Source organism: Ranitomeya variabilis, chromosome 2 (assembly GCF_051348905.1).
Source record: "Ranitomeya variabilis isolate aRanVar5 chromosome 2, aRanVar5.hap1, whole genome shotgun sequence".
In the NCBI taxonomy this organism is placed as follows: Eukaryota; Metazoa; Chordata; class Amphibia; order Anura; family Dendrobatidae; genus Ranitomeya; species Ranitomeya variabilis.
In genome coordinates, this window is record NC_135233.1 from 494,855,436 (window position 1) to 494,999,614 (window position 144,179).

General features: G+C 45.0%; 1 protein-coding gene across 2 annotated transcripts; it reads right to left on the reverse strand.

The window, feature by feature from the left end:
- Nucleotides 1–7,936: 7,936 nt before the first annotated feature.
- On the reverse strand, nt 7,937–110,205 carry CPT1A (carnitine palmitoyltransferase 1A). Of its 2 annotated transcripts, none has more exons than XM_077288009.1 (19): nt 110,071–110,205; nt 76,855–77,000; nt 76,462–76,604; nt 74,240–74,411; nt 73,013–73,114; nt 68,556–68,693; nt 66,584–66,661; nt 64,063–64,170; nt 56,345–56,429; nt 52,741–52,936; nt 41,896–42,084; nt 41,110–41,215; nt 40,181–40,297; nt 32,785–32,949; nt 32,508–32,642; nt 19,892–20,044; nt 14,957–15,070; nt 14,642–14,734; nt 7,937–9,025 (listed from the first exon to the last, which is right to left on the reverse strand). In XM_077288009.1, exons 2-19 carry the CDS (start codon nt 76,993–76,995, stop codon nt 8,927–8,929), a joined length of 2,334 nt encoding a protein of 777 aa, XP_077144124.1. In that variant the 5' UTR covers nt 76,996–77,000; nt 110,071–110,205; the 3' UTR covers nt 7,937–8,926. The 2 variants fall into 2 exon arrangements, with proteins under 2 accessions (XP_077144124.1, XP_077144123.1); XM_077288008.1 differs by lacking the exon at nt 56,345–56,429 and adding an exon at nt 56,960–57,047 and having other exon boundaries at nt 8,792–9,025; nt 110,071–110,198.
- Between the last annotated feature and the right edge of the window lie 33,974 nt (nt 110,206–144,179).

Genomic DNA, 144,179 nt, shown 5'->3' on the forward strand with positions numbered 1-144,179 from the left:
GATAATCGCTTCTGGGTCTGAACTGGACAGAATGACGTCCTTTAAGTTTAACTTGACTTGTGATTATTCTGTAATATGCAGGTTTTCACTTATTTTTTGCAGCAATTAGTGTTGAGCGATACCGTCCGATACTTGAAAGTATCGGTATCGGAAAGTATCGGCCGATACCGGCAAAGTATCGGATCTAATCCGATACCGATACCCGATACCAATACAAGTCAATGGGACTCAAGTATCGGACGGTATCCCTGATGGTTCCCAGGGTCTGAAGGAGAGGAAACTCTCCTTCAGGCCCTGGGAACCATATTAATGTGTAAAATAAAGAATTAAAATAAAAAATATTGCTATACTCACCTCTCCGACGCAGCCTGGACCTCAACCGAGGGACCCGGCAGCGTTCTTTGCTTAAAATGCGCGCTTTTCCTTCCTTCCGTGACGTCACGGCTTGTGATTGGTCGCGTGCCGCCCATGTGGCCGCGACGCGACCAATCACAGCAAGCCGTGACGTAATTTTCAGGTCCTTCTAGGCATTCAGTATTTTAAAATTACGTTCCGGCTTTGTGATTGGTCGCGTCGCGGTCACATGGGCGACGCGACCAATCACAAGCCGTGACGTCACAGGAGGCAGGACACGCGCGCATTTTAAAATGCGCGCGTGTCCTGCCTCCCGTGACGTCACGGCTTGTGATTGGTCGCGTCGCCCATGTGACCGCGACGCGACCAATCACAAGCCGGAACGTAATTTTAAAATCCTGAAGGACCTGAAATTACGTCACGGCTTGCTGTGATTGGTTGCATCGCGGCCACATGGGCGACGCGACCAATCACAAGCCGGGACGTCACGGGAGGCAGGACACGCGCGCATTTTAAAATGCGCGCGTGTCCTGCCTCCCGTGACGTCACGGCTTGTGATTGGTCGCGTCGCCCATGTGACCGCGACGCGACCAATCACAAAGCCGGAACGTAATTTTAAAATACTGAATGCCTAGAAGGACCTGAAAATTACGTCACGGCTTGCTGTGATTGGTCGCGTCGCGGCCACATGGGCGGCACGCGACCAATCACAAGCCGTGATGTCACGGAAGGAAAAGCGCGAATTTTAAGCAAAGAACGCTGCCGGTTCCCTCGGTGAGGTCCAGGCTGCGTCGGAGAGGTGAGTATAGCAATATTTTTTATTTTAATTCTTTATTTTACACATTAATGTTGTTTCGATACCGATACCACAAAAGTATCGGATCTCGGTATCGGAATTCCGATACAGCAAATATCGGCCGATACCCGATACTTGCGGTATCGGAATGCTCAACACTAGCAGCAATGTATAAATCCATAACTGAAGAACTTACAAAAAAAAATAATTTTAAATTAATGTTTTTATTAATGACAGTCTAAATCCAACAACAACTTTGCCATTCTAAGATTTTACACCCAACGGAACACATTGTATATATACATGCAAGTGGTGCTTTAATGGCACACAAAAAAAAAAAAAAAAAAAAGATACTCAATCTTTAATATTATGTAATGACTTCAAATTAAAAAACTAATACAAGTTTCCTTCAGAAAATGACCTTCAATTTTTTTTTTCTATTTTTTTTTACATATTTAAAGTCTTTCCAACAGATTTCCATTGTCTGCTGATAAAAGTTTTAATCCCAAATTTCCTCAGAATTCACAATATTAAGGAACAGCCTAAATAATCTAATTTAACACCAGTTGGTCAACAGCTTACATAAATAGTGCACATTTAATACAGCCTCTTCAAGGTAGCAGCTATACTCGTGTGAGACACCAGAATTTATTACAAATTTTTCACTAGTAATTATGTACAGAAAATTAAAATCGATCTTTTAGTCTATTTCCCATTTCCTCACTTGATTTGGTAAAGGAGGATGCCTAAAACTTAAAAGAAAAAAAAAAAAAAAAAAATCAGCACCACCCTTGCTGATGGGCTGTGCCCGGTATTACAGGTCTGCAACAGTCATGAGAATCTGGATGAGCTGCAATACCAGGCACAGCCAACAGTCAAGAGTGGCACTATTTCTGGGGAAAAAGACTTTCTCAAACCATTTTTTTTTTACATATTAAAGGGAATTTGTCAGAAGATATTTGATTACCCAACCACTGCTTGAAAAGTGACAAATTGAAACATACCTATTTGGCTGGGAGAATAGCAAATACAATCAATTGGAATATTTATTTATGTGGTGCTGTGCTGACAGATATCCGCTAGGTATAGCCTATCTAGATCACTCTCTTTTTATGTTGGCTGACATTTTCGGCGTTCCAGATCTTTATCATTTGTTGCCTGGTTTTGCAAGGTGTGGAACAATATTAAAGCTGATGTTCTCTGCTATTCAAGTGACATGAAATTCAACATTAAGTTTCCATTTTGTTTTTAGGTCACCTATCTAGTGTGGTTAGTGGGTGAGGTAGGTTAAAAACCTCAAAACAGACTGCCTATAGGTGTAAAGGTGCAAATCCCCCTAAATAGTTTGTTACTCAATTCATAGAAATACTGTATCAAATCTGCAAGACCACTTGAAAATTCACTTGTAGAGATTCATGTATTGAGGTCAAGTTAAAGCATGGCATAGATAGACTTAAAGAATAACCGTCATGAAGCAATTGTACACATGAAAATTAGAAACTTTGTAATATATCTTCTAAGATTAATCTGCTTATTTCCCCTCCTGGACATATCATACATTCTCAATTCAAAAGGTAAAATCTGTATTCAGTGAAGAAGACAGATTTTCCCATTACTAAGATACGAGATGACAGTTGGTGCTTATAAAATTCCATGGAGGGAGGAGTTAGACACTCCTGAGACATCAGTTACGGTTCTCCATAGTACTTTATCAGCACCAACTGTCATCTCTCTCAGTAATGGGAAAGGCTATATTGCCTGAACACAGATTTTACCTGCGAATTGAGAATTTTGAGAATGATCAGTCCAGGAAGAGAAATAAGCAGATTTATCTGATAAAATAAGAAACTTTGTAATATAACTTCACGACGTGTATAAATGATGTATGGAAAAATAAAAAAGGTTACTCTTTAAAGTGCCAATCAACCTTCAATAACCGTTGGCCAAACACTCGTTTATCCGACAGCTTTATCTCCTGACTCCAGAGTATGCATGTGAAACTCGAAATGCCCGTTGTTTCTTTCTCCCGACATCTTTTTGGGGATAGTTTGAAGGCAGTAAACTGAGGGTTTGGTCATCATTCAAAGGAGATTTGCAAGAATTATATTTTTAAGGAAGAAGGAAGAGGCTATCCTAGGGTAACCAGAAGAAACTGAGCATTACTCACCTACCCCAGCTATCCGCCATTGCCCCACAGTCTTTAGTCGTGGTGTCACCACTGCACCGTTAGGATGCATTTACCATAAGAACATTACCAAGTGAGGAGCAAGGACTCCCAATGGAGGGCATATTGTGATATAGACTAGTTTTCCGACATGACACATTCTTATTAATTCTACTTTGTTACCATGTGAAGTGACAAATGATTGGTGCCATTTTAAAATGGTTGCCCGAATGCAGAAAAAAAAGTACATTTTTTTTCCCTCATAATTCTCAGCCTGCCTTTTTAAGACACTTTTTAACATGAAATAAGAAGTGTTTTAAGTGCTGTCAGTTTTTCCTTCTGCTATCACCTTATGCTGTCCCCGTACATATTAGACTATCCATTGGCTGAAGCAGCAGAAATCGATGATTTTGGCCAACAGTCTAATGTATATGGGGACCCTGGGCAGAGGATTGTTGCAGATTTCAGACTGCCGATCCTTTTGGTTTACTTCGAGATAAGCCACCGCCAGAGTTGTCCAGCAATGACTCTTTCACATAAAGAGCACATGAACACTCAGAAGAACAAATGAAGCTTGGTATGAGATAGTTGGGTGAGAAAGATGATCAGCCAAATTAAAAGATTAACCATCATTCATTCGACAGTTATCTAATGTGTATGAGGGGCTTTAAGGTCAATGTAGCACAAACCCATGTAATCGGAGTCAGACTGATCACTAGGAATACTCAGCCTGACAACCAGATTTGTCAGATTAACTGATAAGGACCCATTCCGATGGGAGAAGAATCAACTGAACCCACCAAGTTTGGTCAACCATCTAAGGTGCATGGGGACCTATCTGAATCTTTCCCTTAGTATGGGTTCACATGGCCATTTTATCAACATCCAACAAAAACAGTCTGATAAGATGAAGGAGAAAAAAAAGTTTCTTCACCTTCTCCATTCGGTAGTGTGCAAGAGCCCGAAGATGTCAGGAAAGAAAGATCAGACATGATGAATTTCAATGCCCAAGTTTCTGCTCTCCTACAAAACTGGCACCTCTAGCATAAACCTTATCCCTCCCTCTCTGCATAGAAAATACATGCACTTGGCCGAGTTATTAGAGATTCCTGTAGGACAAAGTTTTACGAGAACCTAGAAGAAAAGTATCCTATGCAACCAATCTGTCTCAAACGATTAATACGCTCATCCCACAGCAGCTCTTCAGCAGTCACATGAGGCAATTCCCAAACCCTGCTCCTTTTATTTAATCGGATATTTCAAAAAGAGAAATTTATGAAAATGTCTATTGATGGAAAAAAAAATAAAAATCCTTAATAATGAATAAAATGAAATAGGGTCCTCAATATTTTTCTAGGACTAACATCACATGTGTCCATGGGATATGTCTGGAGCTCAGCCCATTCGCTTGAATAGTGTAACTACAAGCCTATGGACATAAGTGACGATATTTCTGTAAAAAAAAGGTAATCTTAATCCTTGAAAATGCGTTGAACAGCTGGGATTTACTGTGAAGGCATTGGTCGAAATGTACATTCATTTATTTAACAGGAAGTGCACCTTCAAAAGTGGAAAATGCTAATTTTTATCATAAACATTCAACTTTTTCAAATGAAAAAAGGCAATAAAAAAACAACCTAAAAAACACCAAAGCAAAGTTCTGTCAAAACAGGTGCAAAAGAAAAGTGGACAAATCAGGTTTTTGCACAAGTCTTGAGTAGTGTCACCCGCTGTCTTTGATTAATCTGGATAATCAATCTGCTCTGTAGTCTGTGTAAAATCTGTCACCATTGGTAAAGTATAGCCGAACCACTGTGTATTATAAATACATTCAATATCTAACATAAGTGGTACTTTTCCTATAAAATGTCAGCATTTTTATGAGATAGCTTCTGTGTACAATGTATGAACACCGGTCTCAAGACACGCAACGTGACCATCGGTGATATGTGGAGAACGAGGCACATGGAGTCACTAATTCTACTTAACCCGTTAGTCTAGAAATCCCACTGGCAGTAAACATGGTATATACTATATGTTCTAGATCTAGGATATTCTTATACACGTCATGAATTCATCTCTTACGCCCAACACAGTTTGTACACATAAGGCACTGGAACGTTATACGCTCTCCATTGTCCACCAAGAGATAGGAAAGGGAATCTAATACCCAACGGCAGAAACTAAATCTTCAAGACACATGGATAAGATTCATCTTTAGCAAAATGAAACATTTTAGAGAAAAACAAAACTGGTTCAGTTGTCCTTACACCCAAGGTAGAAGTCTCTCTCTACTCCTGGATCTGTTATTCTAGAGCCCCATGCATATTTTCTTGGACGATGACTATGAAGTAGTAGAACGTCAATGTTCAGTCATTTATTAAAATGAAATTTTATTTTATCTTTGCACTGGGTTTCAGCCAGTCTTCATTAATCCAATTTGAAGCTCTTAAAAAGTTGTAAGTGTCTACCCTTAAATTTGTCAAAGCCATTACAATATTAAAGGGAACCTGTCACCCCCAAAATCGATGGTGAGGTAAGCTCACCGTCATCAGGGGCTTATCTACAGCATTCGAATGCTGTAGATAAGCCCCCGATGTTACCTGAAAGAGGAGAAAAAGAGCTTATAATATACTCACCTGGGCGGTCCCGCTGCAGTCCGGTCAAATGGGTGTCTCAGGTCCGCTCCGGCGCCTCCTATTTTCATTCCATGACGACCTCTTCTGGTCTCCGCGCCGTAGCTCCGGCGCAGGCGTACTTTGTCTGCCCTGTTGAGGGCAGAGCAAATTACTGCAGTGCGCAGGCGGCGGGCCTCTCTGACCTTACCGGTGCCTGCGCACTGCAGTACTTAGCTCTGCCCTCAACAGGGCAGATAAAGTACGCCAGCGCCACAGCAGCAGCGTGAAGACCAGAAGAGCACATCATGGAATGAAGATGGGAGGCGCTGTACCGGACCTGAGACGCCCATCGGAGCAGGACCGCCCCTGGGTGAGTGTAATCTAATGTCTTTTTCTCCTCTTTCAGGTAACATCGGCAGCTTATCTACAGCATTACAGAATGCTGTAGATAAGCCCCTGATGCCGGTGAGCTTAGCTCACCATCGGTTTTGGCGGGTGACAGGTTCGCTTTAAAATAGTAAACCATCTCATAACGACCAAGAGCTTCAGATTTCCTGCATGGCGGTAAATGATAAGTTTCCTCTTGGGGCATCCTAAGGCAGGCGGAAATGTAAAAATATGCTACATGTAATCTATAAAGTGTATGCAGTAACCAACCACCCTCTAAAATGTTTATCTATAGAGTAACTACACTTTTAGAAGTTTTGACATGTCATACTGAGAGGAGGGGCAGAATTGCTCAACTGAGCGCAGTTTTCCTTTGGAACTGAAGGCCACACTTCAATGACATTTGTTTGAGCACAACGTTATTAATGGAGGAAAGCACCACTCAAAATTCTGACATGTCTGATATGTTAATTAAGTTTTTTGATACCATAAAATCTTTCTCGTAAGCTTCGTTGGGGGACACAGGAACCATGAGTTAGTCTACTGCCTCCAAGTAGCTTTAGACCAAGCCATGGTTCCTGTGTTTCCCAATGAAGTGACTGAGATAAAAATTTTCGGACAATTATGATTGGCTTTGGCAAAGTGTTGATCTCAAAAACCTTATTGCCTCTTCTTCCATTGTGACTTTGAAATTAAAGAAGTCTGGGAAAATTGGGAGGTGGAGAGAAAATCTTTTAGGGAAATCTCACATCACCAAGTGCTAGATCCAGGAGTAAACCCAAAAGCCATTGTGGAGCATTAAAGGGGGTTCTCTACGTTGGATGCTCGCTACTTCTTAGAAGGGTGCCATGCCCATGACTATAAGAGGATTAAACAATATTTTGGAGAAAACTGGATATAACGGTTTAATTTTCTTACAGGGCCACAAGTATGTGATTTAGTATTACAGAGTGCCCAATAATTCATGGGTCATCTGTGTAATGCAGGACAAGTCCCTTTGTAATTACTCTCAACAGTTGTGTAACTTGGAGACTTTTGCATCTTCCAACAGGGCCCCCAATTATCACAGGTCTAAAACAGTTTTGGTCTTCTTGTATTGGTTAAAATTACCTTTTGGTCCTGGGGGCTACTGCAACCCCTCCACCCCTTATAGTAATAACCATCCCTTTCAACTTCTACCCTAACATGACATAAGAATCCTCCATTAGCTCAGAGTATACCATAATGGGTTAGATAAAAATTGGTTTTCTAAACTGGACAGCCCCTTTAAAGTACATTTCAAAGTTTCAAGATCAGACCGAAACTCAAGAACAAGGTGGTGGCTTGATAATGTTTAAATTTACAAAAGAAATAATGTTTTAAGAAATGGCTGAACACAGACACTGTACATAGCACATTCCCAGTACCGGAAACTCTAGGTATTGGTGTTGCTATGTGTAGTATTGGGACAAGACTAGAACGATATGTCCCATGATGATGCAGAAAGTGGGCTTCAAATAAAGAGGTGGCTGTGGGGCATGTACCCTAGATGCCAGGGATGCCCAAAAAACGCACACAGCTACAGGTCTAGTGAACCGAATATTTGCCCCAAGTGAAGGAAAGCTTAGCTAGAACTATGCTATTGAAGCCATTTTATTTTTCATCAACTTACCCACCTCAATATTAAACCTTTATTAGTGTAATTCTCGGTTTTATACCAGTAATTAAGTGTTAATATGATCCCACTGAAAAAAAAAAAAGCGGCTTCACATAGAACAGAAAATAAGCCTGTATATTCTTCAAGTACTAGGTTAAGTTTGTTACAGTATCTTCTAGTAAAATTACATTTTCTTCGACCAGGACTCCCTCCAATACTACATTCACTCAGTGTAAATGTAAGCAAGATATTTTCCACTGCCTACAGATCAGAAAGCAAAATGGTCTATTGACTCGTTACTGTGAGACCTACAGTACAACAATTAGCATACGAGATCAAGCATTTGGACGCAGATGCATATATACCATCACTGGAATCTGAAGTTACAGTGTCTAGAAACACCCCAGAAATGGACCAGGAATGCCCATTTTAAATGTAAATTATCAAAGACCCAACCCTTTGGACATCCCTCCCAACATCAGGACTGGCGGTAGGTATTACAGATGAAGTTGTGAGTCTGCAGAGAACAACCCTCCTGAGGGTTAGTGATAGGCAAAATACACCTATGTTGGGAAGATGATTAGGATACCAAAAGGAAAAATGTCCCCCAACAGAAAAAAAAAATAGTTCAATGACAAAAAAATAAAATAGGAGGCTACACAGTGTGGTGTACGTCTCCGAGACATGACAAGCCCTTGTAACATATATGAAGGACGTTCCAGCAGCAACTGAAATAAAACGCACACATGTTCCGCAGACCGTGAAACATAAAAACGTATAAAAATAACTATTAAACCAGCAGAAGGTGATGGGGCCCAAATCTGTCTGCAGTCACTAAAAGCAGCAACTACAAACGTAGTTCTGTCAGGACTGTTGTAGTATAAGCATTTTAAAACTAGGAAAGGGGCCAGGAAGTTTTTTTTCTTTTAATATATATATATTTTCTGCTCTCATCTGCGACCTTGGAGGTTTTACTTCTTTCCTTTATTACAGTTGTTTGTAGTGATGTTGAATAATCCCATAATTTCCAGCATTGCTTGTCTGATGTTTTGTCCGAAACGGTGAGAATCCTAAAATTAAATAATTATAATTAGTTTGAACTGTGGAGAATGGTATATATTTATTATTTGCTGCACAGTTCTCTGTTATCAGCCATTTATGTATAGGATAAAGATGACTTTTTATCAGTTGGATCACAACACACTGAAACACATCTATCTGGTTACACCTATTAAAGGGAACCTGTCACCCAAGTTTTTGCTACCTAATCTGAGACAAGCATAATATAGAGATAGAGACCCTGATTCCAATGATGTGTCACTTACTGGGCTGCTTGCTGTAGTTTTGACTAAAGAAAAAAAAAAATCAGTTTTAAGTCAGCAGGAAATTATCACTAGAGGACTGGTAAACCTGCTGCTAGGTAGTCCTCCATATTAATGAGCCTTGCATAACCCCGCCCCCACCACTGATTGGTGTGTACACTATGCATAGGCAGAAATCTGCCAATCAGTGGTGTGGGCGGGGTTATACAGAGCTCAACAATCAGAGAACTGCTACATCTGCAGCAGACAAAACTTATTTTATAAAAAAAAAAAAATAAGGATCTCTGTTCTTACATTATATACTGCCCTCTGATGGGGAGCAAAACCCTGGTAACGGATTCCCTTTAAATTTCTTTAATCTGACATAATTGATCTAGTTCGTTGCCAGATTTTCCAGATTATCAAATATTCGGGATTATTGGACAGTTAAAGTTGCAAAAGTACTTAATGTTCAGGAAGAAAGCGCAAACAAAATATGCAGTTAAGGTATTTTTTCATAGAGGGAAACATTAAACTGGCTTGTTGGTTTTAGTAAATATGTATTCCTCAGTTATTCCTCCTGGAAATGTACAAGCTGATATGTGGGGGCTGCCATTCATCTTGTCATTAGGACACCACATGGCATGCTGACAGCATACACTGTACTGATAGGGAAAGGTTGTCAATTTATTCATAAACTTACAGAATACAGAGGAAAAGCATAGAGCAGAGACCACCCAAAAAGATAGGACTGGTATTTAAAGGGGAATACAAGTTCCTATGTCAGGGAGCTGAGCGATCCTCTGATCCATTGGATCATGTAAAATTTCACCTTGGTGGAATTTTACTTTCCTGTAGTGCACACTATCCACTTCATTACTTTTTTCCCCCATATCACAAGTAAAATATATTGATAAGTACAAAAGTATGTTAACCTTATAAGAGCAAAGCATGGAAATATCAGTTTATACAAAATAATAGTTATTTCCTAGCAATGTGCCTAGATATATGATTGGAGGTCAGAATAAACCATACAAAACTATTGGGAATTTTGCTTTTCTTTAATTAATCCCAGGGCCCCGTACGAGGGACAAAAGTCCTCGCTAACTGATCACATAAAACTATAATAAGACATTAGCTTAAAAGGACAGCAATCACCAGTGTTGTCTTTTAAACACTGCAAATCACCTTTAAAACAAGGTGGAAAACAATATATTTACAACCCCTTTATATCACTATAGGGCCCCTGCATGCCCCCCACCTTCCCCCCTCAAAAAAGAAAAGTGTTTTATGCATGTCCCACGATGTACATAAGTTGCAAGGTCTGTCCTGGTGGGAAAATCCAGAATGCACCCAGCACCGCCCCACTCCTTTCAAACGACACCTATTCTACCTGGATAGAAATTGTGTCATCCACACAGTGCTCGAAGTCTCGTGCCAGTGCAGTGGGACCAGAGACCGGCAGAGTGAGCTCACGTGATGAGCAGGCTTCTCCTACATCACCGGCTCCTTGGCGGTTCAGTAGAGCATAGTGAGGCGGACCTGTTCAGGTCTCGGATTCTACTGCGCAGGCGTGAGACTTCCAGCACCGTGTGGATGATGCACGAGACATCATCCACTTCCATCCACATACAACAGGTGACATTTGAAGGGATCAGGGCCAAGCGCGATCTTCATTTGCCCATTGGATCAGACTGTGAAATTTCCATGAAGCGCGGCACATAAAATAAAAACGATTTTTGGGAGTATGCTTGGGCATCTAAAAAAGGGCTGTAGGAACCAATTTACATACTTTCAAAAATGTGATGGGCATGGTTAATAAAGCAAGGATCCATTGAAGCGCAGCTGGTGCGAAAAGGCTGCCGTCCACAGAAAGTATGCGCTCCTCTCCCGCTGTACCCGTGTCATGGACTAAATAAAGGAATGTTTTATCGGATGGTGAGTGCCACCTTTTTCTCGGTTTTTGGAACATGGTTAACAAAGCAAAAAACTGGTGTCAGATTCCTTTTAAGTGAAATATTCCAGTTTTTATACTCCGGTGCCAGAAAAATATCCCTTGCATCTGAAAGCCTAAGAGTATACTGAACCATGAAAACATTAATAAACATTAATAAGAGTGTGCAGAAGTGAATGGTCATTATTGTAAAAGGACATTACTAGTGATGAGCGAGTGTACTCGTTGCTCGGGTTTTCCCGAGCACGCTCGGGTGATCTCCGAGTATTTGTTAGTGTTCGGAGATTTAGTTTTCATAGCCGCAGCTGAATGATTTACAGCTATTAGCCAGGCTGAGTACATGTGGGGGTTGCCTAGTTGCTAGGGAATCCCCACATGTAATCAAGCTGGCTAATAGCTGTAAAATATTCAGCTGCAGCGATGAAAACTTAATCTCCGAGCAGTCAAATACTAGGAGACCACCCAAGCGTGCTCGGGAAAACCCGAGCAACGAGTACACTCGCTCATCACCCGCATACTTACATTCCGGTGTCTGTCCCCCGGCCTCAGCTTCCCTGCACTGTCTCAGTGCCAGCCGTAAAGCAGAGCGGTGACGTCACCGCTGTGCTTTACAGCCGGCGCTCACAGTCAGTGCGGGAAGCTGACGGCGAGGGGACAGACACCGGAATGTAAGCATGTACTGTTTGGCTTTTTTTACATTTACAATGGTAACCAGGGTAAACATCGGGTTACTAAGCGCGGCCCTGCGCTTAGTAACCCGATGTTTACCCTGGTTACCAGTGAAGACATCGCTGGATCGGTGTCACACACACCGATCCAGCGATGTCAGCGGGTGATCCAGCGACAAAATAAGGTGCTGGCCTTCTAGCTCCGACCAACGATGTCACAGCAGGATCCTGATCGCTGCTGCGTGTCAAACACAACGATATCGCTATCCAGGACGCTGCAACGTCACGGATCGTTGTTAAGTCGCTCAGTGTGAAGGTACCTTAAATGATATAGCATAATCTCAGTACAATCTATCCTTATACTGCTCCATTGCTGTATAGTGTCTAGTATTTGTTTGGACTGGTTTCAACTCTTTTCTGTGTACAATGCTTATGCAGGATTTCCTCTGCATATTATGTTTACGTGAATCTTTTTGCAATCTTTCTTGTGATGTGGGGCCCATGGTGATGTATGTATGGGTGTGCATGTGAATTTCCCATATAATTCTGTCTTACAAACTATCACTTCCCTTCTTAATACGTTTCCTACACATTGTGGGCCGTTTTATGGCCCCAAAGACTGACATCAGCAGCCATAGGCCTAAACTGGTCCTCTATTTCTATGTATGCGTCTGAGAATTTGGGTATATGATAGGATTCTAGGGACAGCCGACGAACAAGCAGGGGCACCATCTCTCGCCATCTTAGGGTGCCAACATCCGCAAATAGGAAGGTATGCAGTAGGACCGTGGACAGGGCTAGAGCACCCCTTCTTCACATCGGCTCCTGGTGTATGTGTTGTACTCGCTGCGTGTCACAAAACCCCTAGCGCAAACATCCTACCTTATAGACCAGGTCACCAATCTAACTAGTTTGCCATCTGTGGCACCCCAAGAGTCCGGTTGTCACAGTGGCATTGCCTCCCTGACAGGGGGTGATGTTATGCCTGGAAGCAAGGAGGGATCCTCTTAACAGGTAATACCAGAATCCAACACCTTCCTTACTCCAGACCACAAGGGAGAGCTCTAACACCCGGTTTAAGGGGAGCTTCCCTATAAATTCTGGCCTGGAGGCGGGGTTAGTCAGTCTGAGTGAGCACTGATAAAGAGGACGCCAGAGTCCTTGGCTGTGTGGGTGCTGTATGCCCCGACAGCCGAATCCGGAGGGCAGGGAGCTTCAAGCTCCCTGGCCACACCGAACACCCGGAGGCACCACAGCAGACCAAGAGCAGGGGCTGCCAGTGAAAAGGCAGTGCTCGTGATAGGCTCAAGCTGTCTGCCATACAGGTTAGAAGTAACACGCAGAAGAGGAACTTGAGCAGAGCTTAAAGCAGCAAGGACCTAAGAGAATAGCGTAGAAGGAAGGCCTCCAGACCCACCTGGCTAGGTGGATCCTAAGTTGCTTCCAGGCTGCCCGGACCCCATCATCACCTGTTACCCGTGCCCCAGACTGCACCTGCAACTAACAAGTAAAGGTAAAGAAAACTGCAATCCTTGTGTCCTCCAATTATTTCCTGCACCCTCAGTCCTGCACCCCATCATCTACGATCCATTACCAACTGTGCCGGTAGCCCCGGGGCCCCGCTCCACCTGTGGGGAGCAGAACCATCCCAGCTGCGTCACCATCGGCCCCAGCGGTCCTCTTAAGCAGCGTAGGCCATCCATTGCCAAACACCACAGGTGGCATCATGAACTAACTCCCTATAGACTTTATTTCTCCTTCATTTCATTAATTTTATTGGATGCCCAGGGCCACGGAATGGGTCACTGTTGCCGTGACAACCCCCTGAAGAACCAATGGACCCGGCCCGAGTACCCCACGGCCCTAGCGGGTGATCCACATCCATATATGGTTTTTGAAGGCTCCTAGAAACTTTCATATACATTAATATTTCCTCAAGTGAGGTTTTCTCTGTAGGGCTATTGTCGACTTTCATATGTCACTGACTTGGGCTATAGCTCTCGTCAAACTAAGCCAACACTGAAAGGTATCACTTATCACCTCTTTAGATAGGTTAGTGTAGTCCTACGACTGTATCCACCACACTAGTCTGCCCCTGCTAACCTTCAGCCCTCAATACACTTTTGCACTTTCTTGTTTGTTTGGCTCAATTTTATATATACTTAAGAAAAACCCTTATAAAAAGTAATTTTTATTAATAAGCCTCCTTTATACCCTTTCCAGTACCTACTTGTGTAAGTAATCTAAATATCAACATCTGAGTTGGAGGCAAAGACAGGTCAAGCGTTGTAGTAGATCCTACAATGTTGAAGATGCAAATATATCCATAGAATAACCTGAAAATGCAAGAAAGACGTCTATCCCAGAAATCTAAGGGGTAACATTTCTCCTTGTTGAGAGTGACATAGCGGCTCTGGCATGCCAATGTAAGGAGGCTTATTCACCGTGACGCTATAGAGTTCAAGACCTCTTTCTGAAGAGGCAATTTACAGATCCCAGAAATGAAATGTGATGTGATGGATGGCAAGAAAGTGACCAATAAAGAAAAATATTTGCTTATGCTCCCAGGAACAGAGGCAGCCTTACAAAATAATTTTTAGAGATTAGAGAGAAGCATCAAGCAACATAAGAATCAGCCCTAAAATAGAGGAGATTTCCAAGACCTTACAAGGAGGCAGCATAGTAACTACTTATCCATCAATTAACCGGATATCAAGTCTGGGGGAGAAAAAGGATCTACAAACTAAAAAATATTGTACTTACCGTCTCTGGGCTGGAAAATTTGCTCGATATGTGGAAATTGATCAGATTTTCTCCAACAATTATATATGAAACCCCATATCCATCATCTGCAACCTACAAATACATAATTGTTAGGAAAACCTTCTGAAATACAATACATATCCAACCCTAGACATCTATTTTGTGGTATCAAGTGTCAAAGATGTCACTGGTTTCTAACCAGATAGAAAGTGTTATAATGTGCACAGAAATGCACCAGGAACAAGAAAAAAAACTCAATCCAACTCAAATTAATAAAATATATCAAAATAAAGTGTATCAATGAATGTAACTTACAGGTCCAAAGCCTCCACCGCTTGACACATTTTCTGGATACTTCTCCAGTTGGAAAAGGTGAACCTGCTGCTGAGGTGTCTGACTTGTTGACAGTCTCCATGGTTCTGACAGGACCTATAGGAATTAAATTATGACCCCATTACTTCTTGAGAACTCTAGATTTAATTCTGTACCAACTTTTCTCAAAACACTGCTTTGTCCTATTCCTCAGTTATTCCTCCTAGAAATACAGATATACCGTATTTTTCGGACTATAAGACGCACAGGACCATAAGACGCACCCCAAATTTGGGGTGAAAATTGCAGAAAAAAATATTTTTTATAAGATGGGGGTCCGTCTTATTGTACGAATTTACAGTATCTTACCTGAGGGCTGGCGATGGCAGAGCAGGGTCACAGGAGGCATGGTGTCGGCAGAGGTGGGGTGATGCGGCACTTCGTGCACCTGAGCAGGGTCCCTTCCTGCTTAGGTAGGCGACGTCACGGCCTGGTTTTTCTGGGGGGGTTGCAGCAGTGGTGTGGCGACGGCAGAGGTGCGGGGATAATGAGCGGTATGGCATGAGCAGGGACCCTTCCACAGGTGAGGTGACGCAGGGGCCCGGTATCCAATGTGAGCAGCAGAGCCAGGTTAATTACCGGTTTCTCGGTGGTGGCGGCCATCTTCCTGAGGCCGCGCGTGCGTAGATGGAGTGCTCTGCTTCCTGGGGCTTCAGGAAAATGGCCGCGGGAGGCCGCACGTGCGCAGATGGAGATCGCGGCGGCCATTTTCCTGAAGCCGAGATCTAAATCTGCAAATTCGGCTTCAGGAAAATGGCTGCCGCGATCTCCATCTGCGCACGCGTGGCCTCCCGCGGCCATTTTCCTGAAGCCCCGGGAAGCAGAGCACTCCATCTGCGCACGCGCAACCTCAGGAAGATGGCCACCACCACCGATAACGCCATGATTCACCCGGCTCTGCTGCTTACCGGGCTGCTGAGTCACCTCACCTGTGGAAGGGACCCCCGCTCACGCCATACCGCTCACTGCGCCTCCTCATCCCCGCACCTCTGCCGCCGCCACACCACTGCAGGTAAGCCTGTATTCCAACTATAAGACGCACCCCCCATATTCCTCCCTTTTTTTAGGGGAAAAAGTGCGTCTCATAGTCAGAAAAATACGGTAATTAATAAATTGACAACTGGGTATTACCAGTGGGCAGAGGCGGGCTGGGTTGGGGATCAGTTTCCCCCAGACCGGTCCCTTAGCTACAGTTCAGGGCCGCCTGGTGCATGAGGGACTTTGTACCTTTAAAATCACCAGTGGTGGCTTCATAATCTGTAAGAGGCTGCAGCACGTCTACAGATTGTGATGTGGCCACAGGTGATTGAAAGAAAAGTACAGTACTGCTAAAGCACCTGCCAGCCCAGGCCGCTGGGCGATAAAGCAGTGCCGTAGTTTCAAATCACCGCATCCGAACATCTGAGGTGTGAATAGCATGCGGTACGTGACAAGCCTTCCTCTTCCCGCCAGATAGGAGCGCTCCCTCTCAGAAGACACAGGCCACCGCAGAGTCTTCACTTGTCCATGGGCCAGGCCGGATGTTAAAGAAGAGCCCGGTGAGGACATTACAAGGGTTGTAGAACGCTGCGGTCAGTGTGACACAACAAGACGCCCATTGACAGCAGAGCTCTGGATCCTATGGGATGGGGTGAGTGGACGCTGGGGGAGCCTAATTTTGCTATGGGGTATGGATTATACTTCCTTTGGGGGGAATGATTCCTGCGATGCTATTATGGATTATAATTAATATTCTATATTCTATGGGGGTGTAATTATTGCAAGGGGCAATTTACAATAATCCTTGAAGAAGACGGATGCTGGGGGGGCTAGGATTATTACACTACAATGGGGTAGGGAGATCAGGTGTGTGATAACTGCAGGGAATTGGGAGAATCTGTGACCTATGTACAGCTCCATGAAACACTGGAGATGCCTGCAGGTCAGTTTTCGTCAGAGACCGAAGGGAAAAGGATGAACGCGGCAGCAGGTCAGTAGGGGAAGCACCACTCCAGCAGAGCTGATCACTGCTGGGCAGGGCAGATACTGCCCTCTCTGTGGTGGTAGAGTCCAGATAAAGCAGCGTCATGGCTGCCTAGTACCATGGATAAATGGTATCAGCCCTTCCTTCTAAACCTGAGGTAGCACCCTAGACTGGTGTCTATCTTTCTATAATTCATCCCAACCCGGATCCAGTGGTGAGGGTGTGATTAATTATACAGGTCCTTCTCAAAAAATTAGCATATAGTGTTAAATTTCATTATTTACCATAATGTAATGATTACAATTAAACTTTCATATATTATAGATTCATTATCCACCAACTGAAATTTGTCAGGTCTTTTATTGTTTTAATACTGATGATTTTGGCATACAACTCCTGATAACCCAAAAAACCTGTCTCAATAAATTAGCATATCAAGAAAAGGTCCTCTAAACGACCTATTACCCTAATCTTCTGAATCAACTAATTAACTCTAAACACATGCAAAAGATACCTGAGGCTTTTAAAAACTCCCTGCCTGGTTCATTACTCAAAACCCCCATCATGGGTAAGACTAGCGACCTGACAGATGTCAAGAAGGCCATCATTGACACCCTCAAGCAAGAGGGTAAGACCCAAAAAGAAATTTCTCAACAAATAGGCTGTTCCCAGAGTGCTGTATCAAGGCACCTCAATGGTAAGTCTGTTGGAAGGAAACAATGTGGCAGAAAACGCTGTACAACGAGAAGAGGTGACCGGACCCTGAGGAAGATTGTGGAGAAGGACCGATTTCAGACCTTGGGGAACCTGAGGAAGCAGTGGACTGAGTCTGGTGTGGAAGGAAATGGGCTACAGGTGCCGCATTCCCCAGGTAAAGCCACTTTTGAACCATAAACAGCGGCAGAAGCGCCTGACCTGGGCTACAGAGAAGCAGCACTGGACTGTTGCTAAGTGGTCCCAAGTACTTTTTTCTGATGAAAGCAAATTTTGCATGTCATTCGGAAATCAAGGTGCCAGAGTCTGGAGGAAGACTGGGGAGAAGGAAATGCCAAAATGCCTGAAGTCCAGTGTCAAGTACCCACAGTCAGTGATGGTGTGGGGTGCCATGTCAGCTGCTGGTGTTGGTCCACTGTGTTTCATCAAGGGCAGGGTCAATGCAGCTAGCTATCAGGAGATTTTGGAGCACTTCATGCTTCCATCGGCTGAAATGCTTTATGGAGATGAAGATTTCATTTTTCAGCATGACCTGGCACCTGCTCACAGTGCCAAAACCACTGGTAAATGGTTTACTGACCATGGTATTACTGTGCTCAATTGGCCTGCCAACTCTCCTGACCTGAACCCCATAGAGAATCTGTGGGATATTGTGAAGAGAAAGTTGAGAGACGCAAGACCCAACACTCTGGATGAGCTTAAGGCCGCTATTGAAGCATCCTGGGCCTCCATAACATCTCAGCAGTGTCACAGGCTGATTGCCTCCATGCCACGCCGCATTGAAGCAGTCATTTCTGCCAAAGGATTCCCGACCAAGTATTGAGTGCATTACTGAACATTATTATTTGATTGTTTTTGTGTTTGTTATTAAAAAACACTTTTATTTGATTGGACGGGTGAAATATGCTAATTTATTGAGACAGGTTTTTTGGGTTATCAGGAGTTGTATGCCAAAATCATCAGTATTAAAACAATAAAAGACCTGACAAATTTCAGTTGGTGGATAATGAATCTATAATATATGAAAGTTTAATTGTAATCATTACATTATGGTAAATAATGAAATTTAACACTATATGCTAATTTTTTGAGAAGGACCTGTACAACAGAACTGCAAGAGATGCAAGTGATCATGCTCTGACGGGGAGATCTACACTGAGGGGCTCTATATGTGATTACACTATGAGGGGCGTCTATATCTGGTTATATTTTGGGTGGAGGGGGCTCTGTGTGTGATTATAATACTGGCGGAAGGGGAGAGAGGTATCGATCAGACATGTCTGATTTCGTATTGCCGATCGCATTGTTCTCCCTGAGATAAGCTTTGTCAGAGAGAACAAAAGGAGCTCTCAGAAGAATGCTTCCAAGTATGAGAGAGTCAGCCGAGATAGCTGTCAGCTGAACAATTAGACGAAGCATCATTTGACTGACAGCCATCTAATGTGTATGGCCGGTTTAAGGATGGGCCATGCCATTCATCGACCAGTTCATTGTATTTGCCCCCAGGCTAAAATTTGCCAGTCAGCCCCTGCTAGTGGGAGAGTTTGCAGCACAACTATTCAGTCATTGTCAAATTGTGGAACACAGTGTTCAAAAGGAAAATGATCCTGCCCGATAGTAAGTGCATTCATAAATATTCAGGAGGAACAGCACAATGCAACAATCTTAAAGAGGCCTCATCGCTCTGATCTAATAAGGGTACAAGTAACAGACCTGTCCGACAGATCAACCTTCATTATCAATTCAGTATAAAAAGTGGCAACAAAATGGAAAAGTTAGATTAAGTTTTTGTGCTGCCAGTACTTTGGATGGGGTTAACTCTTCAACCCTCCATAAAAGAGGTGTTAAGGGGATTTTCTCATCTTATTAAAAAGTAATCTGTCAGCTGGTTATTATCTCCAATACTGCTTTCGAAGACAAGTCCAGCAATAATTTTACATGTCCTGTCTTTTACTTCATTATTGAGAAATCAGAGTAGAAATGGATGTATAAATGTAGATCTGAAGCCTCTGTCACTCCAGCTCTATGTCCTGACCAGTGCAGCCGCCTCTTCCTGATTGACTGAATGCATTTATGCGGTGTGACTTCAGGTAAAGGAAACGTCAGTCAAGCAGGAGCCAGTGAGAGCTGCTCCATAGAGCTGGAGTGACAATGGCTTCAGAGCTACATCCTCATTTTCTTGTTGTCTTGACATTTCTTACTTCTTTAAGGAAAGCAGAGTCCACTCCCAGATACTTGGATACAACATAAAGACAGAAGAGGTGACGATCAATTCCAGACCCCGTCATGGCCAGGCGGTACATCTCCTGATGTTTCTCTGCTGCTGCCTTGAATAGCTTAACTCTGCTTTCATTCTGTAAATTCAAAGATGTCATGTTTGCATCAGATTAATGGAAATAATGCGTAAAGAAGGCATAATCACAATGACAGTAATTTTCCAAGTATGGTTATAAAACCATTATAATTTGAATATGTGAATATCCAAAATTCAGACCAAAAAAAATAAAAAATAAAAAAAATCAATATTAAAACCTATATACATGTTCGCAATTTTTTTCCATCATTCCCTTTCAAAATGCAAAATTAAGCAACTTTTCAAACGATCTCTGTTTTCTATCATTTTACTGCTGCAGAGTGTCCGCAAGTCCTTAAAAGGGGCTGTCCACTACTCAGAAAATACCCTTCAAAATCACCATATTTTCCCACGTAAGTTAACTGTGTACTTACTTCTGGTGCTGTTCCAGCGATATTGGTGCTGGATCTCCTGTGACATTAATATGTCAAGTGAGCCCTGCAGCATTGACTAACAGACTGCATCACTTTCTTCCTTTATATGTAACTAACATCCAGAAAAGCCAAGAACTACTTCTGCTCTCCAACTTCATACGGATGTCTTTAGATGGAAGCAAGACTGAGGTTGCTCATTAGCATCTGCTGATTGGCTGCAGTGCTCACTTGACATAATGTCACAGGAGATCCGCAGCAGTCATCACTGGAAAGGCACAGCCACCGGAGGCGAGTACAAGATGCTTATTATTTTACAAAGGAGAAAATGCCATTTGGTAAAGGGTTGTCTGATTAGTGGATGAATTTAACCAAGCTGCCTACTAAACAGATAACATTCAGTCAAAGCTTCTGTAAAGTTAAAGGCCTCTTTCCCGCTCTCGTCTTTCATAAAGATAGCCAAAGGGAGTGGGTTGTTTACAGATCTCCACAATGTGGACAGTGGGGAAAGCATCTACAGCCTCAGAGAAAGATTAAAAAAAAAAAAAAAAGTACAGGATAGAAGCTGTACTGATATATGATGTATGTAGACCGCAAATACCTAGATACACAAACACCTCAAATTCAGCCTATATTACTGGGAGTGAGATGAAAAATATGATACTAGGCAGGTTGAAGACTGCATATCTAGTGGTCTGAATGGAAATGATGCAATAAAGATTGCAGACTGAAGCTTATTGTAATTTTATTAACTGAAGGTAAAAGCGAAAATGTAAAAATCATTTCTCCCCCCCCCCCATGTTAAAAGTGTCCATAGTCTTTAGAAGTAGAATGACTTTAATGGTTTGATGGAGATTAGAAAAAAAAAAAAAAAAGATTTGACTTTTTTTCCTCAGAAATGTCAGCACTTGTCCATGAGCCATATCTTGTATTGCAACTTGGCTCTATTCAATAGAAAATGTGTGAGCTGAAATATCAGACACAACCTTTGAGTAATTACGGTAGGTGCAGTTTCTCACCACCCCCAGGTTAGCCCCCCCTTATTGAGAATTTAGGTAAAAAATGACTCCATTCATTAGATCTTTGTTAGATCCGGTTTGATCAACCAAAATTAACGTTAGATCTACCCTACAAAATTAGATATTTACGATCTATTTCAGGGGGGGCTAACCCGTAGCTAACCCCCCCTACTTTGAAATTTGCAGTTTTTTGGATGGATTCTAATAGATATTCGTTAGATCCGGTTTGATCAGCAAAAATTAACGTTAGATCTCCTTTCCTTCCCGAGATATTGGGGGTGTCAGGTGGGGGGTTAGCTACGGGTTAGCCCCCCCTACTTTGAAATTTGCCGTTTTTTGCATGGATTCTAATAGATATTCGTTAGATCCGGTTTGATCAGCAAAAATTAACGTTAGATCTCCTTTCCTTCCCGAGATATTGGGGATGTCAGGTGGGGGGTTAGCTGCGGGTTAGCCCCCCCTACTTTGAAATTTGCCATTTTTTGGATGGATTCTAATAGATATTCGTTAGATCCGGTTTGATCAGCAAAAATTAACGTTAGATCTCCTTTCCTTCCCGAGATATTGGGGGTGTCAGGTGGAGGGTTAGCTACGGGTTAGCCCCCCCTACTTTGAAATTTGCCGTTTTTTTGATGGATTCTAATAGATATTCGTTAGATCCGGTTTGATCAGCAAAAATTAACGTTAGATCTCCTTTCCTTCCCGAGATATTGGGGGTGTCAGGTGGGGGGTTAGCTACGGGTTAGCCCCCCATACTTTGAAATTTGCCGTTTTTTTGATGGATTCTAATAGATATTCGTTAGATCCGGTTTGATCAGCAAAAATTAACGTTAGATCTCCTTTCCTTCCCGAGATATTGGGGGTGTCAGGTGGGGGGTTAGCTACGGGTTAGCCCCCCATACTTTGAAATTTGCCGTTTTTTTTGATGGATTCTAATAGATATTCGTTAGATCCGGTTTGATCAGCAAAAATTAACGTTAGATCTCCTTTCCTTCCCGAGATATTGGGGGTGTCAGGTGGGGGGTTCGCTACGGGTTAGCCCCCCTACTTTGAAATTTGCCGTTTTTTGGATGGATTCTAATAGATATTCGTTTTAATCCGGTTTGATCAGCAAAAATTAACGTTAGATCTCCTTTCCTTCCCGAGATATTGGGGGTGTCAGGTGGGGGGTTAGCTACGGGTTAGCCCCCCCTACTTTGAAATTTGCCGTTTTTTGGATGGATTCTAATAGATATTCGTTAGATCCGGTTTGATCAGCAAAAATTAACGTTAGATCTCCTTTCCTTCCCGAGATATTGGGGATGTCAGGTGGGGGGTTAGCTACGGGTTAGCCCCCCCTACTTTGAAATTTGCCTTTTTTGGATGGATTCTAATAGATATTCGTTAGATCCGGTTTGATCACCAAAAATTAACCTTAGATCTCCTTTCCTTCCCGAGATATTGGGGGTGTCAAGTGGGGGGTTAGCTACGGGTTAGCCCCCCCTACTTTGAAATTTGCCGTTTTTGTTATGGATTCTAATAGATATTCGTTAGATCCGGTTTGATCAGCAAAAATTAACGTTAGATCTCCTTTCCTTCCCGAGATATTGGGGTTGTCAGGTGGGGTGTTAGCTACGGGTTAGCCCCCCCTACTTTGAAATTTGCTGTTTTTTGGATGGATTCTAATAGATATTCGTTAGATCCGGTTTGATCAGCAAAAATTAACGTTAGATCTCCTTTCCTTCCCGAGATATTGGGGGTGTCAGGTGGGGGGTTAGCTACGGGTTAGCCCCCCCTACTTTGAAATTTGCCGTTTTTGTTATGGATTCTAATAGATATTCGTTAGATCCGGTTTGATCAGCAAATATTAACGTTAGATCTCCTTTCCTTCCCGAGATATTGGGGTTGTCAGGTGGGGGGTTAGCTACGGGTTAGCCCCCCCTACTTTGAAATTTGCTGTTTTTTGGATGGATTCTAATAGATATTCGTTAGATCCGGTTTGATCAGCAAAAATTAACGTTAGATCTCCTTTCCTTCCCGAGATATTGGGGGTGTCAGGTGGGGGGTTAGCTACGGGTTAGCCCCCCCTACTTTGAAATTTGCCGTTTTTTGGATGGATTCTCATAGATATTCGTTAGATCCGGTTTGATCAGCAAAAATTAACGTTAGATCTCCTTTCCTTCCCGAGATATTGGGGGTGTCAGGTGGGGGGTTAGCTACGGGTTAGCCCCCCCTACTTTGAAATTTGCAGTTTTTTTGATGGATTCTAATAGATATTCGTTAGATCCGGTTTGATCAGCAAAAATTTACGTTAGATCTCCTTTCCTTCCCGAGATATTGGGGGTGTCAGGTGGGGGGTTAGCTACGGGTTAGCCCCCCCTACTTTGAAATTTGCCGTTTTTTGGATGGATTCTAATAGATATTCGTTTTAATCCGGTTTGATCAGCAAAAATTAACGTTAGATCTCCTTTCCTTCCCGAGATATTGGGGGTGTCAGGTGGGGGGTTAGCTACGGGTTAGCCCCCCGTACTTTGAAATTTGCCGTTTTTTGGATGGATTCTAATAGATATTCGTTTTAATCCGGTTTGATCAGCAAAAATTAACGTTAGATCTCCTTTCCTTCCCGAGTTATTGGGGATGTCAGGTGGGGGGTTAGCTACGGGTTAGCCCCCCCTACTTTGAAATTTGCCATTTTTTGGATGGATTCTAATAGATATTCGTTAGATCCGGTTTGATCAGCAAAAATTAACGTTAGATCTCCTTTCCTTCCCGAGATATTGGGGGTGTCAGGTGGGGGGTTAGCTACGGGTTAGCCCCCCCTACTTTGAAATTTGCCGTTTTTTGGATGGATTCTCATAGATATTCGTTAGATCTGGTTTGATCAGCAAAAATTAACGTTAGGTCTCCTTTCCTTCCCGAGATATTGGGGGTGTCAGGTGGGGGGTTTCTAACTCTCTTAATCTCCTGGCTCTTACTGAAACCTGGATCCAGCAGTCAGACACCACCGCTGCTGCTGCTCTCTCATTTGGTGGACTACACTTTTCTCATACCCCAAGATCAGACAACAGAGCAGGTGGAGGCGTTGGTCTGCTCCTTTCACCCAAATGTACCTTCCAAGTTATCCCCCAAGTACCCTCACTTGTATTCCCTTCCTTTGAGGTCCATGCTGTCAGATTCTACGTCCCCTTCTCCATGCGAGTGGCGGTGGTGTATCGTCCTCCCGGCCCCTCTCACCAGTTCCTGGATCATTTTGCCACCTGGCTTCCACACTTTCTCTCTTATGACACCCCCACCCTCATCATGGGTGATTTCAATATCCCAATTGCTTCTCCCCTCTCCCCATCTGCTTCTCACCTTTTATCTCTAACCTCCTCTTTCGGCCTCTCGCAGCATACTAACTCTCCAACACATGATGATGGAAACTCCCTTGATTTGGTCTTCTCCCGGCTTTGCTCACTGGATGATTTCACAAACTCCCCTCTCCCGCTCTCTGACCACAACCTTCTTTCATTCTCTATCAAGAACTGCCATCCCGCTCAGGTCATCCCCACTTTCCACACTTATAGAAACATACAGGCCATTAACACCCAGAAACTTATGAAGAACTTGCAGTCTTCATTGGCCCCAATCTCCTCCATCTCTTGTCCTGATTCTGCTCTGAAGCATTACAATGAAACCCTGCAAAGTGCCCTGGAAGAAGCTGCACCTCCTATACATAGAACAACTCGGCATAGACGGCGACAACCGTGGCACACGCTGCAAACACGTTTCCTGCAGCGGTGCTCCAGGTGCGCCGAACGTCTGTGGAGAAAATCTAATCTGCCCGAAGATTTCATCCATTATAAGTTCATGTTAAAAACATACAACTCTGCCCTTCACCTCTCCAAACAAACCTATTTCAACACCCTCATCACCTCGCTGTCCAATAACCCTAAACGTCTCTTTGACACTTTCCGGTCCCTACTCAACCCAAGAGAGCAGGCCCCAACCACAGATCTCCACGCTGACGATCTGGCCAATTACTTCAAAGAAAAAATTGACCACATTCGACAGGAAATCATTTCCCAATCTCTTCATACCAAGCACTGTCCTCCCTCCCCCACTGCATCTAGTTCACTCTCTGACTTTGAACCAGTTACAGAAGAAGAAGTAAGCAGGCTCCTTGCATCTTCTCGCCCGACCACTTGCACCAGCGACCCCATTCCGTCGCATCTCCTCCAGTCCCTTTCCCCGGCTGTCACCTCTCACCTAACAAAAATATTCAACCTTTCCCTCACTTCCGGTATTTTTCCCTCCTCATTTAAGCATGCCATCATACATCCACTACTTAAAAAGCCCTCCCTCGATCAAAATTGTGCCGCTAATTATAGACCTGTCTCTAATCTTCCCTTCATCTCTAAACTCCTGGAACGCCTGGTCCACTCCCGTCTTACCCGCTATCTCTCAGATAATTCTCTTCTCGACCCTCTTCAATCTGGTTTCCGCTCTTTACACTCTACTGAAACTGCCCTCACTAAAGTCTCTAATGACCTACTAACAGCTAAATCTAATGGTCACTATTCCATGCTAATTCTCTTGGATCTCTCCGCAGCATTCGACACTGTGGATCATCAGCTCCTCCTCACTATGCTCCGCTCCATCGGCCTCAAGGACACCGTTCTCTCTTGGTTCTCCTCCTATCTCTCTGGCCGATCCTTCACTGTTTGTTTTGCTGGTTCCTCCTCCTCTCACCTTCCCCTTACTGTTGGGGTTCCTCAAGGATCAGTCCTAGGCCCCCTCCTCTTCTCTTTGTATACTGCCCCTATTGGACAAATAATCAGTAGATTTGGTTTCCAGTACCATCTCTATGCTGACGACACCCAATTATATACCTCTTCTCCTGTTATCACGCCGACCTTTTTAGAAAACACCAGTGATTGTCTTACCGCTGTCTCTAACATCATGTCCTCCCTCTATCTGAAACTGAACCTGTCAAAAACTGAACTCCTCGTGTTCTCTCCCTCTACAAACCTACCTTTGCCCGACATTGCCATCTCTGTGTGCGGTTCCACCATTACTCCAAAGCAACATGCCCGCTGCCTTGGAGTCATCCTTGATTCCGAGCTTTCATTCACCCCCCACATCCGATCACTGGCTCGCTCTTCTTATCTGCATCTCAAAAACATTTCCAGAATTCGCCCTTTTCTTACTTTCGACTCTGCAAAAACTCTTACTGTCTCACTTATTCATTCTCGTCTGGACTATTGTAACTCTCTACTAATTGGCCTACCTTTTACCAGACTCTCCCCGCTCCAATCTGTCCTGAATGCTGCTGCCAGGATCATATTCCTCGCCAACCGTTACACCGATGCCTCTACCTTGTGCCAGTCATTACACTGGCTACCCATCCAATCCAGAATCCAGTACAAAACTACTACCCTCATCCACAAAGCACTCCATGGCTCAGCACCACCCTACATCTCCTCTCTGGTCTCAGTCTACCAACCTACCCGTGCCCTCCGCTCTGCTAATGACCTCAGGTTAGCATCCTCAATAATCAGAACCTCCCACTCCCGTCTCCAAGACTTTACACGTGCGGCGCCGATTCTTTGGAATGCACTACCTAGGTTAATACAATTAATCCCCAATCCCCACAGTTTTAAGCGTGCACTAAAAACTCATTTGTTCAGATTGGCCTACCGCCTCAACGCATTAACCTAATTATCCCTGTGTGGCCTATTAATAAAAAACAACAACATAATCACGTTCCTCCATCATGTTCTCATACACTTTATGCAGTTAATAGCCTCTGTGTCTGTACTGTTACATACTTAGGCAGTTAACTGGTTCATGCAGCTTTACATGAACACCCGAGCCTTACACTATGGCTGGTCCAAATAACTAAAGCAATTGTTACCATCCACCTCTTGTGTCTCCCCTTTTCCTCATAGATTGTAAGCTTGCGAGCAGCAGGGCCCTCATTCCTCCTGGTATCTGTTTTGAACTGTGATTTCTGTTATGCTGTAATGTCTATTGTCTGTATAAGTCCCCTCTATAAGTTGTAAAGCGCTGCGGAATATGTTGGCGCTATATAAATAAAATTATTATTATTATTATTATTATTAGCTACAGGTTAGCCCCCCCTACTTTGAAATTTGCCGTTTTTTGGATGGATTCTCATAGATATTCGTTAGATCTGGTTTGATCAGCAAAAATTAACGTTAGGTCTCCTTTCCTTCCCGAGATATTGGGGGTGTCAGGTGGGGGTTAGCTACGGGTTAGCCCCCCCCTACTTTGAAATTTGCCATTTTTTGGATGGATTCTAATAGATATTCGTTAGATCCGGTTTGATCACCAAAAATTAACGTTAGATCTCCTTTCCTTCCCGAGATATTGGGGTTGTCAGGTGGGGGGTTAGCTACGGGTTAGCCCCCCCTACTTTGAAATTTGCCGTTTTTTGGATGGATTCTCATAGATATTCGTTAGATCCGGTTTGATCAGCAAAAATTAACGTTAGATCTCCTTTCCTTCCCGAGATATTGGGGGTGTCAGGTGGGGGGTTAGCTACGGGTTAGCCCCCCCTACTTTGAAATTTGCCGTTTTTTGGATGGATTCTCATAGATATTCGTTAGATCTGGTTTGATCAGCAAAAATTAACGTTAGGTCTCCTTTCCTTCCCGAGATATTGGGGGTGTCAGGTGGGGGTTAGCTACGGGTTAGCCCCCCCTACTTTGAAATTTGCCATTTTTTGGATGGATTCTAATAGATATTCGTTAGATCCGGTTTGATCACCAAAAATTAACGTTAGATCTCCTTTCCTTCCCGAGATATTGGGGTTGTCAGGTGGGGGGTTAGCTACGGGTTAGCCCCCCCTACTTTGAAATTTGCCGTTTTTTGGATGGATTCTCATAGATATTCGTTAGATCCGGTTTGATCAGCAAAATTAACATTAGATCTCCTTTCTTTCCCGAGATATTGGGGGTGTCAGGTGGGGGGTTAGCTACGGGTTAGCCCCCCCACTTTGAAATTTGCCGCTTTTTGGATGGATTCTAATAGATATTCGTTAGATCCGGTTTGATCAGCAAAAATTAACGTTAGATCTCCCTTCCTTCCCGAGATATCATGCTGTGTTCCTCTGTTCCGCTGCTATCCCACCTGTTGTTAACTTTCAGGTAACTTTTGATATGTCATAGTGGCATATCAAAGTTCATCTGCTGACTTAAGGTACCATCACACTCAGCGACAATGCAGCGATATAGACAACGAGCCAATCGCTGGAGCGTCGCTGTTTAGGTCGTTGTAGAGACGTCAAACACAGCAGCTCCAGAACGATGCAGGAACGATCCTGTGACGTAACGATGACGCACTTATCATTCTCACAGGTCGTTAGCTCCATGTTTAACATTGCTGGCATCGTTGCTTTTGCTGTCAAACAAGATACACGCCGATCTGACGACCAAATAAATTTCTGGACTTCTAGCTCCGACCAGCGATATCACAGCGGGATCCAGATTGCTGCTGCGTGTCAAACACAACGAGATCGCTATCCAGGACGCTACAACGTCACAGATCGTTGTCGTTCTCGTTGTAAAGTTGCTGAGTGTGAAGGTACCTTTAGGCTACTTTCACACTAGCATCGGTACGGGGCCGTCGCGCTGCGTCGGCACGACGTACCGACGCATACTGTGAAAGCGCCGCACAACGGGGTTAGCGGATGCAGTTTTTCCAGGTCAGTACGAGTTCATAGACACCTAACATGACTAGGTTATTTCTTATCTAAGTGGTGAAAAAAAATTCCAAACTTTGCTAAAAAAAAAATTGCGCCATTTTCCGATACCCGTAGCGTCTCCATTTTTCATGATCTGGGGTCGGCTGAGGGGTTATTTTTTGTGTGCCGAGCCGGCGTTTTTAATGATACCATTTTGGTGCAGATACGTTCTTTTGATCGCCCATTATTGCATTTTAATGTAATGTCGCGGCGACCAAAAAAAGTAATTCTGGCGTTTCTAATTTTTTTATCGCTACGCTGTTTAGCAATCAGGTTAATGCTTTTTTTATTGATAGATCAGGCGATTCTGAACGCGGCGATACCAAATATGTGTACGTTTGATTTTTTTATTATTGATTTATTTTGAATGGGGCGAAATGGGGGTGATTTAAACTTTTATATTTTTTTTACTTTTTTCACATTTTTGTTAACCTTTTTTTTACTATTGCCATGCTTCAATAGCCTCCATAGGAGGCTAGAAGCTGACACAACTCGATCGCCGCTGCTACATAACAGCGATCATCAGATCGCTGCTATGCAGCAGAAATGCAGGTGTGCTATGAGCGCCGAAAACAGGGTGGCGCTCACAGCTAGCTGGGACCAGTAACCATAGAGGTCTCAAGGACCTCTATAGTTACTATAAAGAAGCATCGCTGACCCCCGATCATGTGACGGGGGTCAGCGATGCGCTCATTTCCGGCCACCTGGCCGGAAGCGCCGGTTTAATGCCGCTGTCAGCGTTTGATAGCGGCATTTAACTAGTTAATAGCGGCGGGTGAATCGCGATTTCACCCGCCGCTATTGCGGGCACATGTCAGCTGTTCAAAACGGCTGACATGTCCCGGCTTTGATGCGGGCTCACTGCCGGAGCCTGCATCAAAGCGGGGGTTCTGATCTCGGACGTACTATCCCATACGAGGTCAGAAAGGGGTTAAACTCTGCATGTGGTATTGCAGAGGTTCCTTGGTGTCTCCTGCTGGCGGGGTGACGTTGCCCCTCCAGTGTCCTATGCCGGGGAAACGCCAGGGAACCACAGACAAGCCCTGCAGTACAAGACCCACAGGTAGCCGACAGCAAGGGAGGCCGTGAGTACCCATGTTCACCGGCATCCCTGTGGCAGTGTAAGGATTACCTGAGCTTTCCCGCTGGCAGGGTGACGTCACCCCGCCAGCGTTCTGCAGCCTGGGGAAATCCCAGGGAACCCCTTCAGCACCATACATCACATGCTCACATTGGATTACAGATCAGGTACTACCAGGGGTCAAGTTCTGGGAAAAAAGTGTGGGAACTCACCCAAGATTTCCTACTTGCCCCCAAGTATGGGTTGAACTAGATGGACTTACAGTCTTCCTTCAACCTTAATAACTATGTAACTATGTAACTATGTAACTATGTAACTGATGAGAGTTACACCAACGTAGTAATAAAATAATACTGCCATACTGTGACTAAATAAAACACCATGCAAAGCCCAATATTACCCCCCATACAGTGACCATAGATAGGCAGTAACTAGCTCCACAGGCGCTCTGCAGACCGCACTAGTGATTGTTACCTTTAGGCCTCTTTCACACGATCATATACGTATTGTGCGCGTTAAAAATGCAGCGTTGTCACTGTGTATTTACCGTCATATTTCACACAGCCCAGTGATTTGTATTAATGGGCTAATCATGTAATATGCTACAAAATAGAACATGCTGGATTTTTTTTTTACACGCATTTGCGTATGCGTGAAAATAACACATGAGAATAAACGCATCGGTTTCAATGGGTACATTTCATCGTGAAATACACATGCGTGATAAAACACAGCGTATTACACAACAAAACTAAGATCATGTGAAAGAGGCCTTATATCCAATGGTCACATGCGATGTTTGCTGTTACTGGGGTCATTTGCTTTTCCTATTTCTAGTCCAGACCGCCACAATGAATTTTCCCAGCCGCTACTTGTCTCTGTAGGATTTTTCATTCAGACAGCTACGGGTTAGCCCCCTCCCCCAGAAAAAGATCGTAAATATCTCGGGAAGGAAAGGAGATCTAACGTTAATTTTTGCTTATCAAACCGGATCTTACGAATATCTATTAGAATCCATCCAAAAAATGGCAAATTTCAAAGTAGGGGGGGCTAACCCGTAGCTAACCCCCCACCTGACAACCCCAATATCTCGGGAAGGAAAGGAGATCTTACATTAATTTTTGCTGATCAAACCGGATCTAACGAATATCTATGAGAATCCATCCAAAAAATGGCAAATTTCAAAGTAGGGGGGGCTAACCCGTAGCTAACCCCCCACCTGACACCCCCAATATCTCGGGAAGGAAAGGAGATCTAATGTTAATTTTTGCTGATCAAACCGGATCTAACGAATATCTATGAGAATCCATCCAAAAAATGGCAAATTTCAAAGTAGGGGGGGCTAACCTGTAGCTAACCCCCCACCTGTCACCCCCAATATCTTGGGAAGGAAAGGAGATCTAACGTTAATTTTTGCTGATCAAACCGGATCTAACGAATATCTATTAGAATCCATCCAAAAAATGGCAAATTTCAAAGTAGGGGGGGCTAACCGGTAGCTAACCCCCCACCTGACACCCCCAATATCTCGGGAAGGAAAGGAGATCTAACATTAATTTTTGCTGATCAAACCGGATCTAACAAATATCTATTAGAATCCATCCAAAAAATGGCAAATTTCAAAGTAGGGGGGGCTAACCTGTAGCTAACCCCCCCCACCTGTCACCCCCAATATCTCGGGAAGGAAAGGAGATCTAACGTTAATTTTTGCTGATCAAACCGGATCTAACGAATATCTATGAGAATCCATCCAAAAAATGGCAAATTTCAAAGTAGGGGGGGCTAACCCGTAGCTAACCCCCCACCTGACACCCCCAATATCTCGGGAAGGAAAGGAGATCTAACGTTAATTTTTGCTGATCAAACCGGATCTAACGAATATCTATTAGAATCCATCCAAAAAATGGCAAATTTCAAAGTAGGGGGGGTTAGCTACGGGTTAGCCCCCCCCTGAAATAAATCGTAAATATCTAATTTTGTAGGGGAGATCTAACGTTAGTTTTGGTTGATCAAACCGGATCTAACAAAGATCTAACAAATGGAATCATTTTTTACCCAAATTCTCAATAAGGGGGGGCTAACCCGGGGGTGGTCAGTTTCTCTCACGCAACCATTTAAAAAAAAAAAAAATAACTAAAAACAAAAAACTATATATAGAAAAACATCAAATAAAAAAAAAAAACAAATAAAATAAAAAGCATACTTATGCTAAAACGAAATATTATAATATTGAAACTTGAAAAACCTCCTTCAAAATAGATACTCACATTTTCTTTGGGATTTGACATAGCCAGGACAAATTCACTGGACTCCACAGTACATGAGCGTACGGTCTCAGTTCTGCCTTCTCTGAACAATCTGGTCATGGAGGCCTCATATGTCAGACAGAACTTTCCTTTATCCTAAAGTAAAAAGATGAAACCTTAATCATGAGTCCTAAAGATGAAGGAGACCAACCACAATGGTGTCTAACAGCTATAATCTTATTTTGTTCGATAAAACATTGTCACATGAGAGCTTTGTATGTGAGAAGAGACAACTTACCCGGAAGTGTGCCAGCTGAAGCGCCAGCTGAACAAGGGCATCCGGGCTTGTTTTAGTTTTCTTGATGAGACCTTTGCCAAAAGCATCGAAGGGGAATGAATGAAAGTCAACGTCATCTGCAAGGGCATTGGCAACAGTCAAGGAACTCTCAATCACATTTTGGCACTAAAAAAGTAAACATGAGGGAAAGTGTGAGCCAAGGAACCGCAGCTGACAGAAATACAAGAAATACAAAGACATTTCTGAATAAAAAAAACTATTAAGTAACTATTAAGTGCTTCCTTTTTGGAATATGTAGATGGCAATACAAAACTTCCTAGTTCTTAGCCACAGATCAGCTGTTTGAGAGCTTGATATGTGGCGATTAAAAAGCGTGCGTTGAGAAACACGTGATGATGTCTCCGCGGCTTTTCTACATGCATTTGCATATTTCCCATAAGGGATGGGGGCAGTGTTCTGGATCACTGCGTTGAGAAACACGTGATGGTGTCTCCGCGGTGTTGGATATTTTGATCTCCCCGAGGTCATTCATCCTTATGTTTATAGCCTTTTTACTAGGCACTGCTCCTAATAGCCAGTTTCCTACATATATACACACACATACATACATATACATACATACATATACACACACATTTTTTTTTTTTTTTTTTACTTCAACACAAAGTGAATTTTAAAACTTCATGCACTGCTGTAAAAATGCCACATTCTTGTCATGTGCTAAATATATCATACCAAGAAAAATAATTTCAGGACTTTTTCTAGCATTAAAGTCACCCATAAACTGTACAAATCCATTGATAAAGTACAATCATTTTGAAAGAGGAAATCTCTCATTGTAGAAAGTTATTAGCCAGGAAAAGAGTACAAAAAATCCAAAGCAGCAGATGATTTGATTAGGCTGGTTTCACGTTTGCGGTTGTGTCCGCAGCGTTTCTACCGCATATATCCGCATGCGTTGTGTATTCCTATATTTAACATTAGGGACGCATGCGTTTTTGATTTTTCGCGTTTTGCCGCGTTTGACGACGCATGCGTCGTTTCATCGTTTGCGGCTTGGCGCGGAAATGCAACATGTAGTAATTTTTAGAGGCGTCAATTTGCCGCCTGGAAACGCATGCGGTCGATTGAGCAAGGATTGCGGCAAAAAAACGCATTGCTGTCTATATGAACGCATGCGTTCACAAGCACATGCGTTTGTTTGCGTTCGTGAATGCATGCGTTTCAATAGAGAAAAACATGTCTAGACACTGATAAGCCACCCCCCACATACAAGGTGATAAAGGGAGGGAGTGGACATTTGCAGGTCACTACTCAGCAGACACTGAAGCAGACGAGACACAGGCTACATCTTGGAGGAAAACAAGACCCTGAACAATGTGAGTATATGCTAGCCAATGCCTTTATTTTCTGTCTCTACATGTCCTAATTTCTTGCATTTCTTTCTTTCTGCATGCATCAGAATGTCTTCTGCTTCTTCTTCTGATGAGGAGTTTCGTCCTGGGCAGTCGGAAGACGAGCATGTCAGTGAGGTGAGTACTTGCCTCGTCAGATTGGTAAGTATTCACTGTCACATCTACACATGTGACAATTTGAATTTTTCTTTTTTTTTTTTAGAGCTCTTCTTCAACTGCGGCACAAACTGGGCAGGAGCAGCGGACTCAAGGTCGGGTGGAGAGACGGCAGCGGGTAGGTATACAAGGCTGACTGTTTACTGTATCCTCAGTTTAATATTCTTGAATCTTCTTTTCTTTCCATTTCTATTTCTTTACTTTTTTCTTCTGGAATCCTTTTGTATGTTGACTTTCCTATTCATGCCATTTCTCAGCATATTTTTTCTTTTTTTTCCTTATGTTAATTCACTAAACTTTAATGACTTTATTTAATTTTTAGGTTCCACAACGGGAGGATGACCTAATTGAAAATGACCTCATCATCTCCCTGGTCCAGGAGAGAGTCCCGTTGTGGGACACCCGGGATCCACTGCACTCAAACAACGTGACGACCAGGCGCCTATGAAATGAGGTGGCCAAAGAGATGTGGGATGGCTGGGACAACGCCCCGACACGGGTCCGAAATGCATTTGGTAAGTATTGCACTGCAGTGTGAAGCAGCAGAGACCTTGGCCGTGCTCACACAACTGTGTGTGATGAAAGAAACTCTCAGGAGTTTCTCTCATCACACACAGTTGTGTGAGCACGGCCAAAAGTCCATTTTCTGACCATTTTTTTATTTTTAATTTTTTTTTAACAGTGGCCAAAGTCAAAACACGTTGGCGTTCGATGAAGGACCGCTTCAACAAGGACCTGCGTCAAGAGAGCCGTGTTCCCAGTGGTTCAAGAGCAAGGATCAGAAAATACAAATACCATCGCGTTCTGGCATCTTTAAGACCGGTCCTTGCCCAGAGAATGTAAGTATTTTTTCCTTGCATTAGGTTGCATTGTATTGCCATAATCTGTACATTTCTATTCCACAGGATTTTGCGTCTGGTTAATTTTTGGTATTAATTTTCTTTTTCCTTGTTTCACAGCACATGGAGCACAACGGTTGGCCAGGTTCTGGAGCGGTCCTTCATCCGACAGCCACGGACCCGTCCCAGCCATCCAGCAGCGCTGCAGCAAGTGGGCCTTCCACACTAACTGGAGACCAGGGAGCTGGTCCATCAGGTCTTCCTCTTTCGCAGTCGTCTTCCACTGCCCCTTTTTTTTGGGGCTCCTCCCGGCAGCGGGCATCGGAGAGGTCACTCATGCCCGAGTTTTTGCACTTGAGCTCGGTTTTACATGACGCAATCAAGGCTTTGAGTGACCGAATGGATATTCCGCATAAGCTCTTGAATGCACGAATCCAGGAGGTCACCAAAAGCCTTGACCAAGTGAAAGCCGACCTCCAGAGGCCAGCACATCATTTTTTCAGAAAATTACTGGTACAGATCAAATTACAACAGGACATTTAAACAACATTGTCCTGCCATGACACACGTCCAATATCTGAATCAAAAAAGGCAGCAAATTGGTCCCCCATGTGACCAACTGCTGCATTTGACCGCAGCGGGTGATGCTGGAAATCGGGCAGTGGGTGTGCAACTGGTTCATCCAGTTCAATGTTGGGTTGCTCCTTAGCCATTATATAATTGTGCAGAACCACACAGGCTTTGACCACCTCGTCGACTGTTTCCACTTTTAGATTTATGGCTGATGCAAGAATGCGCTATTTAGAGACCAGAATGCCAAAGGTACACTACTGTTCTTCGGGCCCTGGTCAGTCTGTAGTTAAAGATCCTTCTAGTGTGGTTCAAGTCCCGGCTGGAATATAGCTTCAGTAGGTTTTCACACATCTGAAAGGCCTCATCCCCAACCATAACAAATGGCATCGGTGGACCTTGAGTGTTGGGGAGAGGTTGTGGCGGGGGGAAATTGAAATTTTTGCCATACACACGGCGGCCCATATCTGAGTTCTTGAAAGTCTGGGAATCGTTGCCACGGCCAAAAGCTCCAATGTCCACGGCGATGAAGCGACAGTTCGCATCAGCTATTGCCATGAGCACAACAGAAAAATATTTTTTATAGTTGAAATACTCCGATCCTGTTCTGGCAGGTTTGATACTGCCAGAAATTCCGCTCCTAAACAGTTGGGGAAATCACACACACTCCAGAATTTTTCCGCAATGTCAAGCCACATGTCGACGGTGGGTAGGGGTATAAACTCATCCCGGAGTACATTCCACAAAGCCCGACAGGTGTCCGCAACTATTCCGGACAGGGTGGATATTCCAAGCCGGTATTGGAAGTGGAGGGATGATAAACTCTCTCCGGTTGCCAGAAGTCTGTAAGAAAAAGAAACCCCCCAAAAATTACAAACTATTCTATTTATGGTGTGGTTACGCTAAAGAAAGAAAGGAAAATACCCAAAACATACATGTTAGAAAACACACAATTTGGACTGTCATGGTTTTAGATTTGGAACGTACATTAATGTAACCAGCAGATGTTCCTCGGGTGAAATCGCTCTACGGAGCTGGGTGTCCTGTCTCCGTATGGCTCCTTGGACACGAGCAAGCAAATCCTGGAATGAGTCTCGCGACATCCTTGTGTATTCCTGGAATTTCTCCGGGTTGGCATTAAGCTCACCATACAGCGTGTGATAGGCTCCACGGTTCTCACGTAGTTCGATAATGGGGTGTCTCCAAAAACGCCTACGTTGTCTCCTTCTCCATCTTTCGTGATTTCGGTCTTGCACCCAAGCTAAAGCACAGGCAAGAAACAGCTTGATGCTTAAATCCAGGTTGAAATAAAAGCTCTCTATGCGAAGATCCATCATGACAGGATACAGGAGCAAAATCTGAAGATTCCAGCTGTTCAGGGGTCTATATAAAGAAATCCCATAATACACGCCCTCTGTAGTCCCATTGGCGGTGTCTGGTTATCTTGATTTTTATCTTGTGAAATTTCTCATCATGCGCACCAAAAACGCAAACGCATGAAAAAACGCATATAAACGCGTACAAACGAGGCGTTTTTTTTAACCGCATGCGGTAACACATGCGTCTAAACAACGCCGCGTTTGTACGCGTTTTTTCCACCACCCTTAGATGAAAGAAGATTGTCATCAAGAAGTTGCTTACAATTGGCACAACAGAGACATTACCTACAACTTTAGGTCCCTCAAAAAGTAATGAAACAAGAAGAAAAAAATTTGCCCAGGAGGCTGCCAAGAGGCCTAAAGCAAGGAGCTGCAGGGATTGCTGGCAAGTAATAGTTGTGTACTGCATGTGACAATCTCATGTATTATTGCAATGTCTGGCTTGTGGGGGGGTGGCAAGATGGAAGCCTTTTATTCCAAAGAAAAATATCCAAGTCTGGCTAGGTTAAGCCAAAACCTTCATCAAGACTGCCAAAAGCATGTGGGAAAACGTCTTATGGTCTGATAAGACCAAGGTTGAACTTCAGAGAAACTGCACATCTGTTGGTGGTTTTCTTAGGCTAAGTGCACACGTCGCAGAATTGTCGCGGAAATTTCCGCGGCAATTCTGCAACTCCTGCCGCGGCTATATCGCATGCGGAATTGGCATGCATATTCCTGCTAAAAACTAGCGTTTTGCAAGCATAATTAGCTTGCAGGATGCTAGCGTTTTCCAAGCGATCTGTAGCATCGCTTGGAAAACTGATTGACAGGTTGGTCACACTTGTCAAACAGTGTTTGACAAGTGTGACCATCTTTTTACTATTGATGCTGCCTGTGCAGCATCAATAGTAAGATATAATGTTAAAAATAATAAACAAATATAAAATAAAAAAAATGGTTATTCTCACCTGCCGAAGGCAGCCGATTTCAGCGGCTTCCGTTCCTATAGATGCTTTGTGTGCAGGACCTTCACACACAGCATCTATAGGAACGGAAGCGGCCGCGTGCACCGCTGAGAGGCGGGAAGACTCCGGGGGCCATTGAAGGGGAGTATATCACGATTTTTTAACAATTATATGGTGCCCAGTCCGTGGAGGAGAGTCTCCTCTCTTCCACCCTGGGTACCAACCGCACATGATGTGCTTACTTCCCGCATGGTGGACATAGCTCCATGCAGGAAGTAAGCGGATCAATGCATTCCTAGGTGTGCGGAATCCCCGCAATTCCGCAAATTTAATGAACACGCTGCATTTTTTTCTGGAATGCAATTCCGCTCAGGAAAACAACGCAGCATGTGCACAAAAAATGCAGATTACATTCTATAAATAGGATGCTTAATGTGAGTGTTTTTTTTCGCAGTTTTATAGCGTTTTTATAGCGAAAAACCACGAAAAAAACTGTGAAAAATCTGCTACGTGTGCACACAGCCTTACAGAGGAAAGCATGCAGGTTAAATTGAAGATCTGGCCCATGCAGTAATCTATTTTCCATCTATGAGGTAGGACCGACATGTCATGAATCTAAGAAATGAGGGCTTAATCTCCAAAAGCCCATCTATTGCTAAATTTCAAAACTCCTCTACATTGAAGACAAGAGGCAGAGAGTAGGACCTACAGGTGCTTCTCACAAAATTAGAATATCATCAAAAAGTTAATTTTAATTCTTCAATACAAAAAGTGAAACTCATATTAGATAGATTACCGTTTGTAATGACTATTTCAATTGCTTATTTCTGTTAAGTTGATGATAATGGCTTACAGCCAATGAAAACCCAAATATCATTATCTCAGTAAATTAGAATACTTTATAACAACAGCTTGAAAAATTATTTTAAAAACCGAAATGTTGGCCTACTGAAATGTATGTTCAGTAAATGCACTCAATGCTTGCTCGGGCCTCCTTTTGCATCAGTTACTGCATCAATGTGGCATGGCATGGAGGCGATCAGCCTGTGTCACTGCTGAGGTGATATGGAAGCACCAAAAAGCTTGTCGGCAAAGGGTAGGATGAAGTGCTCTAAAATTTCCTTGTAGACGGCTGCACTGACTTTGGCCTTGATAAAACACAGTGGATCTACACCAGCAGATGACATGGCTCCCCAAACCATCACTGATTGTGGAAACTTCACACTAGACCGCAAGCAACTTGGATTGTGGCCTCTCCACTCTTCCTCCAGACTCTGGGACCTGGATTTCCAAATCAATGCAGATGCAAAATTTACTTTCCTTGTGGAGTGTGTCAATGACTGCCTTCTGGACATCTGTCAAGTCAGCAGTCTTCCCCATGATCGTGGAGCCTACTAAAACAGACTAAAGGACATTTTTAAATGCTTAGGAAGCCTTTGCTGGTGTTTTCTGTTAATTTTTGTAATTTACTGAGATAATGACTTTTGAGTTTTCATTGGCTGCAAGCCATAATCATCAATGAATGTAATGACTATATATAATATTTGAGTTTCACTTTTTGTATTGAAGAACTGAAAAAAATAAACTTTTTGATGATATTCTAATTTTGTTAGAAGCACCTGTATGTTCTCAAACTGCTGTTTGTACAAGTAGAAGGTGCCAGAAGTTTCTAGGAGTAACTGTCCTTGTGTGGGGCTTTTACCGGTGTCTCCTTTAATAAGTCATTCCCCATCCATGCCCTATTCCTGTCTCATGAATGTAAATCTGGATGCCAGTGAGGAGTTTAATGATGCAGCAAGTCCTGGCAAGATGGCAAAGAAAATGCTCTGCCTTGTAGAAGGTATACAGAGGTCACTGGAGACCTGTCAACTCTTCTGGAAGCCCAGGAGGTTTCCACTTTTCTGGGGAGCCTCATTGATGTTCCAGAAGAGCTGGCAAATATGGTGCATAATCATTTGGGAAAAGATAGGATATTTTTCTGGTAACTTAGGATACTGAAGGAAGATCAATCTATGATGGTGTCCAGATGCCATAAACACAGCATCTCATTATCTGAAGAGATAACATGATTTATTTGCAGTGTCGCTTACCTCTTCCGGGATTTCCCATTGCAGTCTGCTTGGAGGAGGAATACTAGGATTGACATCTCCCTTACAATGACCATCTAATTCATATCCAAGATCAAACTTATCAGTTGCCATCACATACTGCAAATTAGAAAATCCAAGAGAAATCAGTATTTCTATTAGCCGTGAGGTCAAGAAGATTAGAATTCGTTGAAAATTTTATAGAAAAGAAAAAAAAAAAAAAATCAGATGACATTGTAAAGAAAAAAAAAAAAAAGTTTGGACAGCAACCTCAAACTGCTTTGACATGTTCTAGAATATCATCTGGCAAAATGGAATTGACTGACAGCTATTAAAAGCAGTTACATATTCAGCCAGGGCATTAATGTCCATAGACAATTTATTTGGCCGATACATAGCCCAGCACATGATGGCCCCAGCACATGATGGCCCCATCACTATTGTTACTGGGTAGAAAAAGATTGTGAAGAAATTTCTTTCCCAAAGTGAAAAGTATTGTTGGCAAACAAAAGGAGAGCGAATTTTTGAGAGCGGTGAAAAAAAAACAAAAACTTAAGGAGACCATCAAGTGGTCATCACTTCTTTCCTGGTAGGCAAATTCTGCCAGGGCAGGAGGGGGGCAGTCACTGCTATGGACCTTGAATTGCACCATTTGCTTCACAATAAACATTATTATGGAGTATTATCATGTGGTATTATCAGTAGCAAGCTTCTGACTTGGTTTGGTGCCTTATTGGTAAGATGTTAGTATCAGTAACATCTATTATGTGACATTTACCGATGATTGAACCAATTCACCAGATTCACAACTTTTTATAACAGAACTGGGATTATTATACTGGACTGGGATTATCATAAAAATGTATCTTCATATTTTTCTACTAGACTTTACTATGGCACACAACAGTATAATCAGTAAAAAGCCAACTTACTTCCCACAGATGGCCGACAATTGGGGCGTCGGCCCAGGAATGTTCACAGTTCATGCCAGTCTTTCCATTCTTGAAGACAACAAAGCTTATTGTTTTGTCAAACCACCTAAAACATATTTCACATCGACATTAATATATAGTCTCCACACAATGAAAGCACTGGAAAAACTGTGCCATATCACCCTATTGTTATAGTTGCATAGTTCTATAGGTTGAAGACATGTATCCATTAAGTTCATCGTTTCTCCACCAGTTACATATTCTCTAATCGCTGGATTACTTATAACCCACAATGTGATTTGTTGTTGGAAAAGCGTCCAGCACTTTTAAAATGCAGATTCCAGACTGACTGCTTTAACTGTAAAGCACCCCTTCCTATTTAAATGTGATTGTTATGATAGGATGTTATAATAGTATTTATTGATAAAATTTAACGAATAGAAGGAAAGTGTAGACATGAGAAATGTTCGTAGCAACATTTCTTGGTCATAGAGTATGTGACACATCGCTGGAATCAGGGTCTCTGCCCCTACATTATGCTGCTCCCACATTCCATAGCAAAAACTTACTGGCAGATTCCCTTTAAAATCTCCCGTACTCAATATTGTAGAAGCCTGCACCAACTTTTCCCAGTTTTTTTATTTAACCAGAGAGATTGAACCTGGCCAAGTACACATATATGTAATATTATATTACAGTATTAATCATTTTGTGTAACCCATCTATCTATAGTTACATTTTCAGTAAAACAGAAAAAGGAAAAAAAAAAACAAAACCTCAAAATACCTGTCATAGCATTTCCCATGCAAGAGAGATTTTGCATATTTGTCAAGGGAGGTGACCGGGTCTTCTTTGTTGTATCCTTGCTCAGTCTCATCTAGAGTTACAAAGAAAGCTGCTTTCTCAACTGCATCCAGACTTTGCTTGTTCTTTCCATTTCCAAAGTAATCCTTACGAGCCGTGGCCCATGGCACCCTGCATGGCACAAACAAGTTAATGAGTCATTATTCAGATGTAGCTCGATCTACAACCACAGACCAACTCAAAATTACTGTTTCAAAATGAGCAAATTGATTTGATGCAACTCGAACATTGTGACAAATCTTCAGAGACTCGCTAAACTTGAGGATTTCTAAGAATTTATGTTTTGCTTTGCACAAATCACCTAAAATGGCTGTTGTCAAATTTACATATTGCAAAAAATTTAATCAGTCAGTTAAGGATGTCATGACCTGTGGGGCAGATGGTCTGGCTTCCCCACAATCCCTTGCAGCCATCACACTACATGGTATAACACAGTCAATCAGAAGGGACCATCGTAGCCCGTACAAAAGCAGAAGCAGGAAATGTAGCATACAATTTTGTGGCCAATCTGCATAATGAGAGGGTGTCACAGCTCAGCTACACAAATAGGAAGAAAAAGTCATAAAACACTGAATAAACTGTACAAATGGTGAGTGACAGCACAGCAGTGAAGACTTGAGTGTGAGGATCAGGCCATTTACCACCACTTACCATCCATTTAGCCACAGCAAGATAACTTGGGGGCAATTTGAAACTACTATAGCTGTGTTTATGTTATGTTAATGGAGCGCCCCCACTGCCGCAGGGCCGAGGGGTACCCGGTACCGGGCCTCTCTGTCTCAGTTCTGGGGTTGTCACGGTGGCCAGACCCGGCCCGTGACCCTGCTGAGGGGCGTTCAATGAAGGTGGAGAGTGATGTTGTTGTGGTGTGGTGCAGGTCGCGGTGAATAACGAGGACACCAGGTTGCAGTCTCTAACTTTTTACTGAAGGTTTGGAGGTACCCAACCCAGAACACTGTTAACCAGGCTGTCTGTGACCGGCCGGTCCGAAGGCACATCAGGAGTCCCCTTAACAGGTGGGAATCAGCGTCTACCTTCTAGCGCCTAGGTGTTGTAGTCCTTCCCTGCTGAGCACCCCGGGATAGTCCTCACAACTGATTCTGTCTGTCTCTGATCTTCGTTCTCTCCGTCCCCCAGATGATATGGTCAGGACGCACCCGTATGACGGGGTAGGCCTGGAGTTCTTCCGGGACCCTAGAGTCGCCCCTCTCCCACAGCTGTCTCCGTTGTCTGCTTAGGTGATTTGGGTGAGACAGCCAACCTATAATTGACTGTCCTGCCGTGGTTTGAAGTAATGCTAAGAGTCTCTTACTTGCTCGGCGTTCCGGCCACCGACTGTTTGCGCCTCAGAAGGATGTTGCCTCGATCTTACAGCACGACTCCTTCTGGTCCTATCGCCTCTTTGCTGTATTTCCGTTTTTCTCACTGTTTGTCCTTTCTTAGGAATCTGTCAGGATCCCATCCCTGAGAGGTCCTCTCTCTAGCTCTTCCCTCTTACTTCTTCCTGTCTTGTTGTCCAACCCCCAGTTTTACCAGAGTGTGAGGAGTGGCCTACTAGATAGAACCACTCCCCCTGGTGGCCGGAGCGTGAAGTGTAATGTGTGTGATACCTGGTCAGGTGAACTCCTTTAGTGCAATCAGACGTAACATCACTCCCCTTAGTGGCAGAGCGACGTTACTGCAATGACCAGGACTCTGGGGCGCTGCACTCCCCCCCGGTTAAATCCAGTACTCCCGGACTGGGAAAACAAGAACAACAATACATGTTAACAGAAAACACACAAAATTTTGAAATATCATAAACAATTAAACATAACAGTGCTTCCCTTTATGGGAGGTGAGGACTCTTGAACATTGCAAAAGTTAGGTCATGCATAGTTTATGACTCTCAGTTCAGTGGTTGAAACAGCGGGGACCCCGGGTAAACAAAGGGGTCCCTTTTAGAAGTTTTTGGAGCAATTCACTGTCTATTACTCCATTTGTCCATTTTAAAACCTGTAACAAAAGATATGTACACAAACATTTTCAACTAAATAGCAGCCCTCATTAATATCTCCAAGTTTTGTAGCGGAGGGGAGTTTGATTCTGAGTGCTGCGTGTAGACCTTCGCAGCGCAGGGGTTGCTATTGGCCTAACAGGGCCTGCTATGCTTGCTACCACTGGTGTAATGCACTGTCTTCTAGCTACGCTTCTAGTGAGTCTGGGTAGCACTGGCAGGCTGGAGCTCTCAGGGCCGCTGCTACCAACAGTGGGTACGGCAGATTCGCCGATAGCAGAGGGAGGATTTGCCGGTTCAACGGTTGACATGGCATCTTCAGGTAAGGCTTGCTGAGATTGCGGGCCCGGATGATCTGGCACCACAATTAGTTCTGGTGGGTCCGGCTGGCGGAACGTTAGAACAGGTACCACGATGGCCTGATTTATCTGAGTCCAGGACTGGGGAAAATCACCAAGAACAGTGTGTATCATCTTCTCCTTTTCTACAGGTGGGGAGGTTCCTGGATCCGTTTCCCTCTCTCTCAACTTATCAGGGCAGACTTTAAGGTGGTCCCTGGATATCGCCGTCGAGGTCTCCCCTCCATCCTTGCTGATGAGACAAACCTTCGTGTTGTCGAAATCGGATGGCAGGATGGCATACGGTTCCGCTTCCCATTGGTCGTCGAGTTTGTGTAGCCTCCTCTTTCGTTTGAGTACGTGCTCACCGGGTGACAAGGGAATCGCAGGAGCATGCTGGTTGTAGTCCCTTTCTTGTTTTTGTCTAGCCTGGGCGAGACTTCTTTCCACGCATTCCTGTACCTTGCGGTACTTTCGCTGCCTTTCTGCATCCCAATCTGCATCCGGCGAGGTATCTTCGGGGACTAGGACCCCCATGTCCAGGTCAACGGGTAACTTGCTGGATCTTCCTCGCATCAGGTATGCTGGAGTGCAGTTGCTGGAATTTACTGGGATATGATTGTATATGTCCACCAAGTCAGGCAACTTTGTCGGCCACAGGTTCCGCTCCTCTACGGGCAAGGTCTTCAGTAAGTCGATCACCACTTGGTTCATCTTTTCACACATCCCGTTGGTTTGGGGATGGTACGGTGTGGTTCTAATCTTCTTACACCCGTACAGATGGCAGAACTCTTGGAACACCTCTGCTTCGAATGCTGGTCCCTGATCGGTCAGTACCTTCTCCAGGTACCCATGGGGCCTACAAAAGTACTGCTGGAAGGCCTTGGCAGCCGTCCTAGCCGTTAGATCCTTGACAGGTACAACCACCAAAAATCTGGAGTAGTGATCTACGATGGTAAGAGCGTAGATATAGCCTGACCGGCTAGGTGTCAGCTTCACATGATCCAGCGTGACCAGTTCGAGCGGCCGCTTGGTGATGATGGGCTGCAAGGGAGCCCGTTGGCTGTCACGGTCCTTCCTGCGTAGGCTACATGGACCGCACTCCCGACACCACTTCTCAATGGCTCTCTTCATGCCAATCCAATAGAACCTCCCTCGGAGTAGCCTCTCCAGCTTCCTCCATCCGAAGTGTCCGGCTCCATCGTGGTAGGCTCCCAGAACCATGGGCGCATCTCGCCTCAGCACCACTATCTGCCATACCAATTCATGAGTACGCGGGTCGATACTCCTCCGGCACAGCTTGCCATCATGGATAAACAGTTTGCTTCTCCCCTTCCACAGCTGTCGGGTCTCCTGTGGATCATCTGGGCCGGGATGCAACCCTGCCTGCGTCAGGAGCTCTTTCACCCGACGGACCGCGGGGTCACCATCCTGGGTCTCCGCCCATCCGTGATGGGGCAGGGGATTCAGCGTGGCGTTCTGTTGGTTCTTGTACCGGTTCTTCACATGATGGGAGTACTGAGCGGCTTTGGGGCGATGGAACGCAGGCAACTATCTCTTCAAGTGCCTCCGGGTCCTCCCCCGTTTCTGGCAAATTGGGCATCCGGGAAAAGGCATGGGCGTTCACATTCTTGCGTCCTGCCCGGTACTTGATGGTGAAGTCGTAGTTGGACAGCCGGGCCATCCACCGCTGTTCCAAGGCCCCGAGTTTGGCTGTATCCAAGTGTGTCAGCGGATTATTATCCGTGAAGACGGTGAACTTCGCCGAGGCCAGGTAGTGTTTGAACCTCTCTGTCACTGCCCAGACGATGGCATGGAACTCCAGTTTAAAGGAACTGTAGTTGTCAGGGTTCCTTTCCATGGGACGGAGCTTCCTTCTGGCGTAAGCGATCACCCTCTCTTTGCCTTTCTGGACCTGGGACAGCATGGCTCCCAATCCCACATTGCTGGCATCCGTGTACAGCACAAACGGTTGGTCGTATTCGGGGTAGGCCAGTACCTCTTCTCCAGTCAGTGCCGACTTCAAACAAGTGAAGGATCCTTCCAGCCCCTCGTTCCAGTCAAATGGGGCGTTCTTCCCCTTGGTCTTCTTTGATTGGCCCACCAACAGGTCTTGCAAGGGTGCGGCCTTCTTGGTGAAGTCCTTGATGAACCTTCGGTAATAGCCTACCAGCCCGAGGAACTTCGTGGAGGTTGCTGGGCTTCGGCCAGTCTTGGATCACCGTGACCTTGTCAGGGTCTGGGGCTACTCCTTCAGCGCTCACCACATGGCCCAGGTACTGCACTTTGGGTTTCAGCAGATGACATTTGGACGGTTTCACCTTTAAGCCAAAGTTGGACAGGGCTTCAAACACCTCAGCCAGGTGCTTCAGATGGTCTTCGTAGGTCTTAGAGAAGACAATGACATCATCCAAATACAGCAGTACGGTTTCAAAGTTCTTGTGCCCCAGACAGCATTCCATCATCTTCTGGAACGTCCCCGGGGCATTGCACAATCCGAAGGGCATGTAGTTGAATTCGCAGAGACCCATCGGTGTCGTGAAGGCCATCTTCTCTTTGTCCGCCTCCACTACGGGAACCTGCCAGTACCCACTGGTGAGATCTAAGAGAAATAGTTAGACTTTAGGGCAGCCAGAGACTCCTCTATCCTGGGCAGTGGGTATGCGTCCTTATGTGTAATGCGATTCAACTGCCTGTAATCAACACACATCCTCATTGTGCCATTTTTCTTTTAACAAGGACTAATGGAGCTGCCCAGGGGCTACAACTGTCTCTCACCACCCCAGCCTCCTTCATTTCTCGCAACATGTCCTTGGCACACTGGTAATGAGCTGGGGGTAAAGGGCGGTATCTCTCCTTTATGGGCCGGTGATCTCCCGTGGGGATATGATGTTGGATCCCTTTCACCTGTCCAAAATCTAAGGGGTGTTTGCTAAATACCCGCTCGTACTCGTGAACCACCCTGTAGGCCCCCTGTTTCTGATGGGATGGGGTGGAGTCAGTGCCCACATGCAATTCCCGACACCAATCTTTCGAGTGCCCTGCAGAACCGTTGTCCTCCGCCGGGTTAGACGGGGCCAAGGGTCCAGGTGTCTGTATCACACTATTATTGACAGCGAACAGTTTGGCAAGCGTGGCATACTTGGTGAGGTGGACCTCTTCCTCCCCACAATTAAGGACACGTACGGGCACCCTCCCCTGGCGGACGTCGACCACCCCCCTGGCTGTTAGGAGAGTGGGCCTATTGTCTGAATAGACGGGTTCTACCAGGGCCTGGTAGTTCTTACCCCTGAGGCCTATGGCTGCCCGACACCATATCAACATCTCACTCCTGGGAGGTATCGCGATAGGGTTTGAATCACTCAGTGACACGACCAATTTCACCACCAGTCAGCTCTACCTGCTGTCTCTGCATCAGAGCTCTGATTTCTTGTTGCAGGGCGCGTTGTTCACTGTAGCCAGCAGTTTCTGCTACCTGTTGCAACAAGACGATAACTTCTGCAAGACAATTTTCTATAACATTGGTGCCCATAATCATCATGGGATTACATTCACGGCGGTCAATATCAACAATTACAATCCCCTGGGCCTTCAATTCCACCCGCCCCACCTTGATGGTGACCTCTTTATACCCCACTTGTGGCAACGGCTGACCATTACTGGCTATGATGGTGAAATCGTCATCGGGGCCACGAGTAATATCGGTGTCCTCCCAATACCGTTTATAAAGCACGTAAGGCATAGTTGTCACCTGAGAACCGGTGTCCAGCAGAGCGTTCATGGGGATACCGTCGATCACAACAGGAAGAACTGGCCGCCCTCCAACGTATTTGGCTCTCCAATGCTGCGGGCCTGATCGTCCTACTCCTGGGGGTTGGCCCTTTGCCCCAGATGTTGCTCGTTTAGAGGACAGTACCTTGCAAGGTGGCCCACCTGGTGACAGCGGCGGCACATGGGTCGTCCGTCCCGATGGAAGCGATCGTCGTCCCGGGCTCTGGTCGGCGGAGTCCTCCTCTGTCGCATCCAGGGGACATCCTCTGGTCTGGAGGCCAGCTGGATCTTCTCCTTGGGGGCCTCCTGTAGGGACTGCACCGTCCGGGCCAGGGCAGCAACACTCTTGGTCAGCTCCTGCATCTGGAGGCGGAGTCCTGCAGGGGAGTCATCCTCTAGGCTCTGGGCGTCGGCCTCGGCGGCGACCGGGGCATCCGGCGCCACCTCTTGGTGGTATGTGAGAGCGGGACGCCTGGGTGGTATTGCATGGCTGGGCTGTCGCTCCTGCAGCGCCTGGATAGCTTTATCCTTGAATTGCGCAAAAGTCAAGTCTGGATTCTGCATGGCCAAGAAGTGTAATTAGCCCCTTTGGTGACTGCACAGGAGCCCCTCAATGAACCGCTCTTTCAGGAGTTTATCCTCATCTTGCATGCTGCCGGGGTCACTCTGCTTAATGGCCCGCAGCGCCTCCTGGAGATTAAGGGCATAGTCTCGTAAGCTATCCTGTGGTCTCTGTTTGCATCCATAGAAAGTAAATTTAATTTCTGTAGCAGTACGGGTATCGAAGGTTGCTTTAAGCTTTGCAAAAACCTGCTGTGCCGTTCCCTTATCCGCGGCGGGCCAGGACTTCACTTCTCTCAGAGCCGCCCCAAAGAGCTGGCCGATCATTTGAACCTTCTGAGGCTCTGTCAGGGGATAGAACTCAAGCAGGCTGCAGATCCCTTCTTTCAAGTCAGTGAACGTATGCGACTCCCCGGAGTATCGTGGGAGTCAGGCCGCTCCGGGCAGGTACGGCATAGAGAAGGGCATTATGGCCTTTGTGGTAGCGGCAGTGTCCGACTGGCTGATGGGGGCAGCGGGTTCTGCGGCAACCGGTGGTGGTATTAGGGCCGCGGCTACGTCCGCTGCGGGGCCCGGAGCTGCCCCTGTGTCCACGGCTGCGACCGCCGCCTCCGCTCCTCCCGACTCGGACATGGCTGTCCCTTCCTCCCACTAACCTGCTGGAGGTCGGAGTTCCTCTTCGGGAGTTGGCACTTTACCGCGCTTCCTCGTTCCGCGCTTCTCTTGACCGGTTCCGCCCACGAAGCTAAGGCTCCTCCCTCCGTGCGCGGCAATGGCGAATTGTGGCGGGAACTCTTGGCGGCAATTAGCAATGCACAGTCTTTGCGATAAGTCACAGTCCAAGTATAATAAATCACAGTTCCAAGGCACACATGACCTGATTCTTCAGGCTTAAGTAGATACTGTTCGTGATGCCAAATTGGAGCGCCCCCACTGCCGCAGGGCCGAGGGGTACCCGGTACCGGGCCTCTGTCTCAGTTCTGGGGTTGTCACGGTGGCTAGACCCCGCCCGTGACCCTGCTGAGGGGCGTCCAATGAAGGTGGAGAGTGATGTTGTTGTGGTGTGGTGCAGGTCGCGGTGAATAACGAGGACACCAGGTTGCAGTCTCTTTACCTTTTTACTGAAGGTTTGGAGGTACCCAATCCAGAACACTGTTAACCGGGCTGTCTGCGACCGGCCGGTCCGAAGGCACATCAGGAGTCCCCTTAACAGGTGGGAATCAGCGTCTACCTTCTAGCGCCTAGGTGTTGTAGTCCTTCCCTGCTGAGCACCCCGGGATAGTCCTCACAACTGATTCTGTCTGTCTCTGATCTTCGTTCTCTCCGTCCCCCAGATGATATGGTCAGGACGCACCCGTATGACGGGGTAGGCCTGGAGTTCTTCCGGGACCCTAGAGTCGCCCCTCTCCCACAGCTGCCTCCGTTGTCTGCTTAGGTGATTTGGGTGAGACAGCCAACCTATAATTGACTGTCCTGCCGTGGTTTGCAGTAATGCTTAGAGTCTCTTACTTGCTCGGCGTTCCGGCCACCGACTGTTTGCGCCTCAGAAGGATGTTGCCTTGATCTTACAGCACGACTCCTTCTGGTCCTATCGCCTCTTTGCTGTATTCCCGTTTTTCTCACTGTTTGTCCTTTCTTAGGGATCTGTCAGGATCCCATCCCTGAGAGGTCCTCTCTCTAGCTCTTCCCTCTTACTTCTCCCTGTCTTGTTGTCCAACCCCCAGTTTTACCAGAGTGTGAGGAGTGGCCTACTAGATAGAACCACTCCCCCTGGTGGCCCGAGTGTGAAGTGTAATATGTGTGATACCTGGTCAGGTGAATTCCTTTAGTGCAATCAGACGTAACATCACTCCCCTTAGTGGCAGAGCGACGTTACTGCAATGACCAGGACTCTGGGGCGCTGCATTAAGAGCTTGAAATGTGTTGAACAACACTGAGATCTTCTAGATCCGGATCCTTACTTTTTCAGGGAAAATTGATGCTTTGCAGCACTTTTGAATTGCGGTAAATCAATTAACCACAGTCGGGAACCAGCCTGAGGATCACGCAGATATCCCATCGCTGCCACCAATTTGTCATGAACAGCTCTCGCCCGCTGAAAGCCCCAGGCAGGAGACATTAATGCCATATTTCCCATCATGATTTTAGCTTTTGATAGATCGGAAACATGGCATACACAGTGAGTACGGAAAGTATTCAGACCCTTTACATTTTTCACTCTGTTTCATTGCAGCCATTTGGTAAATTCAAAAAAGTTCATTTTTTCCTCATTAATGTACACTCTGCACTCCATCTTGACTGAAAAAAAAAATATGTTGAAATGTTTGCAAATTTATTAAAAAAAGAAAAACTGAAATATCACATGGTCATAAGTATTCAGACCCTTTGCTCAGCATTGAGTAGAAGCACCCTTTTGAGCTAGTACAGCCATGAGTCTTCTTGGGAATGATGCAACAAGTTTTTCAGACATGGATTTGGGAATCCTCTGCCATTCTTCCTTGCAGATCCTCTCCAATTCCATCAGGTTGGATGGTGAACTTTGGTGGACAGCCATTTTCAGGTCTCTCCAGAGATGCTCAAATGGGTTTAGGTTAGGGCTCTGGATGGTCCAGTCAAGAATGGTCACAGAGTTGTTCTGAAGCCACTCCTTTGTTATTTTTGATGTGCTTAGGGTCATTGTCTTGTTGGAAGGTGAACCTTCAGCCAAGTCGGAGGTCCAGACCACTCTGGAAGAGGTTTTCATCAAGGATATCTCTGTACTTGGCCGCATTCATGTTTCCTTCCATGACAGCTAGTCGGCCTGTCCCTGCAGCTGAAAAACACCCTCATAGCATGATGCTGCCACCACCAGGTTTCACTGTTGGGATTGTATTGGGCAGGTGATGAGTAGTGCCTGGTTTTCTCCACACATACCGCTTAGAATTATCAGCAAAAAAGTCTATCTTCTCATCAGACCAGAGAATCTTATTTCTCATAGTCTGGGAGTCCTTCATGTGTTTTTTTAGCAAACTCTATGCAGGCTTTCATATGTCTTGCTCTGAGGAGAGGCTTCCGGCGGGCCACTCTGCCATAAAGGCCCGACTGGTGGAGGGCTGCAGTGTTAGATGACTTTGTGGAACTTTCTCCCATCTCCCTACTGCATCTCTGGAGCTCAGCCACAGTGATCTTGGGGTTCTTCTTTACCTCTCTTACCAAGGCTCTTCTCCCACGATTGCTCAGTATGGCTGGACGGTCTGTTGTAACCTTGACCAGATCTGTGCCTTGCCACAATTCTGTCTGAGCTCCTTGGCCAGTTACTTTGACCTCATGATTCTCGTTTGGTCTGACATGCACTGTGAGGTCTTATAAAGACAGGTGTGTGCCTTTCCAAATCAAGTCATATCAGTTTAATTAAACACAGCTGGCCTCCAATGAAGGAGTAGAACCATCTCAAGGATGATCACAAGGAAATGGACAGCAAGTGACTTAAATATGAGTGTCTGAGCAAAGGGTCTGAATACTTATGACCATGTGATATTTCGGTTTTTACTTTACTTCTGGAAGTGATAAATTAGATAAGTTGTGCATTCTGCATGCTCATTTTGAATATTTCTATTCTACTGATCTGCTATGTAACGTTATATGGAAATAGGTCAATGAAGGATACAATGTTGTATCCCAAACCCAACAAATTAATGTCAAGAGCATTTGTCATTTTTACAGCAGTTAGCAGTTCATCTCCCTCCCCCTCCTATTGCTCCAGATCAGTTCTCCTATCACTGCTCTCACTTTCCAGAGCAATAGGCTTGTTCAAAGGGTCTTTTATCTCTATATGCAGGTACAGTAGTAAGAGTGTGGACTTCATAACAAGCCATGACTGACCGTTAATGTGTCACAGGAGCAGGACAAATCTCAGCAGTAGAACAAAGCTACTGAACCAGAACTGTCAGTCAGTCAGTCAATGAGGAGCGCCCACCTCACAGCACCAAGGAAGTGAAAGAGGCTGGAGAGTTGTCCTGCTCAACACACAAGTAAAGAATAATCCTTAAGAGACATTTTGATAGTATCCATGAAATTTACTTTTAAATTACGAGTTTATATAGAAAGGAAATTGTTCAATACCTGTCTCCTGCAGTGAGTGCAGCCAGATGTTCCTCTCCATCCTGAGGTTCAGACTTGTCATCAATAATTCGCTGCATCTGTTGTTCAATCTCCCTTGGTTTCAATAACCTTCCATCATGATACAACCACACTTTGAAGTACCGACCCTTATGGTAGACAACAATGTGTTTGCTGTCCTTTACATGTTGAATTGTGTCTGCAATAGTCAGAAGCTTACAATGAATACACATACATCTCTAACATTCAACCTCCGCTCACACTGAAGTAGATGAACCAACTTGAACTGGTGATACATTAATGGCCAAGGACATGCACCTCAGTTGGGCTTGGAGTTTCTGACTCGTAGGCACTTCACACACTTGACCATGCATAAGGTGAGATTATTGTGAAGGTACAGACCAGATTTTTGGTTCAGGACGCAGAGAATTAATTTATATCCATGAACGCAGTCAATGTGGCTTTGATAGGGGAGGTGAAGGAAACAGCTGAGAGGTGATCAACTCACTATGGCCCAATTTCCTTTACTACTGGGTGACTAGAACCCATGTACAAATCCCCAATGTATAGTCATCTAAGTAAACAGGCCATGTATTTTACAAGAGCATTTATAAGATCGCGATTTGTTGCCAGCTACTATGCAGTGCATGATTGGTTACGCATGCTAGTGTAATGCGTTCTCAGTGGGAAGAGGGGGCTCTTGTGGTTTTAGCTCCACGGAGAACATAATGATCAGGCAGTTAAAATTGAACTGTCCAATCCTCATCTTCACCAACATATTCCGAATAGGGAAAATTAGGAGGCCCCAATATACATCAGATGGTCAACTGACCCCGATGGAATCATCAGGTCGACCAATACATCTAATGTGTATGGCCAGCTTCACACGCAGACCATATTTTATGGAGGCTGCATATGTAGGACCATATTTAAATAGGCTTCCAGATTTAAGATATGGATGACCGATCCCAGGGACAGGTCATCAATATTAGTGGTGTAGGACATCTGGTACTCTCACAAATCAGTTGTTTTTAGGTCTGGTGACAGCAGCATATAAATAGTGAATGGAGCTGAACAGAAAAGGTCCATTCACTGCATAGTGGCTGTTCTGTTCGAACAGGAGCTCGGCTGCAGTAACTCCAGGTCATCAAGATAGTAAAAGCCTGGATAACACCTGGAAAAAAGGACTACAGTTACAAATACATTGTAAAAATTCCCAAGCTCCTCGATTGATGCCCTTTTCTGTTTTGAGCTGCACCACTTCTTTGCATATTTGCAGTTTTTGGAGCCCAGTATGTGAAATCTCTACCTGTAATTCAACAGGCTATTTCTTCGCCCTTCCATCTCGGACACTAACAATCACAGCACAGTCTGAGATGGCTAGATCAGCTGCTGAACAGTGTTTGGAAGTGCCTGAAAGGGAGGGGTAAAGTCACATGACTCAAGAGAAAACTATAAAGAAACACTCAGCTGAATTACAAGCAGAAATTTCACATACTCCACTCCAAAAGAATCAAATGTGAATATCTCTGCAGCTATTCAGTGAAAACAGGAAAAAAAAACCATTAGAATCAGGAGAGATGGAGATTTTTACAAGGCATTTAACACAATTTTTGAGCAAGTAACAGGTCCTCTTTACACTGGGGGACACAGACAGATGAGAGCCCCCTTACCTCTTGGGCCCCTGTGTGGCTGCACAGGTGGCACCAATGACAAATGCACACCTGCTTCTTTGAGAATACATTTTCAGTAACAAGTTGTACAAAAGACATTATCAATCCCCGCACCATAGATTGCAAATCAGCAAGCCATTCATTTACACAGCATTGTCAATGTTAGGTGAACTAAAAGAGGATGTACGGAAAAGCACCAACGTTAGAGAACATGCAAGAAGAGGCGTGCAAAGGGTTATGGGCATGGACAGACTAATAGTCAAGATAAGCAATAAATTGGTGACAATTCTCAGGTAAAAGCATTTGGTGGCATCTACAATAAGACCTTAGTAATTTATTTACCACCATAGCATTGTAAGCCCTCATTCAGAGTGAACCATTTACAAACAAGACCTTGGTGACCCAACAAAAACTTTCTGTATACCCTGACCCACGTACAAAAGCCCAGCAAACAACAGCAAATCAGCAGAAATCTATTAGTGCTGGACTCCAGAGGCGGTAGGTACAGCAACTGTCTGTTCTGTACTACAATAAGAAAAATGGAAGTCATGCCATGGACGATCTATCAAATGATGGACCCCAGTGGCCCCAATCAAAAGGTACCACCAAAGTGACACCTTTTGACTCCAACTTGGAACTAGAAAATCATAGTGTTCATTTTATTGCAAAAATCATGCAGCAAATTGCACTACTTGCACTTGTCCAAAACCACAATCTGTGAAGGTGCCTCCAATGTACACAGGCAGTACTACAAGCTGAGCCCCGGTATATACCCGATATGGGTACACACAAGCTGAGCCCCGGTATATACAGGATATGGGTACACATAAGTGGGGAATGAGTCTCAGATCAGCATCTAACCATGCTACTTTTAATTTCTCACTTTGCACCTTATTCAGACAACATTTTTTCTTATTCAAGTGCTGTCCATCTTAACTATGGGAAAGCTAAATCCATTCACACTATTAAGTCAGATTTCGTTACTGACCCATATGACTGATCCAAGGAAAACTCAGTACGTGTCCTATCCTGGAAAGATTTGTGGTTCAGACTAAGAAATTCAGGTGCAACAAAGATAGTAAAAAAAAACAAAAAACCTGAATGCATCCTGTAGCCAATGATGTGTTATTCATTTTTCACTGATCGAGAATCCGTCAGAACGATCCAGCCGCAGTTTGTTTATAGGTCATCTTTCTGAGATACAATGTCATCCACACCTTTAATGATCCGGTCTGCTGCTGAAACTGCAGTTTAATGCATATTCAAATGAAGATCACGTGCTCTGGACATGACCAGAGCACTTCCCAAGCCTCTGGCTCTATCACCTATGCAGCCCCAACTTCACTTGTTTCACTGACAGCTCACTGGTTTGAGTACACAGTAGAGGAAAGTGGGGCTGGGTAGGACTTGGAGGTTAAGGCTTGAGAAGTGCTTTGACACACCCAGAGCACTTAAGCCTCATTTGCATATGAATTAAAACCACAATTTTACCGTAGGGGACCAACAGATTGCATCAGTAAAGTGTGGATGACATTACCCTTCAAAGAGCAACATGACCATTACCTTGGTGGGGTAAATCGTTCTGATCGATGCCTTTTAATCGAAATCTGACATATAGCCTTGTAAACTCCTTCAACTTGAGATGGTATTGCTTCCATGCAGGACCAGAAAAGACATAGGACTGGTGAATGATATTTTCTGACTTTACTCATGCGTAGCACCATTATTTAAAAAAAAAAAAAAAGATCCTATGAGTAATCAAGGATCTGTCATCTGTTTGTAAATGGTGCATTCCTTTGTAGATTCCATTTTTTTTACTTTGTCTTGTGTAACATTTGCCAGAAAATCATTGCCACGTGCGTGTGTCAAGTAGTGCTGCACATGCGCCAGAATTGTGATGACCAACAACATGGAAGACAGGACCGAGGCTGTACCTGTCTCAACGCCTGGTATACGGCTACTATTGAACATTCGTTCATACTGGTAGGAACACATTGGAATGGTATTATTAATCATAAGCTGAAAGGAAACATAAGGGGTGAAAACAAATGAACAGAATGGAAAAAAGTAATAATAATACCAGAACAGGCATAAAGTAACATTCACATACACGAATACAAAATATAAGAGAGGACCCAGATGAACCTAGGATGAAAATACCAAAATAAAGGAGAGGAATCGCCAAGCAGTACTCTAGGTGAGGAAACATCAAAGCATCTAATTAAATATTAACTGTGAAACTCCAAAAAAATTAAGCTTATTTAAGGTTTGTAAGTTAGGGCAGACCTGGCAGAAACCAATGTACGTCGCATCGCACCATAATGTAACACATTAATAATTCATTTTAGTGACTATACAGCGAGCAGATGCCAGCGCCCATGGATCCCAACCAAAGTTTCATGGGTTCTCTGGGTCACATTTATGAAACCACACTTATTTTCGGAAGCAAATCTTTTGTCATCAAATCAAAGCCATCACGACCGGGAAGTCTCACAGTTAATATCTGATAGATGGCAAGGACTGGTACTATGGCCACGGGCAGCTCTTACCTGTCTCTTCTCCGGGTATACGGGAAGTATTAAACATTCTTTCCCACTGAGATGAGCATAATGGAACTGTGGATCCCAACAGCAGAATCTATACCACATAACCAAAGGGGGTGCCGGACAGGTAACAAATAGAAGTGCAAAAACACACAATATCACACATGAGGATAACACTCAATAAGACAAAAACTATTTCTTTTAATTAGGACTGGAGTGTAATAGATTATTGCTGCTCACTGAAGGTATACAATCAGTTCATTAGTTCTCCAGGCTTATAAACACATAATTATTACAGGTGCAAATCAATTACAGCCAATCGGAGGCATGGGGCATATCTAGCTTCATAGGTTGGAGATTCAATTCTTAAAAATTCTATCGCTTAAATTCTATCGATGGGTGAATACGGTTAACAGATCTCTTCATTTCCAACTTAATGCAGTTAAACATAGGATGTGATTATAGCCCATGCTTTCAATGAGACTAAAAAAATCTTAGGAATAGGAGATACCAGCACTGCTTTATTTTTTTTTGCATACAATGCATTTAAAGAGGTTGTCCACTACTATAACATTGAAGACCTATCCTTAGGGTATGCTAAAAAAAAACATTTGCAACATACATACCACAAGGTTAAACCTGGAGCGACAATATAGTATAACAACTATTTGTAAAAGCAAAGATACGCAAAAAGAATAAAATATACATGATCAGGACAGCAGTGTTCTTCAGGAGTAAATCCACATGGCAGCGTGCTCAATGTGCTCCCATTCCCTAGGGCAACGCTCACATTTGGGTTTTACCATTCCATTTGATACAAAAAGGAAGCCGAGAGACTCGTTATTAGGCTGGGGTCACATTTGCGAGTGCAATGGCAAGAAACTCGTGTGAGTCTCTCGCATCAGTACCTGGCACTGCCGCCGGCACTCAGGACCGGAGTGTGCAGCTGCATGTATTTCTATGCAGCTGAACGCTCCGATCCCAAGTGTCAGCAGCAGTGCCGGGTATTGATGCACGAGTTTCTCGCATTACACTCACAAGTGTGACCCTGACCTTACTGGGTCCATTTGGGTTCCGCTACATGTCCGTTTTTAGGACTTTTTCTGTTCTAAAAAAAAAAATTACATAACGGAACCAAGACAGACCCAATTATAATCAATTGGGGACTGTTTCTTTATGCATCAGTTCTACAATGGATCCATATTTGTACAATGTGTTACTGGTTACATTCTGATTCCGGACCTCAGAACAGTATCTACATGTTGAAGGTAGGTGACAATCTATGGTCCACATTGTAATCAAGTGTATAGTGTAAAAATGCTTGGCACATAGATCACATCTTTACAGAGCCTGGTGTATGATCATCTCATGAGCAAACAGCAGGTTATATAATATTAAATATTTATATAGAACAAGGAGGACTTGAGTTAGAACCTGCTAAAAATATCAAAATGTAATCATTACAAAAAATAACAATCATGCCCCCTGAGAAAGCGACTAATGCGAAACGCACATTGGGGGAACATGGCCGTGGAGCAGACAGGACCAACAAACATAATGAATACTCTTTTTAAAATTACTACTGCTTCAATACATAGTAGGTCCAACACGAGTGTCACCTTCTAATAGACACTGGACTATTGTCCTATTGTTTAGACCTCTTTCCCTATTATAATATTATATCGAATATGGGCACCAGATTACTTATGTTTTACATGACACCACAGGACTCGTAAAACACCATTTCCAGTTGTACGTATTTAATTTATCATATCCTGACCTATTCCCCGGCCTACTTTTTACCTAGGGATCACATCACATTTGTACTTATAATTATGTATCATTATATATCTTGTGATTGTTATTTTTTGCAATCAATAAACTTTGATACTTTTTAGGATATTCTGACTCTAGTCCTACTTGTATGTATATATATATATATATATATATATATATATATATATACTAGCTGTACTACCCGGCTTCGCCCGGGTTAATGACTGCTGTTAGCAAAATAGAATGTGTTAACAAAAATTTATTCTGCACACAAAAACCACAAAACAAATAGATAGAAATGTAATTATTAAAAGGCAAAAACTAAGCAAATAGAAGCATTTCACAACATATATTAGCTTTGTTATACTGAGAATGTCTTTGTTGCCTATATTAACCAATCAGAGCTCAGGTTAATTAACTGTAGCAAAATAGAAGCTGAGCTGTGATTGGTTGCTATTGGCAGCCTGATAAATCCCCAGCCAACAGGAAGCCCTCCCCCCTGGCAGTATATATTAGCTCACACATACACATAATAGACAGGTCATGTGACTGACAGCTGCCGTATTTCCTATATGGTACATTTGTTGCTCTTGTAGTTTGCTTATTAATCAGATTTTTATTTTTGAAGGACAATACCAGACTTGTGTGTGTTTTAGGGCGAGTTTTATGTGTCAAGTTGTGTGTGTTGAGTTGCGTGTGGCGACATGCATGTAGCGACTTTTGTGAGATGAGTTTTGTGTGGCGACATGCGTGTAGCAACATTTTGTGTGTTGAGTTGCATGTGACAGGTTAGTGTAGCAAGTTGTGTGCAGCAAGATTTGTGCATGGCGAGTTTTGCGCGTGGCGAGTTTTATGTGTGGTGCCTTTTGAGTATGTGCAAGTTTTGTGTGAGGCAACTTTTGCATGTGTTGCAACTTTTGTGCATGTGGCAATTTTTCTGCGTGTGGCAATTTTTCTGCGTGTGCAAGTTTTGCGTGTGGCGAGTTTTGCACGTGTGGCGAGTTTTGCATGTGGAGAGTTTTGCGCGTGGCGAGTTTTGAGCGGCGACTTTTGTGTTTCTACTTTTATGTGGCGAGGTTGGTGTATGTGTGGTGAAATGTGCACTGAGGGTGGTATATGTGTTCGAGCACGTGGTAGTGTGTGGCGCATTTTGTGTGTGTGTTCATATCCCCGTGGTGGTGTGATTATCCCATGTTGGGGCCCCACCTTAGCAACTGTACAGTATATACTCTTTGGTGCCATCGCTGTCATTCTTTAAGTCCCCCTTGTTCACATCTGGCAGCTGTTAATTTGCCTCCAACACTTTTCCTTTCATTTTTTCCCCATTATGTAGATAGGGGCAAAATTGTTTGGTGACTTGGAAAGCGCGGGGTTAAAATTTCACCTCACAATATAGCTTTGACGCTCTCAGGGTCCAGACGTGTGACTGTGCAAAATTTTGTGCCTGTAGCTGCGACGCCTCCAACACTTTTCCTTTCACTTTTTCCCCATTATGTAGATAGGGGCAAAATTGTTTGGTGAATTGGAAAGCGCGGGGTTAAAATTTCACCTCACAACATAGCCTATGACGCTCTCGGGGTCCAGACGTGTGACTGTGCAAAATTTTGTGGCTGTAGCTGCTACGGTTCAGATGCCAATCCCGGACATACATACATACATACATACATACACACACACACACATTCAGCTTTATATATTAGACTAGCTGTACTACCCGGCTTCGCCCGGGTTAATGACTGCTGTTAGCAAAATAGAATGTGTTAACAAAAATTTATTCTGCACACAAAAACCACAAAACAAATAGATAGAAATGTAATTATTAAAAGGCAAAAACTAAGCAAATAGAAGCATTTCACAACATATATTAGCTTTGTTATACTGAGAATGTCTTTGTTGCCTATATTAACCAATCAGAGCTCAGGTTAATTAACTGTAGCAAAATAGAAGCTGAGCTGTGATTGGTTGCTATTGGCAGCCTGATAAATCCCCAGCCAACAGGAAGCCCTCCCCCCTGGCAGTATATATTAGCTCACACATACACATAATAGACAGGTCATGTGACTGACAGCTGCCGTATTTCCTATATGGTACATTTGTTGCTCTTGTAGTTTGCTTATTAATCAGATTTTTATTTTTGAAGGACAATACCAGACTTGTGTGTGTTTTAGGGCGAGTTTTATGTGTCAAGTTGTGTGTGTTGAGTTGCGTGTGGCGACATGCATGTAGCGACTTTTGTGAGATGAGTTTTGTGTGGCGACATGCGTGTAGCAACATTTTGTGTGTTGAGTTGCATGTGACAGGTTAGTGTAGCAAGTTGTGTGCAGCAAGATTTGTGCATGGCGAGTTTTGCGCGTGGCGAGTTTTATGTGTGGTGCATTTTGAGTATGTGCAAGTTTTGTGTGAGGCAACTTTTGCATGTGGTGCAAATTTTGTACATGTGGCAATTTTTCTGTGTGTGCAAGTTTTGCATGAGGTGAGTTTTCCATGAGGTGAGTTTTGCACGTGTGGCGAGTTTTGCGTGAGCCTAGTTTTGCATATGGCGAGTTTTGCATGTAGCGAGTTTTGAGTGGTGACTTTTGTGTTTCGACTTTTATGTGGCGAGGTTGGTGTGTGTGTGTGGTGAAATGTGTGCTGAGGGTGGTATATGTGTTCAAGCACGTGGTAGTGTGTGGCGCATTTTGTGTTTGTGTTCATATCCCCGTGTGTGGTGAGTATCCCATGTCGGGGCCCCACCTTAGCAACTGTACGGTATATACTCTTTGTCGCCATCGCTCTCATTCTTTAAGTCCTCATTGTTCACATCTGGCAGCTGTCAATTTTCCTCCAACACTTTTCCCTTCACTTTTTCCCCATTATGTAGATAGGAGCAAAATTGTTTGGTGAATTGGAACGCGCGGGGTTAAAATTTCACCTCACAACATAGCCTATGACGCTCTCGGGGTCCAGACGTGTGACTGTGCAAAATTTTGTGGCTGTAGCTGCGACGGTACAGATGCCAATCCCGGACATACACACATACATACATACACACATTCAGCTTTATATATTAGATATACCTGTATGTAATCTCCTGTATATAGTATATACCTGTGTGTCATCTCACCTATATATAGTATATATCTGTGTGTCATCTCCTGTATATAGTATATACCTGTATGTCATCTCCTCCTATACATAGCATATACCTGTGTCATCTCCTCCTGTATATACTATATACCTGTAGGTAATCTGCTCCTGTATATAGTATATACCTGTGTGTCATCTCCTCCTGTATATAGTATATACCTGTATGTCATCTCCTCCTGTATGTAGTATGTACCTGTATGTCATCTCCTCCTCTATATAGTATATACCTGTGTGGCATCTCTCCTGTATATAGTATATATCTGTGTGTCATCTCCTCCTGTATATAGTATATACCTGTATGTCATCTCCTCCTGTATGTAGTATGTACCTGTATGTCATCTCCTCCTGTATGTAGTATGTACCTGTATGTCATCTCCTCCTGTATATACTATATACCTGTAGGTAATCTGCTCCTGTATATGGTATATACCTGTGTGTCATCTCCTCCTGTATATAGTATATACCTGTATGTCATCTCCTCCTGTATGTAGTATGTACCTGTATGTCATCTCCTCCTCTATATAGTATATACCTGTGTGGCATCTCTCCTGTATATAGTATATATCTGTGTGTCATCTCCTCCTGTATATAGTATATACCTGTGTGTCATCTCCCCTGTAAATAGTATATACCTGTGTGTCATCTCCTGTATATAGTATATAGCTGTATGCCATCTCCTCCTGTATTAGCCCTCGTTCACACGTTATTTGGTCAGTATTTTTACCTCAGTATTTGTAAGCTAAAATGGCAGCCTGATAAATCCCCAGCCAACAGTAAGCCCACCCCCTGGCAGTATATATTAGCTCACACATACACATAATAGACTGGTCATGTGACTGACAGCTGCCGGATTCCTATATGGTACATTTGTTGCTCTTGTAGTTTGTCTGCTTATTAATCAGATTTTTATTTTTGAAGGATACCAGACTTGTGTGTGTTTTAGGGCGAGTTTCGTGTGTCAAGTTGTGTGTGTTGAGTTGCGTGTGGCGACATGCATGTAGGGACTTTTGTGAGATGAGTTTTGTGTGGCGACATGCGTGTAGCAACTTTTTGTGTGTCGAGTTGCATGTGACAGGTTAGTGTAGCAAGTTGTGTGCAGCAAGTTTTGCGCATGGCGAGTTTTGCGCGTGGCGAGTTTTATGTGTGGTGCCTTTTGAGTATGTGCAAGTTTTGTGTGAGGCAACTTTTGCATGTGTTGCAACTTTTGTGCATGTGGCAATTTTTCTGCGTGTGGCAATTTTTCTGCGTGTGCAAGTTTTGCGTGTGGCGAGTTTTGCACGTGTGGCGAGTTTTGCATGTGGAGAGTTTTGCGCGTGGCGAGTTTTGAGCGGCGACTTTTGTGTTTCTACTTTTATGTGGCGAGGTTGGTGTATGTGTGGTGAAATGTGCACTGAGGGTGGTATATGTGTTCGAGCACGTGGTAGTGTGTGGCGCATTTTGTGTGTGTGTTCATATCCCCGTGGTGGTGTGATTATCCCATGTTGGGGCCCCACCTTAGCAACTGTACAGTATATACTCTTTGGTGCCATCGCTGTCATTCTTTAAGTCCCCCTTGTTCACATCTGGCAGCTGTTAATTTGCCTCCAACACTTTTCCTTTCATTTTTTCCCCATTATGTAGATAGGGGCAAAATTGTTTGGTGACTTGGAAAGCGCGGGGTTAAAATTTCACCTCACAATATAGCTTTGACGCTCTCAGGGTCCAGACGTGTGACTGTGCAAAATTTTGTGCCTGTAGCTGCGACGCCTCCAACACTTTTCCTTTCACTTTTTCCCCATTATGTAGATAGGGGCAAAATTGTTTGGTGAATTGGAAAGCGCGGGGTTAAAATTTCACCTCACAACATAGCCTATGACGCTCTCGGGGTCCAGACGTGTGACTGTGCAAAATTTTGTGGCTGTAGCTGCTACGGTTCAGATGCCAATCCCGGACATACATACATACATACATACATACATACATACACACACACACACATTCAGCTTTATATATTAGATATATATATATATATATATATATATATATATATATATATATATATATATATATATATATATATATATATATATATATATATATATATATACACACACATATACACAGTAAAGTGCCATCTCCTCAATAACTGCTAATCTGAATAAGTTAATATGGGAAGATTTTCTTAAAACATTTAAAAAAAATTCCCACTGATGTAACCAAGAACATACCGGTTTAATTTCTTCCCTGTCCAGTTTTCTCCGGTAGAGCAGAAGTGAATGGATGGCATTGCCAGCTCTGGCAGCTTGAATTGTGGTTGGCAAAACGTATAGGTAATCCTGGGAGGTTAAGAAAAAAATAACAGGCTAAACATATTGGTAGAATACACTCATGATCCTTCAGTTAAGCCTTTCATTTTGAGCATAATCCCGGAAAACTACTTAAACATTGTTCAAAGACTTCACTTATTTATTTTTTTTTTTTTATGGGGATTTAAGGGGTTGTCCACTACTCTGACAACCCCTTCTGAATCCCTACGTTTCCACCAGTAATAAACACCACCTTTACTCCACTCCGGTGCCGCTCCAGTGGGCTTGGCGTTGACTCTCCTAGGGCTCTCGTGACATTATGTCACGCAATCCTTAAGGCCAATCAGTGCTGGCTTCACTCTCCTCTCTTTTGGACAAATCAATAGGAGAGGCAAGAGAGGGTGAAGCCAATGCTGATTGTTATGCAATGAAATTCCTGCGACCCATGTCACGCAATCCCTGGGAGAGACAGGACTGACACCAATGGGACAACGCCACCACCAGAGACGAGCAGAAGTGTTATTTTACTGGGGAGAAAGATATGGGTTCAAAAGGGGTTGTCCAAGTAGTGGACAACTCGTAGTAATGAGGCCCATAGCAGATTGTTGCACATAGGCTACTAAATCCTCTATGGTAAATTGTAATTTGTAGATAAATCTAGTGACAGGTGTTTAGTTTTTCCTGCAGCGCCTCCATAGGAATAACAAGTCATTACAGGTTTCCCATAGATATCAGTGGACTGACTATAATAGAAGACGCACGCCGTCCTGCAGAGTGAGAGTCATTGTGACCGTTCGTTGATGACAGTCGGACATCTCTTTGCTAATGAAGAATTTTCAGCTTTCCACTATAAGGATATTCAAGAACTAACATATGAGATGGCTATACTGGAATGAAGGCGTCATGGGCAGACAATAAATGGCAAGAGCATCTTCATATTATTAACTCCAGTGCACGAAGTTCACTTTTGTCTGATGTAATAGCAGGAAAATGGTGAAGGGTGTGCTAACGTATGGTCATAAAATACTCCTAGCCACGCTATGTTCCAACTGTATACTGGCTCACTGTACTTTGGTCGCTTCATTGGAAAAGTTTTATCACATCCTTCTAGTAATAGTACAACAAAGGAGATAACACAAATTACAAATGTTAGATCATAAAATATTCTAATTTATGGATATGACCAATCGTGTTGTCAAATATTATTCAGGAAACCAATGTGGACCTGGCCACAGATAAGGTGGTCACAGGAACCCTCCACGACCACCAGTTTTGCCATTGGTTGTACATTTCACCCTACGGAGGCCACTACAGGTGAAATGTGGTATTACAAGCCAGCACTTCAAATTAATGGGTGACAATTCGTGATGAGAGAATGTGCTCGTAAAACGTGTTATCTGAGCATGCTCGGGTGTTATCCGAGTATCTTGGATGTGCTCTAATAATATGTTCGAGTCCCCACAGCTGTATGTGTTGCAGATGTTATACAACTGCCAACCTACCCGTGCCCTCCGCTCTGCTAATGACCTCAGGTTAGCATCCTCAATAATCAGAACCTCCCACTCCCGTCTCCAAGACTTTACACGTGCGGCGCCGATTCTTTGGAATGCACTACCTAGGTTAATACAATTAATCCCCAATCCCCACAGTTTTAAGCGTGCCCTAAAAACTCATTTGTTCAGATTGGCCTACCGCCTCAACGCATTAACCTAATTATCCCTGTGTGGCCTATTAATAAAAAACAACAACATAATCACGTTCCTCCATCATGTTCTCATACACTTTATGCAGTTAATAGCCTCTGTGTCTGTACTGTTACATACTTAGGCAGTTAACTGGTTCATGCAGCTTTACATGAACACCCGAGCCTTACACTATGGCTGGTCCAAATAACTAAAGCAATTGTTACCATCCACCTCTTGTGTCTCCCCTTTTCCTCATAGATTGTAAGCTTGCGAGCAGGGCCCTCATTCCTCCTGGTATCTGTTTTGAACTGTGATTTCTGCTATGCTGTAATGTCTGTTGTCTGTATAAGTCCCCTCTATAAGCTGTAAAGCGCTGCGGAATATGTTGGCGCTATATAAATAAAATTATTATTATTATTATTATTATTAACTGCAACACATGCGGGGATTGTCTAACAAACAGGCAATCCCCACATGTGCTGCGGTTATCCAAGCACGTCCGCTTATCACTTGTGACAATGTAATACACAGATGGGCGACATTATAATACATGGATGGGCCAGGACATCCACAGTGAGGAAAAGTCTTATAGGGGTTTAGAGCATTAAAAGAGGAGATATGGAATAATGCCGAGCAGACGCAGGTCCTCCACTCCAGTGTCGCCTTCTCTCCACTCGCTTCATATTGAATATTGTAACTCAATAACAATTCTTTTTGGAGTTTTCTGCTGTGAAAAACTTGGATATTAGCAGACTCACCATTGCATAGTAATTACTGTTCACCATGATGGGCCCACGGCCTCTGAGGTAGATGTATTCTTCCCACCAGTCACTGACCTGGAAACATATAACGTGTGAGTCCAGAATGGCCACCATGTAACACTTAATGTGGCATTTTTTAATAGAATGATATAAAACAATGTCAGCACGCCTATAGCATCACATTAACATTTTTAAAGTGTATAGCAAATATGGCATGTGTTTTCACATTAAGTGCTTAAGAAAAAGTAGCAATAATAGAATTCATGCAATCATTAATTGTAGATCTGGCGGCACAGTGTTTGTATACATGTCTGTATATTGGCCACAACGTACGTCCACCTGCACATTAATTTAAAGGGTTGTCCAATAGTGATGAGCGTTATCTGAGCAGACTTGAAAAATATTTTTGAGACCGGTGCCTGTATGTGTTGCGGCTGTCGCCCTGTGCACATGTACAGATCTATCATATAGCTTTTATTGAATGACTATAAATGTAGAAAAATATATTGCACACACTTTTCTTAGACAGGGAGAAGGACGACCATGACGAAAACAAAATGAAAAACAAATGGAACCATCTGAGGATCCCCGAAAAAAAAAGAAAAAAGATCCCACTCTAGAGTGTTTAGAGGACACTAGTGATGCAAAAATATATTATATAGTCTCCTAATAAGTTTAATGAGCACCTGATAATGCAGTTATTGCAGTAGAACTGTGCGGCTGCCGCAGCTTCCCTTACTGATTAAAGGGCGATTCAGCCCCCATCCCTATAGTGATCACCCAGTCACCAAGTCCTTATTTAGGGAAGGGGTTTTCCATAGACGGATCATTACTTTAACTCGTTAGATCAATGCATTCAGACAAGAAGGAAAATATCTGTATGGCCTGGACTTCGGTAAGGCTACGTTCACATTTGCGTTGTGCGCCGCAGCGTCGGGCGCTGCAGCGTCGCTGTATGCGTCATGCGCCCCTATATTTAACATGGGGGCGCATGGACATGCGTTGTGTTGCATTTTGTGACGCATGCGTCTTTTTGGGCGCACGCGTCAGGGCGCAGAGGACGCAGCAAGTTGCATTTTTTTTGCGTCCAAAATCATGCAAAAAAAGGACGCATGCGTCACAAAACAATGCGTTTTGCATGCGTTGTGTCGCCGACGCAACACACAACGCAAATGTGAACATAGCCTAAAATGAACGTTCCGCTGCTTACAATTTACAGCAGCCTGCTAACTATAAGCAGCAGTGAGACAATGACAGCAGTGTTACAGAGGAAATTACATGAAACTGACATTTTTCTCAACCCACACAAGCTGTCCATGCAACCAACAGCAATAAAGTAATATAAGAATACGTTCAATCTTCGTGATCAGTTAGTAATTATAATAGCTGATAAGCTCATTAGGGTAGTAGATTTCTCTGAGAGGCACCCGATTACCACTGAATGTTGGCATAAGCGCAATCTGTAAAGTGCATCAATACTGAGGACTAAGAATTGTGCAAGATCAGAGGGACGGAATTGTGCAAGATCAGAGGGACTTAAAGAGAATTGGCCAGGTCAGGAAACCCTGTCTAAGTAAATGCAAAAGTGGGTTAAGGGTTATAATTAGCACCCAGGGCATGGCAGTGTCATAGTGGGCACTCCGCGGTGAAAGGTGAAAACATTAGAGTTGCAATGCTCCGTCCCAATCATTGGGGCAGTCATGTTCGTTCTTCACCTAAGCCCGCTGTAGAGTTGACTGACATTTGGCTTTGCCTGTGAATGTGCTGAGCGGATTATCAATCAACTGAATAGAAGACATGAAGAAATGATTGAAGAACAGGCATTCATTCGGAAGTGATGGTTTTCCCCATTTGTGAGGACCATCTCGGCTCCAAAGCTCCCAAATTATCGAAAATATTATAAACCCTGGCCTTGACTAGTTCTTAAAATGGTCCTGCAAGAAACTTGACAAATATGTATAACACTTACATAGTTTGTGGCCCACCACGATTTTAGCTTCAAATACCACTGAAGTCTTGGTCCCAAGTTGGCGGCAAAATCTTTGGCAAGACCCTCCATTCTCTCAAACTGTTCTTTGTCCATCAGTGGGCTAACAGATTCCAAGTACTAGGGAGATAAGGAGGATTGTTAATATTTATAGCAGAATTCATCTCATTCTTTTCATCCTCTGCGCCTGCTTTTCTTTAAGTGGACTCCACCTAGTCTCAGATCAATTCTGCGCATCCTAACCTGAGCTTAGGGAGTCCGAAAATTGTGTAAAAAGGTCTTCTTCCTAGTGCCATCTAACAGCAGAGTTGGCAGAAAATTCCATAAATGATTGAGCATATGATGCTAATGCAATACATTCAATAGTGAATGTACTGAATATGTTCATACGTACAGTATATTCAGAATATTATTATAAATATTTGCTAATATTCTCTTTATAACAAAGACCTGACCTTTCACCATCGGTCTTGGACTCGTGCGTGCCAGCACGTTCTCAGAGTTGTGTAAAGGAAGATGGTTGACTACTCAATTTGGTAGCCAAGCTAGCACCCTTTTTCTATATAATGATTTTGAGAAACTCCTGGGTTATTTATTGACTTGATCAATCAGCCAGCCCCCTTTACAGTTCTGATGACACAGGAAGTAGAGCAGCCGCAACTGGGACCACTGCTGATAGTGAGAACCAATTCTAGGAGCATCTATTATAAAGAATTTCTGGACAGATCTAAAAGTCATTTTTTGGGAGGAACATTGGATTAGTAGCATAGAGCTTGGCTCAGAAGTTATTCCTGCTTTATCATGAAAGCAACCCAACAATAATAAAATACAAACATTAGTATAACCAGGGTAGCAGGCAAAGCAGCTGCTGTAAGGATCAACTATTAAGTGAACCCCCACCTCTATACCAAGGCAAGATGCAGTTAGTGCTGACTATGGATGAGCAATCGTAGCTGTACAGTGAAAATATAAGTGCTATACCTGCATGAACTCCACTCAGGATGTGAAGAAATGAAATATTAGTTCAATTGTAAGCCTGGGGAAATCTTACTCAGGGCAACCATTACCGTAATTATAATTCTACGCAGTATATGGGGAGGTAATGGTTTACAGGCTTACTGCTATTACACAATTCTGAGCTGAAAGTTGATCACAGGGTTTCTTTTCCAAAGCTTCTTTTCATGTAAAGCTTCATTAACATATATGAAAGTTTCTTTACAGATGACTTTTCTTCACATACATCATTTTAACCTAAGCAGAACTGTATCTTACTCATGCAGTGAGGTAGGGTGAGGTGGATGAGTCCAGTGCTGTAGCTCTCTCACTTCTATCTTGAAGTAATAAAGATACTCCTGGCTGTCCTGACTGCTTCTATGATTACAGCAATCACTCCCAAGGAAGAACTTGTCTATCCAGCTTGACCGATTTTAGTCTTGACAGGAGACTCTCTTGCACACACCTTACCCTTGGATGTCCAGGACACAATAAGAACGTTCTCAATTTCCCCTGGGGCTGAGTTAACCACTCCCTGTCTGCAATAACCATTTTATCCCATATAGTTGCTGGATGATTCTAAATTAATAGTGCAGTTTCTGTAACACTATGACATGATTATCATCACTTGCAACATCAGTATGTTTTTTCTATACTGTCACAATGCGTGTAGTATTATTTCGCCGCCTGCCCTGCCCCAGCACTGCAACCTCAACGCGTGCATTCCTCTTGTGAAGTAGGAACACCAAAATAATCATAAGCTTTTCAGGTTCTGAACTTTTTTATGTAGGCGGTCAGTTTTGCTATAGGCCCCGATGGTTATTTGTTCTAATATATCCCCTGAAACCAAGCATCTCTGTAGTGAAGTTATAGTCTATAGACTTTATAAGCTTTTAAGCAGCAAAAACAAGCTTAACCAAAGCCATCATCAGTATATTAGTAGGAGTAAAATCTGACGTGCACAGCCGTGCTGCAGCAGAATTGTATCCTAGACAGCTGCCCAGACAAATTATGGACAATTGCATAGTTTTCCTCAAACTATTTACAAGCTTTGCTTCTTTGTACATAGCCTCGATTTCACTGAAGCATAAACCATGTGCCCACAATCCGGAACCAGCAGCGCTTTGGATGCAGCGTATTTTTGCGGAGTCCAAAGTGCTGCCGTCTATTGAACGCAGGTGAATCCGCACGTGTTCAATGAACCGTGTGGATTTACTGCATCCAAATACATTTCTATTGTTGAAATTTGTTGTGGAGACTAGAAACGGATATGCTGCGGTCCTGAAAGACGCGCCGCATGTCAGTGTCCACGGGTGATCCGCAGGCTCGCATGAACATATATGCTGTAACATGTGTCCGCTGAGATTTTGATGCTTCATAAAATACGCAGAGTCAAAACCACAGCAATTCCTGATAATGGGCATGTACTATGAGGACACTACACCAGAGGGACTTCTACCTGCAAGGCAAGTATAGGGCCATACACAATCTGCAGGACAGCTCCTATAGCCAGGGAAGAAAAATGTAAAGACCCAGCACCAGGCAAACCCAGGTAAATGCAAAATACACCTGGACCAAGCCCTGAATAAGGACATAGGAAACCTAAACATGACATTGATATACTAAATCATCATCATAAAATGGTACCAGTCATATCCAGAAACGCTATTCACCTGCAGACATAGGGTTAGCTGCAGGAAAACCGTGCTTAAAACCAGCGTAGTCAGCTTACTGGAGCAGTGGCTACAGGGAGAAAAAGTTATATTCTTCCTGTAGCCGCTCACTTTCGCTCATCTGGGTGGTGAAGGAATCCGCTACAGGAACAGCTCACTACACAGTAAGGCTGCTGTAATCACTCCCCAACACTTTGACAGTAAGGGTGCGGGCATGCAAAGGGGTTGCCAATCAGTGTACTGGGCTGTGATTACAGACGTGCACACAGTATGCTTGTCTTACTGCGCTAAAATTAGAGTATAATCTGGAGGATATATGCTGAAACAATGGATCAACTTCTACCTTTTATCATTCCAATGAGGCGCCACAAGCCAATACTCAAACTCCACACCTGTGAAAGCGTGACATGTAACAAACCCAGCATGTCAGAGATTGTGCAGCTTATTTAGAGCATTATATAAAAGGTTACAAACCTTAGTGGCTCTCCACATGTTCCTAAAAGAGCACATAAAATGATAACACGTGACCCTTGCAGGCGTTGATCACAATATGCTTTTAGCCATGCAGTTCTACAGCTACATTTTTACGTCCTCTGATTTTTTGGCTATGTAGACAAACTGGGTATTTATACTGACACTGGTGCCCAGAAAAAAAAAGCAGAATCTGGCTAGAACAATCATTTACTAATCATTTTACTTAAAGGGAATCGGTCACCGGGTTTTTGCTACCACATGTGAGCGCAACATGATATAGGCAAGCGATGTATCACTTACTGTGCTGCTTGCTGTCCTGTTTTCTCTGCTGCAGATCTAGCAGTTCTCTGAACACGGAGCCCTGTATAACCCCGCCCACACCACTGATTGGCAGCTTTCTGCGTACACTGGCAGGTTTCTGCCTATGAACAATCAGTGGTGGGGTTTTACAAAACTCATTAATATGCTTGACTAAATGGCAACAGGTTTACTAGTTCTCTAATAAGCAGTCTAATAAGTGTTACATTGCTGGAATCAGGGTCTCAGCCCCTACTTTATGCTGCTATCAGATCAGGTGGCAAAGATCGAGTGACGGATTCCCTTTAAACATGCTCCTCTAATAATGATCTCTGTATCACGCCTGGAAAGTAGTGACATACAGAAGGGGAGCTACCATAATAACAATGCTGTGCCATCAGCACCATAAAATATGCAAAATATGTGCTATAGAGCATAAACAGCTGAGTAAAGCCTAAATTAACCACTAAACAGTGCTCAAACGACAACTCCAAGGTAATAGAGCTCTGTACAATGATAAAATACCGCTATACAACCGAGAACACCATCAGTGGTTGTGGCACGTCGTGGGTATAAGCCCATCTGGAGCTGGGACTGCTGGTGCAGCATAGCCCCAGAGCCAATCCCCAAATATTGTGCATTCTGTGAGATTTTAATAAAATGGCACCATCAAGGTACAAAAGGTCCCCAGAAGACAGGAGGTTGTGCATGCAGATACAGACATTAACGAATGACCGCCTTTGTGGTCATCTGCCCCCCCACCCCAAAAAAAAAAAAAAAAAAAAAAAAAATCAGGTAGGATCATTTTTTCCCCCCACAGCTGCCATAATATCACTGACATAGTTATTACAATTCTGCTCGAAACATTTGGCAAACACTCTAGCACCGTGATTGGGCAATATTTACAGAAATCTTGTAGACAATTATTTGTTACAAGTGAATGTACAATAACAATCAATCATTTTTATGACATAGAAACTTTGTTCCATTGACAAAACATACCCTTTTGACCGTGTCCTTAACAGCTGGCACAGGTAGATGCGGAAGAGAGGTTTGGAAGCTGTAAAGCATAGGCTTTCGGCCAGAGAACAATTTCACCATTCCCTGGAAAACAAAGCACACTTACTGATACGCACGAGTCACAGATTAGTGGAGTAACAGATTGTTGACTTTCACCAGCAAGCCTCTCATTCTACTGAAAACACCTACTGAAAAAGTGTTGGTCTGGGACTCCTTGGGCACCTCAGAGGGTAACTAAAGGCCCCTCCATCTATACAAACCTGTGCATGTCCACTTTAATTGCATCATTACCTTTCTGGTTATTACACATGCACAACATATCCATAATGTCTCAATCTATTTGTTAATGAACCCATATTGAGCGGTTCTGGACCTTCAGTTTCCTTTTGTACTAGCATGGACGCTCTATACTGGATCTTGCACAACTTTCCGAAAAACAGTACAGAAATGTCTCAACAGAATTTTTATCTGTTCATTTTCTTTCCAAACCACACTTCAATGGTGTTCAGCTACTTCCCCTGTCTGGTTACGCAGATTTGCAAGTCAAATAGCAAAATAGCCAATTCTAAGATCAAGAAGGAAACATGCAAATATTAGGTCTCCTAAAAATGAATGACTCTCGATGACTGTTTCAATTTTTTTTTTTCAAGTAGCATTTAACAACCAATCTACAGAGACCGGAAAATGGAAAACTGACAAAAATATTAAACACTCTGTTAGTTTACGTGTTAGACTATATTCACATCTGCATCTGGAGAATAAAACAACAGGATCTTCTAGCATGTCAGATGGTCACAGTGTGGGGAGAAATCTAGGGTGTGGACCTGCCACCAAAACTCCAGGGGCTGGATTTCTAGTAGGCGACAGGTGTGAACAGCTACTTCTCAACTGAAATGAATTAAAAAAAAAAAAAAAAGAAAAAAAAGAAAAAGAAAAATCCGGTCTGGTATGTAGTAGTCCAACCAAACACCATAATGAAGAACATAAAATGAATCAAGAGTAAGAAAAAACAAATTAACGTATATTGCTGGAAAAACCAGGTGGGAACAGATCATGCCTGATTGTGGGTTTCGTGTTAGCTTCCTCTAGCGCGTTTGTGCACGATCTGTACCCAACTAGTTTTCCCATCATTATACTGGGTATTTTTTTAGAAAATGTGGTAAGTTCTTGTAGGCAACAAGGATGGATAAACTGAAAAAAATTACTCACCATCCATAACCTTGTAGACTTTGATAGCTTTCCATGCTCTTCGAACATCCATCCATGGTAATACAGAAGCTTCTTCAGGGAATATCGCATTGTGGCAATCAGGGCCACCCACACGCCCGTGCCAAAGAGGACGTTACTGACAATGTTCTGAGTCTGGCTGGTCATGTATCCACTGTTGGAACGGAGAACACAATCTCATACTTGAAGCTCAATAAGACAGAGCTGAGAAAACACACAAAGTACAATGCCTTCAATCCTTGAGTTGTTCAACATTTCCAAAATGGCTTTCCTCACAAAATCATTTACCAGGTTGGAAACAAAAGTTTTTATACATTATATTTTGTGCAATTTGCTGAGATGCTAAAAACATTAAAGGGTCTCCTGAAAAAGTAATGGACAGAACTATATAAAGGTTCTAGTATTTTACTCTACATGCCTGAAAGTTCATTACAAACAGTCAAAAGTTTTCATGTTCAAACAAAGCAAAAAGAAAGAATAAAAACCCTGTCTCGCCATAATCCATTGTCACCTCTACCTGTACATGGAAAATGTGCTTTGCTGGTGTAGTAAGAAGAGAACAGTAAAGCGTTCTCTATGGAAAACATCCAGAAGTACCCAGCAAAACGTAGCAACTACTGTATGTTATTACATCCATCAAGGAGGAGATCTTCCATTTTTCTCTACAAACAGAATATATGAAACAAAAAAAAAAATATTGTGTATAGTAGATTATTAGAAATGCAACTGCACTCTTCTGGCTGAAGCTTTTTGTAAACTTTTCAATCTGTTTTGTTTAAAATGACAAAGGATTGTTGCTTCATTTTATATAGCTCCAACATATTTGGTAGCATTGTACATAGATCAACACTCACATCAGTCTCTGCTTCACAACTTAACCTCCCCATCCTAAATATGCATGGGCCAATTTCTTAGGAAGCTAGAAATACTGACCTAACTGTATGCTTCTTGGAGTGTGGGGGGAAAACAGAAAATGGAGGAAACGTACAAACAAGGGAACAAGAGACAATTTCCATACAAATGCACCGATCAGATCCGATTTGGACCCAAGACTAGTGCTGCAAGGCAACAGGTCAAGGAAGGGGGCAAGTGTGTAAGTAAATGGACTCACAAAGGGGGCTCTCATATGTGCCTATTTCATGATCATAATAAAGTTTCGGCCGGAAGTCAGTAGCCAGAAAAGTAGCACTGAGGAAAATGAAGATTAACTATTCAGAAGATGGTGCTGCAAATCGATCTGCAGGACCCAATCCAGTAGTCAGTGGCCACTAAATGGGAAACATGCAAACCAATTTTTACCAGTCAGCAACAGCAGCTCATTGTCCGATGCCAGGTTGGTTAATAATAGGGGAGCAGAGGATGCTTTTCGCAGCGCTCCCATCCATCGGCCACAAATTACAGGTGTAGTCACTGAACTGGGTCCTGCAAAGTGAATTGCAGCGTCTCTGTGATTATGAACATTACTCTGGCCACAATGGTCATGCCACTAAGTAAAGGGTAGTACCATTTAATGAAGAATCTACAGAGCGGCTGCGCCTGATGCTTGTAACCCCCCCACCCCACCTAAAATCAAGCAGCATTAGAAATGTTTGAATTATAACAGTAGTACATGAATATTATCCAAAATATATACTTTGCATACACCTCATCAGTTAGAATATGTACCGTACTACATATTCATATACTGCATAAAAACGCTCTCCCTGTATGATCTCTAGCAAGATGGATAAAATACCAGCCAATGATTAAAGAGTTTGTCCAGTACTTCAACAATCCTTAAGATAGGTCATCAATATCTATCATTGGGGGTGCGACACCCGGCACCTCCGCTGATCAGCTGTTCTCAGTGTCAGCAGGAATAGTTCAGTCATTGAGCTGCGCAGCTCTGTCGACAGAATAGTGGCCACGGCCAGGTGCTGCACATTCGCTCCCTATTGATTTGAATAGAAGGCAGATGTGCAGTACTCGGTGCGGCCACTATTCCGTCGACAGAGCTGCGCTGTGCAGCTCCATGACTGAGCTTTTGCTGCTGTTCCTGCAGACACTGAGAACAGCTGATCGGCGGGAGTGCAGAGTGTTGCACCCCAATGATCAGATATTGATGACCTATCCTGAGGATAGGCCATTAATGTTAAAGTAGTGGACAAACTATTTAAATAAATAAAATTCACAAAAATAAAAACAAAATAATATGGAACACTCACGTAGTAGCAATCGCGTGGTTTATTTTCTCTATCAAACCAAATGACGGATCCACTTTAGTGTACAATGATGTCGAGGTAACACCCACAACTACGACTAACCAGCTGGAAGGGGTTGATGGGAAAACACCGGTGAGGATTCCATTCTGTTAAGGAAACATTAAACCATTAAAAATATACAGAAACACATAAAAGGGTGGCCATATCTGTAACTTTTAGCATCGCCTATATATTTCAATAGAGAGGTGAGATTGCATGAACGTCCCCAGTCACCACAAACAAAAAAAAACAAAAAAAAAGACATTGGGACCCCCTTATTGTGACCCCTGACTGTTGAACCTCTTAAGACAGAAAGAAGTGTTAAGGTTTACAAGTTGAATAAGTTGCTTGTCTTACCTTAAACCTGATGAACTTCTTCTTCCAGGAGTGGAGGCCAGAGAGATAGATCTGCCGCAGAGCTTCATGGCTTAACCTTAGGTCAATTCCATCTGGAGTTACTGTAAACTGGAACGCTACGGCCTGATGAGCTTCTGCCATCTTTACTGTAAGATAGAAAGTGGAGGAATATTTTCATTGGACAAATCGTGTAGACAGAGCTCTCTCCTTCTCACTTATATATAGATGGTCATCATGAGCTCCAGATCCAACCTACCTACATAAAATGCAATGGCGCCAGTTTTACCGCACCGGCCAATTTTAGTGGGGAGAGGAATCCAGTCACAACTACGTTTTTCAATTTTTTCCTGGAGTAAAACCGTTATATGCAACCTTTCCCCTTCCTACACCATTACCATAATTCCTATGGATTGGTCCATCTGAAGAGAGGATTCAGTATCATATTTCTTTACATTTATGACCCCATGACAAGGCCTTATTTCCTAATCATGACAGCAACGTGCCCGGCCCATACTAATATTACATTTCGGCAGAAGAGATTAACCCACCAACTGAACCTGACAACTTCTAATAGGATCAGGACAGAACAATGAAGCCTAAGCCGTTAAGCATTTCTAATGCAATTCTAAAATAACTACGTAAATCTCCTTAATATTAGAAGTTTGATGCAAGTACCAGATCTAAAAATGGAAACTGTCTCCTGATTTTTATGAAATTATCTAAAACTAGAATAAAAAAAAAAAAAAAAGGATGGTAATAATGAATGGTTCTGTAGTTTGGTCAAGATAGATGAAGGTCTATATTTAGTCAGCTCCAATTCTCTGAGAACCACAGAAAAACTTTCCAAATACGGTTACTCTGTAAAATGTCTAAGTGCTAAGACCACACAACGTCCCTAAAACCAACACATTGAATGCCATGCCTTACATAATGGAGAGCAAAACCTTCTGCGGGTATCACGAAATCCAAGTAAAAACAACAAGTATAAAAAAATGCGGACATTGACTCTTCTTTGGATAAATAGCATAAGCAATATTCTTAAATGGTCTTAAAAATAACACATTTAAAAGAAAATCCCCTCATTCTAGAGATTAAAAAAAACAACAGAAAAAAAAACGACAAAGCGTGCCATTTTTATCTTTGTATTTTTTTTATGCGATTTATCCAAAAAGAAGTGACCTTTGGCAGTTCGGGAAGCACCTACAGCTGCCATGGTGAATACTTTGTGTAAAAGCACAGGTTAAATAGTTGTGTGACCAAAGGCTATGATCTTCAAAACGACAATATGGTCTTGTAGAGTATCACGCAACGTGTTCCGCTTTGTTTTTTTTTCATCATTTCTACTAGTTCTGTATGTAAAAAGGCTTCATTGCACCAACAAACACAGCGAAAAGGGGGCGCCACAGCAATAAGCGCGAGATTTCCAAGACCTTTGGGTCAGTTTCTCTTTGCTTTGTTTTCTAAAAACCTAACACCAAAGGGGTTGGGACCAACAAGGACTGGACGACCTCTTCTCAGGGGTCCCATGGTGGCCTAATGGCCAGCCCTTATTATAAATACATTCTTGGTTCACCAGAGATAAATTGGAATTTGTTAACAAAGATAAGAAACAAGTTAGATTATACTCACCCAGGGGCGGTCCAGGTCCGATGGGCAGGGGCGGACTGGGCCGGGTGGCAAAGATGCAAATGCCCCCCGGGCCGCTCCCCCTGCAGCTGATCAGGGCCGGTGGTGGTGGCTGTAGAGCCGCACATCAAATTGTGCGCGTCCGTGTGCGCTGCACTGTGACGCGGCCGCTGCACTGTGAAGCGGCCAGCAGCAGTCACAGTCGGCGCACACGTCCGCGCCGGGTCCGGGAGCTGTGTGCGCGGCTGTCAGCTTGACGGCTGCACAGCTCCTGCTCCCTCCATGATATCTCTCTATGCTTCCGGGTCAGGTGTCGGGCGTGCGCGATGACGTCATCAGGCACGTGCTGACATGTCCCGGCCAGGACGCTAGCAGAGAGGCGCTGCAAGGGAGCGAGTGGTGATGTAAGTATAAATTTATTTATTTATTTTTTTTTTTTTAAATTAAATGGTGGGTAACTGCAAATGAAGAAGTGGGGAGGGGTGAAAGGAGGCTGCACATGATGGAATTTGGGGGGTTAAAGGAGGCTGCACATGATGGAATTTGGGGGGGTTAAAGGAGGCTGCACATGATGGAATTTGGGTGGATAAAGGAGGCTGCACATGATGGAATTTGGGGGGATTAAAGGAGGCTGCACATGATGGAATTTGGGGGGGTTAAAGGAGGCTGCACATGATGGAATTTGGGGGGGTTAAAGGAGGCTACACATGATGGAATTAGGGGGTTAAGGAGGACTGCACATGATGAAGGAGGAGTTGGGCTGCACATGATGAAGTGGGGGTAAGGGGGACTGCACATGAAGTGGGAGGTAAGGGGGACTGCACATGATGGGGGACTCGTAAGCTTGCAATCTATGAGGTTGCATAATAACCAATTATATATTGATTGTGGGTGGACCTCTGTATTCAGATGTGTAGTGTAGAAGAAAGGGAAAAAGTGGGGAATGTGCTCTGAAAGCGGTGCTCTAGATAACTGTTTTTTTATGCAGAGGCGAGTCCTGGCTGGAAGAAGCGATGGAAGTCTGTGCTGCATGAATGAGAAAAGCAAAGATGAAGGACTTCAGCTAGAGACGTCACTGGCGAGTCAGTGTATTACCTGTGCACTGACACTATACACTGTATACTATATACAGAGCTCCTGTATATAATGTCACTGGCAGTGGTGATCACTGTATTACCTGTACACTGGCACTTTTTACAGAGCTCCTGTGTATAATGTCACTGGTGATCCCTGTATTACCTGTACACTGACACTATATACAGAGCTCCTGTGTATAATGTCACCAGTGATCACTGTGTTACATGTACACTGACAGTAAATACAGAGTTCGTGTAAATAGCACTTAGTATTGTGGTTTTTTTTTAATTAATGATCAGTATTGTAGTATTCAGTCACTGTGTGGTGGTAATATGTGGTCTGGTCATGGTGTGGCGGTATTTGTTCATTGTATGTGGTATTATTGGTCATCATGTGGTGGTAATATGTGGTCTGGACATGGTGCGTTCGTATTTGTTTAGTGATGAGTGAATATACTCGTTACTCGAGATTTCCCAAGTACGCTCGGGTGTCCTCCGAGTATTTTTCAGTGCTCGGAGATTTAGTTTTCAGCGCCGCAGCTGAATGATTTACATCTGTTAGCCAGCAAAAGTACATGTGGGGATTCCCTAGCAACCAGGCAACCCCCACATGTACTTATGCTGGCTAACAGATGTTAATCATTCAGCTGCGGCGCTGAAAACTAAATCTCTAAGCACTAAAAAAATACTCGGAGGACTCCCGAGCGTGCTCGGGAAATCTTGAGTAACGAGTATATACGCTCATCGCTATATTTGTTCCTTGTAAGTGGTATTATTCAGTCACTATGTGCTGGTAATGTGTGGTCTGGTCATGGTGTGACGATATTTGTCCCTTGTACTGTATGTGGTATTTATGGTTGTTTAAAACAAAATGTAAATGTATGTCACTCATTCCCTTAAAGAAAAATCCATAAAAATATATTTATTTTTAATAGTTTAGAGTAGAGTAGGGCCCTGCCGAAAGAGTCTACCATGTCATGCTATCAACTTAAAAATTATTTTCGCCAGAACAAAAGCTGTTGGTTATTAATGTGATCTGGTGTTTGATGGGAACTGTTAATATCTGATCGGTGAGGATGTGGTGGAGAAGTTGAGTTTTTCCAAGAATGAGCAGTGGGACAGTGGAGGTGGAGACTTCAGTGTGCTCACTCAGGCGGCGCGATGACATTATTGCCTCATGCCACTCTGCGGACCGGAAGAGAAAAATATGGGGGAGAACTGGGGCCATCCTACTATATATATGGGGAGAACTGGGGCCATCATTCTAGATATTTAGGGAGAACTGGGGCCATCATCATTATATATATATATATATATATATATATATATATATATATATATATATATATATATATATATATATATATATATATATATATATATATAGGTCCTTCTCAAAAAATTAGCATATAGTGTTAAATTTCATTATTTACCATAATGTAATGATTACAATTAAACTTTCATATATTATAGATTCATTATCCACCAACTGAAATTTGTCAGGTCTTTTATTGTTTTAATACTGATGATTTTGGCATACAACTCCTGATAACCCAAAAAACCTGTCTCAAATTAGCATATCAAGAAAAGGTCCTCTAAACGACCTATTACCCTAATCTTCTGAATCAACTAATTAACTCTAAACACAAGCAAAAGATACCTGAGGCTTTTAAAAACTCCCTGCCTGGTTCATTACTCAAAACCCCCATCATGGGTAAGACTAGCGACCTGACAGATGTCAAGAAGGCCATCATTGACACCCTCAAGCAAGAGGGTAAGACCCAGAAAGAAATTTCTCAACAAATAGGCTGTTCCCAGAGTGCTGTATCAAGGCACCTCAATGGTAAGTCTGTTGGAAGGAAACAATGTGGCAGAAAACGCTGTACAACGAGAAGAGGTGACCGGACCCTGAGGAAGATTGTGGAGAAGGACCGATTCCAGACCTTGGGGAACCTGAGGAAGCAGTGGACTGAGTCTGGTGTGGAAACATCCAGAGCCACCGTGCACAGGCGTGTGCAGGAAATGGGCTACAGGTGCCGCATTCCCCAGGTAAAGCCACTTTTGAACCATAAACAGCGGCAGAAGCGCCTGACCTGGGCTACAGAGAAGCAGCACTGGACTGTTGCTAAGTGGTCCCAAGTACTTTTTTCTGATGAAAGCAAATTTTGCATGTCATTCGGAAATCAAGGTGCCAGAGTCTGGAGGAAGACTGGGGAGAAGGAAATGCCAAAATGCCTGAAGTCCAGTGTCAAGTACCCACAGTCAGTGATGGTGTGGGGTGCCATGTCAGCTGCTGGTGTTGGTCCACTGTGTTTCATCAAGGGCAGGGTCAATGCAGCTAGCTATCAGGAGATTTTGGAGCACTTCATGCTTCCATCGGCTGAAATGCTTTATGGAGATGAAGATTTCATTTTTCAGCATGACCTGGCACCTGCTCACAGTGCCAAAACCACTGGTAAATGGTTTACTGACCATGGTATTACTGTGCTCAATTGGCCTGCCAACTCTCCTGACCTGAACCCCATAGAGAATCTGTGGGATATTGTGAAGAGAAAGTTGAGAGACGCAAGACCCAACACTCTGGATGAGCTTAAGGCCGCTATTGAAGCATCCTGGGCCTCCATAACATCTCAGCAGTGTCACAGGCTGATTGCCTCCATGCCACACCGCATTGAAGCAGTCATTTCTGCCAAAGGATTCCCGACCAAGTATTGAGTGCATTACTGAACATTATTATTTGATGGTTTTTTTGTTTGGTATTAAAAAACACTTATTTGATTGGTCGGGTGAAATATGCTAATTTATTGAGACAGGTTTTTTGGGTTATCAGGAGTTGTATGCCAAAATCATCAGTATTAAAACAATAAAAGACCTGACAAATTTCAGTTGGTGGATAATGAATCTATAATATATGAAAGTTTAATTGTAATCATTACATTATGGTAAATAATGAAATTTAACACTATATGCTAATTTTTTGAGAAGGACACATATATATATATATATATATATATATACATACACACACTATATAATATATACTGTATATGTTGGGCTGTGGGGACCATCATACTATATATGTGGGGCAGTGGGATACCTTCATACTATATATATCATCATACATCATATTGGGCTGTGGGGCCACCATATTCCATATAGGGGGCTGTAGGGACATGATACTATATATAGAGGGGAAGCAGGATCATCATACTATCTATAGGAAGCTGTGAGGTACATAACATCGCAATTAGAGAGCTGTAGGGGACCATCATACTATATAAGGGGTTTTGGTGACATACAATTTGTGGGGAGCTATAGTATATATAGGAAACTTTAAAGCCTCATACTATATATAGGAGGCAGTTATGATGATACATCATATTGTATATAGGGGGCTATGTAGCCATTTTACTATATATAGGGAGTTTTGGGGTCCTCAATGTATAATAAAGGGGTATTGGGGGCTGTAGGACCATCATTCTGTATATACAGAGCTGTGTGGGTGCTCAGAGGACATTATTTGTTATGAATGACATTATTACATTATTATAACATTATTAGTTTTGATAGGGGCACTCGGGATCCTTTTTTTGGGGGGGACAGTGTTACTTTAAGTGAGCACTCAAGGGTATTTATTGCTGGAAGGGGGCACTTTGGATATTATATCCTTCAAAGACCCATACATGTCGTTGCACAGTAGGGGCATTACTACTTTCTGTGGGATACTTTAATTTTGGGGGGTGGGAGTAATCCTAGCAATGACACAATTGATTAAATATTGGGGTCAGTGGTCCACACTGCAGGTGCACACAGAGTGGAGAGTTTTTGTAGGTTGGGAATAGATGGGGACGGCGCTAGAAATGTGAGAAGTCAAATGTGCCTTTGTTGTAATCTGTGCAGACGAGTCCTGGCTGGAGAAGTTGTCATGTCGGTCTGGGCCAGATAGAAAAGTGAACGATCTGAATCAGAAAGAACGTCGTGTGTAAGTTACTATATATATATATAACTGTACTGTAATCACTTGTTCTGCGGAACTGGTATCTACCTATATACGGTTACTGTTAGGTTGTAATATTGCTCTTTTTAGGTAACTTTTTTTAAAATTTAGTAGCAGCTAAATGTAATTCAGTCATAGTAAAGGGTGTATGGTAGTATCATTGGTCTTTGTATAGAATGTAGTTTCATATAGAGGTAATGGTGATATTATAATATTATGTATTCGCTATGTGTAGTGGTGACAGTAGTAGGCACTGTGTAGCCGTATTATTGTATGTATGTTTGTAAGTAAGCTCCGTTATGGCACCATATCTAAGCAGTAAACTTGGTTCTAGAACTGTATCAATATAGTAATCTAGATTATGGTACCGTATGTATGCCATAATCTCGGTTCTGCTCCAGTTTCTATGTAGCAGGCTTGGTTCCATGTAGTAGACTTATTAAACTCGGTTCTGCTCCCATATCTCTGTAGTAAGCTCGGTTCTGCTCCCATATCTCTGTAGTAAGCTCCGTTCTGCTCCCATATCTCTGCAGTAAGCTCGGTTCTGCTCCCATATCTCTGTAGTAAGCTCGGTTCTGCCCCCATATCTCTGTAGTAAGCTCTGTTTTGCTCCCATATCTCTGTAGTAAGCTCGGTTCTGCTCCCATATCTCTGTAGTAAGCTCGGTTCTGCTCCCATATCTCTGTAGTAAGCTCGGTTCTGCTCCCATATCTCTGCAGTAAGCTCTGTTTTGCTCCCATATCTCTGCAGTAAGCTCTGTTTTGCTCCCATATCTCTGCAGTAAGCTCTGCTCTGCTCCCATATCTCTGTAGTAAGCTCGGTTCTGCTCCCATACTGCTGTAGTAAGCTCCGTTCTGCTCCCATATTTCTGTAGTAAGCTCTGTTTTGCACCCATATCTCTGTAGTAAGCTCGGTTCTGCTCCCATATCTCTGGAGTAAGCTCGGTTCTGCTCCCATATCTCTGTAGTAAGCTCCGTTCTGCTCCCATATCTCTGCAGTAAGCTCGGTTCTGCTCCCATATCTCTGTAGTAAGCTCGGTTCTGCTCCCATATCTCTGTAGTAAGCTCTGTTTTGCTCCCATATCTCTGTAGTAAGCTCTGTTTTGCTCCCATATCTCTGTAGTAAGCTCTGTTCTGCTCCCATATCTCTGTAGAAAGCTCCGTTCTGCCCCCATATCTCTGTAGTAAGCTCGGTTCTGCTCCCATATCTCTGTAGTAAGCTCGGTTCTGCTCCCATCTCTCTGTAGTAAGCTCTGTTTTGCTCCCATATCTCTGCAGTAAGCTCTGCTCCCATATCTCTGTAGTAAGCTCGGTTCTGCTCCCATACTGCTGTAGTAAGCTCCGTTCTGCTCCCATATTTCTGTAGTAAGCTCTGTTTTGCACCCATATCTCAGTAGTAAGCTCGGTTCTGCTCCCATATCTCCGGAGTAAGCTCGGTTCTGCTCCCATATCTCTGGAGTAAGCTCGGTTCTGCTCCCACATCTCTGGAGCAAGCTTGGTTCTGCTACCATATCTATGCAGCAAGCTCCGTTCTGTTCCCATATCTATGAATCAGTCTGTTTTTAAAGCCTGTTATCTCTGCTACTTTTATGCAGTGGCCAGAGATTATTAGGGAAAAGTAGGGCCACCGCAACTGAAGGGCCACTGCCTTGTGATTGCCCCCCAGGCTGAAAAATGCCAGCCAGCCCCTGCCGATGGGCGTCACAGGTCCGGGGCCTCCCATCTTCATGAGATCACGTCCTCTTCCTTGCTTCTGTCGCAGCTCCTGTGCAGGAGAAATTCTCTGCCCTGTTGAGGGCAGAGCACAGTACTGCAGTGCGCAGGTGCCGGGAAAGGTCAGAGAGGCCCAGCACCTGCGCACTGCAGTACTATACACTGCCCTCAACAGGGCAAATCAGTACACCTGCGCAGGAGTGGCGACAGAAGCAAGGAAGAGGACATCATCGCATGAAGATGAGAGGCGCCCTACCCGGACCTGCAACGCCCATTGGACCAGGACCGCCCCTGGGTGAGTATAATCTAACTTGTTTTTCTTGTCTTTCAGGTTACATCGGGGCCTTATGTACAGCATTCCAGAATGCTGTAGATAAGCCCCTAATGGCGGTGGCCGCAGCTTATAAGTGAACTATGAGGTGACAGATTCCCTTTAAAACGGAACCAGTCAGTCAATGAATACTGCCCACACCACAGCAACATGAATCAGAGTCTGACACCTTGACAGCAGACAAGTATGTGTTTCTCTGAAACTCCACCATTTTGGAAAAACAATTTAAGGATATGACTGCAGACAATAGAAATAGAAGAGAAAGGTCCAACAATGCCCCTGGCCGGCTTCTCATTGCATTGATCCCAGTTATTGACAGGTCTCTCCCAATCCACATCCATGGCACAGACATATCAGTCACCTACAGTGATGTGGGGAGAAGCAGGCAGGAGGGGGCGCCAAACTTGTCTCATCTCTCCCTATGGTCCCTAGCAAAATCTTTAAACTTTAGTTTTCTTAGGGCAGCTTGAGTCAACTTACAGGTTTCTATTATTGATAAATAGAAGAAATGTGATATGGCCACTTAACTATGGGCAAAAGGTGCTCATGTTCCATTTACAGTATATACTTTACAGCAGATAGGCCGTTCAGAAGTTCCTGGATAGCAGGTTGGTCAAAGGTTACCTGGGTATTTAATAATAATAATAATAAATTGGGTTCAGTAGCTCAGTGCAGTATGTGCTGTAAATGTTTTCATAATAATTTGTGAAAGTTATGACATGTCCTATATATGTCTGTTCCTGATCTAAGGATCTGGGTTTTTAGTTGAGATGAATCTGTGCTGCACTTTATGTACATGCTCAGTAGTGACCAGTGTTCTGGGGTCGTAGATGAGATGAATCTGTGCTGCACTATGTACATGCTCAGTAGGGACCACTGCTGTGGAGTCATAGAGGAGATGAATCTGTGCTGCACTTTATATACATGCTCAGTAGTGAGGCAGGGCTGTGGGGTCGTAGATGAGATGAATCTGTGCTGCACTTTATGTACATGTTCAGTAGTGACCAGGGCTGTGGAGTTGTAGATGAGATGAATCTGTGCTGCACTTTATGTGCATGCTCAGTAGTGACCAGTGCTGTGGGGGCAGAGTCGTGGAGTTGAAGTCAGGAAGTTAGGGAAATTGACGAGTCAGTCGGTGGTTTGGCTTACCGACGGCACAGCTCTGCATCATACTGTGTGTGTGGAAGGTATTGTGGAGTGTAGATATTCCAGAGAAAGGGGCTCTGCAGAGTCCAATCTGCATGGAGTGGTGGCCAGATCTGCACGCCACCACTCCATTCATTTTATATTAGACATTCCTGAAATCAGCGCTTAGCTTTCTTTTCCTCCAGAGTATCATAGAAAATGAATGGAGGGAGGGAGGGTGTGCATGTATGGCCACTGCTCCATTTAGACCAGGGCCCATTTTCAGGACTGGAACTCTCAGCAATTAGCAAGTTATCAACTATTGTAATGACCTATCCTATGGAGATATGCTATACAGCACGAAAGCTAAGTGCTTATTGCATGGCACTCCTATGCAACACTATACTGTGGCAAAATAAAAGTACCGTTTACATTTTGGCCAGTGTTATACGTTGTGTTCTAACTTGGGCGGCATGGTGGCTCAGTGGTTAGCACTGTGTGGTGGCTCAGTGGTTAGCATTGCAGCCTTGTAGCACTGGAGTCATGGGTTCAAATCCCACCAAGGACAACATCTGCAAGGAGTTTGTATGTTCTCCCTGTGTTTGCGTGGATTTTCTCCAGTTTCCTTCCACACTCCAAAAACATACTGATAGGGAATTTAGATTGTGAGCCCCAATGGGGACAGTGATTATGATGAGGTCTGTAAATCGCTGTTTTCTATATATATATATATATATATATATATATATATATATATATATATATATATATATATATATATATATATATATATATATATATATATATATATATATATATATATATATATATATATATATATATATCACCATTAATTAAACTCAACATGCCCATTTAGTTTATTGGATTCAATAAGGAGACAAACTTTCCCCTAGTTTCTACACAAAAGTGTTCACATGAAGTGTAAATGCTTTTTTTTTCCCATTATTTCTTTGCATGTAAAAGGTTTTCAGTACTAAATAAAATGCATTAAAAACACTGTTACATGTGTACCAAAAACCACAGTAATTAAAGCAAAATAATTACACAGCAAAAATGCAATAATCAGAAGATTGTTATTGCGTAATTTAGTGCGGATATGTGCAGATAATGCAAAAAACAGCAAAAAACAAGCAGAATTTAAGCTAAGTGCCAATGCGGCTTAATGAAATAAATCCATTTTTAGATCTGTATTAAATAATTCTACATTTAAGAAGGAACCATCTGAATTGTGTCTATGAACGGATCAGACTGCAGAACACATCTGCACAACTTCTAGTCCAAAATTTACACTACAGCCCCCACCCCCCCCGGTACATACCGGTAATATAGAGGACATTATGGTTGAGTCCTGATTCATAATTACACACAAATATATTAATTATCTAATAGAATGGTGAAAAATATTAAATCTGTTCCGTAAATATACTGAAATACAAGGGACACATCTGTTTTACTAGTCTCCCACACAGCTGAAACACAAGACTGACACCACAGCCGCCACTTGGCGCCATTCTGGAATGAACAAACTGGTGTGGACATCTGGTAATTCCTTTACACTGGGGTACATATGGTTTGAGGATCTGAATGAAGGAGGATAAGTAGCAGATCTATCTTTTGGATATTTGCATGAGCCATGATACATAGTTACATAGTTACATAGTTACATAGTTACATAGTTACATAGTTACATAGTTACATAGTTACATAGTTATTGAGGTTGAAGGAAGACTTTAAGTCCATCTAGTTCAACCCATAGCCTAACCTAACATGCCCTAACATGTTGATCCAGAGGAAGGCAAAAAAACCCCATGTGGCAAAGAGTAACTCCACCATGGGGAAAAAAATTCCTTCCCGACTCCACATACGGCAATCAGACTAGTTCCCTGGATCAACGCCTTATCAAGGAATCTAGTGTATATACCCTGTAATATTATACTTTTCCAGAAAGGTATCCAGTCCCCTCTTAAATTTAATTAATGAATCACTCATTACAACATCATACGGCAGAGAGTTCCATAGTCTCACTGCTCTTACAGTAAAGAATCCGCGTCTGTTATTATGCTTAAACCTTCTTTCCTCCAGACGTAGAGGATGCCCCCTTGTCCCTGTCTCAGGTCTATGATTAAAAAGATCATCAGAAAGGTCTTTGTACTGTCCCCTCATATATTTATACATTAAAATAAGATCACCCCTTAGTCTTCGTTTTTCCAAACTAAATAGCCGCAAGTGTAATAACCTATCTTGGTATTGCAGACCCCCAAGTCCTCTAATAACCTTGGTCGCTCTTCTCTGCACCCGCTCTAGTTCAGCTATGTCTTTCTTATACACCGGAGACCAGAACTGTGCACAGTATTCTAAGTGTGGTCGAACTAGTGACTTGTATAGAGGTAAAATTATGTTCTCCTCATGAGCATCAATGCCTCTTTTAATACATCCCATTATTTTATTTGCCTTTGTAGCAGCTGCCTGACACTGGCCACTGAATATGAGTCTGTCATCCACCCATACACCCAGGTCTTTTTCATTGATGGTTTTGCCCAGAGTTTTAGAATTAAGCACATAGTTATACATCTTATTACTTCTACCCAAGTGCATGACCTTACATTTATCCCCATTAAAGCTCATTTGCCATTTATCAGCCCAAGCTTCTAGTTTACATAAATCATCCTGTAATATAAAATTGTCCTCCCCTGTATTGATTACCCTACAGAGTTTAGTGTCATCTGCAAATATTGAAATTCTACTCTGAATGCCCCCTACAAGGTCATTAATAAATATGTTAAAAAGAAGAGGGCCCAATACTGACCCCTGTGGTACCCCACTGCTAACCGCGACCCAGTCCGAGTGTGCTCCATTAATAACCACCCTTTGTTTCCTATCCCTGAGCCAGCTCTCAACCCACTTACACATATTTTCCCCTATCCCCATTACTCTCATTTTATGTATCAACCTTTTGTGTGGCACCGTATCAAAAGCTTTGGAAAAGTCCATATACACTACGTCCACTGGGTTCCCTTGGTCCAGTCCGGAACTTACCTCTTCATAGAAGCTGATCAAATTAGTCTGACATGAGCGGTCCCTAGTAAACCCGTGCTGATACTGGGTCATGAGGTTATTCCTCTTCAGATACTCCAGTATAGCATCCCTTAGAATGCCCTCCAGGATTTTACCCACAGTAGAGGTTAAACTTACTGGCCTATAATTACCGAGTTCAGTTTTTGCCCCTTTTTTGAATATTGGCACCACATTTGCTATACGCCAGTCCTGTGGTACAGACCCTGTTATTATGGACTCTTTAAAGATTAAAAATAATGGTCTATCAATGACTGTACTTAGTTCCTGCAGTACTCGGGGGTGTATCCCATCCGGGCCCGGAGATTTGTCAATTTTAGTGATTTTTAGACGCCGCTGTACTTCCTGCTGGGTTAAGCAGGTGACATTTAATGGGGAATTTTTATCACTAGTCATATTGGCTGCCATGGGATTTTCTTTTGTAAATACTGATGAAAAAAAGTCATTTAGCAGATTGGCTTTTTCCTCATCCTCATCCACCATTTCACCCAGACTATTTTTAAGGGGGCCAACACTGTCATTTTTTAGTTTCTTACTATTTATGTAGTTAAAGAATATTTTGGGGTTATTTTTGCTCTCTCTAGCAATGAGTCTCTCTGTCTCAATCTTTGCTGCCTTGATTTGCTTTTTACAGAATTTATTTAATTTTCTGTATTTATTTAATGCCTCATCACTACCTACTTCCTTTAATTCTCTAAATGCTTTCTTTTTGTTCCTTATTGCGCCCCTAACAGCTCTATTTAGCCATATTGGTTTCCTCCTATTTCTAGTATGTTTATTCCCATACGGTATATACTGTGCACAGGTCCTATCCAGGATGCTAATAAACGTCTCCCATTTTCTTTGTGTATTTTTGTGTCTCAGGATATCGTCCCAGTTAATTGCACCAAGATCCTCTCTCATCCGTTGGAAATTTGCCCTCCTGAAGTTTAGTGTCCTTGTCACCCCCCTACTACCCATCTTATTAAAGGTTACATGAAAACTTATTATTTTATGATCACTATTCCCCAAGTGACCCCCAACCCTTATATTTGATATGCGGTCTGGCCTGTTGGTTAATATTAGATCTAGCAGTGCCCCCCTCCTTGTTGGGTCCTGAACCAGCTGTGAAAGGTAATTGTCTCTCATAGTTGTCAAAAACCGATTACCTTTGCTGGAACTGCAGGTTTCTGTTCCCCAATCTATTTCAGGGTAGTTGAAGTCCCCCATAATAATGACTTCTCCTTGAGTCGCAGCTTCATCTATTTGCTTTACGAGGATATTCTCCATTGCTTCCATTATTTTTGGAGATTTATAACAAACCCCTATCAGTAATTTATTATTTTTTCCCCCTCCCCTTATCTCCACCCACAGGGACTCCACATTTTCATTAAATTCACCTATATTATCACGCAGGATGGGTTTTAAGGAAGATTTTACATATAGACACACCCCTCCCCCTCGCTTATCTGTACGGTCATTTCTGAACAGGCTATAGCCCTGCAAGTTAACAGCCCAGTCATGGCTCTCATCCAGCCACGTCTCAGATATCCCCACCATGTCATAATTATGCTCCAACAACATTAGTTCTAATTCGTCCATTTTGTTGGCGAGGCTTCTGGCATTAGTATACATGCACTTGATGTTACTCTCTGTACCTCTATTCTTTCTTAAATTAATAACTGTTCTAACCCCACCCCCCATGCCACCGCCACCCCCAACTTCCTTATTTGTGCCCAGCTCTCTATCTGCACTATCTTCCCCTCCTATAAAATGAATACCCTCCCCCCCAATCCCTAGTTTAAACACTCCTCCAACCTTCTAACCATTTTCTCCCCCAGCACAGCTGCCCCTTCCCCATTGAGGTGCAGCCCGTCCCTAGCGTAGAGCCTGTAGCCCACTGAGAAGTCGGCCCAGTTCTGCAGGAACCCAAACCCCTCCTTCCTACACCAATTCTTGAGCCACTTATTAACCTCCCTAATCTCCCGTTGCCTCTCTGGCGTGGCACGTGGTACAGGCAGTATTTCGGAAAATACCACGTTGGAGGTCCTTGCTTTCAGCTTGCAGCCTAATTCCCTGAAATCATCTTTAAGGACCTTCCACCTACCTCTAACTTTGTCATTTGTGCCAATGTGCACCATGACTGCTGGGTCCTCACCAGCCCCTCCCAGTAATCTGTCCACCCGATCAGCGATGTGTCGGACTCGAGCGCCAGGTAGGCAGCACACCGTCCGACGATCCCTGTCTTTGTGACAGATTGCCCTATCTGTTCCCCTAATAATTGAGTCCCCCACTACCAGCACCTGTCTGGCCTGCCCTGCTCTCCTATTTCCCTCCTTACTGGAGCAGTCACTCCTCCGGCTTTCAGAGGACATGCCTGGCTGCAGCAGTGCTACCCCTGTACTGGCACCCCCCTCATCTGCCAACTTAGCAAACTTATTGGGGTGTGCCAGATCAGGACTAGCCTCCCTGGCACTCTTCCCTCTACCCCGCCTTCTATCTGTCACCCAGCTAACTGCCACACTGTCCTGCTGCTCCATCCTACCATCCCCCTCCTCATCTATCCCATTGAGCGTCTGCTCTGTGAGCAGAAGACTCCTCTCCATATTGTCTATGGATCTCAGTGTTGCCAGCTGCACATTTAGATCCAAAATCTGGGCTTCCAAATGCACAATGTGCTCACATCTCGCACAGCAGTATGCACCCTCGACCGGCTGGTCAAGGACTGCATACATGTGGCAAGATGTGCACTGGATGGCATTAACAATTGTGGAGCACATTTCCTAATGGGGATTGCACCACACAGAAACGTTAATTAAAAATAAATACAAAGTATTAATTAAAAAAAAAAAAAACAGAAGCAATTCCTCCCTTGGAAACTCCCTGATTCCAAAGTCACTGAATCACAAGTCACACACTTACCGCCGTTCACACTTACGCTCAGGTCACACTCAGCTCGCTCACACTCGCTGTGCTGAAGATTTATAGATTTTTTTTTTTCTCTCTATCTCCCCTCAACAGCAATCCACCTTGCTGTTCAGATGCACTTCCAAAAAGGGCTTGAGCCCCAAACAGCTGCCCCTTATAAACCCTTGATTATGACCGCCCACCCTAAGTTAACACCTTGTGAATATAGCTACTCCCAATTCAGCAATTCACACAAATTCACACAGGTATTTGTTAAAGGCCTTCCAAATACCTCTTCACTGAATCACAAGTCACACACTTACCGCCGTTCACACTTACGCTCAGGTCACACTCAGCTCGCTCACACTCGCTGTGCTGAAGATTTATAGATTTTTTTTTTTCTCTCTATCTCCCCTCAACAGCAATCCACCTTGCTGTTCAGATGCACTTCCAAAAAGGGCTTGAGCCCCAAACAGCTGCCCCTTATAAACCCTTGATTATGACCGCCCACCCTAAGTTAACACCTTGTGAATATAGCTACTCCCAATTCAGCAATTCACACAAATTCACACAGGTATTTGTTAAAGGCCTTCCAAATACCTCTTCACTGAATCACAAGTCACACACTTACCGCCGTTCACACTTACGCTCAGGTCACACTCAGCTCGCTCACACTCGCTGTGCTGAAGATTTATAGATTTTTTTTTTTTCTCTCTATCTCCCCTCAACAGCAATCCACCTTGCTGTTCAGATGCACTTCCAAAAAAAAGGACAGACAGTGTCAGACTTGTACAGACTTGATATCTATGGTTCGGCAATGCGCACATCAATGCTAAATCTACCAGAACCATGTAAAGACACGAATAGTAAACACCCCCATACACATTGGATAAAAGTTGGCCAAATCCACAGGTTTCGATTCTCCCCAAGAGTTGATGTTGAGTGAGAGGGATCGGTCTTTGGCATTTTAACAGTGGATCCTCTTGCTTTCAGGGGGAATTTTTCCCCATTGAAAACACATGAAGGCTACACTGAGCCAAGTGCTCATGGGTTTGTGGAGTTCGGAGTCATAGTCTACCGAATAAACGGTCAGCTGACAGCTACGTCTTGTGCATGGCCTGGGAACCCGTCACCAGGTTTGGCCGTTATAAGATGCGGCCAGAACCCATTTGGGCCATGCTACAGGGACCTGGGTTTGATGAAGGCATCCCTATCTGTGTATTCTTAGTGCAAGATCAGTGGCCCAAAGTCATTTAACCCCTTGAAAAACACCAATACTTAGTCAAATGGCCAAAATTGACTGTCAGCCCACCTTGATGCAAGCTCTGATGCCCAGAACCCATTTGGGCCGGGCTGGAGGGACCAGGTTTTGATGTGGGGCTCCCTGTTCTTTATGTCTGCAGTGTGATATCAGTGGCCCAAAGTCATTTAAACCTTTCATTAACACCCTTTGGTGCCCACTCTGATGCCCATTTCTGTGCGTTTTAGGCTGTGTGCACATGTTGTGGATTTAGATGCGGATCCGCAGCGTTTTTGGACTCGTGGAATTGCATCAAATCCACAATGTAGTGCACAGCGAATTTATATCTATGTGAAATGGAGATTTGTTGTGCACATGCTGTGGAAAAATCTGCGCAGAAAAGCAGATTTTTTTTTCAATTTCAAATGTCAATTATTTCTGGGGAACACTGCAGGTGTTTCTGCACCCATTGTCTTCCATTGAGTCAGGCACATCTGCAGCAAAACCGCAGGTGTAAAAAAGATCTGCGGATTTGCTGGGGATGTGGGTGCGAGAAATGCTGCAGATCGGGAGGAGGGAAGTGTGTGGTCGGAGACTGTGTGTGTGTCTGTGCGTGCGTGTGTGTGTGCGTGCGTGTGCAAGTCTGTGTAAGCAGCCATTGTCTGATGGGACTACTGCTCCCATCCGGCTATGAATGCTCACAGCTTTGCCAATGATGGGAAAGTAGTCCCATCAGACAATGCATGTGTTCAGTATTAAAAAAAAAAAAATAAAACATACAGAACATACAGCAGACACACAGGACATACATACAACATATAACATACAGTACATACTCACCAATCACCTAGTCCCAGAAGCCCTCGATCTCCTGTAATAAAAGCAACATAATAAACCAACCTATACTTACCTTTCCGCCATAGTCCAGTTAATAACGATTGTCCCATGACGATCTCCCGCGTAGAACAGTGACTTTGGGCGATGTCAGTGCTCTATAGGGCCTCTGTGTTGAACTGACAGGTGGAGGGAATCCTCCGCGATGTATCCCTCCGCCGCTGCCGGGAGAGAGGTCACTTGAGCTCATTCTCTCACCGCCAGCGCTGTGTGAGAAAATTCCCATGCAGCATTGCCGTTATCTCCTGTCAGTGTGTCACTGGAGATCGTCATGGGACACTCGTTAATAATTGGACTTCGTCGGAACAGGGAGTATACTGTTGGTTTATTATTTTTTATTTTTTTGCAGGTGATCGATGGCTTCGGGGAATTAGGCGTGGTTGTAAGTATGGTGAAATTAAGATTATCAATATACTTTTTTCTGGCTGTGTCTTTATTTATCTCTTTCACTACTATAGGATTAGTAATGGATAGGTGTCTTATTGATGCCTCCATTTCTAACCGAGCTTAATGTCACCTTACAATCAAAGGTGACATTAACCCCTTATGCCACCGCTACAGGGCAGTGGGAAGAGAGAGGCTAAGTGCCGGAATTGGCGCATCTTAGACATGAACTATTTCTGGGGCGGCTGTGAGATGGTGTTTGTAGCCGGGGGGCCAATAACCATGGTCCCTTCCTAGGCTATGAATATCAGCCCACAGCTGTCTGCATAACCTTTCTGGCTATTAATTATAGGGAGACCCCACATCATTTTTTTGGGGGGGCGGTTCCTCTATTTTAATAGCCAGTAAAGGCTACTTATACAGCGGAGTGATATTCATAGCCTGGGAAGCTCCATGGGTATTACCCCCTTCCCAGGCTACAAACATCAGCCCCCAGCTTTCCCTCTCTGGCGCAGAAAATTGCGCAGGAGCCCAAGCCATTTTTTAACTTTTTTTTTTATTAAAGATATTCCGTGCAGTGAGTGAGTGAGTGTTTGTGTGTCTTTATTTAACTATTTAAGTACCATTTTATTAGGTTCATTACTAAACATTGGTCTTGGTATTATCTATCTATATAGACAGATAAAAATGGAATAGCACATACAATTAAATGGGTGCACAGGCATCCAAGCAACTAATCCATATACTTGCCAAATATACAGGGACCCCCAAAAAATGGAAGGCAGCAAGCTTGAGAAAGGCTTTTGGAAACTGAAATGTTGCACCACATCATGTGGGCCCAATAAAGTCCACTTATATTTTTTTGCTAAAAACTGGAGTGCTGCCTTCCATTTTTTTGGTCCCTATCTATCTAACCATCTGTCTCTGTCTGTCTGTGTGTAAACCTTATTCTTCAATGGGGTATGTAAAATAAGAGGTTGGACAAAAATGACATCACAATTTTTTTTTCCGTGAAATAATAGATCTTTATTTAGGTTACAAAAATGCATACAAATCTGCATAAAAAAAAAAAACGCATGAAAATCCGCATCAAAAACGTGCGGATTTTTACGTGCGTTTTCTGGCAAGAGATGCACATTCTGTGCAGAAAAGTCTGCAGGCAAATCTGTAATGTGTGCACATACCCTTATAATTTTTGTAGCTGTTTTTAAAGGGAATCTGTCACCTAATTTTTCACATACAAGATACGGCCACTGCCATAAGGGGCTTATTTACAGCATTCTGTAATGCTGTAGATGAGCCCCCGATATAACCTGAAAGATAAGAAAAACAAGAAAACAAGTTAGATTATACTCACTTAGGGGGGTGGTCTGGTGCGGTCCGGGTCCGATGGGCATCGTGGTCCGGCGCCTCCCATCTTCACACGATGACGTCCTCTTCCTTGCTTCCTGTTGCGGCTCCTGCGCAGGCGTACTTTATCTGCCCTGTTGAGGGCCGAGCAAAGTACTGCAGTGCGCAGGCGCCGGCAAAGGTCAGAGAGGCCCAACGCCTGCGCACTGCAGTACTCTGCCCTCAACAGGGCAGATAAAGTACGCCTACACAGGAGCCACGACACGAAGCAAGGAAGAGAACGTCATCGTATGAAGATGGGAGGCCCCGGACCAGGACTGCGACGCCCATTGGACCGGACTGCACCGGGACCACTCCTGGGTGAGTACATCTAACTTGTTTTTCTCATCTTTCAGGTTACATCGGGGGTTTATCTACAGCATTACAGAATGCTGTAGATAAGCCCATGATGGCGGTGGCTGTACCTTATATGTGAAAAATTAGGTGACAGATTCCCTTTAAGTGTATTCACATCTGGCTTCTCACTGCATTGTATGCTATTATTGTGATGATTATTTTTTGCTATAAAAAACAGAAAAGAAAAAAAAATTGCCAAATAAGAAAACTTAAGCTCCGAATAAGAAACTGGACGAATAAGAAACCAAATTCAGCCTCGTCAGAGCTACAACCACTACAGTATATAGCGCAGGTACAACAGACCTAGTGTATACAGAAGAACCCCAGTATATAGCGCAGACCAGGAATGCTCACCTATCACAGGCGCATGAGTCCGTACTGACTGAGCGCGCTCCTGAATGGGCGCCTTCCACCTTCTAAGCCTGCCTCAGGGACTGAGTTCGCTCCTGAATGCGCGTCTTCGCTCCCCTGATGAACCAATCAATGTCAGGCCAATTGCAGCCAAAGCAAGCACGGAGCTGCACAGCCAATGAGCGGCTGCAGCTCCCAGAGACTGCCACTCCCGACACTCCCACTTCAAAACCCACCTTCGAAGTGTAAACTCGCGTCCAGGTCCGGCACCTCCCATCTTCATGCAATGTCGTCATCCTGCTTGCTTCGTGCACCACTCCTGCGCAGGCGTACTGATTTGCCCTGTTAAGGGCAGAGCAAGTACTGCAGTGCGCAGGCGCTGGGCCTCTCTGATCTTTCATGGCACCTGCGGACTGCAGTACTTTGCTCTGCCCTTAACTATCAGATCAGTACGCTGGCGCAGGAGAGGGGCACGAAACAAGCAGGATGACGACATGGCAAGAAGATGGGAGGCGCCGGACCCCAAACTGCGACACCCATCGGACCGGACTGCCCCCAGGGGAGTATAATAAAACTTATTTTTCTTCTCTTTCAGGTCAGACCGTGGGCTTATCTACAGCATTATAGAATGCAAAAGATAAGCCACTAATGGCGGTGGCCGCAGCTTATAACGGCCAAACCTGGTAGCAGGTTCCCATTAGCTTAGGCTTGGGCTACATGGTAACACCTGTTATGCTACCAAAGTTCGCTGTGTGTCATTCCTACATCTCAGCGCGATACAAATGAATAGGGTCCCATAGCAACTCTCGAGGGTACTGCGATAAGCTAGTTAAAAATAATCCAGTGTGTGGACTACTTGCATGTCACAGTCGCAGTACCCTCAGGGTTGCAATGCACTGCATGTAACAGCTACACCTTGCTAGCCTTGGTCACACCACAGGTGTGCCGCCTAAAGTCCTCGTGTAGCCCGAGCCTTATAAAAAATAAAAGCATTCAGCAGCTATTTGAACAATTCCCCTCTTATAAATGCACACTCCGCTTGGCTGAGAGTGTGTGGTGTATATCTAATATATAAAGCTGAATGTGTGTGTATGTGTGCCGTCGCAGCTACAGCCACAAAATTTTGCACAGTCACACGTCTGGACCCCGAGAGCGTCATAGGCTATGTTGTGAGGTGAAATTTTAACCCCGTGCTTTCCAATTCACCAAACAACTTTGCCCCTATCTACATAATGGGGAAAAAAATGAAAGGAAAAGTGTTGGAGGCAAATTAACAGCTGCCAGATGTGAACAAGGGGGACTTAAAGAATGAGAGCGATGGCGCCAAAGAGTATATACTGTACAGTTGCTAAGGTGGGGCCCCAACATGGGATAATCACCACACCACCACGGGGATATGAACACACACACAAAATGCGCCACACACTACCACGTGCTCGAACACATACCACCCTCAGCGCACATTTCACCACACATACACCAACCTCGCCACATAAAAGTCGAAACACAAAAGTCGCCACTCAAAACTCGCCACGCGCAAAACTCTCCACATGCAAAACTCGCCACACGTGCAAAACTCACCTCATGGAAAACTCGCCACACGCAAAACTTGCACACGTGGAAAAATTGCCACATGCACAAAAGTTGCAACACATGCAAAAGTTGCCTCACACAAAACTTGCACATACTCAAAAGGCACCACACAAAACTCGCCACGCGCAAAACTCGCCATGCGCAAAACTTGCTGCAGACAACTTGCTATACTAACCTGTCACATGCAACTCGACACACAAAAAGTCGCTACATGCATGTCGCCACACGCAACTCAACACACACAACTTGACACACGAAACTCGCCCTAAAACACACACAAGTCTGGTATTATCCTTCAAAAATAAAAATCTGTTTAATAAGCAGACAAACTACAAGAGCAACAAATGTACCATATAGGAATCCGGCAGCTGTCAGTCACATGACCTGTCTATTATGTGTATGTGTGAGCTAATATATACTGCCAGGGGGTGGGCTTACTGTTGGCTGGGGATTTATCAGGCTGCCAATTTAGCTTACAAATACTGAGGTAAAAATACTGACCAAATAACGTGTGAACGAGGTCTAATACAGGAGGAGATGACATACAGATATATACTATATACAGGAGGAGATGACACACAGGTATATACTATTTACAGGGGAGATGACACAGGTATATACTATATACAGGAGGAGATGACACAGATATATACTATATACAGGAGAGATGACACAGGTATATACTATATACAGGAGGAGATGACACAGGTATATACTATATACAGGAGCAGATTACCTACAGGTATATAGTATATACAGGAGGAGATGACATACAGGTATATGCTATGTATAGGAGGAGATGACACAGATATATACTATATATAGGTGAGATGACACAGGTATATACTATATACAGGAGGAGATTACATACAGGTATATACTATATATAGGAGGAGATGACATACAGGTATATACTATATACAGGAGATGACATACAGGTGTATACTATATATAAGGGAGATGACAAACATGTATATACGGAGGTGAAAATGAGAGGTGTGAGGTGAAAATGAAAAGGTGTGAGTGCAAAATGAGAGGAGTGAGGGAAAATAGTGGAGTGATCGGAAAATGACAGATGTGAGGTTGAAATGACAAGTGTTAGGGGGGAATGAGAGGAGTGAGGGTGAAAATAAGAGGAGTGAGGGGGAAAATGAGAGGTGTGAGGGAGAAAATGAGAGGCGTGATGGGAAAATAAGAGAAGTGAGGTGCTCTAACTAACCACAGATATTTACTATGCCCAGGCAACGCCGGGCTCTTCAGCTAATATATATATATATATATATATATATATATATATATATATATATATATATATATATATATATATATATATATATATATATATATATATATATATATATATATATATATATATATATATATATATATATATATATATATACACACACTCACTGGCCACTTTATTAGGTACACCTGTCCAACTTCTTGTTAACACTTAATTTCTAATCAGCCAATCACATGGCGGCAACTCAGTGCATTTAGGCATGTAGACATGGTCAAGACAATCTCCTGCAGTTCAAACCGAGCATCAGTATGGGGAAGAAAGGTGATTTGAGTGCCTTTGAACGTGGCATGGTTGTTGGTGCCAGAAGGGCTGGTCTGAGTATTTCAGAAACTGCTGATCTACTGGGATTTTCACGCACAACCATCTCCAGGGTTTACAGAGAATGGTCCGAAAAAGAAAAAAAATCCAGTGAGCGGCAGTTCTGTGGGCGGAAATGCCTTGTTGATGCCAGAGGTCAGAGGAGAATGGGCAGACTGGTTCGAGCTGATAGAAAGGCAACAGTGACTCAAATCGCCACCCGTTACAACCAAGGTAGGCCTAAGAGCATCTCTGAACGCACAGTGCGTCGAACTTTGAGACAGATGGGCTACAGCAGCAGAAGACCACACCGGGTACCACTCCTTTCAGCTAAGAACAGGAAACTGAGGCTACAATTTGCACAAGCTCATCGAAATTGGACAGTAGAAGATTGGAAAAACGTTGCTTGGTCTGATGAGTCTCGATTTCTGCTGCGACATTCGGATGGTAGGGTCAGAATTTGGCGTAAACAACATGAAATCTTTGGGATGTGGTGGAACGGGAGATTCGCATCAGGGATGTGCAGCCGACAAATCTGCGGCAACTGTGTGATGCCATCATGTCAATATGGACCAAAATCTCTGAGGAATGCTTCCAGCACCTTGTTGAATCTATGCCATGAAGAATTGAGGCAGTTCTGAAGGCAAAAGGGGTCCAACCCGTTACTAGCATGGTGTACCTAATAAAGTGGCCGGTGAGTGTATATACACTGATTGCTGCAAACCTCACTGGCAGCAGCTTAGATCCTATAGGGAACAAAGAATTTGGCACAATCTGTCATCACGTAAGCAGTGACCCCCACAGGCAATAGACCATTGGCTGGTTGTGCCAAACTCAGCAGAGTAAGCCAAGACTTACCTAATGGGTACGGGCACTTTTTGAAATATTTTATAGTCCTGCCTGTTATACCATTATCATTGGATATGGATGTTATACTGCAGACCAAAGCTTTCTTTTCCATTCCAGTCCACAATTCTCTCCCAGCGTTTAGAGTCTTTTTATATGAAAAGGTCAAAAGTCAAAGAAAAATATGTAAATTGTAGCCCAACTGCAGAGGAGAATGTGTATGGGGATTAAATCCTTAACCAATAGATGGGTGCTGGCTGGTAACTACCCCGGCTGCCTTTCCCATATACAGGAGAACCCACATTGGCCCACCTCACCTGAGAGCAGCTAACATACCAATGGAGGTGGCTTATCGCTTACAAAACAAAAGGATCGGCTGTCTGATATAGGACATGCCTACCCTTATCCCCCCAACAATCATTGTCAGGGCCCTAATATAAATTAAACTGTCAGCCAAGCTCATTGATATTGGCATGTCCACTGACGCTGGTCTAACGTGTATGGAGGGGGCATAAGGCCAATCTGTCTATAGACATATGGTTGTGGACTTCAGCCCTTACATTCTTTTTGCTTTATTGCTTAGCAGTAACGTAAAACCGCATTCTGCTGAGTAATATTGATAGCATATTGCTAGGATGTCTGGTCGGTGAAGGGTCTACTGTCGGGAACGCCCCAAAGCCTAGAACAGAGGAGCCAAATGCTGTACAATGTGAAGCGGCTCTTTCTTTCTGGTGCCGCTGGGAACTTGGGGCAGTATAAGAACTGCAACACTGCCCCCCCACTCACTGAAATGGGCTGGTGTCACCGTATCAGAGGCAGGACTTGGATAGTCCTGGTGCCAGGGAAAACTGATGGTGCAACAGTCACCAAACGTATCCTGCCATTATGTAATCCATGTTTATCATTGGACTACACCTGAAAATTATTTCTATTGTCTTAAGTGTCACCCATGGACCGTGATGCACACACTGATCGCGGGTCTCAAGACCTGTTCTTGACTGTATCACATATTCCTATGAGGGTGTCAAGTTCTGGTAAGGAGCTCAGCGGCCACCATGCACATCAATGTCTATGTATGGACGTCTGAATGAGGCTTTATAAGTAAGGCCATGTTCACACGATCCTTTTTTTGATCCTTTTTTTTTCAGGTCCTGATTTGGAAAACCCGCAGTGCAAAACTGCACTGCTGATTTTCCTGCAGTTTCTTCTGCAGATTCCTCTGCGGGTTTTCAACAGCACTTTCCTATTGGTGCCTGTTGAAAACAGGAGCTGAATCCGCAGAAAGAAGTGACATGGTACTTCTTTTTTTCTGCAGGCAAATCCTCGCGGATTTGCCTGAGAAAAAAAAAGGATAGTGGGCACAGCGGTTATTGTTTTCCATAGAGTAACATTGGACTGTACCCTGCATGGAAAAAGGACCTGAAAAAAAAAGGATCAAAAAAAGGATCATGTGAACATAGCCTAAGAGCGAGCACGCATAGATTGATGTTGGCAGAAGGCAAGGAATCATCTCACATATATAGAGGTGCCACGATTTTCCAGTGATGGCTGACATTAGGAAAAGATTGATTAGACCATTTAAATTCCAACATGCCCATTCATTTGTTCTCAAGGAAAATAAAGTCTTATCCTCCTCTCCCTACTCAGAATATATGTACATGGCAGAGCCAAGCGTGCATGTGTATGGTGGAGCTCCACATAGCTGTCTGGTGATACCTATTGAGAGTGTAGGGCCAGCTTATGGGCCCGTGCACACTGCTGTATTATGTACCCAAGAACAATTGTATGAAATCTTAAAAACAGAAAAACCAATGGCATGTTATATCAGCTATATTATGGCTATGTGCACACGTAAGAAAAGAGGTGCAGAATTTTCTGCACAAAATCCGCATCTCCTGACAGAATCCACAGCCGCGGTTTTTATGCGGAATTGATGCGGATTTTCTGCGTTTTTTGCTATTGCAGATTTTTAACATGGAGGGGTGAAGAAACGCTGTAGATCCGCACAAAAGAAATGACATGCACTTCTTTGAAATCCGCAGCAATTCCGCACTATCTGCACAGCTATTTTTTAACTCCATTGATTTACATTGTACTGTACATCACAGTGCGGATCTGCAGCGTTTCTGCGCGGAAAAATACGCTGCGGATCCGTAGCAAATCCGCATCACGTGCACATAGCCTATGGATTGATGTTGCATGTGTCGATTTGGTTCATTTTTTCTATGCAGTACAGACAAAAATAGAAGTGGAGCCTATTGAAAGAAAGTAAGAATAACTTAAAAAGAGTAGTTTTGGCTGTGTTTGCGATTGTCACCTATGTATTTAGTGCCAAAACAGGAATTGGATCCCATTCTGGAAAAAGAATGTTTATAACAAATAATGAATGTTGTTAGTACAATTATAGCACCACGTATTGTACAATCCCAGTGTTTGTATTACCCCTTAGGGCGATCATTGTAGCTGCTCCTTTGATGATAACATCCAAGGCCAGAAGTTTACTGAAGACCCGGGTCACACCTAGAAGGTTCTGTTTTACAACTCCACAGAAGCAAACGCCATTCATGTATTAGGAAATGTAGTGGAGAAAAGGGCACATTGCTCTGTAAGAGCAGATAAGGAAACCGTATACTAGTGGACCCAATAAAGTGCCACATCGTATTAATGATAACTGACGCTACTACTACGGCATGACTACATGGCTATGATTGGGTTTATTGATTTCCCAGGAAGGCTGCTGCTTACAAGAAGGCTATGTGCACACGTTGCGGATTTGGCTGCGGATCCGCAGCGGATTGGCCGCTGCGGATTTAAAGCTGTTTTCCATGTGGTTTACAGTACCTTGTAAAGCTATGGTTGTGCCCATGGTGCGGAAAATACCACGTGGAAACGTAGCATTGTATTTTCTGCAGCATGTCAATTCTTTGTGCGGATTCCGCAGCGGTTTACACCTGCTCCTCAATAGGAATCCGCAGGTGTAAAACCGCAGGTGGAATCCGCTGTAAATCCGGGAGGTAAAACGACGTGCGTTTTACCTGCGGATTTTGCAAAAATGGTGCGGAAAAATCCGCACACAAATCCACAACGTGGGCACATAGCCTAACTCAACGAAGGGCAAGAGTATGGGGAACATGGGAAACGAACCATGGAAAACTACTGTACTAGTGCGAAAATGCCAAAGTGCCAGTGCTTTAGCATTGCATATAATCACAACGCACGGTGTTACTTGTAATAGTGCAATAAATCAAAGTAAATCAGATAATCAAGTAAGACTATAATAAGGAAAAAGATCCCAACCAGTACAGCCATGCATGTATGGAGAGTAAAGTCTATCAATCCAAATTCTTAACCATCACATCACACCAGGATGAGTTAAGGTACCGTCACATTTAGCGACGCTGCTGCGATATCGACAACGATGCCGATCGCTGCAGCGTCGCTGTGTGGTCGCTGGGGAGCTGTCACACAGACAGCTCTGCAGCGACCAACGATGCCGAAGTCCCCGGGTAACCAGGGTAAACATCGGGTTACTAAGCACAGGGCCGCGCTTAGTAACCCGATGTTTACCCTGGTTACCATTGTAAATGTAAAAAAAAAAAACAGTACATACTCACCTTCTGATGTCCGTCAGGTCCCTGGCCGTCTGCTTCCCGCACTGACTGTGAGCTCTGGCCGGCCGTAAAGTAAAAGCAGAGCACAGCGGTGACGTTTTTTTTCTGCAGGTGACTAGACCAAACTATGGAATGGCAATCTGACTATTGCATTTTTCACGCATAATTTTAATGCATTTATTGATGTATTGTTGATGGAGATCCAATGATGTGGGTTTTTTAACGTATTTTTAGTGCAGGAACACTATGATTCTGCACTAAGCGTTGCAATTTGTAAATGTATTTTTCCAGGCTCCTCATAGAAGCCTACAGGGAAAATAGAAAACCACACCAAACTGAAAGACAAAAAGTGAACAATTTAGCAGCATCTTTAAAAGAGAATCTGTCACCTAATTTTGGCCCTATAAACTGCGGCCACCGCCATCAGGGGCTTATCTACAGCATTCTGTAAGGGTACTGTCACACAGTACCATTTTGATCGCTACGACGGTACGATTCGTGACGTTCTAGCGATATCGTTACGATATCGCAGTGTCTGACACGCAGCAGCGATCAGGGATCCTGCTGAGAATCGTACGTCGTAGGGTACTGTCACACAGTACCATTTTAATCGCTACGACGGCACGATCCGTGACGTCGCAGCGATCGTATGATTATCGATCCAGCGATGTCAGCGGGTGATCAAGTGACGAAAGAAAGTTCTAAACGATCTGCTACGACGTACGATTCTCAGCAGGATCCCTGATCGCTGCTGCGTGTCAGACACTGCGATATCGTAACGATATCGCTAGAACGTCACGAATCGTACCGTCGTAGCGATCAAAATGGTACTGTGTGACAGTACCCGTAGCAGATCGTTTAGAACTTTCTTTCGTCGCTTGATCACCCGCTGACATCGCTGGATCGTTGTGTGTGACAGCGATCCAGCGATGTGTTCGCTTGTAACCAGGGTAAACATCGGGTAACTAAGCGCAGGGCCGCGCTTAGTAACCCGATGTTTACCCTGGTTACCAGCGTAAACGTAAAAAAAAACAAACAGTACATACTCACATTCCGGTGTCTGTCCTCCGGCGTCTCAGCTTCTCTGCACTGTGAGCGCCGGCCAGCCGGAAAGCGAGCACAGCGGTGACGTCTGACGTCACCGCTCTGCTTTCCGGCTCTGCTTTCCGGCTATGGCGCTTACACAGTGGAGAGAAGCAGAACGCCGGGGGACAGACACCAGAATGTAAGTATGTACTGTTTGTTTTTTTTTACGTTTACGCTGGTAACCAGGGTAAACATCGGGTTACTAAGCGCGGCCCTGCGCTTAGTTACCCGATGTTTACCCGGGGACTTCGGCATCGCTCCAGCGCCGTGATTGCAATGTGTGACCGCAGTCTACGACGCTGGAGCGATAATCATACGATCGCTGCGACGTCACGGATCGTGCCGTCGTAGCGATTAAAATGGTACTGTGTGACAGTACCCTAATGCTGTAGATAAGCTCCCAATGCAATCTGAAAGATAAGAAAAACAAGTTATACTCATCCAGGGGCGGTCCTGGTTCGGTCTGATGATTAGGTGACAGATTCCCTTTAATCAGGCCTCTTTCACACTTCCTTTTTTTGCCTCCGTCGGAATACGACGTTATGGCAAAAAAAACGGATCTTGCAAATGTGCCCACAGGATCCGTTTTTTTGCCATACACTTTTATTGATGACGGATTGCGACGAATGGGCACACGTCGCATCCATCGTGCAACGGATGCGTTGTGATTTTGTGGCCCGTCGTGACGAAAAAAACGTTCAAGGGAACTTTTTTTCGTCCGTCGAATCCGCCATTTCCGACCGCGCATGCGCGGCCGGAACTCTGCTCCCTCCTCCCCGGAACTCATAATGGGCAGCGGATGCGTCTGAAAACTGCATCCGCTGCCCACGTTGTGCACAACGTCCGTCGGTACGTCGGGCCGACAGAAGTGTGAAAGAGGCCTTAATATCATGGTGGACATGAATTGTCATGAAATCACATCTACTTTGCTTGAACAGCTAAATGCAGCAGATTTTTTGCACCAAGTGCTGAAACTAGATAATATGGCATTAAGGACTCCATATGCAAGAGATAAATGTTGACTGACCATCTAAGGCTGGTTTCACATTTGCATTTTTTGGAGCTGCGTTTTAGCGCAAAAAAAGCATGCGTTTTTTTTCCTATATTTAACATTAAAAACACATGCTTTTTTTGTATGCATTTTGCCGCGTTTGACGACACATGCGTCGTTACTATGCTTGCGTTTTGTTGCAGAAATGCAACATGTAGTAATTTCTAGAGACGTATTGCTGTCTATGTAAACGCATGCGTTTTTAAGCACATGCGTTTGGTTGCGTTTTAAACGCATGCGTTTTCATAGAAAAAAACAAGAATACACACTGATAAGCCACCCCCCACCATCAAGGTGATAAAGGGATCCAAACCCTAACCCTAACCCTACCCCTAACCCTAGGGATACTAACCCTACCCCTAACCCTAACCCTAGGGATACTAACCCTAACCCTACCCTTAACCCTAACCCTACCCCTAGCCCCAGGGATACTAACCCTAACTCTAACCCTACCCCTAGGGATCCTACCCCTAACCCCAACCCTAGCTATTTCTATTTATAGTGGGTTTTCTTGTTAATTTTGATGATTGGCAGCTGTCACACACTTCTCAGCATGCGTTTCAAAAACGCAAACGCAGGGAAAAAACGCATGTAAACGCGGCAAAACGCTGCGTTTTTTTACCGCATGCGAAAACGCATGCGTCTAAAAAACCGCAGCGTTTGCACGCGTTTACATGCGTTTTTTTCACCATCTGCATTTGCGTTTTAAACGCTGCGTTTTTAAACGCAAATGTGAAACTAGCCTTACGTGTATGGAGACCACCCAACTGTCTAGACAGATGATCTTGGGGAACAAAAGGATTATGGAGATTGTATGCAATGGCGTGAGCACTCCTGTGTATGGGGGAACGAGAGATCGCTGTCTGACGAGGTAGGTCAGTCAACGGGTCAGTACTGTGGCAACTTCAGCCTGCACTAGTCTTCATCAGCGTGGTCTATGGGAGGGCGCACATTTTTAGTGCAGTAGGCGGGATAACTACTGAAGTATCCGCTGCTCAAGGATCACAACAGTCTATCACTTTTGCCTCCTCTTTCAGTGGAGTCTTCACAGTGCTAATATTTAACAGTGACACAGATCGTTATGCAACGTTTATTAATGACGTCATATTGAAAATGGAATTTGAGGTGTGTAGATTGGAAAAAAAGAATTACAGAAATTACAAGGATCAAGTAACTAGGTAATCAGAAATAAACAAGTCTTCCACCTTGGGCCATGCTCAGTATGCTGGCTTGGTGCCCAAATTCCCATCTAAACCATAAAAGCACAAGCATGGATTGGGAGGTCTTGTACCAGCACTGGGCTATGCACGAAACCCCACTGTCAAAGTTCAGAAGAGGGGATTTCTGTACCTGACAGTTCTTTCATATCATAAATCAACTGGATTGGGAAATTGCTATTTCAGTAGTTTTGCTGTAGGTGTTGCTAAGAAACAACTAGATGGATCTTATATTTTCATAGGAGGATCGTTAGATAGGTATATATCTAGAACGAACGGACCACGACTAAGGGCAGGCCAATTTTAATCAGACTTTGTGATGTCATTTTGGTACGTTATGCTTATTTTCTCTACTTTCAGGTATATCGCATCAGCCTATAGGCAATGAGCTCACTAAATGCAAAAGATTTTTTTTGCTATGGTTTTTTGCTTTATTTCCGCCATCAATATTGAAGGAAAGAAATTGCTAAATATGTTTTATATGTTTTTTTTTTTTTTGTTTGGGCCAATCTGATCCTTATCTAAACAACCTTGATACCCTCTTACGGTCTGCACTTCCTCATAAAAAGCTCTGCGGCGGAGCACTACGACTATATGGCCACATTGCACGGGAAGGCTATACCTACAGAATATTCCGACCCATAATACGTTTGCCCCCGATCTGCAGATTATTGCAGCACGCACACAACCTTGTTCTACCATTTACAATTTCCCTTTCTAGCCAAGGGCACCAGCATACCCTATTCCTCCAGCCATCCCCGCCCCCCTCTGGAGACGTCATCATTCCCAACCCCCAAAACTGCCATTGAACCACATGACTGCTGCTTCTCAAAAACTAGGTAAAAGGTCACAGCTCTGCAGAACATGCTGCTGAGCGCTGCTCTGGAAGGAACACGACCAATCAATTATGGCTTCTTCTCTTTTTATACCTGCAATTGACAATTAAGCCCCTAATTGCATTTTCCATGTCATTTTCCAAAAAGATATTGTATATCGGATCTTCCTGCACTGATAGAATGTTGCCATTAAGTGTATCAACAGACAATGCTAATAATAAACACAATGTAGCAATGTCTGCAGGCCTAGAATCAATCACTACTAGATGTAATGCTGCACTGGGGAGATTTAGCTTTTCTACAATTCTATGTAAACCGCATACGTATAAAAAGGGCAAAGAAAAAGCAAAAAGGTCAGAAAACACAAATAACTTATAGAAAAACCAAGCACCATGCAAATGTAAGCATATTAGCACAAGGACAGACCTTCTTGGATTTGTAAGTATATTATCGAGTCGGTGAAGACATGTATATATTAGGGTGAGATTGCAAGTTCAAAGAGGCAAAGTCATCTCCCCTTGGGAGTTGATCGTATACTGGATTTTATATACGGTATTATATATAACCATATTCACATGTACAGAACCATGGAATCAATGGTGATCTAAAAATAAATAGTAAGTGATCTAGAGTATAAGATGGCAGGTGATAAATGTCAGCACATAATGAATGAGAACAGCATATGACTGCAGCTAGACCCATCACATAGGCTTCCAGCAGAGGCCCGGAATGAATGGTGTACATTGCATTGCAAGGGTGACACCACCACGTCAGTGACTCCAGTCATCCCTGCATGCAGCGTACATCATATAGACACTATATAAAGTTACGTTGCATGCAGGGTATGGACCCAGGGCCTTGTCTAATGATCCACTGAGAAATAAAGAATGAGAAAGGATGAATGCCATTTACCTGTGTTTGCTTGGCTCTGGACAAGCTGCAGCCTGGAGCTCTGCAAATCTCCAGCCTCTCTCCCCTGCAGCCCTAAACAGAATGGAAAGTCAGCCCCATCCAGCCCAGCCCAGTCCCTTCCTACCAGAGGGAGGAGTGATCATTGTTTCCTCATACACACAGGAGTCCTGGCAGCTGGGAAGAATGTCATTCACACTCACACATGAGAGGTTAGGAAATGAGCAGATGACAGAAATGCGCTTTTTGCATGATCAAGGAAGTGAGGCTGTAAAAAAAAGCTGCATTCACAGTGCGCCATAGATCGCCATGTACAGGATGTATTAGGCTACTTTCACACTAGCGTCGGGAACAACCCGTCGCTGTGCGTCGGGCCGCCGTTCCCGACGCTAGCGTGGTCTCCGCCGCACAACGGGGGCAGCGGATGCATTTTTCCCACGCATCCGCTGCCCCATTGTGAGGTGCGGGGAAGTGCGGGGAGGTAGGGGCGGAGTTCCGGCCGCGCATGCGCGGTCAAAAAAAGCGGACCGTCGGGAGCAAAAAACGTTACATGTAACGTTTTTTTCTCCCGACGGTCCGCTACCACACGCCCAAGCGTCGCAAAACGGACGCAACGTTTGGCAATGCGTCGCAAATGCGTCGCTAATGTTAGTCTATGACGAAAAAACGTATCCAGCAAGAACTTTTGCTGGATGCGTATTTTCGGCAAAACGACGCATTTGCGACGTATTGCAGTTAACGCTAGTGTGAAAGTAGCCTTAGATACACGTGTGTCGTCCTTGTGGTGTATGTTTCACCACTAAAATCTATGGCGAAGTCTGCGTATACGATGACTGTTTGTGTATTACAAATGTGGTGTCGATTAAAGAAGCACTCCTCCTCCTTCCATCAAAATTTATATCATCTGAATATATTGCAATCATCATAAAAAATAGCACTGTGTACTTACAAATGTTCATTTTACATTTCTACCCAGCTAATTCTTCTCTTTTCCATTAGGTCTATGATAACGTGATTAATAACTGACTGGCTGAATCCTTCTAAGTAGAAACAGGAGGTCGTTTTTCCCTGCATGCATGACTCATCAGTGACAGCAAAAGTACCTGGCAGGAGGAGGAGGCAGCAGCTGGGTCAGGAGCTGAAGAGGGGTATGATTTCTGCAGGGACAAGGGACTTCCTGTATCTACATTGAGCAGAGAAAAGAGAAGAATGAACTGGGTTTAAAGGCAAAATGAGCAATTGTAAGCACACAGTGCTAATTAACGTGATGATTGCAATATATTAAGAGGATATAAACCTTGATATGAGCACTTTAAGGGCCCATACTCACTCATACCTCCCAACTTTTGAAGATGGGAAAGAGGGACAAAGTTTGGGGCGCGCAACGCGGCAAATTTTAGGCCACACCTCTGACCACACCCATTCATAATTAGTCACACCCATATCCACGTCCCAACCACACCCATTTAGCACTGCTGATCACACTGTTTCATATACAATAATTCTAAACAAAAAAATATTGCCACACAGTGCTCCATACTGTATAATGGCCACACATGATGCTCCATACTGTATAATGACCGCACATGATGCTCCATACTGTATAATGGCCACACATGATACTCCATACTGTATAATGGCCTCACATGATGCTCCATACTGTATAATGACCGCACATGATGCTCCATACTGTATAATGACTGCACATGATGCTCCATACTGTATATTGGCTGCACATGATACTCCATACTGTATAATGGCCACACATGATACTCCATACAGTATAATGGTGTCATGTCGGACGCTGTTCAGACCAGGTCGTTCGACAGACAGCGGTAATTCCGCTTTTGACCACTATTTGCTCATTGGCGTCGGCTAAGTTTTGTCCAGCTGTTCCAGGGTTAATTTACCTGATCCTCGGATTGGAAGCTGGGCCATGCCCATGGCCTTTAAATAGTTCTCCGGATCATTGGGCGTCGCCGATTATAGCTTCTGTCTTGTGCGTTGTTATCTCGGTCCGGAGAGGAGAGCTAGTTGTTGGAGATTCGTTGCTGGTGGTGTATTTTCCTTAGTCTTATTTACTCCTTCCTATATTTGTATTTTTATTTTGCCCTGCACATTTATAGTGTATTCCTGAGTGACTGCGGCGTGGTGTATATTTTCCTTTATCCTTGTCTGTGCTAACTGTGGGTATTGGTGTATTACCTCTTCACTGGGTGGTGGGCGGTTGGTGTCAGCCTAGGGTTGAAACAGGAGACAGGGCGAGGGTCGAGGCCTAGACATGCACGCCATCAGTGTAAACTCTAGGTAGAGGGTCAGTCAGGATTTCCCTAGTCTGAGGGAAATTGCAGGGGCCCGGGTTATTAGCTCTTGCTCACCTAGTCTCCCCGTGACATATGGCCACACATGATACTCCATACTGTATAATGGCCACACCTGATACTCCATACTGTATGATGACCGCACATGATGCTCCATACTGTATAATGACCGCACATGATGCTCCATACTGTATAATGGCCACACATGATACTCCATACTGTATAATGACCGGACATGATGCTCCATACTGTATAATGACCGCACATGATGCTCCATACTGTATAATGACCGCACATGATGCTCCATACTGTATAATGACCGCACATGATGCTCCATACTGTATGACTGCACATGATGCTCCATACTGTATAATGACCACACATGATGCTCCATACTGTATAATGGCCACACAGTGCTCCATACTGTATAATGACCACACATGATACTCCATACTGTATAATGACCGCACATGATGCTCCATACTGTATAATGACCGCACATGATGCTCCATACTGTATAATGACCGCACATGATGCTCCATAATGTATAATGACCGCACATGATGCTCCATACTGTATAATGACCGCACATGATGCTCCATACTGTATAATGACCGCACATGATGCTCCATACTGTATAATGACCGCACATGATGCCCCATACTGTATAATGACAGCACATGATGCCCCATACTGTATAATGACCGCACATAATGTTCCATACTGTATATTGGCTGCACATGATGCTCCATACTGTATGACTGCACATGATGCTCCATACTGTATAATGACCACACATGATGCTCCATACTGTATAATGGCCACACATGATGCTCCATACTGTATAATGACCACACATGATGCTCCATACTGTATAATGACAGCACATGATGCTTCATACTGTATAATAACTGCACATGATGCTCCATGCTGTATATTGGCTGCACATGATGCTCCATACTGTATATTGGCTGCACATGATGCTCCATACTGTATGACTGCACATGATGCTCCATACTGTATAATGGCCACACAGTGCTCCATACTGTATAATGGCCACACATGATACTCCATACTGTATAATGACCGCACATGATGCTCCATACTGTATAATGACCGCACATGATGCTCCATACTATATAATGACTGCACATGATGCTCCATACTGTATATTGGCCGCACATGATGCTCCATACTGTATAATGGCCACACATGATACTCCATACTGTATGATGACCGCACATGATGCTCCATACTGTATAATGGCCACACATGATACTCCATACTGTATAATGACCGCACATGATGCTCCATACTGTATAATGACCGCACATGATGTTCCATACTGTATAATGACCGCACATGATGCTCCATACTGTATAATGACTGCACATGATGCTCCATACTGTATATTGGCTGCACATGATGCTCCATACTGCATAATAGCCCCGCATGATGCTCCATACTGTATAATGGCCGCACATGATACTTCGTACCATATAATGGCCACACATATACACTTTGCACACACGGCTCCGCTCCGTACACACGCGCTACGCTCCATACACCTCGTACACACGCGGCTCTGCTCCGTACACCTCGTACACATTCAGCTCCGCTTCATACACCTCATACACATGGCTCCGCTCCATACACCTCGTACACACACGGCTCCGCTCCGTGCACCTCGTACACACACGGCTCCGCTCCATACACCTCGTACACACACGGCTCCGCTCCATACACCTCGTACACACACGGCTCCGCTCCGTACACCTCGTACACACACGGCTCCGCTCCGTACACCTCGTACACACACGGCTCCGCTCCGTACACCTCGTACACACACGGCTCCGCTCCGTACACCTCGTACACACACGGCTCCGCTCCGTACACCTCGTACACACACGGCTCCGCTCCGTACACCTCGTACACACACGGCTCCGCTCCGTACACCTCGTACACACACGGCTCCGCTCCGTACACCTCGTACACACAGGGCTCCGCTCCGTACACCTCGTACACACAGGGCTCCGCTCCGTACACCTCGTACACACAGGGCTCCGCTCTGTACACCTCGTACACACAGGGCTCCGCTCCGTACACCTCGTACACACAGGGCTCCGCTCCGTACACCTCGTACACACACGGCTCCGATCCGTACACCTCGTACACACACGGCTCCGCTCCGTACACCTCGTACACACACGGCTCCGCTCCGTACACCTCGTACACACACGGCTCCGCTCCGTACACCTCGTACACACACGGCTCCGCTCCGTACACCTCGTACACACACGGCTCCGCTCCGTACACCTCGTACACACACGGCTCCGCTCCATACACCTCGTACACACACGGCTCCGCTCCATACACCTCGTACACACACGGCTCCGCTACATACACCTCATACACATACGGCTCCGCTCCATACACCTCGTACACACACATTGCTCCGCTCCATACACCTCGTACACACACGGCTCCGCTCCATACACCTAATACACACACGGCTCCGCTCCATACACCTCGTACACACACGGCTCCGCTCCATACACCTCGCACACACACACGGCTCTGCTACATCCACACTGTACATCTCCTGACCCCACACAAGGCATTACTTACCTCATCCAGCAACCAGCACAGCCGAGTCCTGCAATCCACGGAGGTCCTGATCATGTCACCCCTGACTCCTCCCCTCCTGTGACCTCATCACAGGTCCTGTGCGCAGAAAGCAGGCAGCCATATGGAAGGGTAAGGGCCCGGGGCATGGCTTAACACAAGGGGGCGTGTCGGCTGCTTCTCACTCCAGCTGTCTGCGGGATCAGAGCGTCCCGTGCGGGAGTGAGAGGCAAAGGCTCAAAACCGGGACAGTCCCGCCCAATGAGGGACGGTTGGGAGCTATGCTCACTTGTGCGAAACTCGGATGAGTCTCGCAGGGCAATACCTGGCGCTGCTTCCGGCACTCAGATCTAAGCGTGCGGCCGCATAGGAATACATGCAGCCGCATGCCAGGTGCAGTGCCGGGTATTGCTGTGCGAGACGCATCTGAGTTTCGCGCAAGTATGAGCCCTAAGGCTATGGTCACACTATCAAGACTTGGTCAGTATTTTACCTCCGTATTTGTAAGCCAAATGGAGGAGTGGAACAATCAGAGAAAAAGTATAATAGAAACATGTGACCACTTCTGTATTTATCACCCACTCCTGGTTTTGGCTTACAAATACTGATGTAAAATACTGACCAAATACTGATGACCATAGCCTAAGGTAGCCTTAGGCCTTTCACACATCAGGTTTTCAGTGTCAGGCAAAATCCGGCGAATGTTGGAAAAACTGGATCCGGCACAGATTTTGAAAAACTGATGCGACGGATCCGGTTTTTTGACGGATCCGGCTAGCCTATCTAGATTATTGGATATAAAAAAATTTGGAGCATGCTCAGTTTAAAAAACTGGATCAGACCGCTGGATCCGCCTTTTTCCGGATCCGGCACCTTCCGGCTCCCATAGGCTTTCATTGCTTTTTCGCCGGAGACAAAAAACGTTGCAGTAGACGTTTTTTTCAGACGCCGGAATCGAAATTTTAGCCGGATCCGGAAAAAAACGGAAGGAACGCTGGGCCATGCGGCGCGATCTGGCGCTAATACAAGTCAATGGGGGAAAAACCGGTTCCGGTTTTTATTTTTTCCGGTTCCGGTAGAGAGCCGGATTTAGCCTGAAACAAAAAGACGGATGTGTGAAAGTAGCCTAAGAGTTGTTCAGAATAGAGGATTTTTGGAAAGTACAGAAAGTGTTCTATGGCCTTACTCATTTGTTTATAAACTATATCACTTTAGTTTTGCATAAAAATATTTTAAAGAGGCTTCCTCAAAATAGCAATATCAATGCGAACCTGTCACCAGCAAAAATGCTATTAACCTTCAAATATGGGGTTAATCTTCAGGTTAATAGCATTACTAACCAGCCAGGCGACAGCATTTAGCCGAAAGCTGTTGTGAGAATGTGAACTTTATTCCCCCGGGAGTGTTCGCCTTCCAGTCACGGGGGCGGCTCCAGTGCTGGATCAGTCACTGCTCTGAGTATATAGAGCGGCCGCTGTAACTGCGCCCCCAGCCCTGACTGAAACTGGCTCTACATTGGGGCCGGCTGTCAGTCCGTGCCGGGGGGGGGCGCGGTTATACTCAGAGCAGTGACTATACCCACACCAGTGCCACCCCCATTACTGGAAGGCGAACGCTGCCAGGGGAATAAAGTTAATTTTCTCCCAACAGCATTTGGCTAAGTGGCAATAATTCTATTAACCTGCAGACTAACCCCATATCTGCAGGTTAATAGCATTTTTTCTGATGACAGGTTCCTTTTAAGTCTGACCCTATCCTTAAGCTAAGAAATAGGATTATTGTTATCTCCAAAATCAATACCTAGCCCTAACCCTAGCTAGGGATAGAAAAAGTGTAAGTTTTTCACTTGTTATATACTGCTGCCTCCTGCACAGGCAGTGCACGAGTTGACAAAGATTACTTCAGGGAACTTTTTGGTCACTGATAGTAGCACGGAAGTCGATGACAAAGTTATCCCACCTACTGTGCTCGGCAGAAGCAGTGCTGGGTGCAGCACTCACTATGCCACCCCAAGAAGAAGCGCTGCTTGTCATAGCACTATATACCCAATATATACCCGTAATTCATCCGGAGCCATTTCTCCCAATTCCCCCATGCACAGGAGCGCTCCCTCTGCTGAGAGCTCCTGCCTTCTGTATGAGAAAACAGATCTATGAGGGATAAACTAGAATATGTATTTCATACCTCCCAACCATCCCGGATCCAGCGGGACTGTCCCGATTTTGACAGTCAGCCCCGTGATCCCGGGTGGGACATTAGTTGTCCCGCACTGGTTGGGAGGTGTATATATCACCCGGTCAGCTCCCTGAGCCCCTGCACCCGCACACCACATATTGGCTCCTCTGTGCGCACAGGACCTGTGATGAAGTCACAGGATGGGAGGAGTCAGGGGGTCACATGATCAGGAGGACCTCCTGTACAGGACTCTGCTGGTTGTCATGGCGCTGGAGGAAGGTATTGGTAAGCGTATGTGTGAGGTCAGGAGGTGTTTACAGTGTGGATGTAGCATAGCCGTGTGTATACGAGGTGTATGGATCGGAGCAGCGTGTGAAAGGTGTATGGAGCGGAGTCGTGTGTGTAAGAGGTGTACCGAGTGGAGCCACATGTGTACGAGGTGTGCGGAGCAGAGCCATGTGTGTACAAGGTATACGGAGTGGAGCAGGATGTGCAATGTGTATGGAGCGGAGCCGTGTGTGTACGAGGTGTATGGAGCGGAGCCATGTGTGTACGAGGTGTATGGAGCGGAACCGTGTGTGTATAAGGTGTATGGAGCAGAGCCGTGTGTGTACGGAGTGGAGCCGTGTGTGTACGAGATGTATGGAGAGGAGCCGTGTGTGTATGAGGTGTACGGAGCGGAGCCGTGTGTGTATAAGGTGTATGGAGCAGAGCCGTGTGTGTACGAAGTGGAGCCGTGTGTGTACGAGGTGTATGGGGAGGAGCCGTGTGTGTATGAGGTTTACGGAGTGGAGCCGTGTGTGTACGAGGTGTACGGAGCGGAGCAGTGTGTGTACGAGGTGTGCGGAGTAGTGTGTGTACGAGGTGTACGGAGCGGAGCAGTGTGTGTACGAGGTGTACGGAGCGGAGCAGTGTGTGTACGAGGTGTATGGAGCGGAGCAGTGTGTGTACGAGGTGTATGGAGCGGAGTCGCATGTGTACGGAGCAGACGTTGGCTGTGTCGGATCGGAGCAGATATTGCTCCTCGCTCTGACACTGACTGGCACAGGAGACACAGGAGGTCTTTATCAGTGGCGTATCACAGCTGCAGCGACGTGAGCAGTCAGCGGCGCAGCTGGATGACACCATTCAGCGCCGTGGGAGTGGAAGCTGCCGGCTGCTGCGAGGGAACGTGGTGAAAGGTGTGTGTGTGTAGTGATGGAGAAGGCAATGATGGGGGTGGGGTAACCATGTGTGGCCATTATACTGCACCCAGCATTGTGTGGGGCCATTATATTGTATGGAGCTGAAGCGATGGCCCGGGGACCACCACGGTGCAGGAAGACTACTGTACACAAGACAAGGTGCGAACAACAAAGGATGGATTTATTGGGAGACAGGGAATGGAAGGGACATGGAAAGTGCAAACAGGGATTTACAATAGCACAAGAAAATGCACATGAATCAACTGGTCTATATAATAGCACAGTGCTTCAACAATTTCAAACTCAGAATCTATCTCACCAGCAACTTTACACAATAAAACATTTATAGATGCTACTCTGCATATAACCTTCCTGGCCTGTACTACGCAGGCCGCACGGCTGCCGTGCTCTTACTACTGAAGCCTGCACTAGGCCCTAACTGTTGCGCCAGGCAGGAACAGACTCACGGTGATGTTGGGGACACAGGTCCAGTCCCGGGGGGCCCCAGAATGTCCAAAACGGTGGTGCGCACGGATTCCTATCAGCTCTGTAAAGCGTGGTCCTCTCTTTGCTCCTGGAAACCGTAAGTCCCCTTCCAAGTATCTTCGTGGCTTCACCAACCAGCGCAGAACAGCCACTCTTTGCTGTAAATGGGAAAGTCTATCTGACAAACACAGTTCGTCTCAAGCTGTGTAATCTTTCTTGCAGCCAAAGTCTCTTCCTTGCAGACAGGACAGAACACAACACACAGTTTTCTATCTTCCCTCTGGAGACTTCTTCCTGCACGCTGCTTCAGCTCCACCCCTTCACACAGCCCCGACCAATTCATAGCAAAAGCAAGAGTAGGGGAGAACAGTAGAACATACCATCACATAAGACAAGGGGATGCAGCCTCTTAAAGTGACAGCGTGTTTCTTATTATCCACAACAGCACCACCCTCTTACATGCCTCCCTTCTTAATGATGGTCGTCCTCGGCCATCACAGCTTCAGGGTAAAAGTGTAATGGAGGAGGCAACAAAGGTGTACAAACAAACAGAGCACACTGTTCTACATATCGGACTGGTGGAACCCCTGCATTAGACCTCTGGGATCTCCGAAGCTCTTGGCTGTCAGGCAAGGCCTGACTATCTTCCAGAGTAACACTTGTTGCAGGGGACATTGTGCGCTCTTGTCTGGTCTCCTCCTCACATGGCGGTACTGGTACATCCATGAGATTACCGCCTCGGGGCGGCTGAGGACCCCCTACTGTGTCAGGGACTGTCCACCACTCATCATCGAATTGGACATCAGGCATAACAGATTCTGGAAGTGGAGTGGCGCCTCCAGGCAACAATGGCATAGAACAGACTTTAGACCGGCAAGGCCGCAGCATATTTCTGTGAAGTACTCTAGGGGTGGATGCCCCATCTTCAACCTGTACCTTGTAGACAGGGCCGTTAGCATACACTCGCTCGATAACCTTGTACGGCTGTACTTCCCATCTTTCACTTAGTTTTCCCTTAGGGCGTCTCTCTCTGACCAATACCCGGTCTCCAGGTTGGAGCGGTAACTCTTGAGTCGGTTTGCGGGCCGTATGTTCTTTTTCTTGCAGTTGCTGACCCGCCAACCGCCGTATCGTTTGCAAACGTTGCCGATGCTCTTTCACTAGTGTTGAGCGATACCGTCCGATACTTGAAAGTATCGGTATCGGAAAGTATCGGCCGATACCGGCAAAGTATCGGATCCAATCCGATACCGATACCCGATACCAATACAAGTCAATGGGACTCAAGTATCGGACGGTATTCCTGATGGTTCCCAGGGTCTGAAGGAGAGGAAACTCTTCTTCAGGCCCTGGGATCCATATTAATGTGTAAAAGAAAGAATTAAAATAAAAAATATTGCTATACTCACCTCTCCGACACAGCCTGGACCTCACCGAGGGAACCGGCAGCGTTGTTTGCTTAAAATTCGCGCGTTTCCTTCCTTACGTGAAGTCCCGGCTTCTGATTGGTCGCGTGCCGCCCATGTGGCCGCGACGCGACCAATCACAGCAAGCCGTGACGTAATTTCAGGTCCTTCAGGATTTTAAAATTACGTTCTGGCTTGTGATTGGTCGCGTCGCGGTCACATGGGCGATGCGACCAATCACAAGCCGTGACGTCATGGGAGGCTGGACACGCGCGCATTTTAAAATGAAGGACCTAATCCTGAAGGACCTAAAATTACGTCACGGTTTGCTGTGATTGGTCGCGTCGCGGCCACATGGGCGACGCGACCAATCACAAGCCGGGACGTCACGGGAGGCAGGACACGCGCGCATTTTAAAATGCGCGCGTGTCCAGCCTCCCGTGACGTCACGGCTTGTGATTGGTCGCGTCGCCCATGTGACCGCGACGCGACCAATCACAAAGCCGGAACGTAATTTTAAAATACTGAATGCCTAGAAGGACCTGAAAATTACGTCACGGCTTGCTGTGATTGGTCGCGTCGCGGCCACATGGGCGGCACGCGACCAATCAGAAGCCGTGACGTCACGGAAGGAAGGAAAAGCGCGCATTTTAAGCAAAGAACGCTGCCGGTTCCCTCGGTGAGGTCCAGGCTGCGTCGGAGAGGTGAGTATAGCAATATTTTTTATTTTAATTCTTTATTTTACACATTAATGTTGTTTCGATATCGATACCCGATACCACAAAAATATCGGATCTCGGTATCGGAATTCCGATACAGCAAATATCGGCCGATACCCGATACTTGCGGTATCGGAATGCTCAACACTATCTTTCACCCATGAGGTGACATTTCGCTCCATCAGCTCCTCTGGCTGTTCCAGATTCAGCTCAATGATCTCTCGTCCAGCTCTTCCAAACAACAGTAAATAGGGGGTATAACCCGTGGTGGAGTGGACCCGATTGTTGTAGGTCCAGACCAATTCTGGCAGATAGTCTGGCCAACACGCCTTCTTATCCTCTTCCAAAGTTCTCAGCATCTGAAGCAAAGTTCTGTTGAAGCGTTCGCAAGCTCCATTGCCTTGAGGATGATAAGGAGTGGTCCGGGACCGCTCGATGCCATACATGCGATACAATTCTTCCATCACCCGGCCTTGGAAACATGCGCCTTGATCGGAGTGGATGCGCTTTGGGCACCCATACACCCGGATGAAGTCTTGACAGATGGCTCGCGCCGCCGATTCCGCAGTCTGGTCTCTAGTCGGAGTGACTACTGCGAACTTAGAGAAATGATCGGTCATCACCAAACAATATTGCAGCCCCCGGGCCGAGTGTCCCACGAGGAGGTAGTCGATCATCAAGACTTCCAGCGGCTCCTTAGTTCGTATGGTCTGGATGGGTGCCCTCTGTTCAGTACTCTTAATGAGGTCACATACTCGACACTGCCGGCAAACCTCTTCCACCACAAGCTCCAACCGGGGGCAATAGACATGCCGCTGTAACCATTGGTAGGTCTTTGTGGAGCCGAAGTGCACTCCGAATTCATGGGCTTCTTTAGCTATTTCTTGAGCCATTCTTCCTGGGATGACCACTTGCCACCTTACTTCCATCTCTTTTGGCTGTTGCTTATTACGATATAGTACTGACTCTCGCACTTCCAGTCTATCCCACTGGTGCAACACACTCCTCGTTTCAGAGTCCAGATCATCTCTCTCTTGTTTTCCAGGCTTCCGCTTTTGCGTTACCCACCATTTCATCTGTCTCAGCCCTTCGTCTTCATCCTGAACGTGTCCCCATTCTTCATTGGTTCTTCCCAGGGACCGAGGTAATGCGCAGGCCTCCCTTCTTGACTGGGCCACAACCATCGGGGGCTTGAACTTATTAAAGTCTGGGGTTTCTTCCTCTTCGAGTTGTTCATCAAGATCCCCCACTGGAGTCTCCACAGGCACTCTGGACAGCCCATCCGCATTTGCGTTTTCGGTAGCAGAGCGATAGCGGATAGTAAAGTCGAACTTGGCCAGGCGAGCCATCCACCGTTGTTCTAAGGCCCCCAGTTTAGCATTCTCAAGGTGGGCCAGGGGATTATTGTCCGTCCGAACTTGAATTTTTGTACCTGTCAGGAAGCCTGCAAACTTTTCTGTCATGGCCCACACCAGAGCCAGGAGCTCTAACCGGAAGGAGCTGTAATTGTGAGGGTTTCTTTCGCTGTCTCGCAGGGACCTGCTAGCATACCCGATAACTCTCTCATGTCCATCCTGTATCTGAGAAAGTACTGCACCGAGTCCATGTAGGCTACCATCGGTGTACAACAGGAACGGTTGATCGAAGTCTGCGTAGGCCAAAATCGGGGCCGAAGTAAGGGCATTCTTTATAGCCTGGAAGGCCTCGTGTTGTCCCTGTGCCCAGGGGATGCGCTGGGTCTTCGGCACTCCAGCGGTCCCCCTCAGCAACTCATTGAGAGGACCGGCCAACTTCGCGAAGTCTTTAACAAACCGGCGGTAGTACCCCGCGAGTCCCAGAAAGGCCTGGAGTTCTCTCACTGTTTGAGGGACTGGCCACTTCTGGATAGCAGCCACTTTTTCTGGCAAGGGTAGAACTCCATCTTGTGACACTATGTGACCTAGGTACTCGATTTCCCTCTTGAAGAGGTGGCATTTTTTTGGCTTCAACTTCAGGTTATGAGCACGCAATCTTCCGAGTACCTGTCCAAGCCGGGCAAGGTGATCTTCGAAAGAGGATGAAAACACAATGATGTCATCCAGATAGATCAGAGTAGCCTCGAAATTTAGATCTCCCAAACACTTCTCCATCAGCCGTTGAAAGGTGCCTGGGGCATTGGAGAGCCCAAAGGGCATCCGGTTAAACTCGTACAGTCCCATAGGGAGGATGAAGGCGGTTTTCTCTCTGTCTTTCTCTGCCACGGCTACTTGCCAATATCCGCTTGCTAGGTCCAGGGTGGAGAAGTACTTGGCTTTCCCCAATGCTGTCAAGGATTCCTCGATGCGGGGCAACGGATACGAGTCTCGAACAGTGCAGGCATTGAGTTTCCTGTAATCTACACAGAACCGGATGGTCCCATCCTTTTTCTTGACGAGCACCACCGGGGCTGCCCAAGGGCTCTGACTACTCTGCACCACTCCTGAATCCAGCATCTGCCGCAGTAATGTTTTCACCTCTTGGTACATCTTGGGCGGGATCTGCCGGTATCGTTCTCGAATTGGACGAGCTTCCCCAGTCGGGATCTCATGCGTGATGGCTTCAGTACAGCCGAAATCTTCGGCGTGACGGGCAAATGCGGCCTGATTTTCCCACAGCATAGTTTCTATTGCTTGCACATGCTCAGGGCCCATAGCCTTCACATCCACTTCCATTTGCTCAAGGATGACCCGTCCACTCCACTCCGGAGATGGTGTCTCTTCGCCTCCCACAGCAACTGCTAGGGTCCACTCCACGCCTTCTTTCGGTGATAAAGGCATCTCCTTCTGACTCACCACTTCACCCTTATGTAGGTACACCAGGGCCAGATCTGTCCCTCGTGGCAAGGCGACCTCCCTGGGGCTCACATTCAAAGCTCTTATGGGGACATGTCCTCGCTGGACCACAGCAATCGTGCGAGCTATCATGACTTCTTGGTCCACCGCTGCCTACCACAGGCTGAACAACCACTTCCAACCCATCAAGGTTGCGGTAGGTCCCCACTGGAAGGTACACTAAAGTTTCTCGCTCGGGAGGTAGGATTACAGGTTCTTTCCCAGGAGCCCGGATGACCCCCACCGTCTGATAAGATGGCACACTCTTCTGCGTCCCACAGACGCGGATCAGTCGTTGAAGGGCCTCCTGAGTAGGCTTATGTGGAGTAGCCTTCTTCCAATATCCAGGTCCCCGTTTGGTAAACATAATCTGATCGAGTTCCCGTAGGATATTCATTCCCAGTACTACAGGCACATCTTTCTTGACAGGCTCAGGGACTAGTAGGATCCCTTTTCTTCCAACTACTTGTCCACAGATTCGAATATTCATCCACACGACCCCTGTGACCGGAATCGGTTGTTGGTTGGCAGCAAACAAGCGAATCAATGTCTCTTTTTCTGGCTTGGCCAGGTTCTGGAAATGCTGTTTGAAGTACGCTTCTGACATCGTTGTCACTTGTGACCCAGTATCTACCAGGCAATCCACCAGAACTCCTTCAAATTCAGCACGTAGGATGGGGCTCCCAGCGATCAAGTGTTCGTTATGATATGGAGCGGCCTCTCTTCTCGCCTCCCCCGCAGAGTGCCGCACTACTGCGGGGGTTGGTAGTTTAACGACGGCTTCCACCGGCCTTGAGTATAGTTCCGACAGTCTTTGGCAAGGTGCCCCCGTCCTCTACACTCCCAGCATTGAACGCCTCCCCCTCGCCGAGGGGTACTTCCAGCCTGTCCTCGGGCCGCCGATGTCTGACGGGAGGGGGCTTGTTCCCACTGATCCCTTGTCGATCGGGCCGAAGAATGATTGTATGAGTATGGTGGGTCAGTTTCTTGTAGTTCCCCCACTCTCCGCTCCATCTGGGTCAGTTTCTCTTGTACGTTCACAAGGGACCGCTGCAAATCTTGCACTACCTGGACCAGCACTTCTTGATGGTTTGGGTCCCCTCTGGCATTGGCGCCCTGGACACGCATCACTCCAGACGCATAGCTTTCTTCTTTACTTCGGGCCACTGTTTCCGCCAGGACTTGACGAAATGTAAGGGCCGGGTCTGCCCGGACCCGTTCTGACAGTGCTCGCCTCAAGGATGTGCTGTGTAGTCCCAGAATGAATTGCTCCCGGAGTATCCGGTCTTTAGAGCCCATGCCGCCATGTCCATCTGCCTCCTTTCTCTGCACCTCTTCGAACACTTCTTGCAGTACTGTTGCATACTGAGAAATTCCTTCTTCTTCCCGCTGCAGCCTACAGAAAAATTTGGCGCGAAGATGTCCCGCGCTAGCAGTCTCACCGTAGATCTCTTCCAGGAACTTCACTAGCTCCTTCAGGGTGCTGCGGATGAGTTCTGGTTGTAGGCAGACGTTTCTGCGGGCTTCCCCCTCTAGGGCAGTTAAAGCAATGTCCACTTCAAGGTCTGGGCTTATGTTATAAATCTTCAGGGTGCTTTGCAGCCGGGACACCCAGTCGGACAGTGGCATATTCTTGCCGTCAAATTTTGGGAGCACACTAAATATGGTGCCCATAGGGAGTGTCCTTGCAGGGGTTCCACCAATGCCCACAGCATCCCCATTAATGTTAGCATTCCCACCATTGCTGTCTGCTGCCTCCATCTTGGTGACAGTACCCTGCTCGCAGCGCCACTTGAAGCGATGGCCCGGGGACCACCACGGTGCAGGAAGACTACTGTACACAAGACGAGGTGCGAACAACAAAGGATGGATTTATTGGGAGACAGGGAATGGAAGGGACATGGAAAGTGCAAACAGGGATTTACAATAGCACAAGATAATGCACATGAATCAACTGGTCTATATAATAGCACAGTGCTTCAACAATTTCAAACTCAGAATCTATCTCACCAGCAACTTTACACAATAAAACATTTATAGATGCTACTCTGCATATAACCTTCCTGGCCTGTACTACGCAGGCCACACGGCTGCCGTGCTCTTACTACTGAAGCCTGCACTAGGCCCTAACTGTTGCGCCAGGCAGGAACAGACTCACGGTGATGTTGGGGACACAGGTCCAGTCCCGGGGGGCCCCAGAATGTCCAAAACGGTGGTGCGCACGGATTCCTATCGGCTCTGTAAAGCGTGGTCTTCTCTTTGCTCCTGGAAACCGTAAGTCCCCTTCCAAGTATCTTCGTGGCTTCACCAACCAGCGCAGAACAGCCACTCTTTGCTGTAAACGGGAAAGTCTATCTGACAAACACAGTTCGTCTCAAGCTGTGTAATCTTTCTTGCAGCCAAAGTCTCTTCCTTGCAGACAGGACAGAACACAACACACAGTTTTCTATCTTCCCTCTGGAGACTTCTTCCTGCACGCTGCTTCAGCTCCACCCCTTCACACAGCCCCGACCAATTCATAGCAAAAGCAAGAGTAGGGGAGAACAGTAGAACATACCATCACATAAGACAAGGGGATGCAGCCTCTTAAAGTGACAGCGTGTTTCTTATTATCCACAACAGCACCACCCTCTTACAGAGCATCGTGAGGGGCCATTAAACTGTACCCAGCATTATGTGTGGCCATTATACTGTACCCAGCATCGTGTGGGGCCATTATACTGTACAAAGCATCATGTGGGGCCATTATACTGTATGGACCATCACGTGGGGCAAGTATACTGTACGCAGCATCATGTATTATACAGTATGGAGCATAATGTGGCCATTATACAGTATGGAGCATTATGTGTGGCCATTATACACTATGGGGCACTGTGTGGCCATTATACAGTATGGAGCATCATGTGTGGCCATTACACAGTATGGAGCATCATGTATGGCCATTATACAGTACGCAGCATCATGTGTGGCCATTATACAGTACGATGCATCATGTGGGGCTATTATACAGTATGGAGCATAATGTGTGGCCATATTTTTTTGTTTATAATTATTGTTTACGAAACAATGTGATCAGAAGTGCTAAATGGGTGTGGTTGGGGCGTGACTAGTTGTGAAATGGGTGTGGTCAGAGGTGTGGCCTAAAATTTGCCTTGTCCCTCTTTCCCTTCCTCGAAAGTTGGGAGGTATGATATTTGCATGTTCCCTTGAAGTGCTGGCTGGGGAAATTGAGGTTTATCTTGCATTGTATGTAAATATTATACATGGGTCTCCCTAGACAGGAAGAAATGGCAGTGCCGATACTAACAAACTCACATAATGTACCGACTGCTATTAACTTACCTACAGATATAGGGGTGATCTGCAGATAAAGGCCCATGCACACGTTCATTATTTGGTCAGTATTTTACCTCAGTATTTGTAGGTCAAAACCAGGAGTGGAACAATCAGAGAAAATGTATAATAGAAACACGTCACAACTTCTGTATTTATCACCCACTCCTGGTTTTGGCTTACAAATACTGAGGTAAAGTCCTGACCGAATACTGAACATGTGAATGTGGCCTTGTACTTACCCACGATCATATTCACCTTCCGTCAGTGTCTCTCTGGTCGGACATACCGAATCTCCAGTTGTGACCTGCCTGATTGCTCCAGTGTTTGCTGGAGTGAGCCAGTGGTCACTTTTTGTGCAAGCCTCTCGTTTTGGCTGTCATACACTTGCACTGAGAACTTGTGACCGTTAATTCTGACTTCCGACCAGTCACAAGTTACAGTCACAAGATGGTGCCGTGGGACCAGTGCAGCACCAAGAAAAAGGTGAAGATGGCGGCGGGTAAGTATGAGACTACAGTCAGAGACCTTAGATTAGAAGCACCAATCCAGCGCTGAAAGAATAAAATGATGGAATGGTGTTTTATGTCCTGTGTAGCTGGCTTAATGGAGCAGCGGCCACAGGGAGAAAATGAAGATTTAGGCCACATTCACACGTTCAGCATTCGGTCAGTATTTTACCTCAGTATTTGTAAGCTAAAACCAGGAGTGGTGATAAATACAGAAGTGGTGATGTATTTCTATGATACACTTCCTCTGATTGTTCCGCTCCTGGTTTAGACTAAGGCTATGTGCACACACTCAAGATTTTGCTGCGGATCCGCTGCAGATTTGACGCTGCGCATCCGCAGCTGTTTTCTATGCATTGTACAGTACCATATAAACGTATGGAAAACAAAATCCGCAGTACACATGCTTCAGAAAAAAATGAGCGGAAACGCAGCGGTGTTTTTTCCACAGCATGTCAATTCTTTGTGCGGATGCCGCAGCGGTTTACACCTCCTCCTCAATAGGAATCCGCAGGTGTAAAACTGCAGGTGAAATCCGCACAAAAACCGCGGTAAATCTGCAGTAATTCCATGGTAAATCCGCAGTGTGGTTTACCTGCGGATTTACCAAAATCAGTGCGGAAAAATCCGCACACCATTCCGCACCGTGTGCACATAGCCTTACAAATACTGAGGTAAAAAAATCACCGAATACTGAGAGTGTGCATGTGGCCTAATTCTTCCTGCAGCCACTCGCTTCAAGTCATTGAGGAGGTCTAAGGAACAGTTAGGGTATGTGTACACTTTCAGGATGGCCGGCGGTTTGGACGGAGCAGCAAACTTTCTTCGCCCAAAGCTCCGCCCCCTTCTGGAGACGCGATGATGCTGGATGCGTTCATTGCACACATCCGGGATCATCGCACCCCACACATAGGGCCCTGTGATTTACCTTGTGGCGGCGCAGCGTTGCCGCAAGGTAAACGGACATGCTGCGATCTAAAAAGACGCGCCGCATGTCCGGAAACGCAGGGCCGCCGGGTGCGTGTTACCACGCATAGTGGAGACGGGATTTTATAAAATCCCCTCCACTATGCTGTAACATCTGGACACTGCGGATTGAAGGCTGGGGCTCCACGCAGCGTTCAATACGCTGCTATTCCGGATGTAAAACGGCACGTGGACACATACCCTTAGGCTACGTGCACACCTTGAGTATTTGCAGTAGATTTTTCTGCAGCAAAAACAATGTGTCAGGAAAAATGCTATTTTTGATGCGTCTTTTATTTCATTTGAATCAGTAGTGAAAAATGCTGCAGAAATGCTAAAAGAATTGACGTGTTGTAGATTTAAAAAAAAAAACAAAAAAAAACAGGCCACAGTCACACGTTGGGTATTTGGTGAGTTTTTTACCTCAGTATTTATAACCAGGAGTGGGTGATAAATACAGAAGTGGTGACGTGTTTCTATTCTACTTTTCCTCTGATTATTCCTCTCCTGGTTTTGGTTTGAAAATACTGAGGTAAAAAACTCACCAAATACTGAGCGTGTGAAAGTGGCCTAAGACTAAGTGCAGGGACCTTAGATTAGAAGCGCCACTCCAGCGCTGCAATAAAAAAACCAAACCGCCAGAGAGGCCTAAGGCTTCATTCGCACAATGAGCTTTTGGTGCTTTTTTGGTCTTGCAGGTCTTCTGCACTTACTATATAAATTAGGTTACCTGCGTTTCTTTATTGTGCTCGTTATTCAACAAGTGTTTCTATTGTGTTTTTGACGCTGCGGTTTTTGTCTCTGGTGTGTCGTTCTTTAATTAAAGCTGCCTTGTTTTTGAAGCTTTCTGGTATTTTGATTTCACTGAACTTTATTGACATACACAGTTGCGGATTAAATGCTTTTTCGCCTCAGAAACGCACTAAAAACGCATATACGATTTTTAGCTGAAGATTTTCCACATCTAATGTGAGTCTATGGGGAAAATCTGCACAAAAAACTCAGTGTACTCACCAGAGGAATTGACATGTTGCGGATTTTACAAAAGACCGCAGGTGAGCTGTAATCACTGCCATGCACATGGACTGACAGCCAGCTCTTCAGTGTGCAGAACAGACTCAATCAAAGTGCAGGGAAATGATAACAGCATGCTCATGATACAACGGTGACTGCTACCTCTCCCTGCACCTCCCCAATGGTGAGTGGCTGCACACTGAATAAAACTCCATTTTCTCCATGAAGCAGGTGCTGCAGTAATCCAACTACACAAAGGTTTACATGCTGTTTACCTGCAGATTATCCCCATATCTACAGGTAAATAGTGTTTCTGGATGTGACAGGTTCCCTTTAAAGTCTAGTTAATCCAATCACAGTTGTGTCTCTGTCATGATACAGGTAGGTCACAATTAGGCTATGTGCACACGTCAGGATTTCTTGCAGAAATTTCCTGAACAAAACCGGACATTTTCTGCAAGAAATCCGCATGCGTTTTTTTCTTGCTTTTTTGCGCATTTGCAGACTTTTTGCATTTTTTTCCCGGAGATTTTCCAATGCAATAATATAGTGGGAAATCCCCCCCCAAAATCCGCAAAATTAATGAACATGCTGCGTTTTTTACCGCGATGCGCCGGCTTGGTGCTACCAATCAGTGACAGGCACAGTGTGGCCGCGAATTGGCCCCTCTCTACTCCCCTCCAGTCAGTGCCCACATAGTGGTTTAGCAGTCTGTTAAACGGACTGCGTTACACCGCGGCATAATGCGGTGTAACACAGTCCGTTAACGCTGCCATTAACCCTATAAGTGTGACCAACTTTTTACTATTGATGCTGCCTATGCAGCATCAATAGTAAAAACATATAATGTTAAAAATAATAATACAAAAAATCATTATATTCTCATCTTCCGGTGGCAGCCTTTCCCGCTCCTCGCGACGTTCTGGTCCCAAGAATGCATTGTGGCAATGACCCCAGATGACGTAGCGGTCTCGCCAGACCGCTACATCATCACGGGTTATTGTCGCAAGGCATTACTGGGAACGGAGCGTCGCGAGGAACATCGCTAAAGGCCTGGGCTGGATCCGGGGGGCTCCGGAAGGTGAGTATATAACAATTTTTTATCTTAATTCTTTTTTTAACAGGGATATGGTGCCCACATTGCTATATACTACATGGGCTGTGTTAAATACTGCGTGGGCTGTGTTATATACTGCGTGGCCTGTGTTATATACGTCGCTGTGCTATATACTATGTGGGCTGTGCTATATACTACGTGGCTGTGCAATATACTACGTGGCTGTGCTATATACTACTTGGCTGTGTTATATACTACGTGGGCTATGTTATATACTGCGTGGGCTGTGTTATATACTGCGTGGGCTGTGTTATATACTGCGTGGGCTGTGCTATATACTACGTGGGCTGTGCTATATACTACGTGGGCTGTGCTATATTCTACGTGGGCTGTGCTATATTCTACGTGGGCTGTGTTATACTGCGTGGGCTGTGCTATATACTACGTGGCTGTGCAATATACTACGTGGGCTGTGCTATATACTACGTGGCTGTGCTATATACTACGTGGGCTGTGTTATATGCTACGTGGGCTGTGAGACTCTTTCGTCCGGGGCCCTCAAAAACCTGAAGCCGGCCCTGGCTTCACTGATTGTTCGCGGCCGGCCGCAAACAATCAGCGACAGTCACAGTCCGGCAGCGAATTGGTGCGGGATTTGAACCACGCTTCGCTAATTGGTCGCGCCCGGCCGGCCGAATCCTGTGTATTCATTGCATTATTCTGAAATCTTCATAAATAAACTGCATACATATTCTAGAATACCCGATGCGTTAGAATCGGGCCACCATCTAGTTAGACATAATTTCAATGTCAGAAATCACATGTTGCCATTTGGCCTTATTATTATTTTACTCACTTATATAGTGCCAGTAATTCTCAGTACTTTACAGACATCATCATTGTCTGCAATCTAGATTCCCTATCAGTATGTGCAGTGCCCCAGAGTCCTGGTCATTGCAGTAATGTTGTTCTTCCACCAGGGGGAGCAATATTATGTCTGAAGGCAATAAAGGAGATCTTCTGTCCAGGTATCACAACCACACACAACACACTTCACACTCCAGGCCACCAGGTGGGAGCAAAGGTTCTATCCACTAGGCCACTCCTCACATATAGGTAAAACTGGTGGGTTGGTTAGGAAGTTAGTCAGCGCTCGACAGAGTTTGGCAGAAGCTGGCTGGAGTGGGTTCCAGCCAGATCCAGACTACGGTCTGAGGAGGACGAGGGTCCACGGAGCTGCACCTGCCCCACGTGCGGCAGCATTCTAGGAAAGAGACATTGAAAGGAAGTGTGTTGCAGTGACTGAGAAACGAAGTCATAGCAAAAAGGAGAAGAAACCAGAAGGAGTTCTGCCCTGTAAAGGCTGCCTCCTTCTGAGGCGCGAAGCCGATGGCCGGAACACCGAGGGAGCAACTGTCTCCAAGCCTTGCTCCAGAGACCGGCAGGACAGTCAATTCCAAGTTGGCTGCCCGACCTTAATACCTAGGAAGACACAGTGGCAACTTGTGGGAGTCGGGGCGTCTCTAGGGTCCCTATAAACAAGCCTCAGGCCATCAGTCATACGGGTTTTGTTCTATCCGACCACGGGGAACAGTGAGAGGAGTAATTACAGTGAGGACCTCATTAGAGCTTATGCAAGTGGGAACCTACTGTGTTACTGTGCGCATAGGAAGGCTATTGAATTCCACCTGGAAAAGGGGACTCTGGATTTGCCTTCAGACCGGCCGGACTCTGCCTACCCTGTGATCCAGTGCCCGGGACTGTGGACACTGAAGCCTTCAGTAAAGGTAAAGAGACTGCAACCTTGTGTCCTCGTTATTCACTGCACCTCACACCATCCACCATCTACACCTCTGGGAAGCCCTGGGGATACACTTCACCTGTGGGAAGGTATACCATCTAGCTGCCATAACATCACCCCAACGGACCCCTAAGCAGCGTCGGTCACCCTGACCAAATACCACAGGTGGCGTCACGAACACTTCCCCTTTAAAGACCCTTCCCATAAGAACTATTCCTTTTACTGGACACCCCTGAGGGCCACGGACCGGGTCAGCCACCGTGACATCCCCCGCACCGAAGGACCCCATTGCCCTACACGTGGGGGCGATCCATATGTCTATGGAGTGTGGGAGGATACAGGAGAACCAGGAGGAAACCTATGGAAACATGGGGAGAACATACAAACTCCTTGCAGATGTTGTCCTTGGTGGGATATAAGATCAGAATCCCAGTGTTGCTAAAATACAATACTAACCATTGAGCCACAATGCTGCCCTTAAGGAGAAACAGTGGAGGGAACGCATTGCTGAGAGAGTAATGGGACCAAGTGACATACATCAGTGTATGAGATGGGATTAGCCTTTTAACTGTATAATCTTATGATCTCCCTTGGCTCTTAATGCATGCTAACATAACGATAGCTCTCGCTAGCGTAAACTTAATTATGACAGATGACATCTTCACAACTTCTGATTTACTAATTTGTCGCTTTGCTCATTGGTCTACAACTCACATTGGCCTTTCACCGACGTGAGTTTGCAGCTTGTGCTGGTTACACACTTGATCAATGTTGCCAAGAGATCCCAAACTAGCAGAATATGTATCATTTTGTGCAGAACATGTTAGCTTTTGTCTCCCATCTCTAAGGTAAACTAGACACAGAAACAACTAACAGTTTTACAATGCTATTCAATGCAAATAGTCCAATTAGTAGCGTAGCTACCAGGCGGGGCAGAGGGGGCCATCGCCCCGGGCCCGGAGCTCAGAGGTGGCCCACCCGGAGCTACGCTACTGTTACTATATCGACGCACTGCCTTATACTACAGGGTCTGCCTATGGGGTGCTGTCTTATACTATAGGGTCTGCCTATGGGGTGCTGCCTTATAGTACAGGGTCCGCCTATGGGGTGCTGTCTTATACTACAGGATCTGCCGATGGGGTGGTGTGGTGGTGTCTTATACTACAGAATCTGCCTATGGGGTGCTGCCTTATACTACAGGGTCTGCCTATGGGGTGCTGTCTTATTCTATAGGGTCTGCCTATGGGGTGCTGCCTTATACTACAGGGTCCGCCTATGGGGTGCTGTCTTATACTACAGGATCTGCCGATGGGGTGGTGTCTTATACTACAGGGTCTACCTATGGGGTGCTGTCTTATACTACAGGGTCTGCCTATGGGGGTGCTGTCTTGTGCTATAGAGTCTGCCTATAGGTGCTGCCTTGTGCTATAGAGTAGGCCTATGAGGAGTGCATTATACTATATGGAGTCCTATGGGTAGTGCTTTATACTATATGGAGACCTATGGGGAGTGCATTATACTATATTTAGGATGATCCGGTGCATTATACTATATGGAGGCCATCTAGTGGGCCATCATACAGTGTGGAGATTACAGTGAAGGGGCCATCATACAGTTTTGGGGCCATCAGTTTGGGGGCTACTAAGGGGTCAGTATATTGTGTGGATGGCACTATACAGTGAGGGGGCATTATACTGTATAGGGGAGCTGTACAGGGGGGCAGACTCGGGACATTATTAAATGTAAAGTGGGCACTTCTTGTTATAGGGGATCTCAGGTTACTGTGACTATCAAAGGGGCACATATGACAATATTACTTTCTAGGGAGCAAAATGTGGGCACTGTTTGCTAGGGCACTTGCACCCGGCATTACTATATTATAGAGGGGTGCTTTAGAATTTAGAAGGCACAGAGAACAACACAGCAGGTGCAGTAATAGGGACACATACGGCAGCAGCGGCTCAGTATTGGGGTATCAGGTGCAGTAATAGAGACACATATGGCAGCAGCGGCTCAGTATTGGGGAATCAGATGCAGTCATAGGGACACATACGGCAGCGGTGGCTCAGTATTGGGGCATCAGCAGAATGAGGAGTTTGTGCAGGTTGGGAATAGATGGTGATGGGACTGGAATATGAGAAGTGAAATGTGTCTTTGTTATATTCTCTGCAGACGAGTCCTGGCTGGAAGAAGTTGTCATGTCGGTCTGTGCCAGATGGAAAAGACGGGAAAAGTGAACGATTCCATCAGAGAATATCAGGGGTAAGACATTATCGGTAACTGTTTTGTGATCTCTTATATGTTCTGTAGGACTGGTATCTACCACTGACCAAATGGCGGTAATATCCATGTTGGTTGTTATATAGAGATTATCTTCAGTAATAGCGCGGTCATCTGCTGAGGTTCTCCTCCACTATTAGGGCTCGTCACCGAATTGTAATGAAGGTTACTTGGTTAGTGGCCCACTCTGAACCAAAACCCTAGCTACGCCTCTGAATCTAAATAAAAGGACAACAATTCAGCAGCTCTAAAGCCGGAACTGGTCAATGTGAAATCTTCTGTAGCAACATGAATGTGATTCAGATAGTTATTGGAACTTACAAAGTAAAGAGGATTTCTATTTTTTTCTGTTTTGTTGTCCTCCATGCTCCCTAAGAAGATCACTTGTGTTCATGAAAGACGTCTAGTATTGGGATATGTTATTCAGCTATCAACATAAAAAAACATTTTCAATAACCCTTAATCCATGCACTGGTCCTGTTTAGTGATGACTGAGCGAGCACTAAAATGCTGGGGTGTTTGTTGCTCTGGTCGAGCAAATTGAAATACTCGGGTACAGTGTTGGACTGGGTGACAAGGGCCCACCAACAACATTGACTTTGGGGGGGCCCACTTTTCACCTGCATGCAAATATTATACTAACTTCGTTCATAAATTTACCTATATCTCTATATAATGATAAACTGGGTAGCGTGGTTAACGATGAGATGCTGCTTTTTTCTGTACAGAGTGAATCAAGTGAATTATGCCAAGTACTGCCCATAAAGTGGGGTTGGGGGCCCAGATCTACACAGCGGCCCACCGGGGGATTCCACTGTTACCCTGAGGGCCAGTCCAATCCTGGTCGGGTACTCGGACAGAACAACGAGCCCAATGTAAGTCTATGGGAGACCCGAGCATTTTTACCGCGCTTCCCCCCTGGGGGTCCGTTTAAGGTCTATAAACATCTCAAAATGATTAAGCACTGCTTAAATGACACAGGAACATTCCGCAGCATGTCAATTCTTTGTGCGGTTTCCGCAGCGGTGTACACCTGCTCCATAATAGGAATCTGCAGGTGTAAAACCGCAGGTGGAATCCGCACAAAATATGCAAAAAAAACACGGTAAATCCGCGGTAAAACGCAGTGCCTTTTACCTGCGGATTTCTGAAACCCGCTGCGGAAAAATCTGCAGCCCTCAAAAATACGTGTGCACATAGCCTCACAGTCACCTGAACGCTGCAGTTAATCACAGGTTTTCTATGTTCTGTGACATCCAGATGGTGCAGTCATCCCTTCCAGAGCTGCTGTCGACCACCAGAGAGGTCTGTGGCTGAATTCCCGAGGGTGACAGGAGGGCAATATCTCTCTGTGTAGGATTTATTGTAAATAAACTAGTATGCATATGCAGCGCCCCAGAGTCCTGGTCGTTGCAGTACTGTGGCTCCGCCGCTAAGGGGGGCTATGGTACGTCTGATGGCACTGAAGGAGTTCATCTGACCAGGTATCACAGACACCAATACATTTCACAGTCTGGCCTCCAGGGGGAGCTAAGGGTTCTATTTATTAGGCCACTCCTCACAGTCTGGTAAAACTGGGGGTTAGGCAGGAAGTTAGACAGAAAGCTGGCTGGGTTGGAACCAGGCAACACCTTGTGGCAGAGGGTGTTGTAGGGGAAGATTCAGAGGGGTCCCTGTCAGGGGTGGGATCCTGACAGAGGCCTAGCGAACAGAGAGAACGTTACGGGACCGCGCCTGCACGATATAGCGGCGGTACCCCAAGAAAGGATAAGAAGCGAGATTTATTGTGCTGAGTGAGAAACGAGATCAACACAACAAGGAGAATACCAGTAGGAGTCGTGCTGTAAGACGAGGCAACATCCTATTGAGGCGCATAACCGGTGGCCGGAACGCCGAGGAAGTATAGAGCTCCAAGCCAAACTTCAAACCTACGGCAGGACAGTCAGTTACAGGCGGGCTGTCTCACCCAGACCCAGGAAGACACAGGGGGGTAACAACAGGAGTGGGGCGACGCAAGAGTCCCGGAAGAGCTCCGAGCCTCCCGTCATACGTGTGCGTCCTAACCGTAAGATCAGGGGGACGTAGAGGGAGAACATCAGAATCGAGTTGTGAGGGAACACGAGAAACAGACACAACAGTTGTGGGGTACTATCCCGTAAGCACAGCAGGGGAGGACCACAACACAAGCGCAGGAAGGTAGGCACAGATTTCTACCTGCAAAGGGAACTCTGGAGGTGCCATCGGACCGGCCGGACTTGCGCAGCCCTGTTAACCGTATTCCGGATTGAGGACTCAGAAGCCTTCAGTAAAGAGGTAAAGAGACTGCAACCTGGTGTCTTCGTTATTTACTGCACCGCACCTCCACCACCATCCACATCTATTATTGTACGCCCCTCAGCAGGGTCACGGACCGGGTCTAGCCACCGTGACAACCCCAGAGCAGAGACTCAGAGGCCCGGTACCGGGTACCCCTCGGCCCTGTGGCAGTGGGGGCGCTACAACTTGGCGTCACGAACAGGATCTACTTAAGCCTGAAGAATCAGGTCATGTGTGCCTTGGAACTGTGATTTATTATACTTGGACTGTGATTTATTGCAAAGACTGTGCCGCGCCACTTGCCGCCAAAATCCGCCATTACAGCGCTGAGGAGAGCGCAGGAGAAGAAGAGGGGCGTGGAGTGGACGTAGACAAGCTGGAGAGCGCGAACGACCATGGCCGCCCAGTCTAAATATTTCTGTGTCCTGAGGACGTGTCCGTCAGCAGCCGAGGTCCGCCTCCTCATTCTCTTTGGAGGATGGAGACCATGGAGACGGGGCCGCCCACGAAAGAGACCGCGGGAAGAGGACACCAGAGAGGAAGCGAAAATGTCGACGCCGGAAGCACCGCGTGGGAATGACCCGACTCAGCAAGAGGCTGCACAACCCGACACAGCCCCGGACACGCCATCGTTGCGGGAACTGACCCTTGCGGAGCTACCGATGGGCCGACCCCAACGGCCGCTGTCCGAGGAGTGTGTGGCTGCAGCTGAGGCCCGGCAGATAGCCTACCGCCTGGAAGCCGACGCCCGTGTGATCGCTCGGCTGGGCCAACCTACGGAGGTCCGCCTGTCTCCGGTGTCCCCCCGCTTCTTTCATCCCAACCGCGGCGGAGCGTGAGCTGCAGGCACAGGGCCTGAGGATCCTGCCGGAGGTGGAGCACCTGCAGCGCCTGATGACAGCGTGGCGGAACAGACCCCAACCGGCAGCCCAGGTCGATCTGAGGAGCGTTGAGGAGGTTCCACCGTCGCACTGGGGAGTAGTGATATCCTTTAACTCCCGGAAAGGAAGGGGAGTTATCCAGGAGATCGGGGAGCCACTACAGGTCCGTGTAGATCGGGAAGAAGTGGAGCCCTGTGGAGGGAGGTTCGCTTGCGACCTGGAGCCTGGCGACGCAGTGACCTATACCCGGTGGAGGAGGGAGGCTGGCGAAACCGGCTGGATAGCTCGAGGCGTCCAGCGGTGCGTCGCCCCCCAGGCTGCTGCTGGAACGCCGGAGGACGAGCCTTCTGCAGGGAAGGTCTCGGAGCCCGTCCCCGCGGAACCTCAGGAGGTCCGGGTCCACCGCGTGCCTCTGGGTCGCGCTCGCCCACAAGCAAGGAGGGCGTCCCGACGAGGGATCCTGTCGCTGCTGGAGCCAGGACCGGCCCTTGCTGCACCAACGCGACCCGTTGGCCAGGTGAGGCCTGGAAGAAGACCACCCCCTGCACAGCCACAAGATGAGTAAGCAAAAATGCTTTAATGATTGTACATAGCTAATTGTTTCCACTGTTTTCCTGCTAAAACCCGTCCAGGGTTAACTCTTAAAGGGATCCCTTTGTTGACCCGGGATCCCTATTGCCTTTTGTTTGTTTTCTATTTTTGCTCCGTTATCAAAGGACTGCCGAATCATGGACGGTGAATGATTCAAAAACTGATCTTGTAAATAGTTTGCACCTTCTTAAAGGTGCTCTCTACTGGTTTTATAAGCGAAAGGGACTCTTTGTGAAGACACTGGTCGCAGAACCAGCATCGGAGTCCTTACTGCAAACAGACTTGCAGCTTGAGAAGTTGCACTACCTCATAGAGACTTGGTCCCCTCTTAAAGGGGATGTTCATCAAAAGCACTTGAAGAATGATGATGTTTTGAAAGAAAGTACTGATAATGCTGATATGTAAAAGTTATATGTAGCTAACTGGTTGATTGTAAGAAATGTTTAATAATGTTAATAGAAGAATGAGGACAGGAAGTGAACCCGTAGGGGTTAGTGGTGAGTCCTCTTAGGAGCCATATAGAGATGGCTCAGTGATCTTGAACTGAAAGAAAAATGATATGTTCTATACTGTGTATAGTAGTGGAAGGACAGTAGGCCCGGGCGGAAAGGGGCGGTCCTGTATAGAAAGGAGAGGCAGTAGGTCTGGAGCAGTTAGGACAGGCGGTCCTGCAGACGTAAAGAAGGAGAATGCATAAAAGTTAATTAGCCTTATATGTGATATAAGAAGGTCTTTAGTGGATTTAGCGAGTACGTCCTTAAAGGCAATGTTAAATTATTGTTCAAAGATTTTGCACTTAGTAGAATACCCGGTTGGGTAAGAAAAGTTATTTAAAGTATTTAACTATGTTTGTAACATTCAAGTGTCCTCACCTCCCATAAAGGGAAGCTCTGTTAAAAGTTTACTTGTACTTGCATTTTCAAAATTGTATGTCTTTTTGCTGACATGTATTGTTGTTTTCTTCCCAGTCCAGGAGTACTGGATTTAACCGGGGGGGAGTGCAGCGCCCCAGAGTCCTGGTCGTTGCAGTACTGTGGCTCCGCCGCTAAGGGGGGCTATGGTACGTCTGATGGCACTGAAGGAGTTCATCTGACCAGGTATCACAGACACCAATACATTTCACAGTCTGGCCTCCAGAGGGAGCTAAGGGTTCTATTTATTAGGCCACTCCTCACAGTCTGGTAAAACTGGGGGTTACGCAGGAAGTTAGACAGAAAGCTGGCTGGGTTGGAACCAGGCAACACCTTGTGGCAGAGGGTGTTGTAGGGGAAGATTCAGAGGGGTCCCTGTCAGGGGTGGGATCCTGACAGAGGCCTAGCGAACAGAGAGAACGTTACGGGACCGCGCCTGCACGATATAGCGGCGGTACCCCAAGAAAGGATAAGAAGCGAGATTTATTGTGCTGAGTGAGAAACGAGATCAACGCAACAAGGAGAATACAAGTAGGAGTCGTGCTGTAAGACGAGGCAACATCCTATTGAGGCGCATAACCGGTGGCTGGAACGCCGAGGAAGTATAGAGCTCCAAGCCAAACTTCAAACCTACGGCAGGACAGTCAGTTACAGGCAGGCTGTCTCACCCAGAACCAGGAAGACACAGGGGGGTAACAACAGGAGTGGGGCGACGCAAGAGTCCCGGAAGAGCTCCGAGCCTCCCGTCATACGGGTGCGTCCTAACCGTAAGATCAGGGGGACGTAGAGGGAGAACATCAGAATCGAGTTGTGAGGGAACACGAGAAACAGACACAACAGTTGTGGGGTACTATCCCGTAAGCACAGTAGGGGAGGACCACAACACAAGCGCAGGAAGGTAGGCACAGATTTCTACCTGCAAAGGGAACTCTGGAGGTGCCATCGGACCGGCCGGACTTGCACAGCCCTGTTAACCGTATTCCGGATTGAGGACTCAGAAGCCTTCAGTAAAGAGGTAAAGAGACTGCAACCTGGTGTCTTCGTTATTTACTGCACCACACCTCCACCACCATCCACATCTATTATTGTACGCCCCTCAGCAGGGTCACGGACCGGGTCTAGCCACCGTGACAACCCCAAAGCAGATATAAGGTATAAACGTGGGCACTACTAGTGGGAGGTGGTGCTCAAGTAGGGACCCAAGCCGTAATATATATAATAGTAGACTCGGCACACACCAAAGCGTAAATGTAGTGAAAGGGGGTTTATTAATGAGGTAAAGTACATACAGTGACGTTTCGGTCTAATCACTAGACCTTCATCAATGTACTGCAAAATACAACAAAATATAATATAAACATAACTGAAATATTTACAAAGGTGGGTCATTATACAATCATTTGCATGGAAATATTAGCAATGTACATATGCAGTGAAACATCAGACTTATAGCAATGCTCAGTACGAGTAACAAGGCCATGAGGATCCATAGCGAACAATAAATCCCAGATAAAGATCATTCGACTGTTAAATATGTGGATTTATAAATAGAGATGTATACCAAATATACAAAGGGCACACCTACCCTCACATAAACAGTAAAGCGGGTACCCCCGGGTCACAGAATAGACTGTCAGTCCTAAAAGGGGGGGTGGGGAAAGACCATTTGTTACTAAGTGTAACGGAGTGAGGCTGAAAGAAAAGTGAGTGCTCACATACCCTGTTGCTAGTGTGAGCACTCACTTTTCTTTCAGCCTCACTCCGTTACACTTAGTAACAAATGGTCTTTCCCCACCCCCCCTTTTAGGACTGACAGTCTATTCTGTGACCCGGGGGTACCCGCTTTACTGTTTATGTGAGGGTAGGTGTGCCCTTTGTATATTTGGTATACATCTCTATTTATTAAACCACATATTTAACAGTCGAATGATCTTTATCTGGGATTTATTGTTCGCTATGGATCCTCATGGCCTTGTTACTCGTACTGAGCATTGCTATAAGTCTGATGTTTCACTGCATATGTACATTGCTAATATTTCCATGCAAATGATTGTATAATGACCCACCTTTGTAAATATTTCAGTTATGTTTATATTATATTTTGTTGTATTTTGCAGTACATTGATGAAGGTCTAGTGATTAGACCAAACGTCACTGTATGTACTTTACCTCATTAATAAACCCCCTTTCACTACATTTACGCTTTGGTGTGTGCCGAGTCTACTATTATATATATTACGGCTTGGGTCCCTACTTGAGCACCACCTCCCACTAGTAGTGCCCACGTTTATACCTTATAACTGCAACCCTTACGTGGTGCACACTAACTACTGGGTCATGAGTTCACTCAGCAACAGGGTATGTGAGCACTCACTTTTCTTTCAGCCTCACTCCGTTACACTTAGTAACAAATGGTCTTTCCCCACCCCCCCTTTTAGGACTGACAGTCTATTCTGTGACCCGGGGGTACCCGCTTTACTGTTTATGTGAGGGTAGGTGTGCCCTTTGTATATTTAGTATACATCTCTATTTATAAATCCACATATTTAACAGTCGAATGATCTTTATCTGGGATTTATTGTTCGCTATGGATCCTCATGGCCTTGTTACTCGTACTGAGCATTGCTATAAGTCTGATGTTTCACTGCATATGTACATTGCTAATATTTCCATGCAAATGATTGTATAATGACCCACCTTTGTAAATATTTCAGTTATGTTTATATTATATTTTGTTGTATTTTGCAGTACATTGATGAAGGTCTAGTGATTAGACCGAAACGTCACTGTATGTACTTTACCTCATTAATAAACCCCCTTTCACTACATTTACGCTTTGGTGTGTGCCGAGTCTACCATTATAACCCCAGAGCAGAGACTCAGAGGCCCGGTACCGGGTACCCCTCGGCCCTGTGGCAGTGGGGGCGCTACACATATACTGTATATTTTCCCAGGGGCGTAACTACCGCGGTCGCAGAGGTCGCCAGTGCGACCGGGCCCGGCAGGTCAGGTGCCCGGGCCCGGCAGGTCAGAGGCACCCAACACCATGTTGCAGTGCAGGAGATTCCTCCTGCACGGCAACAGTCCGAGGCGTATCTAGGGGAAGGGGGCAGCCGGGGCACGTGAGAGACAGGAAGCAGCTCCAGTCATCATGGTGAGACTGTCAGCTTCTGCTCTGCAGCCCCGGGACAGAAGGTGAGAGCAGGGGGGAGGTGCGGGACAGAGCCGCTTTAGTCAGGAGAAGCTGAGGAGCTGCAGCCAATTTACATCAGCCACCCCTGTACCAGAGAGGAGATTGTGAGTTGTGTATATGAGCTGGTATCTGGTGTGTGTCTGATATCTGTAGTGTGTGTGTGTGTGTGTATGTGTGTGTGAGTGTGTGTGTGATATCTGTAGTATGTGTGTGTGTGTGTGATATCTGTAGTGTGTGTGTGTGTGATATCTGTAGTGTGTGTGTGAGGCAGGGGCGTAATTACCACAGTCGCAGCGGTCGCCGCTGCAAGCGGCTCTGGCAGGTCAGGGGCCCGTGTGACCCCTTGAGCCTGTCTCCCTTGTCCCCTTGTGCTTGTGTCCCTTGTCCCCGTGTGCCAGTCTCCCATGCCCATTAGTCCCTGTGTGTCCACATGTGCCTGTCTCCTTTGTCCCCTTGTGCTTGTGCCAGTCTCCCTTGCCCATTAGTCCCTATGTGTCCCCATGTGCCTGTCTCCTTTGTCCCCTTGTGCTTGGGTCAGTCTCCCTTGCCCACTAGTCCCTGTGTGTCAGTCTCCCTTTCCCACTTGTCCCTGTGTCCCCTTGTGCTTGTATCCCTTGTCCACTAGTCCCCGTGTGCCCCTTGTCAGTCTCCCTTGCCCACGTGTGCTCCTTATGTCAGGCTCCCTTGCCCACTAGTCCCCTTGTGTCAGTCTCCCTTGCCCACTAGTCCCCTTGTAACCTTCTCCCCTGCCTCCTAGCCCCCATGTGTCCCCTTGTGCCTGTCTTCCTTGCTCCCTAGCCCCCCTATGTTACCCTTGTGCCTGTCTCCCCTAGCCCCCTTGTGCCCTCTCCCTTGCCCCCTCGTCACCATTTGCTCGTGTCTTTCTCACTGCCCCTGTATGGAGAGGCTGCATTATACTATGAGGGGGGCTGCGTTGTATTCTATGGGGGTTACATTGAGTTGTATGGCAGGGCTGAAGGGGGGGGGGCCCATTTTGAAGTTCGCATCGGGGCCCATAACTTTGTAGTTACGCCACTGTATTTTCCCCATCTCAGACAACCCCTTTAATGCCAGGCAGGATACAATACAAACATAACACATCCTCTTCTATTTACCTTCATAGTTACACAGTCTTCTGCTGCCTGTGGCTCCTGTGCTTACCTGGTGTATACCAAAGAGGGCACACAGAAGGCAGCCAGGGGTGACTGGTACCATTGTCATATTAAGGAAGGAATTTATGACTTGGGATTTATCACTGCTATATTCTAGTGACAGTGACAAGCGCATAATACCGGGGGCACGAGAGAACAGAGGGGGGGCACGAGAGAACAGGGGGGGGGGCACGAGAGAACAGGGGGGGGCACAAGAGAATTACAGTTACGGTTGCGCACTCTAATTGTGAATATAGTGGAACCTCAGAATATGACCGCTCTGTTATTGAAAATAAATCTACCGTATATACAAAAACGAACTTTGATTTTACCGCCATATT

Coding starts and splice junctions, on each gene's coding strand:
- CPT1A (XM_077288008.1), bottom strand. CDS start 76,995: ATGGCAGAAGCTCATCAGGCCGTAGCGTTCCAGTTTACAGTAACTCCA. Junction 73,115..74,239: donor AGTCTACAAGGTTATGGATG/GTGAGTAATTTT, acceptor TTTGTTTTCCAG/GGAATGGTGAAATTGTTCTC. Junction 15,071..19,891: donor ACTCTGCTTTCCTTAAAGAA/GTAAGAAATGTC, acceptor TAATTCCTATAG/GTCCTGTCAGAACCATGGAG.